The sequence below is a fragment of the Streptopelia decaocto genome (genome assembly GCF_964273445.1).
Source record: "Streptopelia decaocto genome assembly, chromosome: 5".
Taxonomy (NCBI): Eukaryota; Metazoa; Chordata; class Aves; order Columbiformes; family Columbidae; genus Streptopelia; species Streptopelia decaocto.
The window spans coordinates 7,766,615-7,885,285 of record NC_138659.1 but is presented as its reverse complement, the minus strand read 5'-3'; the positions used below and the strand labels follow the sequence as shown (position 1 = coordinate 7,885,285).

General features: G+C 51.8%; 1 protein-coding gene across 1 annotated transcript; it reads right to left on the bottom strand.

Annotated features, from left to right (window-relative positions):
• Positions 1–27,009: 27,009 nt before the first annotated feature.
• CACNA1E (calcium voltage-gated channel subunit alpha1 E) lies at positions 27,010–118,335 on the bottom strand. Its single transcript, XM_082054215.1, has 47 exons — positions 118,069–118,335; positions 109,803–109,908; positions 109,224–109,363; positions 99,151–99,254; positions 98,159–98,311; positions 97,438–97,619; positions 84,942–85,045; positions 72,954–73,069; positions 71,890–71,943; positions 71,476–71,565; positions 70,919–71,128; positions 68,959–69,071; positions 68,591–68,703; positions 68,347–68,478; positions 67,966–68,038; positions 67,443–67,560; positions 67,084–67,151; positions 65,339–65,436; positions 62,078–62,134; positions 60,393–60,986; positions 60,025–60,299; positions 59,267–59,426; positions 58,630–58,759; positions 58,104–58,163; positions 57,714–57,820; positions 52,997–53,093; positions 51,725–51,885; positions 51,181–51,318; positions 50,422–50,623; positions 50,058–50,222; positions 49,525–49,635; positions 48,327–48,410; positions 48,088–48,213; positions 47,826–47,891; positions 45,547–45,638; positions 44,964–45,129; positions 44,702–44,829; positions 37,188–37,284; positions 35,165–35,270; positions 33,940–34,047; positions 33,325–33,425; positions 32,937–33,043; positions 32,191–32,299; positions 30,877–31,005; positions 29,056–29,236; positions 28,742–28,935; positions 27,010–27,710 (listed from the first exon to the last, which is right to left on the bottom strand). Exons 1-47 carry the CDS (start codon positions 118,332–118,334, stop codon positions 27,171–27,173), a joined length of 6,831 nt encoding a protein of 2,276 aa, XP_081910341.1. The 5' UTR covers position 118,335; the 3' UTR covers positions 27,010–27,170.
• Positions 118,336–118,671: the final 336 nt, after the last annotated feature.

Sequence of the window (118,671 nt, the reverse complement as noted above, 5' to 3'; positions counted from 1 at the left end):
GCAGCTTTTAAAACAAAACATTTTTCTTAAAACATCATCACATCAGTACATAATTGCAGAGTGGGGAAGATGAACACGTCAGTAGTTGAAAAAACATTAAATTTGCAGGGAAGTGACTGGAGCGTTTGCACAGAAGGGGGCAAATGGAGATAAGACAGGCAGTCTGCTCGCAATTCAGCTGTCAGGAAACTTACACAGGAGACACTTATCCTTTATAAGAAAGGGGGGAAAAAAGGGAAAAATATAGAAACACCTGCTTTTCTTTCCCTCCTACGTGTGTAAACTCTAATTAGATGAATTATTAGACCACAGCTTCACCAGCAGAGACAGCCCCTTGCCACCAGCACGGATCCCTCTCACATCTTTGCTGGGATCTGCACACCCACTTGCAGGACTGTGCTGGGGACAGTGTTCACAAAGGTCACATCATTCAAGGGAGATTCAGGTTAGAGAGGAGGAAGAAATTTTTTACACTGAAGGTGGTGAAACACTGGCCCAGGTTGCCCAGAGAGGTGGTGGATGAACCATCCCTGGAGACATCCCAGGCCAGGCTGGACGGGGCTCTGAGCAACCTGAGCTGGTGAAGATGTCCCTGCTCATGGCAGGGATGGCACTGGGGGAGCTTTGAAGGTCCAACCCTTCCAACCCGAACTACTCTGTGATTCTACGTCCCACACATATGAGGTGGCCCTGGCAGCACTGGCAAGGTTGGTGCCAACATCACGGGTTTCCAGGCTGAACTGATCCAGTGAAATCCCTTCGCACTCCCCGCCGCTATTGACTGCTCCGCAAGGACACCCAGCTTGTATTAAACACACAAATATCCCAGCAAAACCCCTCTAAATGAGGCACAAAAGGTCTGGTTTGATTTGCATTTAGCAGCCTTCCCAACCTGAGGTACAACAAGCACAGAATCATCTTCTTACACCAGGGAGACATCACAAAACGCTTACCTGAAATAGAGGTGTCTATTCTCCGTTTGGTAGGAAAAACAAGCTTAACATTTAAAACTATCTTCAAGATGGGATCAAATGAAGTCCTGAATGAGTACAGAAGGGAACAGAATGTAATAAAACTAAACAGGTAATTGCTGATAGGTTATCTGCAGACACAGGCTAATGCCAAACGAAAATAACTGAATAACAAAAGCAGTGCTCCAGTGCAGAGTGTGGTAACAGGCAATCACGTTGTTGACACCTCTGTATTTGATTTTTTGAAACACTGCAGTTATTCAGCTGGAAAAACAATCCAGCTAACATTATTCACATTTTGCACATAGATACGCTACAAGCACCTCTGTGACTTCGCACCGAAAGTAAACCTTGTTTTATCTAAAACAATCAATTTGCCAAGTAAAATATAAGTTGTCCAATATTTTCTTTACCCAGAGAACTGAAACTCAAGCTAACGAATCAGAAAATGTAAAACGATCAGAAAACATCTGGAAAAGAGAGGTTAAAATAATTACTCTTGTTCAACTGAAGAATCTATTGGTTACCTGTCCTAGATTTAATTAGCGAAAACCACAAAGATGGGCTAGCTCAGCACAAAATTTGTGATCTGAGCCAATTTCATATTTGACAGGATAAAATACCGTTGCTTAGAGGAGCTAGCTGAACAACACCTGCGAAGCGCGCATGCCGATGAGCTTTCAGAGGGGAAATGGCTTTCTAAACCCAGTAGTCCCAATTTGAGGAAACATTATTTGAGAGACTCAGCGAGTGTGAGGAGTAATCAGGGCGCAGCCTGCGTTCCTTGGGGTACCCGGGACTGCCCTGGGGTGCGATTCTGGCTGCTGTATCTTTTTGGGTGACTCTTAAACTGAAGGATCACAGATGACACAGAGCAGCCAACGTAATCAAAGCCACTGTCATTGGTAATAATTTCAAGATTCCCAAACTGCTTATAAGTACATGATACCCATATAAAAATTAATGACCTGCTGACTGCAAACAGCAAAGTACAAGGCAAAAACAGATTTGTTGATGTATCTATTTGCCATTTGCTGCCTGTCCTCACACTAAATGTGTTTCTGGTTATTGTTACTGTTAATTGCTTTTTATCTAACAGTGGAGCTAAGAGATTTCAGCTGAGATGGGGCTTCACTGTGTTAGGCAATTACACAAACATCCAGATGCACAAAAATTCCCTGGTTTGCAATCTAGACAAGGCGGAACACACAGAGTTATCTTGGGCCTAAAAAGAGGTTTCTGATCCGGTAAGAAATATCAGTTTGAACAAGGAAGCATCAGGGAAGGTGAAAAAATGAATCACTGCCTCCTTGTGCTTCATCTGTTACAGTTCACAGATTAAAAATTCAGCCACAGTTGCCTGAATTTTAACTCATCAACAGGAACACACAGAAGCGTCATATTTTCAAACACACAACATTTTCTGAAGACATTCCTCCTAAGGAGGGCTTTCTTGTGTGGTGTCATTATCTCCGACAGATCTGCTTTGGAAATTTCCTCTCGGGGCTCCTCCAAGTTGACAAGTGAATTCTCTGCATCAGAAATATTTGTTCAGAGGCTGGCAGGCTCATCAGTCGCTTCCCTGAGATGGAGGCGGTCCGGGGGGGATTCTGCTCTTCCCCCTCCTATTGACCCTGAAAAAAACCCACAACATTATTGAGGGGACAATGACTACAGCCATGTGCCTGGGACACTTATCTCTCTGTGGCACTGCTCATTTCTCAGTGTCAGGGCTGGGAACAACACTGCTGGCTGGCTTTGGTCCGCATGGCCAAATCACAAACACACCAAAGCCAAGTGAATAACTTGGATTGGGCTGAACAGGATTTCCAGCCCCTTGGGTGCCCCTGCTCGGGGGAGATTAGGAGGGATGAGACATCCCTGCTGGCTGCCATCCACTAACACAGGGCTAATTATTTGAGACTTCTCCAGGCGGAAAGGAAAAATAATCACCCCTCTGCCCCCGCCAGCATGGGATTGTTTAACATGCACCTTTGGTCCCATGGTAATTCTTCATGGACTGGACAAGTGATTTATGGCAACACATCATGGGTGGACGAGGAGAGGATGACTGGATCTCAGGCGACATCTAGACTGGTGAGTTACCTAAGGCCCCTGACAACTCTTGATTTACTTAATGAAGAGCTCCTTCCTACAGCTCTGACTGCCACTTCATCATTCATCATTAATGAAGCACTTAGGTGTCTTATCTCTGAATGGTGAGATTCTCATGTACATATAAATCAGCCTTGTTCCAGCACAAAAGCTCAGCTTTCTCCTAGCCAGCTCTTTCTGAAAGCGAAGACTCTGCCACAAGAAACAAAACTACCTTCCCCTTTTCATCCTCAGACATACTACGCAACAGTCTTTTCCCTTTCAAATGCGATTCACTATTTTTCATTCCATGTTCACCAATTATTAAAATGATTTTGCTTAGACAGAGACAAACAAAATACAGTGCAGTTTCTTTATCTTGTTTTTTCATCTTCTGTGGTTTTGTCACCAGAGTGAAGACCCGCTTTGGTCTCTTTGAAAGATGGTTAAGGACTCATTTGTCATGGTTATTCTACTTCTAAGCTGCTGCTGCTCTGCTATGCATCTGAAACCATATGAACCCAGTGGTGAATGCGTCAGGTTTTGAAAGGTGCCGCAGGAAAAATAGTGTTATTAGTTCATCCCACTAACAAAGGCATCATGCTGGATTTTCAGTCTCACCATTACTGCTTTGTCTATGGTTTCTGAAGCCAAAAGATGAGGATTCATTGATTAACAAAGGAAGCTGGGAGATAATCTTGTGATTAAGTTGTTGGAGTGGGACCTGGGAGGACTGGGCTGATTTCTCAGTCCTGGACTGGTTGCTATGTGATCTTATTCGAATCACTGCATGGAGATAAAGACAAACCGTCGATAGTGCCAGCTCCCCATGGGCTGCAGGCACTGGGGGCAGGGGCTGCTGCACATTACATTTTTCATTATTACCAGCTGGAGTCTCTCAGTTCTGCTGTAAGACAAATGGAAATAACCCCCCCAACTCTAAATTGCATTTCATGTTCTGCAACCAGCCTTTGCTCAAGCTTGTTATTTTTCCAGAATCTCTTATGATTGACTAAATCATTTCTTTTAATACTTTTTCCCCCCCTTTCTTCTGTTTCCTAGTGAATGTCTTTACCTTCTGTCTGTTGCAAATGTGAACAGTTTTAATTAGGTGCTGTTGAAATGTCTTTTGCAGTTTGGCATCCTGTTCGGTTTCGCTTCTCTCGTTCTCTTTGCAGTTCTGTTCCTTCCCACATTGCTTATGTTTTCTTGTTTGTGGAAGCTCTTCTTTATATGCATAGTTTAATCATGCTGCACTTCAATTTCATCTCTAATAAGCATAAATAGGGAAAAGGGCATCTGAAGCCTATCTCTCCAGATGCTCCTTAAATAGTCCTCTTTTCCTCTAGCCTGTCCCTCAAATGTTATGGGTTTCCAGCTGAACTCAAGGAGAAAGTATTCAGCTCAATGGATTTGCTGTGTTTTCAATTATATTATTAAATTACTTCATTCCTTCTACTACTTTAGGGAGAACACTGAGCCTACACCTTCAACTGAGGTCCAGGAGAGCAGGGAACTGCTCAAGAAACTCAACAAAGAACCAAAACCCCAAGGATGGTGCTATTAAAACCAGCTCCTCATCCCTTCATTTTTCTGCTCTAGCGTTAAACTACCCAATTTCATTTTTGCTCCAGTTATTGTGACAGCAGCAAATCTACATGGTCTTCTTTCCCCATGAAGATTCGGTGTCTCGCTACTCCATCCTCAGTGCTCTAATCTGTAAACACTGGATATTGCAAGTCATTTTTCTCTCTTAACTGAATATCTGTTGATCCAGTTACATGCAGCTTGTCTAGGGAAGTCAGTAATTTCAATTAAACCATGTTATGCACTTACTTCGAGCTTTACAAGAGAAGACAGACTTTCCCATTTATTCTTCCTGATCAGCAGCAGCAATACTACAAAAATAATGAAAAATAGGGCTGAAGTGAACTGCAGAGGTCTGTCAGATCATCTCTCTAATACAAGGGCACGGTCATCTACACCAAAATGTCCTCCAGAAAGAGAATTTTAACAGGCACCACACACAAATTTTTCAGACACAGCCTCTGGAATCTACTCTACAGAATGCCCTGAAACTAGCCCAAAGTGCACCCAAAAATCCTCCAAAGTGACCCCAAAACCCACAAAAGTGACCCCCAAACCCATCAACCCCCCCCACCAAGTGCCCTCAAAAACCCTTCAATGTGACCCCAAAACCTACTTAAAACTTCCCCAAAGTGACCCAAATACCCACCCAAACCCCTCATTTATAGGCCAAACCCACACGCTGTGCAGTCACCGCCCTCCTCCCTTCATCTGTGGGAAGGTGTCAAATACGGAGCTGATCTCACTTTGTCCTGGTGCTGATCCTAGTCAAAAGGTGAATGACATCGCCAAGCTTTCCTTTGTGCTTTGGCATGTCAACAAAACCCTTTGAAGGTGCTCTATGGTGGGATATTTGCCTTTATCCTGAGCTTGGGAGGACACAGGTTTGCCCCTTTTCCCACACCTTTCGGGGAGCACATCAGCGTGGATGTCCACAGCTAATGTGGTGCAGTGATTCCATCTTTGCAGTTAATACTTCTGTTCTAATGCTTTCCAGCACAGGTAAATAAACTATTTTTCTCTCGTATATCATTAAATAAGGACAGAAAAAAAAATTAGTATCCCATAGCTTTTCCACCAGTGAACAGCACATCTTTCACCAGGTGCTCCTGGCTCTGTCCTGAGGGGACACCTGTTTAATTTTACTCCTTTCTGCTCTTAACCATTTGCTGGAAAAGCAGCAGCCATGCACTGCAAGAGGTCTGTTCTGGGCCCACAGCTACAGCAGATGACATCCGTGCTCTAAAATCCAATTACTTCAGCTGCATTTTTCAAGCTTGCTTTCGACGTTTCAGAGCCTTGATTTGACCTGTGGCTTGAGTCCTTTTTCCCAAATACTGTGCTTCTCAATTCAGGCTCCAGGCAGAGGCGAGAAGGGCTGAACCACCAGAAAAAGGTTCTGGGAATGGAGATGGCTCAGACAGGAGACAAAGTCTTTTCAAGAAACCCTTCTCAGCACAGCTTCCTGCCCAAGTTTTCCAACCCAGTATTGAAGTCACCTCCAAAATTAACCAGCACGCCATTTACCTAGTGCGGGCTCTGACACATTATAGGTTTGTTCACGCTTAATTGAAGCAAGAGAAGCCTTGAGTAACTTGCCTCTGACAGGCACTGTGACATTTTCCTTCTACAAGGGGAAACCTCAAAGACACTCATGCCTGATAAGGTCTGACTGCTTCCACGGTTCACATTTACAAAGGAAATAGGTAAAAATATCTACAGCTTCTGGAGAAGAAAAGGAAGCCTTTTTACTGTGTGGAGTGGAAACCCTAGCTTCAAAATTAAAGCAGCCTAAAATCACTAGTTGCTTTTCAAAATGCTGGCCAAACAGCTGCTGTTTGACATTTGTGTGTGCAAAGTTACTGTAAAAGAAGGGGAAAAGGAGAGATGTGTTTGGAAGCAGAGCAGTAGCTGCATGCAGAAGAAAACACATGGCTCCTTCCAGCCTGGATTGTGTCATTTGGCACCCATCTGGATGGTGGAGCTGAAGGCATCATGTTCAACGTGCTTGCTGGCTGGTGGCTGGAAAAACCCCTGGGGTAAAGCAGGTCATGGTGTTAACGCTAATGGGAGGATCACCCTGGCTGCAATACTGGGCTGCACCTATTTCTTGTCATCTCATGCGCCTCCCATCAGTGCAGGAAAGCTCAAAAGAGGGTGCCGCATAAGATCTTTTTTTTTTCCAGTCCTTATGGGCTGTTTGGCACCACCGTGTCTGCAGGACCGAGTTCACTTGTGACAGCGGAGATGGAAAGGGTGAGCTCCAGTCTGACGTAAAGCCTGAAATCTTACACGATAAGAAAATCAGGAGCCAGGGCAGACAGGAGGAAGATGCCAGCAATATTAACATAACAGTCAGGGAATCCTTACAGATGAAGATGACATGGTTAGACAGATTCAGGGTGGTACCGCAGATCAAGTGCATGCCACTAAGCTGATGAAAGTGCAGGCTGCATTTCAAGGGGGCCCCACTGCAGTGTCAACAATCAGCTCATTTCTGCTGGTCATGGTGATGGCGTTGCCAGCGAGCAAGAAATACTCCGCGAAACAGTGACGGGTGATTTCAGGAGACCTTTAAAATAACGCTAAGGTACTAGGGCAGGGAAGAAGTGTAGATTAAGCTATAAAAGCTGACATGTTGTTGGATCAAGTCCATTCTCCATCATAGCAGAAAGTCCGATGGTCGCTGAGATGTTCAGCTACAATGCAAGAAGATTGATAGGGGCTTAATTAGAATGAAAGATGGGGAAAATAAATAAAAGATGAAACCATTTAAACAAATGGACAGCAAACCCCAGCAAGCAGGGCCTCTAAACCTACACCGGGGAGAAAACAGACACTGCCGGTCTGGCAGCAGAAGGAAAGCAAGGAGGAAAGAGCCCTGGGTGCTCCAGACACACCAGGAGCTACAGCAGTACCTGGAGTTGGGCTTTTCCTGCTGCCTCCTCCTGGGACATCAGGTCTACCCTTGGGAACAGGAGGCTCACCCTGGCTGTGACAGCGGGTGAGGCTGTGCAGGTCTCCTCTCCCTTCAAAGTCACCCCCCGACCGCCAGCTAGAAACCAGACACCGCAAACTCCTTACCTTATTTGCCTTCATCAATATTTTAACAGATATTGGTTTTTTACTGTAAGAGACATCACTTCTTGTTAATTTGAGTGCTGGAATGGCACTGGCAGGCAGAATACCTTGGCTCCAAACAAACCCTGAGGGGAAAAGGGAAATATATTCCTAAGAACAACAATGGGAAAGAACCTAATTCAATAATAGATTTTGTTTGGTACCATTCTGGCACCAGCAGTCATCTTCCTGATATTTTTAGGTTCTGATGACGCCAACAGGTTTTGTTTTTTTCTTTGTGGGGTTTTATTGTTGTTGTTATGCAAAAAAATCCTAAGCGGAAATTTTCTGTAGTTTAATCACATTGAACGAAATCACAATTATTTCTAGAATTAGAGATTTTGTACCTCTGGATCCTCAGCAATATATGCAGATGTTTGCCTGAGTCCTGAGAGGAGGATAAGGACTTATTGGTTGGCTTTGGGGGCAGGACAGAGGGATGGAATGAGGACAGAAAGCAAACACATACTTACCTAGTGAGAGACCAACAGGGTTTTAGATGAAGCCTATTACACAGCCCGAGAGGCAGAATTTGTGTTTATAAATACAAAACAAACATCAAAATCATCTTGTTTCATGTGACAGCCTCTTCCTTTGTGTTTTTCTTCCCAAGGGATTAGTCATGGAAGTATTTATTTGGGGATATTAGCTGCAGTAGCTATACAAACCAGGCAACAAATATTGCGAATGTCTGGTCCAGTAAAAAAAAAAAAAAAAAAAAAAAAAAGCATGTTTTGAAGAGCTTTTCCCCACGATTTTCTTTGCTTTGTGCATCATGACGACTTTGTTTTTGGTGCACTCCGTGGCTCAATAGCAGGGTGTGGGTTGCAAATGCAGATTAAGTCAGGAGGGTGAAAGGAAGCATATTAGCATCAGCTGTGCAGCCCAGGGGTGCACCTGCTGAACACCAAACCCCTTACCTTTATTGACAAAAAATCAGAAGTTGTCACAGATGGGCACACTCCATCAGTTACAACGGTTCCTGAACCATGTTGCCTGATGCAGACTCAGTGAGGTGCAAAGGGATGCTCACCTGCCTGTAAGCACAGCCATTGCACAACGTGGGGTCATGGTCCAGCTGACATACTTCCATCCTCTCTTCATTTAGTGCAGATTTCTTATTCTTCAGCAGAAAAGCCTCTTCTTGTGTTTCATTACAGTGGAGGAACAAGCAGAGAACATCCCCATCTCTTCCCAGGACTGCTTGGCCAAGGGAAAAGCAGGAGGGATGCAAAGACCATCAGATGCTTCTTTTGGCAATTGCGTGTCCACCTTCAATGGTGCCAACTTACAGACCGAGAAAGAACATTATTGTTCCAGGGCCGGCCAAAATGAGAGTTAACCAAACCCTTACAAATGAGGGAATTTGTACTCAGAGACAGCACAATCCATATCCCCTCACCACATTTACTGCCAGGCTTGAGGCACTTTCTGTTCTTGCTTGAGCACTTGGGAGGGAGAGATACTGGTTATAAAACTGCTTGGCTATGAGGAGTAAGATACAAAATATGAATTCATGTTTTAGGAGTTTGTTCAGCTTAGAAGTCACTTCTGGTCTCCGAGTTATACAAAATCCCATATTTTTGAAGGGTTAATAACTTGTAAATTTGTTCTTCCTTTATATATATATATATAAAAATCATTTTTACAATGACAAAAGGTATTTGCAAACCACTTTTTTTTTTTTTTTCCCAGATAGCTTCTGGCTGCTTTCAAGCTGAAATTTGGCAGTCAGCATGCATGTCTTATTCAACAACAGACGCAAATTCTGCACTTTAAAACTTGTGGTGGGTACAGACCCAAGAGATTTTTTTTTTCTTTTCTTTCAAATCTGCATTAAAAATCACATATGACTTTTCCCTTTTTTTGTTTGTTTTTAAAGCAAAAGCTACAACAGAAAACCCTAGGATGTGTATTAACAACAGCCAATTAGCCTCATATTGCCTGGGCGGCTTTTGTAGAAAGGGTATTTTATCAATAATAAAGTCCTGGAAGCTGATGAATTTTACAGCGGGACGATTTAATGTTGGGGAACCAGCTTGCCTTGGATGCAAACCAGAAGTGTGGCTTTTTGTATCTCTCGGGCACTTGTCCAAATCCAGCCCCCACCTGCCCGGCCTGGGGGGTTTACTGTTTGCCAGGTTGCTGGGGTGCCGGTGGGGTGCAGAATTTGGGGGAAGAAGGTTCATTAGCATCGCTGGAGGGGAACCCCTTGGCTGATCCTGCTCCCTCTGGGCTTTTGCATTCATCACCTATTTCCCTGGAGGGCAGAACATCAGAGAAGAGGGAAATGTGCACATCTAATTTCCCCCACTTCAAAGTTAAAATAGTGGTGGATTTTTTTTTTTTTTCCTGGAGCTCCTTCTTATTTCCCACCCCCCCTCCTTGCCCCAAATATCTTTGCAGACTTTTAAAAACCTCGTTGGTTTGAATATGCACAGGCTTCTTAGCTGTTTGCCCGGACTAGTGCCTTTGGGTAGCTTTTTGAAAAACATGAGAAATTAACATTTGAAAAGGTAATCCCACACACTCTTTGAGCAGGAAATGTGGCTTCCTTCCCCACCCACTTTATCACTAAGCAGCTTGGAGATAAATAATGGAGACTTTCACGGCCATTGTGGTTAAAACCATAATCTCTCAAGCGTGTCTTTGCTGAGCAGGGAAATTGGATGAGGAGCTGCACCTAGATATCCATGTGTTGTCTCAGCCATTGCAGACAGTTGCCCACAGATCTCTACTTAAAGAGGGTGAAATGGAAGACCGAGTAAGTCAAGAAAGCCACATCCAGAAACACTTACCCTTCGGCCAGTACTGGTCCTGTCAGTTCTCTGTTGATGGACACCACAAGAATGGTCACCATTGGCACTCAGTGAGGCTGGAGAAGATGCTTTGGTTCCTTGTTGTCTGTCCTTCTTATATATGTTATTGGGTCATGGAACAGCTTGGGTTGGAAGGAACCTTCAAAGCTCATCCAGTGCCACCCCTGCCATGAGCAGGGACATCTTCACCCAGATCAGGTTGCTCAGAGCCCCGTCCAGCCTGGCCTGGGATGTCTCCAGGGATGGGGCATCCACCACCTCTCTGGGCAACCTGTAGGTCCAGACACACAACCAAGTTACTGGCAACTTAAAGCTACCTGCTGACATCTGTTTTGTGCAGGCTGAGCCTGCCTTGGGCAGGGCAGCTTGCTTTAAATCACTGTCCCTCAGGTCATCAACACATGAACATGCTAGACTTGGGTCTACAACCTGAGTTAGTAACCTTGCTCAGACTATGTCTTGTGCTGACAGAGCAGCTTGCTTTGGGGTAGTGTAGGGAAAGGACTAAAGACCTTGCAGGATGGACATGTCTTGAAAGACAAAGTTTGAGAAAGGGTCATGAGAAAGCGTTCTGGGTGAAGAGCTACCAAATGTTTTAGGTGACCTAATGCAATCAAACATGGAGACAAAATTTAGACTGTTGAAGTGCAATATCTGGGAGCCAAAGCTCACCCAAAGGACACATTTCAATGCATCTGTAACCAGGTAACTGTGAGCAGCACCTTCACAAAAAAAAAGAAAGAAAAAAAAAAAAAACATCAAATTTGCCATCCAGGCCTCAGTGTTTTCTTGCCCATTTTTGCATGTGCACCAATCTGCCAAGCCAGATGTACAAATGGGTTGTGTGGGCAAACAGGCACTCGTATGGGCAAACATTGCTTTGATGAGCTTGTTCTCATGGGCACGAAATCAGGCAGTGCGCAGCAGCAGTGAGGAGAATTGGGGCTGGGTGACAGCTGGCCCCTCTCCCTGGGCACAAAACCCCTTCCTCTACTCTCTGACACCAGGAGCCAGAGATAACAAAGCTCAACAAGGCTCAGAAAGGTGGGTGATGTTACAGGACCTCCTTTCAACCAGTTTCCCCAAACACCTTGCTGGCATTGCCATGGGGTTTGACAGGTTCCCATGCTTGACTGAAACACTTTCCAGGTGATGTGATCAGCTTGGATGTGAAATGAATCACATCGAGGTGCTTATCTCATCTCATACATGAGTTCCTGTCTTTCTCCCGGCTAAGAAAGGATGCCCAAGGAAGCAGGAAAGTGCTATATCACCCTAATATCACATGCAACACTGTTTATCTTCTACTACTATGAATAACCTTGTACAAGCCATTAAAAACAGGTGTGAAGTAATGCATTTGCTACGCTTTCACAAGCTAATTGGGAGCATTACAACAAATGACTGGGTAATTAACCAGTGTTTCAACCCCAGTAATCACGTATTGTAATTCTAGCAGAACCACACAGACTCTATATTATTGACTCCTTTTGGAAGGAAGCACCTTTAGCGTTCTAGTCTGAACAATCCCTTTTCTTAAAGCAAATAGCTTAAAGCAGCGGGAAGGGAGGGTTTTCCATACCTGGTGCCCTTGGAGCAACCTGGAGCTGGAGGGCAGGGGAACAGGTGAGGTGGATTTCACCTGAAGCAAGCCATGGCTGCAGGGTGGCTACACATGGCAGGTCTGAACACAAATAATTCCTTAAAGAAAAGCTGGGAGAGGGATAGAAGATTCTTACAGCACATCCTTCCATCCTCTGTGGGCCAAGGAGCCTCTGGCCAATGTGATGGGGAGCAGGACCAGCTCTCAGTGGGGAGAGGACACCAGCTCCTGGTCAGGGTGGAAGACCCAAAGGATCAGGTGCCACCATGGATTCATCTTTGTGTCAAAGGCCATTTACGTCTGATTCAGTGCCCAGTTCACTCTGAGTGGAAAACAGAAACAGCTTAGAATGTCCTAAAAAAACCCCAGGGTCTGAGTATTAGTCTACTGCAGGTTGCATTGAGTGTAGTAGCCCCTGGAAAGGCTCAGGGTTGCTGGATATCAAGGGCAACTAACAGCAGAAGGAGGTGACAAACACATATCCCTCCTGCGGCTCTGAGCATGCTTTGGTGTGCTCCTCCATCTGATGCAGAGGATGCCAATCTGGCACTGAACTCCTCCTTTAAAACACCACCCTCGGTCCCCAAAATAAACAAACAAGTTGGAAGGCTCACTCACAGAGCCTGGGAACGGGCTGCGGGCAGGAAGCTCTGCGAGATGCCGGAGCTCCTGCATCCCACGAAGGTGGGGGCTCGAGCATCCTTCTCCCTCGGGGTGGTTTCCAGGCCCTTTGCGTCACACTCCGTGGCACTCACTCCCCCTGCTAGCATGGAGGTGGCTCACGTAGGCTCCCTGGTAATGTCACAGTGGGTGCTGTCAGGACACTGAGACAGGATGAGCACTGGGTGACCTTCAAGAGAGCCAGGGTACTGTAGGGCTGGTAGCTCACTGGGGAGACATGAAAGCTGTGTTATTAACTCTGGGTAAGGTTTACTTTCCCCCACCCCATTCAAAATGCCAGTGCTCCCCTCCATCCAACTGGGATGGGAAGAAGGGCTGTGTAAGCCAGACATTGAGTCCTCACCAAAACAGAGCATGCCAAGAAGGGGTCTGCTTGATCTCAGACTGTCTCCCATCAGTGCAAAGGCAGGACTGAGTGATGCTAATGTTGCTCCAGTCTGTGCCAAGCACCAAGGCAGCTGAAATATCTCCCCCTGCCTAAACATCATTTGCCCTTTATAGATCTCTGCCCCGCCCCCCCCCCCCCCCTTCCTTGAGAGCAGCAAAGTGAAAAACAGAGGCTTTATAACAAACAGTACCTGTTTCCATAGAGATTTTGCTTAGAAAATACACGAGACAAAGATGGAGGTTAGCGAGGAAAACACAGGGGCTTGTCCTTGTGCATCACAGGAGATGTCTCACCCGCCTGCGGCGTTTGGCAGCCTCCACTCTCCTGGATGAGATGAGTGTGAGTGTGTGACAAGACCCCCAGCCCGTCCCCTTGGACACAGGAGCTAGTGTCCTCTATGGAGGACCCGCTATGGGAATGTCCCCAGCCAAGCCCCCCTGGAGCTCGGAGATACATGAGGGGAGCCTGGCTGTAAATCAGCGAGAAGATGAAAGGCAGAAAGGATTTCTTTTTAAGAGATAGGATGAGAGCACAAGGGCTGCCTCGGCCCAGCTCTCCCTTTGCCAGGTGTCTCCTGGCCAGAGCTTTGCCCATCACTTCTCATGTGCTTGGCACAAACGGGGCCAAATTCACCTCTGGCACAACACCTTTATCAACACAATGGGAGCTGACGCTTCTGTTTAACGAGGGAGATTAGAGAAGTTTCCTCCCCACAGAATCCAGGATTTTCTCGTTCTCCTGGCAAACTGCGATGCCTTGGGAGGAGATAAAAACATGGATGAAATGAGCTTCTCTCCTATTCACCTTTAATCAGCTCTCTGAGGAAACGAGCTCTGTAGAAAACTGTTGCAAACACTTAATTATTCCCACGGATTTCCAGAGTAAGGAAAGAGTTTCAGGACAGACAGGTAGGGCAGAAAAAAAGTGGGAAGGGGCAAGCTTGGCACTCACCACCAGTAGGTGATATTGGCTCAAACTGATAAGAATTAGCTGTTCTCACCAGGTAGAGGGTAAAGTACATAAGGGGGTGCAAGCAAGGAGTTAAATGAAGAAGAGGTTGTGGGTTTTTTTTTACTGAACAGGGATATATGAATGGCAAATAAATTCCTCCGCTGAAGAAACCCTTAATTCACAAGAAGAAAATTACAGCAGTATCGAGAGGGACACAGGCTTCACCACCCAGGGATAGAGGCACCATTTGGGGGCAAACAAACCTTCTCCTTGAAGAACAGCGATGACTGGGCTCTGCCAGCAGGGAAAAACAACCAGACGGAGTCGAGCACTTTCCAGCAGAAGAAAACCTCACCAGGGAGGAGGCAGCCGCTGCTCGTATCCAGGCACATAGAGAAGCCAAGTGTGCCCCTGTGCCTTCCAGACGGTGGGACAGCCTTTGATGTCCCTTTGATCCCATCGCTCCTGGCAGACAGTAGCAATTGGGGTGAGCCCAACTGCTGCTGGCGCTGGCCTCCGACAAGCATGTTTGCAGGCACACGCCGTCCGAACACTGGTGGATCAGCTTTTCCCAACAGGGCTGGGAAATTAAAATGCAAACGAGATTATTCGGCATTATCTTAGCTGGGCACATTGAGAAATCATCTGGCTTTTGCATTCCTGCAAAACAAGAAACGCTCTCCACTGGCAGGGCCTTGCAGCTGCCTCTGCACAGCCGCTGTATAAAAAAAGAAATACATTTATGGAGTCTTGGCTTGGGCTGCAAAGTCAGCACCTGAGTGAACACACAGCAACAGATACCTACGGAGTGATAGAGCATCGCTGCAGAAAGGGCGAGGACAAGCTGCTCTGCACGTGCCTGCAGGCTGGTGATGCCCACACAAGACAACAGAGGCATCCCAGGGAGCAGAGCAGGAGCCCAGGTCACTTGGTCCTCCAGACAGCGGCTGGTGCTCCCAGGGGATGAGAGCCATAAGTCTGGGGTCACCCACCCGTGACAGTCCCAGCACTTATCAGACACACAGAGACAGCTGGAAATGCAGTAGACCGAAGGCAAGAAGTAGCAGGGTTCATTTAAAAAAAACATGGCCATTGTGTTCACCTGAATGGTTCAGTTGAAGTGACCAAAGCCTGGTGGGATCCACGCCTGGGTGAGCTGGTTGTCAGGCACATGCTGTGATTCAGCCCCGAGAGCTCCTTTCCCTGACTCAGTGCTGAGAGATCACTGCTGAAGAGCCGTCAGCATCCCTGTGGAGAGGCTGTTAGGAGACACTTGTGGCCATGACTGCTGCCAGAGAGCTTAGAAAACACTAGAAACCCCTTTGACAGAGCATCCTTGTGCTGGTGCTCCACAAAGCCAGGTGAGATCACATACCTGCTGTAGCTTCACAGAGCACCTTGTGCCACCTTTTTCAGCTGCAAAGCCATTGCCACGCAGCCACTTTTGTTGACTGGGGAAGCCACGCAAACTTCCAAATGACAGAAAATCCACCCGGGGACATCCTGCATGCGTCTCCTGAGATGCAGACACCCCTGTGACATCCCACATTTGACCAAGTCACAGAGCACAGGCTGGTTGTTGGCTGCACTTTGATTAGCTATGGAAGGATTTTTGGACTTAATAAAAATATCTGCAGCCATCTTCACTCCAGGGAGCATCACAGCAGCCAACAGGAGGCATGGGCAGCCAACGGGGCATGCAAACACCCAGTCTGCTGGGAGTCAACCCTGTGACAGGTGAGCTCCATCTGCGACGGGGCAGGCAAGACAGGCAACTGCTGCCTGTACGGTGAGCGAGCAAGCTGCCCACCAGCATCTGCTCCCACCAAAGGCACGTTCTGCTCTCTCCACTGCCCAGCCCTCACGTCACCAGGGAACTTGTGCTTGGAGCCAGAGCTGGGATGTTCAGGGCTCCAAGCAAAGTCTCCCTCTTCCATTTTCGATGAAGCTACTTGTGCCTCCGTAAAATAGGATTTGCTTCTCCCACCCTGAGCTGACTTGTTCCTGGGAGCAAGGGCTGTCTCCTCCTGGGTGTCCAGATGGCACCACCCCCAGGAGCTCCATCCCTGCTGAGATCCAGGCTGTTCCTGCAGCACACCACAGCAGTGAGCCCAGGGCTTATCGACAGCATTGGGGGAACACTGAGAGTGCTTTTGGTGCCAAAATGCAGCACCTTGCAGACATCTGTTACCATGACCATGCGAGCCCTATACACAAGCATCACAGCCCTGTGAAAAAGCAACTGTTAGGTGGCAGCTCCCTCCTTTTATTTTCTCCAGGATCAGTTCATCCTCACATTCCTGTATTTCTTAGGGGAGGGTCTGCATGGGTCACCTCCAGCCCCGCTGCTCTCTCCCCTTTGTTTTGCTTTTGCCCTCCTGTGCTTTCTACATGCATCACCCATTCAATTGCATAGAGACATTTAATCCTGCATCACAGCCTATGCAATCAGTGGCACTGAAAAAGTCAAGCCAAGCTGAAGTTTGGATTAATAGACCAAAGCCCTCTAAAATAAATCCCACCAGCTGGTTCACCCCCCAGTTCCCAACCCACCGCTTGCAGCTCTGCGATGTGAACACCAGGAGAGCTATCGGGTCTGCCAGCTGCCCAGATTGCCCCAGCAGGTCAGCAATACCAAAACTCGTCACCATTTAGTGCAGCCACTGCTGAGTGCACTGCAGGACCCAGCTGTCTGCCAGAACCCTAGAAATGCAAATTAAAACATGGCTGTTGAGGGGAAATTTTTGCTATTCCCAGGCTTTGAACAGAGCTGCATTTCACATCTGTCCCCACAGGCAGAAAGAACAGGGATAGACACAAGATAAAATTCCAACTACGTCTTGAAATAAATCTAACTGCAGTTTTACCACTCGCCTCTCAGATGTCCTCTTGGTCCTGCCGCCATCTGTCTCACTTCTCTGACTGCTGGGACCAAGGTGGGATGGTGGATGCTGCCAGGGAATGACCCTGTTCAGGGTAAATCCCTTATCCGGGGGTGCAGGAGCAAACAGTAAGGAGCAAGGGGAAAGCAGCTACTTGAGGAAAAGAAGTTCTGTGGGCTCAGCCAAAAAGGAAGAGGACATCAAGGAGGGTCCCTCTCAGCGACCCTGGCAAAAAGCAGCCCTCAGTCCTTCCTGCAGGGTGTCCTGGCAGGAGCTCATGGCATTGGGGTGGGGAGCTTGATGGCCTATCCATCAGCATCACTTTATGTTCTCTTGACTTTATGGCATCAAGACATGTCTCTGTGCCACAGGACCAGGAAACACCAGGCCCATCTATTCCAAGTACCTCATGGGAATATCACTGCCATCCTCTGCCCGGTGAGGATGCCAATACATCATGGTTTACCTTCCTCTCCTGCAGCACCAGCCCATGGGTGATGGGGCTCACTCCTGCATTGCTGCTGTGCACACAGGAGCCCTGGCTTTGCTTTGTGCTCCTGGAGGTTCTTCTGATCTACAGCAAACCACGAATTTATGGAAAAATACAAACACTACATAAGCTCCCCCTGCCTAAGCCCCTGCTTTATATTCAAGCTATCATGACAGGCATTTGTCAGGAACAGAGGATACAGCGTTCTCCGTCTGCAACATGTCTCCTTATGGCAGTGCTGGCAAAATCAACAACTTGTTCTACTTATGGCTGTGAAATTCAGCCTGGGAGGTCTGTCTGGCCCTCCTGACCTTCAGTTTCCCAGCTAAAATAAGTTTTTGTTGCTGGGAGAAGAGCCAGACTCCCTCCCAGTGCTGCTGGAGCTTCTCTGCTGCCCCAGCCAGTTTGTGGGACAACATCCTCCCAGCTCCCCATCACTGCATGGGGGCAGCAGAGCTGTCCCCCTCCACCATGAGCCAAGGGAAAGGGCAGAGTATGGGAAAAAAAGCATTTTTTCTGGCCTGATTTCAGCCAGAAGATGATTACAGACCATCACTTATCCACTTCCTTCCCAGACTGAAACCTGACCTGTTCTCATGGCCTGTAATAACATCTCCAAGTTAATTCACTGTAGTAATTTATGTTCAAAAGTACAGCCTAACCTTTTTCCTTCGATGCAGAGACTGGTCCAAGGGGTAAGTTAGAGCCCTGATGGCCATGAGGGACATCGGCTCAGCCCCAAAAAGCACATCCCTGGCTGAAAGCCTCCTGATCTCCCCCCACATAACGCTTACAAGCAGAACAAAAAGCATTTCTGTAGGGGGAAATTAAAAAAAAAAAAAAAACAAAACTATTAAAGCATTCAGTCCAGAAGCACTAGCTCCTGCTAAGACCAGGAAAACAACGCCCACTAGGAATTGTCATTCACAAGCCTATGATCTTGTGCCTCAGTTTCCCTACCTGTGAGCAGGACTGGACTCAGGGACTGTGAAAGCCCATCCTAGTGAAGGGACAGAACCATCTCTGCTGCAGCTTCTCCAGAAAAAGGGAAGAGAGCCTGATCACTGCTATTTAAGAGGTGGTTAATAGGACACACCTGGGCTCTTCAGCACCTTCCCTCTGCACAGCTGGGAACAGGTATCTGAGTGGGGAACTGGCACCAAAGTCTCTGCAAAGCATCTCTTAGTGTCAGCTGTGTCCCCAAAACACACAAGCTGAACATTTCTAAGGGGTCTCTCAAGCATGGGGGTGCCGGGCTGTCGGGCATTGGAACAGGCTGCCCAGGGCAGTGGTGGAGTCACCATCCCTGGAGGGGTTGAACAGACACGGAGATGAGGTTCTCAGGGACATGGGCTAGTGCCAGTGTTGGGTTAATGGTTGGACTTGATGATCTTGAGGGTCTCTTCCAAACAAAATTATTCTGTGATTCTATTCTGTGCTGGGGCTGAGATGACTTCCCAGCCACTAGCTGCTGTATCTCTAAAGCTTTTCCTCGGGCAAGGATGGCTAAATACAAAAGCAATGCAGGAGAGGAGAAAATTAGCGAAGGAAATCAGAAGGCCAGCCTCCTTTTGTCATGCAGATGGTGGTGGGCTGCATCTGGGACAGAATAAATCCTAGTAGGAGCGGGCAAAGAAGCTGCAAAGACCTTTTCCCTGTGAGCTGCTGGGTTCTCCAGTGCCCAGGGAAGTTTTCCTGCTGGGATGCTCCAGGACACGATGTGGAGGAAGGCCAGCCTTGCTCAGAAACATCCCATCGGGTGTGTTTAAACACCCACCAGCCTCTTGCAGACAGCGGGAAGAAGCCGATTGTGTCAAGCATCAAATCTCTGTCGCTAGCGCAGGCTGAAAACCCACTCGAGGAGTTAATGCAGAGGAAAAAAAGAGGCTAAGACAAGAAGTAAGTGGCAGCACACGTGATGGATAATCCCATCTGCCCGTTTTGCTGTCAGCCATGGGTCTTCATCCCCGCCAGCACTGCTGAGATGTCACAGCATTGTAGAATAGTTTGGGTTCTATGATTGATGCCGCAAGCTGGTTCACTGCAGCACAGGGTGGGATGATGTCCCTCTTCCCAAACCAGCCCCAGGCGAAGTGGGGGTTTGCCAACACTCGTCACAGAAATGTCCCCAAAGCAGCAAAAGAGGAACTGGTGTACAAAGGCTGACGTTCTCAGCGAACCCAGCGTGGCTTGCACCCTCTGTTGCTCTCCTTCCCTGCTGCTTGCTGGGACAACTTCCACCCCTAAGTGATCCCTGAGACCTGGGGACAAGGATGTTTGTCTTTTCAGTGGGGTGGTCCATCCACTGTGGCACATGTACAGCTGGAGAAACTGGGCATTTGGGGACATAGGGACCACAGCAAAGCCCCCAGATTGGTGTCACCTGAGGCTGTGTCCTTAAGAGGATGCAAAGATACATGGCGTGTCCTGTATCCCCCTCCTCTGCTCTCACTTCTGCTGCAGAAAGCAGCTGGAGCTGCTAAAGGAGGTGTAAGACGAGGCTTTGCCAAGGGCCAGGGTAGGCTTTGCTCACTCACACCTCCTTCGCACAGCTCACACTGGGTTCCTCACGCGCTACGAGCTGCTAACAGAGGTGAGACTTGCTGAGACAGCACAAATATCACATGCTGGAGGAACAGGGGCTCAAGCTGGGACAGGTCCTTAAAAAAATTATGCTTGTGTAAATGAAGCCCACCATTTGATCAGTGAGAAAAACCTTAAAAAAAAGCTTGATTGTGCTTCCCCCCCACCCCTGCTAAAGTAAATTAACAGTGAAATGGTAAGGCCATCTGCAGGTTCCTGTCAGTGCCTCGGAGGCCAAGGGAAGGGGACAACTGGGAGCTGTGGCCCTGGCTGGTGGTTCCGCACCCTCCACGCTTCACCCAGAGACACAAAACGGTGGCCCAAAGCCATTTGTGTTTGCCCAGGCACCACGTGCTCAATTTAGCATAGGATTAGACTCTGCTGGGAGGTATAACCCTCAGACTTATTTCCTTCCTCTGCTCCCCACCTTTTGGAAAGGAGAAAAAGAAAACCAAACCAAACCAAACCAACACATCATTCACGATGGGCACGATCTGTGAAAATCAGTCTGAACATCACATAATCTATGGCAGATTGCTTCATAAATTGACTCGCTGGCTCCCAGGAGAGAGAGAGAAAGCCTAGCTTAGGCCTGGCTTCAGCAAATAACCACACATCCTTAACCCTTATGCATGTTCCCCCTTCCTTGCACCTCAAGCAAATGCACAGTAGGCTCTTTCTTGCTCTGTGGCATTTATCCGGGAGAAGGGGCAGTGGGTATCAAGACAAGCTCACAGCAGGGCTGAGACCAGCCCTGCCCTTCCTCTTGCTCCCTGTCATCTGTAAAGCCAAAGGTGACACAAAGCAGCTCTCAAAAATCTCCTATGAGACAATATTTGCCAGCTTGCTCTTTCATGGACTGGTAGGGGCCAGCTTCCAAGGTAGTCCGTGGTATTTCATCTGCTCACAGGTAGTTCAGCTGCACAGCACTACATCACCAAGCAAGGAAGATCATCATCAAGAGACATAGATAAATTCTAAGAATTAAAAAATAGAGGTGCTTAACCAGGCTGGACTGTTCAAGTCCTTCAGGGAGGACAACCCTTGTGAGTGCATCCCACTTCCCTTTGGAGCCAGGCCGGGGCTGGAAAGGAACAGCGGTTGCATGTGCTTGCTCAGGTTGGGGATGCTCAGCCAGGGCAGGGGTGCTCTCTCGTGGGGGGATGCTCACCTGTGGGAGAGATCCTGGAGAACCATCAGTGCTGCCAGCCCATGAGCCAGCAAGGCCACGTGGCTCCCGGCATTAGTAAGCACCAGCCACACTTCAGATCCCACACACATCCTTGGCACAGGGAGATCGCACTTGTGAGCACCCCTGGGGGAATGAAAAGGAAGGGAGAGATGAGATCTCCCCTGGTGTCCGCCCTCTAAGCCATCAGCCATGTCCCCAGAGGGAGCAAACCCCTGCCCACTCAGCCTTGCACATGTGGATTTTAAACACCTCACTGGAAAAAATGAGGACTAAAGGTTTCATTCTTTCAAGTTTCCCCGTCCCTCTTGTTGTCCCTTCCTCCCCACAGGGCCTTGGGTTTGACTCCAGCATCCTCACATCCCACTTTACGTTGTTTTGCTGGAGGAGTGAGCATGGTCATCACCAGGCATTTGATCAAGGGGGTGTTTGAGTGCCCAAGGACCAGAGCCACGCTTCCCTCGCAATCCCCCAGGCCTGCACATTTGCTGGCACTCGACCTTTAAAATAATCTGGGGAGATTTAAGGATGAGCCAGTGCCCACAGAGTTATAAATGCACCCAGAGCCTTTGCAGGGGGCAGCAGGAGGAAAGCAGGGCAGAGAGAAAAAAAACCTAATATGATGATATCTCTTCCCTGAAAGGGTCTTTTCCTGGGAAGATGAGCCAGGTTACAGGGTGATTATTTGCAGCAGGGCCAGAAAAAGGGCTGTTCCTGTCCCCCAGGTACCTGGATGCCAGACGAGCTGTGCACAATGCACACTGCGATGCCAATACTGTGGGCAGGGACTGGTCCCACGTCCTGGGAACTCAAGAGCCACCTGGGCAGCTCTGCCAAGACCTGTGGCACCCGTGGGTGAGGTTAGGGGAGCACACACAAGCCAGGTTTTGGTGCTTTGGGTGTCCCTGCCCCACGCAGCTCTCCAAGTCCTGGTGAGGAGGATCAGCTTCAGCATCTGTTTCTGGGGTACTTTTGTTCCCAATTTATCCCTTGTCTCCTGGAGCTATTATAAGCAGGTACAATCTGCATTGCCATTGTTATTCAGATGATGTACAGATAATTTTAACCTTTCTGTTCCATTTGTCAAGGGGCTTTTTTTAGCCTCTGTGCCTGCCAGGCAGAGCACTGGATCTCCAACAGCGGCAGCTCCCCGTTATGCAGCACCAGTTTCCCCTGCTAGGGTGAAGCTCTGCCTTCCCTGTGGTGCTTCAGGTATCTTTTTCATGGCCCCAGATATATTAGGGGATTTGGGGAAAGGTGGCAGAGGAAGTTAAGCACTCAGCTAGCTATATCCATCGCTCATGCTGGCACCAGACAGGGCTCCAGGGGATGTCTGTCCATCAGAGACCTGCACACTCAGTCCCGCTTTCAAAGCCTTTGGGCCAGCTCATATTTAAGACACTCACTTCAAAAAAATCGTTAACGCAAAACTCCTAGCCTGCACAGGAGGAGGCCCTCTCCTTAAACTGCTTCAAGCACCAGTGTTAAGCCATCCATGATGAAGAAGGCGCTGCCACCCTGCAGAGCCTTCCCCACAGCCAGGGATGCAGATCACTTTTTTTTGGCTAAAAAAAATGGCAATGTGCTTCCCAGGCTGAAAAATGCTGGGCTTTGCCTCCAGCCCTTGGCTGTCAATGCATCCACCGCCTGGGCAAGTGCCCTCAAAGCTGGGCCATCTCCTGGGTGAAGTTCCAATGGAACTGTGCACTTCCCACTGAAAACAGGCTTTTTAGCACTTCATGAGCCAAAGAATTGAAAGCCAAACCTCACAGCATTTGGGAAATAAAGGGAAAGATGCACAAAGTGAAGTGCAACATAAAGCTGGTTCCTATATGTCATGATGTTTGGGCTTGGTCCTCGGTGGCACCAGGCACATGGGAGAGACAGAAGGTAAGCTTGTCTTAAAGTGGTCCAATGAGCAGAGCAATTGCCTTCATCCTTCCCTGAGCTCTTCTTGGCACAGCACCCTCCTATCACTGGGAAAGAAAAAGAAGAGTCCTATTGAAAAGCCATAAAACATCCCTGTCACCTGTTTTCAGCCTGCAGACTGCCGCAGGCTGCTGACTCGCCTCCGACTGCTGGAGAACTTTTTGTGCTTAAACAGCTCTGCCAAAAAAAAAGGAATATAAGACCTGACTTCAGTATCTTTGCTTGACAACTTACCCATGAGCTTTGGACCGGGCAACAGCATCTGAAGCCACTCGACATCTCCTGGGAGCATCCATGGGTGGGTGGCCAAGCTGTCCAGATCCCCCAAAACCCCAGATCCCAGCAGGTTTTCCAAGCCCTGGGTTTACAGGCTGGTGCTCCCTTGCATTTCTCCAGTGATACATTGTCACCACGATACTCTCAGCATCCTCAGGCCAGTTTGCTGCAGTGCCACTGTTAACAGTTCCTCAGGCTCCTGGCCCCACCACTCCGGCTGTCTGCAGACCCTCATTGTCCCCTGGCCAGGATGTCTGGAAGCAGCCAGACATGAGCCACAGCTCTCCCAGGGTGACACCCCTTCCCAAATGTGTTCCCTGCCCCTCTCCTTCACAGCCACCCTATCCTGCTTTGGGGACACAGGGATGCCACAGTAGGGCTGGCAGGGGACAGCTCCGGTGACCCCGCATCCCACCACCCACTCCCTGCCATGGCGGGGGTCTGACATCTCACCTGGGGTCCCCACGGCCCTGCCAGTGTGGGTGGTTGCCAATGAGACGGAGCCTGCAGCCATTCTTTACAACAAGTTTTTATTTTTTCTTTCCTTTTGACAAAAAAAAAAAAAACCAACCCAACATTGAAGTTGTACATCGCCATCAGTTGGTTCAGTTCCCTGCTTGGGTCCAAAATGAGCATGTTATATTACAACATCCTGCCCCAGCACCTGGGAGATAAAGGCAAGAGCATCCCCCACCCCGCCTCCCTTGGCCCCAGGAGCTTTGCAGGGCTTTGAGCCCAGTCCCAGAGCCAAACTGGGAACCAGTTCCATGCTACTGGTGAATCCCTGCCTGGGCAGAGGGCTTGTCCAATACAGGCAGAGGTTGAAACACATCCCTTCCTTTCTCATCCTCCCTCCCACGGTCACACACAGCCAGCAGCCACCGATCCTCCGTGTCCAGGAGGCAAAGGAGATGTCCAAAAAGCCACAGACAAGAGATCGTACAGCAGCAAACTGAGTCCAGTGCCTTGAAAAGCAAGAGGAAGGCTGCCATGGTGCCTCAGGGCTCTTTTTCCTTCCCCCTCGGCATAGTCTTTTCCATGGTTCTCCTGAGGGGCTTTGTTTTTGGTTTCAGAAACATGCTTTGGAGGTGCCACTTGTCCCCACGAGTCCCCACCTGCCCTCCCTGCCGTGGGAGCAGGTCTGCGGCTATTGCGGAAGAAACAGGAGCGGGCCATTTTTTGGCCCCTCCTGAGAAAAAAGAGGGCTCTGGTTTGCTTCATACAGTTTCTGTACGTTAGTAAAACACAGGTCTCACAGGCCAAAAAGCTCAGGTGTGTCTGCCACATGTGGCTGCACCCCGAGGGGCTCTGCCCCAGCCCATGCCACTGCTGCAGAGCATCACCACACACCCCTTGCTGTCCCTGTCCTGGGGCCGAGGAAAGAAAAACATTCAGAGCTTGAAATCCGCATGAAACGTGCCCCACACCCCTCAAGAGCATCTCCCTCCCACCGAACAGGCAGAGACACAAAAAGCCACCTCCTCCCCTCCTCGTGGGCTGTGGTGTATTGTCAGACACCTTTCCGCATTTAGCAGCAGACAGTGCCAGCACCTATATTTAGAACACGGACGGTATCGCCTCCCCCGGCGCTGCCGCATCCTCATCCTCCACGTGGTCCCACGCTGCCCGTCAGTCCTGGCTCCCCCAAACTCCGGCACAAGGACCGATGCTCAGGCAGATTCGGATCGAAGCCATGGACCACTCACAGATGGCTGGAAGGGGACAGGCAATCCCCAGAAGGGACGGGAGATGCTCATGCCACCAGGCACCTTCCCTGTGGCTGCACAAAGTACGCCTTGTCCCCAAACACCAAGATGGGGGATGCAAGAAGTGGGCTGGAGCGATGGAGAAGGTTTCCTGGGGACTTTTGGGATCATTTGGCAGATGGAAGTGTCTATTCAGAAAGCATGGGGGGAGCAGGGACAGCAGAGGTGCCACCGCTGGCAGGGACCCATCAAGGCAGCAGGAGGTTTTGGCCCCATTAGCAAAACCTGCTCTGTGAGTGCAGAGGACAGTTTGGCCAGTAGAAAGAGGAGTTTGGTCCATGATTGAGTGCAGGAGCCTTTGGAGATGGCAGGACTTGCTTCTCACAAAGCAGAGCTCCTCCCGGGGGGGGCTCACAAAACGATCAGGACAGAGTCTGATCTCCACACGCAGTTTGTAACCGTAGCGTCTTTTGGTCAGGAGATGACACAGGTCACCCAGGACCAAAGATCCCAGACCACAACAGCCCACTGCAGGAGGAAGAGCAGGATGAAGGCTGAAGACCATGTCCCACCTTCACACACATGGCCATGCCTGGTCCAACCACACCGACCCATGGAGCAAGCCCAAGGCTCCAAAGGCTCCCCAGGACCACACTTGGGCTGAGGACGGACACAACTCACAGCAGAATGATCATCAGGATGAGTCACTCATCACCACAAAGCCACCAGCAACTCCCTGGGCTGGTAGGCAAAGCATTGCACCCACAGCTCAGGGTGTGCATGGATTGTTAGACCCAACAGCACATAATTACCAGATTAATTAGTGACTGGCCCTGGATGGTGGCCCCATACCACATTTTTTGGTATTTGCCATCACCCCCTCGGCACCACCAGTGCCAAGTGAGCCGTTCCCCCAGGGACAGCCCTGTCCTTGCCCTGCGGGCACCACACAGCTGCTCAAAGACCCCTCGCCACAGCCACCTCTAACAGAAAAAATGCAATTCCCACCGATACAAACGTCTGGGAGGGGGTGAGGGGAACAGGGTGACGTTCCCAAAGTGATGGATACACAGCAGCCCCCCAGGGTGCAGGCAGTACAAACCTCCAGGGGCTCCCCCCAGCTTTGTCAGATGACTAAAACAAATCCATGTATGTGTATACCTTTATATATACAGCATATAAATATATATACACACACATACCATATATACACACACAGCCACACCTAGAGTTCTCTGTATAGAAATAAATATGTCAGTGGGGGATGGGATACATTCAGCAGCACTGAGCCCCCCACCCTGCTCCCCCCTGCCCCAGTATAAACCTGTTGGCTTCGGTTTTGCATCCTCCAGCAGGTAGAACCGCCCCGATCTGCCTGGTGCAACCCAACCCCTCGCACCCCAGCATCACCCCTTGTCCCTGGGCTGGGCGAGACCCACAGGGAAGGAAACTCTGAGCCACAGAGTGAAGTGGGTCTCAGTACCCCCTTGCTGGGACTCTCTGGCCTCGGGGAGCAGAAAACCATCTGGACGAGCCTTCGCAGGGGTCCCACTTCATTGGGATGAGCCTTCCCGGGGGTCCTGCTAGGGGCTGGGAGCGGGGCTCTTGCTCGCCCCCCAGCACACATGCTCTGCTGCCCATCGAATGCTTCTCTGTGCAGAAAAAAAAAGTGATAGTAATAAATGAAAGTCGACAGATTTTAATTTTTTTTTTGCACAAAGACTTTTTTTTTTTGTCCTTTTTTCCCCTCCGTTCCAGTCGTTTTGCTTTTCTCCTTTCCCCCAGCATTTTGCTTTTGGTTTGTTTCATTCCCAGGCGTGGCGAAGAGCATGCATTGGAGAGGGGCAGGATGGCGGCGGGACGGGGCAGAGGGAGCTGAAATGGGATGGTGGGGACAGCTTCTAGCACTTATCATCTTCCTCGGTGTCGCTGAGCACGTCAATGCTGGCCCCGCACATCACCCCTTGCCCTGCCCCTCGCCTCCGCCGCCGATAATGCCCATTGGGCATCTGCCAGCTGTGCCGCAGCGGTGGAGCTGAGCCGATGGTGTTGGAACGGCCGAGGCTAGTGGCAACGGCCGCCTCGAAGGTGAGGGTCTCCTCCTCCCCGCAGTCTGAGGTGTGCGAGTCGTCGTGCAGGGCCAGGTAGGGCTCCGAGATGTAACGATGAGGGGTGGACTGGCGGCTCTGCTTCCCTGCTGGGGAGCTGGAAGACTCGGTCAAGCCGGCGGCGTTGGGCTCCAAGCTGGAGGAGAGGAGCGGGGACCCCCCCTCGGTCTCCTCAGGGGGTGGCGAGGCGTCTCCGGCGTGCCGCAGCATGGAGGCGTAGGAGAGGAGGGGACGCGGTTTGGGGGGCACTGGCGGGAGCTGGCGACGGCCTCGCCGGGGGGTGCTGGTGTCCGAGATGGAGGGGATGGAGCTTTCACTCAGGGAGCCCGTTCCCTGCAAGGCACCAAGACATGCTGGGGAATTCAGGGGCGACAGGCAGCACCGGGCACCCACCCCCCCAAGCCATGGGGCTCCTTGGAGCACCCTCCTGCTCAGATGAGTCCCCTGCACCCTCACCCACCCTATAGAATCATAGAACAGTTTGGGTTGGAAGGAACCTTCAAAGCTCACCTAGTCCAAACCCTGCCATGAGCAGGGACATCTTCACCAGCTCAGGTTGCTCAGAGCCCCATCCAGCCTGGCCTGGGATGTCTCCAGGGATGGGGCATCCAACATCTCTCTGGGCAACCTGGGCCAGTATTTTGCCACCCTATCCCTGCCTTGGGGTCTGCACCATGGTCAAGAGCAAATACCTTTTGGTGGCCACCAACAGCAGGACACCGCCTAACTCACTGAGGGATTAGCTATCGGCTGGCTGGCTGCTGGCCTCTACAGTCAGCATTTCCATGGGCTTCAAGTACACAAGCACTGGCATCTCCAGGCTTGTGTAGCTGGGACACCTCGTCCTTGCCAGTAAACAGATGCCATGGTGGTGAGCGGATCAGTGTGGAGATCCACCTCTCTCCCCAAATCCTCTGCGGAGTGCCTGAGCAGCCTCAGCGTGCTCAGCTCATGGGGAACACAGACAGATGCCACCACAGGAAGATCATAGAATCATGTTGGTTGTAAGAGACCCTCAAGATCATCAAGTCCAACCTTTAACCCAACAGTCACTAAAGTACATCCCTAAGAACCTCATCTACGCGTCTTTTAAACCCCTCCAGGGATGGTAACTCCACCACTGCTCTGGGCCTGTTCCAATGCCTGGCAACCCTTTTCAGGAAATAATTTTTCCCAATATCCAACCTAAATCTCCCTTGATGCAACTTGAGGCCATTTGCTCTCATCCTATCGCTTATTACTTGGGAGAAGAGACCAATACTCTCCATGCACAGAGCTCCCAGAATTGGGGCTTATCTTCCCTTTTTTGGCAAGCAGCTTTGTCTGTGATCCCCTTTGCCTTTAAAAAGTATTTTTTCACCCACCTGCCTGTTGGGTGTCTGCGACCTGCCCTCGCTGGGTGACCGGGACTCACGCCGCCGCTCCGGCGACTCGTCCTGCGCCTGGGGACTCCTCTCCTCTGAGTTGCAGCGGGAGATGTCAGGGGACAGCAAGTGCTTGCGCTCTTTGGATCGACCCCTCTCTCTGCCACCCGAGCGATGCCCATCAGACCGGTGACCTGCAGGGACACCCCCATCAGTCCCCACCATCCCCTCCCTAGGAGCAGGGAGCACTTGGCTGGTGTGTTTTGTTTTGTTTTTTGTGTTGGTGTGGCATGGGGTCACCCATCCTTGCTCACCCGAGTCGGCATTGAGGCGCCGGGCGGAGAGCTGGAGCGAGGAGTGGTAGCTGCGCCGGCGGGACTTGTAGGTGTTGTCGCTGCTGCGTTCCATGGAGAATTCGTCCAGCCAGGAGCTGTTGGGGCGCTTGTCCCGAATGGTGGAAAATGAGCGCCGCATTGAGCTCGTGTCCGTCACCACCTGCAATGCAGAACCCCGGCCGGCCGGGGAGGGGGTTAGCAATTATAGAATTACCGGTTCACCCATTATTACTGGCACACCAGCCTCTGGGATGGGGAGGTTCAGGGTGTGGGAGGGCCAGCCCAAGCACAGACCCCCTAAATAATCTCTGCACAGATCAGGTGTGAGAGGAAAGTGGGGTTCAACTTGTGAGCTCCCCTGCCTGTGCTCTGCAAGCAAAGCCAGTGGCTGAGGTCCAAGCCAAGGGGCCGTGTGTCAGGGCACAGCAGCATCCCTCCCCCAGGCATGGGGACACAGGCCATTGCCACCCAGGCTGCCTCAGCATCCATCCCTGCCTCAAAAACAGGACTGAGTGGAGCCAACAGAGACATTGATGAAGAAGTAATTGAGAAGGGGAACTCCCCTAGGGTCCCTCACTTAGCATTTATTCTCCTGGCTGTGCCACTTTTCCAGTGGCAGCACTGGTCCCCTGTGCCCTCCTTTATTCCTGCATGCTCTTCCCCTGTGCTCATTCCCTCTTCTCCCCACTCATGCTGACATTTTATAGAATTATAGGATAGTTTGGGTTGGAAGGGACCTTCAAGGCTCACCCAGTCCATGAGCAGGGGCATTTTCACCCAGATCAGGTTGCTCAGAGCCCCATCCAGCCTGGCCTGGGATGTCTACACCACCTCTCCGGGCAACCTGGGCCAGGGTCTCACCACCCTCAGTGTAAAACATTTCTTCCTTATATCCGGCCTGAATCTCCTCTCCACTAGTTTATCATCCCTCTCCTTTCTTTTCTTGCTTCTATGCTTCTCCTTTCTACCTTCACCCCTCCTCCTAGCTTGTGTTCTCACATTCCGTGTGGAGAACATCACCTCCTTCTATGTTTTCCTTCACTTTATTCTAGCAGCTTCTTCCCTCTGCAGCCTCAGGTCATTCTCACTGTCTCCTCACACCGTCCCCTTTCTGCTCCCATCCCCTCCCTTCTGATCATCTCCCCTGCTGCCAAATGGTCAATAAAGCCCACAAGGCAAAGCCTCCCTTCTTCTTCATGCCCCAAAGTGCCACAACATGTCACACCAGCACCTCTGTGAGAGAGCAGACCCAGAGACTTCACAGCAAAACCAAACCCTGTAAGAGAATCTATGTCTGTGTTGAGGCTGAGTAACAAGACAGAACAACAGAGAAACCGGGCAGACAAACGAGGAGGTGAGATGTGGCCTGGGTTCCCCTGGACAGACGGAGAAGCATGTGCGTCAGGACAATGGGAAACGAAGGAAAAGGCGTTTCATCACCTGGGACATCATCAGACAGCCAGGCTGGAACTCCTCAAACCTCAGCCAGCACTCAGGGCTGGAGGAAAGGAGGGGTGTCCCACTGCAGGGGGACCCTGCAACCTCCCGGCTTGGTCCTGCTCCACCATGGACCTCCCCACATGGGCCAGGAGATGGATTCCCCTGGCTGCTCTCCCCATTTAGGGCAACAGCAACTCTTCTACTTGTGCAGCACCCCAAAGATGTGGAGATGCTCTGATATCAGGGCATTGGGGATGCTGTGGAGCTCGCAGGACTTGATCAGCGTGGAGAGAAGCCCCAATGTTACCTGGTAGGACTTTACTTGGACCCAGCACCCACGGGGGCTTTGCTTGGTTTTACCTGGGGATCCACAGTGAGACGAGGCATGGAGGAGGCCCTCCCAGAGACAGCGTGGTCCTGAGTGTCCACAGGAAGGTAGCTGCCACGGTTAGAGGGCTGCACTCTTTGAAACTCCCTAACCTCTGGCTCCTGGAAATAAAGACACAGCCAAGCTCTTGGGATGGGGTTGGAGCAGGGTAGTGCACCGCTTCTGCCCCATGGGCAGGGGACAAACCTGCTCTCTCAACCAGGGACAGTAGTTTTAAGTGGGCCAAAAAGGAAGTCTAAAATATATCATCTATCATGTTGCCACTGGAAAATAATCTCAGATTCACAAGCCATTGGAGGGGAGCCCAGATGTGGTGGCCAATTCATCTTGCACCTCTTCAATGGTGGTGGGAACCCTGCCTGGATCTGGTGATGCCCTTACTGCCTGGGCTTTAATTTCTTCTCCTTTTGCTTTTTGGTTAATTCCCAATTTAGGGGACTCTTGTACAGGATGTGGTGTCAAGGAGATGGGCCGGGAGTGACCCTGGGGATCTGCTCAAAGGTGACTTTATGGGGAGGGGGCAGTCTCATCTGTCACCTCCCTGCTGGCAGGATGGTGACATGGACAGGGTAGCCAGGGCAGGGTACAGCTCACACAGAGAACTACAGACCCTGGGGACATGGACCAGGCTGGAGATGCACAGTGGTACCACACTGCATCTGACAAATGTCATGGTGGTGCACAAATGCACACACACAGACATGGAGAGAGATATATAGAGATATGTATATATATATATATATACACACACAGACAGACAGACGGATGCTGCTGCTGCTGGCCAGCATGTGTGTGAGGCCGGAGGGGTGTGCTCCCGTTGGGAGACAGTTTGACAGCTTGGTTTGGGGTCAGGGACACCAGCACTGACAACAAAATGAACATGAATCCGAAAACATCAGATACCATCACTCAGCACTGGGTCACCCACTGAAATGAGTGTGCTCAGTGGGAAAAAAGAGCAGCCTGTGAAGAGAACGATATTTTACTGCAGGACATCAGACCCCACTCACAGCTGTTGCCCCAAAAGCACTTGACATTGCCTGGACCCTGGCTGGTCCGGGAAGGCTGTGTCAAAAGATGAGGGGCCAGAGTCCCAGCTGGGTGACACCCAGGGACATTTGTCCCCTGCTCAGATCTCTGTGTGACCCAGCAGCTGCCACACTTGCTGCCACAGGGGCAAGGAGCAGCGTTTCACTGCCATGTCAGCAGCCCCACACCTCCCCATGCCCACCAGCATCCTCGCTGTGACCGCGGGCAAGTCCCCACCAGGCAGTGTGTGACTTTACCAGAGACTGGTGCTCCTGGAACTGCCCGTGGGCTGGATCCATGCACGCCAGCTGGAAGATTTCCTGCGGCGAGAGTGGGCTCAGCGAGTGGAACCCACTCCGGCTGCTCCTGCAAAGACAGTTCAGCTTCAGGGGAACCACAAGCCGGGTGCTGCCATCGTTGAGCATCACCACTCCAGTGTCTCAGAGCTGAGGAGCCCCTGTGCTTGTCCCCCAGGCTATCAAGACCCCCAGGACAAACATCATGCGCTATGGAGAGCTGAAGTGGTGCCTGGACAGGAGAGGGCACCAGCGCACCAGGTCCTGCGGTAGCAGTGGGACATCCCAAGTGCACTTGCCCGCAACTCTCATCATTCATTCCCACCAGCCAAGTTGTTGGGATCCCCCACTGACCCTGCACAACGCAGGGACCAACTGCTCAACTGCTTGTGAGGTTCAGGTCCATCCCAGACCCTTCTAGGTAAGAGAATTTGCACTTAGTGCCACAATGGTCCTGCAAGAACTTCCATGCAAACACCTGGCCATCCTCCTTGGCCACCTCTGCTGCTGTTGGTGATGCCAACACACACCAGCTCCCCAGGACCCTGCAAAAACTTCGTGTCATGAGCTTTCTGTTTCAGTTTGGGTTTCCCCAGCTCTCAGCATCTCTTTAACCCTGTGCATCCCAGTGCCAGCTCCAGAGAATGATGGCTGCAGGACCAGAAAAGCATCAGGAATACCTCCCTTCTTCTCAGGGTGGTACTCACAGGCCCGAGAGGGTGTCCTGCTGGAGGTAAGGCAGAGCCTTGGCATTCGAGATGATTTCCTGCGGCAAGGAGGACGGCTCCATGCGCTGGAACATGGGAGCGTTTTTCTGTATTGAAGAAAGGAAGAAGCTGAGCTTGTACTAAATGCAGATGAACATGCAGTGCTTCACCAACCAAGTCTCCACTGCTTGGGAAGGTTTGCTGTCGCGGACCAAGGATGCCTATACATATGCCTTGTAGTCACCAAACTCCAACCTGTCCTACTATCTTCATCCCTTAGCTGCATCCCCTGAGGCTGGTTGCACATTTGGTCAGGATGTGGTAGGAAGCAGTGAGCATGCTCTGAACATCCCCGTTGGGCCCATCACGTGCCCACGCTGAGCCTCACCTGCTCCTCCAGCTGCTGCCGCTGCTTCTTGGCTTTGCTCTGCTTGTAGTAATCCATGATCATCATGGCTGCATATATTTTGCCAACAGTCAGGTCAGAGGCTGAAAACATAAGAGGGGAAGGAAGGAGAGGGACACATTTGTCTGAAGAGAAACAGCAAGCCTAAAGGCACCAACCATACTGTGGGATACCCTGGTGACCCTCAGACTCTGCTCACCACTCCAAAACAGACCTGAACACCCATGTGGAAATAAAATGGACGGAGGTGGCTTGAAAACATCATCATAAACCACCAAGACAAATGGCTTTATCACATCATCATGTGTAATAGAGCAAATGATGCTCAACCTCCTGCCCTTATATGCTCCAGAGATGATTTCCAGGATACTCTGGGTTTGGCAGGAGTAGATCACTGCAAACTGGACATTTTTCAAGAGGGTTCCCAAACAGGCGGGCAGAGCAAGGCAGAAGCCAGCCCATACCAACACAAACCCTCTTCCCACTTGTCCCCCCGAGCTGGAGACTGGTCTGACTGGTCCACATCTCCCTTTGGGAAGAGGTTGCTGCAGGTCTGATGGCAACTTGCCAGTGATGACAGTCCCTGCAGAGACTTACTTTTTGGCATGGGTACCAACAGGTCCAGCATCTTCTGGGACAGGTGAGGCCAAATGGTCAGGATCTCCTTTTGAAGCTCGGAGTCTAACTGCTGCCAATCTGCACCACCTTGAACAGCAGGGTGGGAAAAAATGGTCCATGTACCTCTAGACCTGGCACCAGGACCCAACTAAAATCACCCCTTTCCCAGGCTGAAGTGAGGTTCACAAGCACCAACCAGCTCTCTGGGCTGGCAGGACCACCTTGCATCACCGAGCCTGGTCTCCTGCTCTCGCAGGGAAAGTGTTCCCACCATCCCTTCCATATGTGCTTCCATCTCCCCATCCCCTGCCCTCCCACTCAAAGCTGCCATCTTCAAGCTTGCCTTGGGTCCATCTCTGACTCCAGTCCTACTTCCAGCCCACACACAACTGCTGCTACTGCCCCACTTTCTCTTTGCTGGTAAGCAGATCATGTGCTGGTGAAAGAGCAGCTCCACTTGGCTGAAATCCTTAAATACTGTGCAAAGTGAAGAGCAGAGCTCTCTGGCTGGCGGTGATGGGATTTGCTCACCTTAGGGAGACCCAGGCTCAAATGGAGCTGTCAAAACGTGCCAGCCAGAGACACCCAAGCCTGGGGCAACTCTGCGAAGCTATAGGAGGACCAGGTTCAAACCTCTGCTTTATCTAGAGGGGCTTGAATCCAAGGAGCCATCTCAGCACTGGGCTTTTACCTATATTTTGCCCTGGGCTGGGTTTCTTCCAACAGCTGAGCTGTTCCCAGGGACATTTTATTGAAAATGGCATGTTTCGACAGAAAGCTTTTGATTTGATGAATCAGAGTGTTTCCAGCAACAACAACAAAACAGGTTTTCCGGATCTGAACATTTTATCTTCCTCAAGAGAGAGCTTTCTTTTCTCCAGCCTTGTGATCTTTTACCTCCCTGGTTTAGTTTTGTATATGGGGAGGAAGGAGAATTTTCTCTCTCTCTGTTATGCAGTGGACATCAATCTGCTTCTGCTCTCTAGAAGCAGCCTCTACTGGAAAACTGGCCACCTCTTCCCTAAAGAAATAGATTTTTTAGAGAGAGTGGCAGAAATTTGCTTGTTTAAGGTAATCACTTCTATCCACCTGCCAGGTTCTGGGTGGCCAACCCCAGTTTGGCTGTGATGTCTTCAGCCTGCCCAAAGGATGAGTGCTCTGAGACCCTCCTGGCTCTGTCCCCTCTCTACCCCACTGACCTCACCTTTGGCAATTTTGATGTCCAAGGCCGTGCGTATCAGCGCCATCAAGGTGGAGGTAAAATGGACCGTCATGTCCTCGGCCACGGGCATGTTCATCAGCACCAGTCTCTGCGCAAGAGAGAGAAGAAAACAGCGGACGGAAAACAATATCGAAAAACACATCGACCAGGCTGGAGGAAAAGAAATTAAACATTAAACAAAAGGGAAAAAAAATGAAATAAAAATTAAAAAAAAAATAAAAAAGCAACAAAGAGTGTCAAAACAGCACAGCCAAAAAAGAAGGGCAAGGATCACCCCGCCACCCTCCCCCCCGGCTCCTTCCACCCCAGGACACCGGCTCACTGCCTTCCAGGGCTCCTCCTGCATCCCAGGAACGGCCCCTGAGCCCCCCCTTCCCCCCGGCACCTCCCAGAACTTTTGGGAAGACACCCAGACCCCTCAGGGATGCGGGTGTGGGGGATGCTCGGGAAGGGGAGCGGGGGCTCAGGTTTCCATTCCCTGGGGGGTTTGGCTTTCCAGCTCTCAACCCTTCCCACCTTGGGCAGGGGAGAGGAGGGTCCCTAACCTTCAGGGACTTCAGATCGGCTGGATTCCTCTAGCATGCTACATCCTGGCGCTCCCTTTTTTTTGCGTCTTTTCAGAGATGAAGTTTTGCCAGCACATGCACAGGGTCCAAATTATCCAAGGGTGGGGAAGGGAAGGAGAGGGGAGAAAAAGTGCAGAAGGAAGGAGAAGAAGGGCAACCAGGGCAGGTCAGACACGCCATGCTCCTTCCCCACCCTGGGCAGGCGGGGTGCAAACCGAAGTGACCAGATCCACTTTCCAGAGAGTATATTTTGCTTTGTGAATACCTTGGGTCACCCCTTTCCTGCCCATTCCTTCCCCCCCACCCTCACCCTGGACTCCTCATGTCCTTTCCTTGCCTTCAAACCTCCCTTTTTTTTTCTCCTGGAAAAGTGTGATGATGGATGTATGCATGCGTGAACAAACAGGGGAGAGCTGGAGAGGGTGGCAGCATGTTTGCAAGTGTGCAGAAATCCTCCCTGAATGCTGTGGAAAGGGCTGCAGGCAGCAGCCCGCTGCCAAGGAAACCTCCAGTTTGCTCCAGACCTGGACAACACATTGCTCCACAGATCCAGGTCTTGTCCGAGCAGCTGCTGCCCTCAGCAAAGCTCCCACCCCAGGTCCTTCAGGGCTTCCCATGCTCCATGCCTATGCAGCTGGGAGCACGACTGCTGGCCACCAGCCCAGAAGAAGCATGGGGATAAAACTCAAGTGACACCTTTAGAAGGCACCTGACTTTGCTTTGCACAAGCCATCCTTGAGATAGCTTGCGATCCTCAGGCACTGCAGAGCTGCTCCTTTGGGATATGTCCCTGCTGCTCACCTGCTTCCCACAGGCTTTAGTCCTGTTTCTGTACCAGCCAGGACAAGGATGGTTCCAAGCCCAGGGGATGAGCTCCTGGGGACATCCCACCCTCCCAGCTGTGCTATGGGCTTGCTCCTCACCTTGTCTTCTCCAACCCTCCTGTTTCCACGCTACACGGTGTTTTAAAAAGATGGACCCAATTTGAAATCGCTATAACTTCACAGCCACAAACTATCAACCATTGTCTTGATGTTGTCCATACAGCAGGTGGAGGGAACGCAGAGCATTTATAAAGAGGTTAAGACCTGATAACTCATTAAACCGTCTGCAAATTTTTGTGTAATTGTAACATGTTGGGTCCATCTTTTTGAAACACCCTGAATTGCTGATCCTGTCCTTCCTCTCCCACTGGTGTTTTCCACCCCAGAGCGCCTCCAGCTTATGAGTGACCACACCAGCATCACACGTGTGGGCTGTGGAGACAAACCAGTGTGGCTAGGACCCTTCTGAGTGCACCGGGCTCCCCAGAAATGAGCTAAACACATGTTGGATGCCCCCAGCACCTCCCCAGCTTCCCCCAGTCCCACCTCCCGCAGCTCCCTCGAGCCCCGGCTCCTGCTCGGCTCTAGCCCCCATAGAAGGAAGGGTTGATCTACCTTATAGGCCACTTTGGAAGGACATCTCTTGCCGAGGCCTAGCGGTGGTGACATAAGAGTCAGCATTTCATACATCTCAGTGTAATGGATTCGGCCACTGCTCATGAAGGGGGAAGGGGAGGGAGGAAGATGCAGAGAGAGAAGGAGGCATTCCCAGAGAGCGGAAAAAACGTACGAACAAAAAATAGTACAGGAAAACAGGAGAGAAAAAAAAAAAAAACAAACGGACAAACAGGAAAAGAACAGGAAACCCGTTAATCAAGGCAAATCATACATGAGAGACTGTCCTGATGTGGATTTATAGCACTGCTCACACAGACCCAGGAATGCTGGCAGAAAGCAACTCACCCCTCTCCTCTCTGCTGCTGGCCTCGAGCACCTGTCTGGGGGTCCTTCTCTGCTCTCAACCCCTCTCCTAAAGCTCCTAAAGCCCTCCAGCAGCCCCCAACTCATCCCAGAGGTTCCAGGGCTGTGTGCGAGTGGTATAAATCAGATACACGGCACTCAAGCCATGGGTTATTTGAGATAAGGGTGGTTTGCACCACAGTGCTCTGTGGCCTCCGTAGCATCTTTCCCTCCGGGGGGGGGACCTGGGTGTTGCTTTGCATGGCCACCTAACCCATAGCTGGAAGGCTGTGTATCCCCAGCTCATAAGGTCTATGCAATTGGGAGGCAGCATCTTGCATAGAAGGCAGTGGGCCAGGGTCACTTGTCAAAGGAAGATGCCCGGTTGCTTCCGTCTGGCTCTGCGGATGGACCACTTCCCCACCATGCACCAGTGCAAAAAAAGGCATGCTGAATTGGCTGAAAAAAATAAAGAAAACAAAACAAAACAAAACCAGGAGGAAAAGTTACACATGCCATGCTCCCACCCTGGCTCTCTCCCACATGCGGCTGCAAGTTCCACCAGGTTGGAGTTTAAAGAGTCTCAGCAGAGGCAGCTGTTTGGGCCTTCCAACATTGGGCTTCGTTTGGCTTTCCCAAGGGAGGGAGCTAGGACAGACCCCCACCTCGCATTCCTCTGCTCTGCAAGGACCTGCCCAGGGCTGTGCAGCAAGGAACGCTACCAAAAACAGGCCACCCGATGATGCCTTGAGCCCTCTGCCAGGCTGAGATACTTGGGCTGTGCCTCCCACTCTCTGCACATCCTGAAGGCCACTCAAGTACATCTTGTCCAGCACTGTAACATGTTGCCCAGGGAAGTGGTGGAGTCACTATCCCTGGAGGGGTTTAAAAGATGCATAAATGAGGTTCCTGGGGACATGGTTTAGTGCCAGTGTTAGGTTAATGGTTGGACTTGATGATCTTGAGGTCTCTTGCAACCAAAATGATTCTATGATTTCCCACAGATCCTGGACTCAGCAACCTCTTCCTCCCCTTGTGCCAGGCTTCCAAACCTGCACTGCGACATTCAGGATGGTTAATGGTAAAGAGCAACATCGCAACAGCAAAAGCATCAACCCTTACAGCTGGGCTGGGAGGATGCTGCTGGAGAGGAACCCATCACAGCTGGGGTGGCTTGGGAGAAAGGGCACTGCTAAAAAATTAAATGCTCCTTGCAGGATCCTGACCAATTCTCTACCTCTATGCTGAGAGCAACATGAAAAGGGGAGAAGATGATATCACCTCTTCATAGGGGGTACTGGCAGGCTTGGAAGCAGCCTCCTGGCCAAAGAGGCCCCCACCAAGATCAGCTGTGACATTTCGGATGTGAACTAGGGATGGTGATGACCCGCAATGGGAGCTGTTTGGGATGCAGGTGCAGCACAGGCTGGGCAAGTGATCCCCTTTGAGAACTGACACACCTAAATGCATTGGAAAGAGGACACTGGAGACTATGAAGTGAGATGATCGAGAGGAAACATCCAGGTCCAAGAGCCCGTAAGCAGCACCTTAGCAGAGCTGGATGTGCATGGACTCGAGGTGTCTGAAGCGGGGCAGATGACTTCCAAATTTTCATGCATAAGCTTTGTGCAAAAAAGGAAGCAAGGCGGTGATCTTTCGCCCACCTTTCCTGGCAGGGAAGATTTTAGTGTACTCAGTACTGTGTCTTTCATACTGAAATTCTCCCCACTGGTTCCCGTGAAAGGAAGAGTTTGCATCAGTAACCAAGAAGGACCTCACAAGAACGGTGTTGCTCTCACAGACAGGCTGCACACTTTGCTGCTCCTCAGAGCAGAGATCTTAAAGCATTTTGAGCAGGACAGCAGTGCCCAGAAACCACATCCCCCAGACTCAAGCACAGGAAGGCATGTGGAACAATATCTATGTGAACAAGATGGTTCCCAAGAGCTGGTCCCAGCACAGGAGCATCCTTGATGGGAGATGCTGGCCATCTGTCCTGTGTCTGGAGGGATATGTGCCCTGTGGCTGTGGCATGGTGTGGCCTGTAAAACCACCAGGCAGTAATGGCTCGGTCCTGGTGCTCTGAAAGAACCCTGTGAGTGATGGGGGAAACCTAGGGGACATCTGTCCTCCTGTGGTTAGGAAACAAATACAGTGCCATGTAAGAGCACCAGAATAGCAAGTGATGCAAGAGTAGATTCAGGAATAGGAGATATCCACAAGGACATGAATGTTTGTGGACCATTCACCTAACACATGACAATCTCAGGGGTACTTTTAGGGGGCAAAAAGAAAGCCTTGCCTAATTTTGGCATGACTGCTAGAAGCAGAGGGGGTGAAAGAAAGGGAGAGATAGCCTCAAGGAGTGGAGCAGGCTGTCAAGATCCAGTCCCAGCAAGATTTGCTTACAAGACTCTCTTCAGCATAAGGACAGAGCTTACTGGACTGCCATGGGAAGTCTTTCTGCATCAATAGCACTTTGTTAGCCCACCTGTGGACTGACTAATGGATATACTTCCATACCATGCTGCGCCACTGTGCTATGTCCTGAACTTGCCCAAGCACCATCTTGTCCAGAGCAGGCTGTCCACCACTCCATAAAGGTTTTTAGGGACATGGTTTAGTGACAGTGTTAGGTTAATGGTTGGACTTGATGATGTTGAGGTTTCTTCCAATCCAAATGATTCTATAAGCATGCTAGTGGTTGTTTCTGCAGGTCATCGTTGTCACAGCAGGACAGGGGTGTGGGATCCAGGAAGGTGAACTTGTGCACTGTCAGTATGCAGGGCAGGCTCACCAAACTGAAAAGGTGAGGAAGTCAGGTTGGCATTTTGGGATCTGGACCATGGCGGCAAGATGCAACAACCAAATGGGTTTTCTTTTTTCATCCGTTGCCTTTTGGGAATTGCTCCAGGGCAGTAGGAATCCCTGAAAATCTTTTGTCCTTGAAATGCCTCGTGCACATGGAGGAGGAGCCCTAATGTCAATCAAGAAAGACTAGAAATTCCTCCTGAAGGTGTCTTCTATCTGCAGGGACCTAAGCAAGTGTCCTGAAAGCCACCATCCTTTGCCAGGGATGCAACAGAGAAGAGTAGAAAGCCTGCAAGGAGCCCCTCCTTGAACAGATGAGCCATCTGAGATTCCTGCAAGAAACCTCCTGTCACTAAATACCTCTGCATAAATGAGATGACCAAGAGTCCAAGTCCTGTCTCACTTGCTCTGCTTTTCTTCTGGTGGTCTACTTCAAGATTTCAAATGTGTTTATCATTCCCATGACCAGCTGTGGAGGGTGACAGACATGTTCCAGGGATGCTGGCTGGAAGGAGCATTTCCGATGTGCCTAGAAGGATGTGATGGCTACATCATGCCACACCAAGGAACACCCTTCTTCTGCTGAGCCAAGACCAAGTGCCAGGGGCATCTGAGCTGCCCTTGTACATCTCCTCAGAGGCCGGGAGGGATGCAGAGGGAAGAGCAGGCTCGGTAATTAATCCTTTCATACTATAGATACAGACATAGGCGTTGTGGCACTTCGGAGAAGGCAGCAGGCACATGATTTTGCTCAGCTGTCACCCCAAAATAAAATTAAAAAAAAAAGAAGTGCAAGTCAGAGAGGCACAAGGAGGCCAATTGCTGCCATGGACTCACAGTCAGCAGCAGGGAGCTTGGCTCAAGCAGAGGGAGAGGAGCTGTTGAACTCCAGAGATGTGTTCAGGTGCCACCACCTCCCAAGCAAGTCCAGCAAGCCAAGGGCAAGACTAGCAAGAGTCCTGCTCCACAGAGACATGGTTGTGTGTCCTTTGAGTGCCATGCTTGAGGAAGAGCCTGTTGGGAACATCACAGTGTCCCCCAGGGACAGGGGTCACCATGGCCTCCCCATCCTTTCCCCAGTCTTCACTCTCCAAAACAACAGCAAAGTCTCCAACATCCTCCTGCCTTTGCAACCCCCTTCCCTCACCAGGAGTAAACCACACCTGAACCCCCCCAAAAAGTCCTGCTCCTGTGTGAGGACACTTTGAGAGGCCAAGCAGGGATGGTGGCATTTGGCCTGGGACCCTTCAGGGGACTCTGAACCTATGGTGTTGGGGTGGGGGGGCTGGCTGCGGCCACAATTTGTCAAAACCCACCCCGGGAGGCTCTGACGTCCCCCTGGCCCCACACATGCCTCCCCTGGAGGAGGACAGCTGCTGGCTCTGGGAGGCCGTGGACCTCTTTAAACTCAAAGGAAAGCAACGTCAGGGTTCCCTCGGGTGGGCAGTGGAGCAGGGGGGTAAGGAGGGGTGGATGGTGCGTCCCGGGGCCAGGTTTGTGGCGGAGGACTGGGAGGCAAACCTTGCACGCCACCCTGTAGGGGCAGTTCTCTCCTAGGCCCAGAGGAGGCGAGATCACCCGTACTAATTTGTACATATCCTTATACGAGATCCTGCCGCTGCAAAGGAAGCACAGGTGGGTTAATAGGACACTGAGAGGGTGCAGGAGAGAATGGAGAGCTTAACCAGGAGGGAGGCTGAGGCCATCTGTGGGTACAAGGCTTTTCTCCTTCTGGCTCTGTCAGACCCAGAGAGGGGAAAGTTGTGAGCATCAGCTACTGACTTCTCCATACCTCCTCATACTGACCCATGCCTACCCTGGAAAAGAATGGTTTTGGCAGTGGACACCACCCCATCACCCTTCCTCATCGTGCCCTTGGCCACCTACACTTGGTGGGAGAGGGTTTGGATTTTAGACGAGGATCAGACTGCAGCTTGGTTGGGTTGAGACTGCAGCTGGGTTGGGCTCTAGCCACCATGAGCCCTTTTGATGCAGTGGTGTCCCATCACACCACCAGAGAGCCTCCTACCCTCACGTGGCCAACTCTCTGGTCCTCACAAGGTCCCAGGGAGGTTGGCAGCTGAGTCACTTGTATCTCCAGTATCTGGGGAACCTGAGACAGGGAGAGATAATGTGACCAGCTGGTGACTGGTGGCTCTGGCACTAGCACCTTGGTCTCTTACGGTCCAGTCCTGTGCTCTGACCACCAGACCACACTCTGCCAAGGGTACACATTATTAGAAGCAAACCCTCCCATACACACACCCCTTCTCTCCCACAGAAGCACATCTCCCCAGACCCAGGTGCAGTTGCTGCAGGATACAGCCCGTATCACTCCTGCACTGGCTGAAATACTGAAGCCATTGAGGCGGAGAGCTGGCAGGAGAGGGTGCAAGGGCCACCAGATGCTGAGCTCCCCACTCCGCTCCAGACCAGAGCCCTTTGGGAAGCAGGACCCCATGGGGTGGAAGTGCTGAGGTGCAGCATGCTGCAGCCTCCTGAGCATCCTTAGACAAGCTTGGAGCGAAACCACACAAAGAGGCAAAGGTCAGCATCACCGTCCTACCCAGCGATTTGCCTCTGGTTTCTCCTTGTTCTTCTGCCATCCCTTCTCCATTGCTAGACAGAGCTAACCCAATTGTCTGGGCAAAATACATCCCTGAGCCCCCCTGGTGTTGGATGGTGTCCTCATGAGACCCTTCATATGATGGTCCCAGTGTCAGGATGCAGAACTGCTGCCCCACTCAGGTGATGGGACCCGTTTGGATGTACTCACCTGTTCCTCACCCAGCAATGGGGGCCAGGGCTGTCCCATGGGCCCAGCACCACCAGCTCCTGTACATGTTCCCTAACTACACACCACAATGGAAGAGCAGAGTTTGCTCAGAAATCACAGGGGTGCACGGCATCAATAAGACAACGTGGGCATGCTTTTACAGTGACTGTCCTGGACACCCAAGGCCACTAACACAGGAGGTGAGAGAGAATGAAGGGCCTGGTGTGAAGAAATCCCTCCCAAAATCCATAGGTGAGAAATTCCACACCAAGCAGCTGGATGTTTCACTGCTCCCACCTTCTCTCCCTTCTCTAGTTGTCCATCAGCACCATCTACTCACCCACATTGACCTTTCCCCCTTGCACGAGGGCATATTCATCCCCGTAACTAGCAAACCTACCTGCCCATAGGGACCTTACACAGCAGCAAGAGTGCTGGAGGAGACCACACCAAGAGGAACCTGGCCAGCATTGAGCTGCCCAGGCTTGGACAGAAATGGTAGAGGAAACTATGCCAGGAGCTGATGACATTAGGAATTAAAAAAAAAAAAAAGGAAAAAACAATCTTGGCTGGAGCTGGTCTCTTGAGGGGCAGGACATTAGTAGCGGAGGCGAAGAGTCTCCAAAGGGAACATGTGTGTCTGCCAAGGTCTCTTGAGCTAAGATCGCCCACGCTCCCCAGCACAGCAGGAGAGGGCCGTGGCTCCAGAGAGGCTGTCCCCGGGCTGGGGGAGGGAGGAAGGGGCCACATGAGATGTTCTCATGGTGCTGGGGCTGAGTGGAAGGCAAACACACTCCCAGAGCTGCCGAGGGCTCCACATTGCCCTATGGATGCTCCAGACTGAGCCAGAGGGAACAGTGGAGAGCAGCTTGTCTGCAGAGGCAGCAAAGCTAAAGCCTGGCCACCCAGGGTATATATGGCCAGGGTGTGTATGTGTGTGTATATACATATATACACATATATATATTGCTGAGAGCAAACTGCAACCTGCAAACGGGAGCCCTGCTTGCTGGGGTCCTTGTCAGCAAAGGCATGAGTGCAGGAAAAAAAAAAAAAGTCCTCCTGTCTCTAGAGGCGTGAGAGGGCTGGCCAGTGTAGGAACACAATTCCCCAAACATGCTCCAAACAAGGTTCTTGAGAGGTGACTTGGCAGGAGCCCAGTAGACCTCCAGCATCTCTCCAGGGCTGGGAACAAGCCACCCTCAGCCCTGCTCTGATGGGGGGTTGTGGGTGCTGGGGACCAGGCAATGGAGCTGGTCTCAGGGCAGTGACACTCAGGTGGTGCATGGGGACAGGGAAGGAGGTGGAGAGGGACCTACCCATTGGCTGGGGAGAAGAGGAAGCGCAGGAACCTCCAGCACTCAGGATAAACACCATGGCAAACCGTGAACATCACCCAAGATGCCTGTGCCACCAGGTGTTGCAGGAACCAACCTCTGCTCTTGTAATGACCGCGGGCCAGAGCAGCCCTTCCCTGACCATCCCAGGTACCACAGCTGGTGTCCAACAGTAGAAGACAGAGACACCCACTTAAAACCAGCTGTGAGAGGTTGCTCATGAGGAGAATGAGCTTGCTACATACCACGCTGCTCTGTCATACTCTGCCCAAATCCGGACAAACTCATCTAGATGGTGAGGTCCCAGGATGGAGGAATCCCGAGTCAGGTATTCAAAATTGTCCATGATGACAGCCACAAACAGGTTGAGCATCTAAGTGAAATGGAAAAAGGCAGAGAGAAATGAAAGCAGGAGGCGAGGGAGCAGGGATGACCCTATGGATGGGATGCAGGTTGGGGCACTGATAAGAAGAACCCCCCAGGGCTCTCAAGCAGAGAACAACTCACCAGGAATGAGCAGAAGAAGATGAAGGAGACGAAGTAAACGTAAGCCAGGTCAGTGCCGCATCGTTCATTCTCATTCTGCCCGGATGTTGCTGTTGTGTCTGGCTCACAGCCTTTGCCCTCCAGGCAGGACAGCATGATCTCCTGCCATGCCTCTCCCGTGGCACTCCTGCACCCAACACAATGGTGCTCAGCAGCTCATGGTGCCACGGGATGGAGCTGGGACAGATGCCCCCAAGAGAAGCCTCGCAAGAAGCTGTGACACCCCGTGCCCATCTCCGGCATGCAGAGGAGCGAGGAACTGGGTCAGCAGCAACCAAGCTGGACCCACACAAGTGTAGCTCCTGGCACACAGGGCAAACTGCCCCCCAGCCAACTGGTCCGAAGAGCTGGGAGACAAGACATCTTTTTGGGGAGCAGTGTAGGGAAAAAAAGGGGTTCCTGAGCTCCTGTGACTGTGTGTTTGTCCAGTTGCTCTCTAACACCAATAGCTGACCTCTACCAAACAGTGAGAACCTGCCCAGCCCAGCTCCTGGCTCACTTGCACCCAAAAACACAGCCAGAGCAGTTTTCTAGGGTTGTTTACCTGAAGAGGAGCATGAGGGAGCCCAGGAAGCTGCGGAAGTTGTTGTGTCGGTTAATGTGGCTTTCCTCATCTAGTTTGATATTGCCAAAAACCTACAAGAGGGAGAAAAAGGGCTTAATTATTCAGGCAAGGGCTCAGCAGCCAGGGAACCGGCTGCATGTTCACGCTGGCTCATGGGCACACACCCCTGTGCTGCAGGGACTGGTCCTGCCCCAGGTCCATCACCCTCAGCATGGCCAGTCCCCAAAACAGCCTCTCTGTGCAATTCCCCATGAAAAAGCAGCCCAGTGCACAGCCAAGGAGCTGGCACTGAGGAGCCATTGGTGAAGGAGACTCTCCTCTCCCCAGCAGGGATTTGTGGTGGGCGGCAAAGGCTGTGAGAGGCCAAAATGCCATGGAAACCGGAGCACAGAGGACCTGTGATCAACCAGAGCCCAACCACTTCACATGCATCCCTCTGCTGCGCTACAGGTGGCACCTGAGCATTGCATGGCAGCCGGTCCTGAGGCAATGGGACAAGTCGCATCACCCTGAGTAGGTGCTGGGTCCTGGTCCTGGAAACTCCTGGGAGCTTTTCCCTTGGTGGGAATACCATCTGTGATGCTGGGGTTGGGCATAGTGGTGCAAACAGGGTGGGAAAGCACTCAGTGACAGAGGGACAGACTGACACAGATAGCCAGACACCTGGGACTACCATCCCCAGGGCCAAAAGAGGAAATGAAGCCCCAGAAACGGACAATATTCTAATAATGACCCACAGCCAAGGCCACTGTAGGACATGACAAATGTTCGCAGAGTGCCTCAAATAGGAAAGATATGCCATTATTACAGTTAAATATTTATTCCACTTTCCGTGAACCTAAAAATACACTAACTGCAGAGTATTTTTTCCTCCTGTACAGGTTTTTTGGAATGTGTAATTGTAGAATATTTTCTGCCTCCAGCTATTTTGCTCAAATAACGCCCACATACTTTACTGCTTGGGGATTTGTTCACAATGATGTTAAAAAAACCAAAAAACAAAAACAACAAAAAAACACCCAACAAAAATCACACCACCATAAAATAAATCAAATACTACCACACAGCAGGGAGGTGGGGGCTGAGTCAGATGGCAGTTGTTTAGCACCAAGAACACCTGGAATCAGTGTTGAGATGTGCAGGACAAAGTGGCCAAAAACCAACCACACACCTCTCTGGGCGGGAGAGAGGCGGTGGAAGAGACGAAACACCAGCGCTACCAAGCAGCCCCAGCAGACAGAAGCGCTGCCCCCCCAAATCTGCCCATCCTGGCAGCGCACATCGGGCAATGGCGGTGGGTACTGCGGTGGCTGGCTCATCGAGCAGCTCCAGAACCCGAGTGTTCGGCGTCAGAGATGCTCTGTCAGATCCTCAGCGTAGGATTTAGTCACGGCAGAACTGAGCCAGCCCCGAGGCACGTGTGGAGCTGAGGGTTTTAACTCACGTGCTTCTTATTTATCAGCTGGAGCCTGGAAAGCTCACGTCTCCCCATGCTCTGCAGACCTTTGCAGAAATTTTTTACAACGAGGATGGTGAGACCCTGGCCCAGGTTGCCCAGAGAGGTGGTGGATGACCCACCCCTGGAGACATCCCAGGCCAGGCTGGACAGGGTTCCAGGCAACCTGATCTGGCAGGGGGGTTGGACTAGATGCACTTTGAAGGTCCCTTCCAACCCAGACTATTCTATGATTCTATGACCTCCCACCACCTGATAGGTCATTGCAGGTCCCTAAGCACAAGAGCCCAAGTGAACCATCAGACAGTCCCTCCACAGAGGGACCAGGTGGAAGGTGGGCTGCGGGAATCACTGCCATGATGCAGCCCTTCATATGGCAAGGGCAGAAGGCTGCTCACCAGGTCCCCTTCAGGCATGAAATCAATATCTGGGGGCTGCTAGGAAGCTGGAGATGGGGTGTCATTTCTGAAACTGAATTGCCTGTGAAACAAAGGGGTGGCAATTTGAAAGCAGCTGCCACCACAAGATGCCCAGCTGAGTCCCCTAGGCCACATCTCCAAGTGGAGAAGTTGGGAAGGCAGCTGTGGAGGTTGACTGAACAAGCCTGTGGCAGCTCTCCCAGGGCACGTGTTTTTGCAGCTCCCAAACAAGGTGTTCTGCCCTCAGGACCTTGCCAGACACCATGACTGAGTGAAGTAACGACAGGCAGGCACAAGGCTGGCTGCTGTGTCTAATGCTGATGATATGCTGGTCCACAGCCTGTCCGCACCAGAGGAGTGCACGCTGAGATGTCTGTGCTCACCTGCATCCCAATGATGGCATAGATGAAGAAAAGCATGGCGATCAAGAGGCAGACATAGGGGAGGGCCTGCAAGAGAAGCAGATGAGTCATCTCATTGAGCTCAGGTCCAGCACCAAAGAGTACAAAAAGCACAGCGAGCAGGTAAGCTGTGCCCCTCCGTCTGTTCTACAAGCCAGGCAGCAAGACCTTGGGAACTGCCCGCATTAGTGAGCAGCACCCCAGCACCGCAGCCTGGGAAGAGACCAGGGCACACGGGACTTACCTTGAAGGACTGCACGAAGGTCCAGAGCAGGATGCGGATGGTGTAACCCTGGCGCAGCAGCTTGATGAGCCGAGCGGCCCGGAAGAGCTTCAGGAAGCTCATGTTGAAGCTGCTGGTGTTCACCAGCTGGGAGGGGATGAAAAGAAGGTCAGGGGTAGGTGGAGGCCCCCCCATCCCCCCCAGAGGTACACCCCGCTTCTCATAGTAGTACACCCCACTTTTCCCAGTCTCTGCTTCACCTTGGTGTCCGTCAGGATGATCTCCGTAATGCTGCCAATGACAGTGATGAAGTCAAAGATGTTCCAGGTGTCCCGGAAATAATTCTACAAAAAAGAAGGAGGGAGGGAACATGGATGTGATCTCAGTGATAGCAGGTCTGAAGGGTGCTGGGCCACGGGCCAAGGTTGCTCATGAACAACAGTAGCAGCAGGCCACCTATTTGTATGCGGCCATAGTCTGGAGCATCATCCTGTGTCTGAGACGGCAGACCTGAACATGTCTGTAGCGAGCAGCTTCTCCTGGGAGATGACTCACGCATCCGACAAGCCACCTTGGTGAATGGGAGCAGGGAAAGCAGCCACAGCCAGCCCTGAGCAGGCTGCAATGGCTGCTTTGCCTTCCTCTTCGTGACCACCCAGATCCACCTCAGTCTCCAATGTTTGTGCTGCAGCTGGTGCAAGACTGGACTTGTCAATGGTTAAAGGCACTGGAAGGAGGGAGGATATCTAGAAACCACCCTGCTAGAGGATCTCATCTCCCAGCACAGAAATAGGAAAGAAACTATAAAAGAGCAAATTCAATGCTTGCTCATAAGCAGCAAAGAGTAGCTGAAGAAGACACAGTCTGTGGCTTCAAATGTCCCATCCCTGCAGACATCCCAGGCCAGGCTGGATGGGGCTCTGAGCAACCTGATCTAGTTGAAAATGTTCCTGCTAATAGCAAGGGGGTTGGACTAGGTGGCTTTTAAAGATCCCTTCCAATCCAAACCATTTTACAATTCAAATCTTAAACAAGCAGCTGGAGACTCAAGGACTGGGCATTAGAGAGAGGGGTCTCACTGCTGGTCAGGTCTGGTGCTATTGATACAGCCCAAGGACAGCAACACATTGGCATCTTATGGCTTCTGGGGACAAGGCACTGCAGCCACTGGCATGGTCACAACAGTTGGCTTTGGCAGCACATACATAGTGCAAGCACCAGAGTACCACAGAAACAAGGCAAAAAGTAAAGCAATGGTGTGGCTTCCTCCACCAGCATCCAGCAGTGGAAAGTTTAATGAGAACCAAAGCAACAATTCCAACCTAAAAGCAGCTCTCAGGCTGGGATCTAACAAAAACTTCAATAACCTCACTCTATTAACACCTTCCCTCTGTGATCTGTGTGCTGCCAACTCCCAAATTAACATCCTCATCAAGAACAGGGGCAGCAGCCACTCACCAGAAAGCCAAAAGCGATGATCTTGAGGACACACTCCAAGGAGAAGACCATGGTGAAGGCAATGTTCAGGTACTTCAGGGCCAGCTCATAGGTGTACGGAGCAGAGTAGTACTAATGGAAAGAGAGAGACATCACTAGGCAAGAGGGGACCTGCCAGCCTCTTGGCTGATGACCATCTCAGGGAAGACCTGCAGTGGCCCATGCTCCTTGCCCTGGTGCCTCAAAACCATCTCCTGTTCCCGCTCTCCACCCCTCTTCCAAGGCAGCCGCCACTGCTTCTAAGACAGAAGCACAGAGTAAACCCAGATCTTTCTGCAATAGTTAAGAGATCCAATTTGAGTCATCATTAGGGAAGATCTTGTCTGCAGTTTGAGGCATGTGGTGTTTCAAGTGACTGTGCCAGGGGAACACATCCTCAGACTCTGCCTCAAAGCATCTCCTAGAAACAACCAAAATACCCTCTGGTCCCCTCCTGACCAACCCTCCTTCTCCCCACCACCCCAAACAGGATATGCTCACCATGACTGGCTCACCTTCATCATCAGCACCACGGTGTTCAACGCTATCATGGCCATGATGGTGTACTCGAAGGACGGGGAGACCACAAAGTGCCAGACACGGTACTGGAAGGTGTGTCGGTTCTGAGGCATGTACCGTGTGAGGGGCTTGGCACTGATGGCAAAGTCGATACAGGCCCTCTGGAATAAAATGACAACCATCAGACCTCCCCAATGGTAGCATGGAGGACAGTGACTGCCACACTTCTTTCCTTCATGGGCTGGGCAGGCAGGTGGCTCACAGGTTTCTTACACCTTTTCAACATATAGGGAGCTCCAAGCTCCCAAACTGCAGAAAATCCATGGAAACATCCTCTTTCCCCCTCTCCCAGGGCCATACCTCGTTCTTCTCCAGACTGCACTCCTCCATCATTTTGTCTCCTTGCTCTTGGAACGTAATGATGATGAGAGCCACGAAAATGTTGACGAAGAAGAAAGGGAAGACCACAAAATACACAACATAAAAAATGGACATCTCCATGCGGTTGCTGCGGCTGGGCCCGCGGTCCTCCTCCGTCACGTCCACCGAATGCTGCAGCACCCTGTGGGCAGAGAGGTGGAGAAAAGCAACCAGAGATATGCCCATCAGGATGGCCACCTCGTGCCACATCGCATAGGATCCACTTCTTACAGCCAGCTCTGTCTGTCCATGCTTGTAACAATAACATAAACCTCTGTCTTAATCTGCTTTACAAGGACAAGCCTTCTAAGTGGCTACAGCCTGTTTTATGGAGCTTTGCCTGTGACCTTAACGGAAAATGGATTTTCCAGTGCTTCACATACAGAGGAAAGGAATTGCTCAAGTTCGCACAAGCATGAGCTATTGTCACCTCTAAAACTGAGCTAAAATATACCTTAGGGCCACACAGGAGAAAGGATTATCCATCATTCACTCCCTAAAGAAGAAGATAGCCCCAGCCACGGTCTCAGCCCCATACAGGGAGTAAAGCTCTTTCGTCCTGCATAACTTCTCATCCCTCCTCCCTGCCCAGCAGTTTCTGTCTCAGTCCTGCCTGGGTATAGCCAATTACTAACCCAACCGCCCCAATGGGGATGTGCCTACCCCCATTCAAGGGGAGGAATGAAGCAGATTACTCACTGGGGCCAACCCTCGCCAGTGGAGACTGTGAACAGGGTGAGCAAAGCCCAGATGATGTTGTCGTAGTGAAACTCATGGCGTTTCCACTCCCGGCACTTCACCTCCATTTTGTTCTTCTCGTGGTCCACATAGTTCCCTCTGCAAGGTTGGGAGAGAGCAGTAACCTTGCTTTTTACACTGCCAGACTATGAGACGGTGGTTTTAAACCTGGGGGCAATGTGTATGTGCAGGGCTGGAGAGAGAAATGGGGAGAGGCTGGATAACAAGTTGGGGGCAGCAGGGCAGGGGATAGCAAAAAGGAAGAGAGAAGGAAGAAAGAGAACAGGAGCAAAATACAGGGCTCTGTACCCCACACCCTGTGCAAGGATGCACCGTGCTGACACAGCAATGGGGACAGGGCTCAGCCCACACCATCCACCTCAAGAGACTAGGTCCAAGAGAGAGTCATGACCGCAGACTTAACTGGGAACCCAAATATGATATTCCCCAGAACCTTGCCAGAGGTATCAGCAGCAGCATCAGACCTACTGAACAGGGCACCTACATGCAGTCCTTCTCCGTGTCCTTAGAGCTGTCGGTACAATAGAAAAACTTCCCCTTGAATAGCTGGACAGCAATGACAGCAAAGATGAACATGAAGAGCTTGTAGACGATGAGGATGTTGAAGACATTCTTGAGGGAGGTCACAACACAGTCGAAGACGGCCTGCAGGAGAGGACACAGCTCACCTTGGGGACCCAACAGCCTTAGCAAAGGACCAAAACCTTCCTCAAGACTATGGGGAAAGACTTTACCCACTCCTGGTGGGAAAAGGAGGAAAGAGCTGGGCCTTCTCCCGGGCAAAGGGCTATTTTATGAACGAGTTGAACACCCAGAACACCACCCAGCACACACAGACACCAAGAAGCTCCTGAGACAGCAGCAGGATGGATATTTATATCCTCCAACTTTCTCTGCAACCAGGGCAGCAGACAGGGGATGGTCCCAATGGTGCAATTAGCAGCACTCAAGACCAATTAGTAAACTCTTAATTGTTTCCCATCACCCTAAATAACAAGGCAGGACAAACACCTACGCCTGCAATAGCAGCACCTGCTCAGGTTGTGGAGGTTGCACTCTCAGCCTTAGTTCTCCAAGCACTTCAAAAAAATGTCCTTATCGCTGACTCACAGGGAAGACAGAGATGTCCAGAAATGAACTGACATGGACTGAATCCATCCACTAATCAGGAAGAAAAGTCGGGGTCAAACCCCACATATCTGGGGTGCCACCCTGGGCCTCATCTATCAGCTAAATAACCCTTTGCAAGAAAAACTCAGGGCTTCCTTAGTCTCTTACTCTTTTCTGGCTCTATAGCCCATCACCTAAGAGAAACCCATAATCCTACCTGTGCTGCATGAATAATCCCTCTATTCAGCTGGGAAATCTCTCTCCAGAGCAACACTACGGCAGCACAGCACACAAAATCCCGAGTTGTTTGCAAGCTGCTCTGGTGGGAAAGATCATTAACTTTGGAAAGAGATTTGAGCTCTCCCAAACCCAGGGCAGCCTGTTTTACCAGGATAACATCTGAGCTTTGCTGCTTCATGCCCACTTCAGCCCCAGTTTCCCTGGCAGAGGAACTAACTCAGACACCTTGCTTTTAATAACTCGCTGCACGTCCAGATGTGAAGCAGCCTGAAGGGCATTGTGCTTGAAGCTCCCAAAGCAGAGCAAATGCTTCGAAAACTATTTGTTCCTTGCTCACGAGGCAAATCAATGCTTGTGGTCCATGCTGGAGTAGACAGATGAAAGGTGGGAGATGAGAATAATTTACCTTCAGCTTGGGCAGTCGCTTGATGGTCTTCAGGGGCCTCAAGACCCGTAGCACACGGAGAGACTTGATGGTCTTGATATCCCGGCCCTTGTTGGTCCTACCACATCAGAGGCAGGCACGCACACACAAAAATGAAAAGGAGAGACAATAATCTTGCAGACCCCAGGCTGGATGCTCTGGGGGGTCATTAACAGCTGACAGCCCCCCCCCCCCAGCATGCAGAAGAACGGGAACAGGAGGGCTGCATGCCACCGTGGGGGCCAGTGATCACAAACGTGTGACTGCCAAGCGCTCAGCCCACCCCAGCGTGTCTCCTCCAACACACACGCTGACAGCTGGCAGAGATGAAAAATCAAAAAAATTGCAAATTGTTTTCTACCGTTACTACTGGGTGCAAGAAATTCCTAACAAAATGAGTGAGATTAACTCGATGGGATCTACATGCAGGTGTCTCACAAAGGGTTTTCCAGCTTGGTTGAAACTCATGATTCATGGTCCTTACATTCACCTAGGGAAGCACCTGCCATGTGCTTGGTTTATTCACACTAATGCTGTCTCTTACAGCTTTCTGCCTTATTCCATCAGTGCTACCCACCATGGTCAGCCTGGGTCTCTATCTCACATCTCAGCCCTCTCTCCCCTTTCCAGATCAGGACTGCACTTGCTTGCACCCCAAGTCAGCTGAGGAAGGCAGAGCTTACCAGCAGGATTAATTAGAAAAAAAACCCATGTGATCCTCATTTCTTGAATATGATGATGAATCCTAACCATAATACCAGTTTGTTTGTTTGGTTTTTTTCCTTGTATTTTAACTAAAGCCCTTGGTCTGGATCCCAGGATGGAGCAGAGAGGTCCTGGTGAAGGTGGCAGAGTTTGTAGCCACTGGGCACCCTCAAAAAACACCAAGGAAATTACTTAGAACAACAGACACTACAAATTACACAGGTCCTTTGCGAGGGTTAATGCAACAAGGAGCACAATAATGGCTTTAATCATTAAGAGATGTAAACAAACCCACTAATTAATAGCACAGGAGGAGCACAGCCCCACAAATACATGGGAAGCAACTGTACAAACAGGACTCACTTAGAACCTCCTGTGTCCTGCTTTAATCAGTGTCAGAGCCTGGGAAAGTGGCTGGAGCATCTGCCTGGGGTCTGGGTGGAGGATGTGAGGGCTCAGTCAGTGCTAGCTGCCACCAAGGACAACTTGACTGCAGTGGTTTACATGTGTTGAGGAGGGACCTCTTCAGAACCCACCCACGGACTTGCTGGGGATCCAGCACGGATACGGACACAGGGCTGGATAACGCCTGGAGGAAGGCCTGGCCTTGCTGTGTCTAGAGCCAAGGCTGAGCTCTCCCCAGCCTGCTGAGCTTGGCATGAACCACAGCCCAGGTCCTCAGAGGATGTCAGAGATGAAGTCCCTGCAGCACTTCAGTGCAGGCAAAGCCCCCGCCGGGCAGAGCCCTCAAGCTCTGCGGCAGACACTGTGCCCTGCTCCCCCACATGTGCTTTACATCATAGAATATTTTGGGTCGGAAGGGACCTTCAAAGCTCAGTCAGTCAAACCCCTGCCATAAGCAGGGACATCTTCACCAGCTCAGGTTGCTCAGAGCCCCGTCCAGCCTGGCCTGGGATGTCTCCAGGGATGGGGCATCCACCACCTCTCTGGGCAACCTGGGCCAGTATTTTACCATCCTCATTGTAAAAAATTTCTTCCTCATCATGTCAGGGTAGCGCACAGACACCAAGATCCAGAATCTCTGAAGGCAAGAGACTACATTGCTTGCAAAGAAAATCTCACTTGCACTTTCCTCGAGCACACCTCTGTTAACACATCCCAAGTGATGCATGGTGCGTGCAGAGCAGCACACTCTGGTCTCTGCAGATGCAGCTAGGGGTCAGCACAGGTGTGGGGCAGACAGACAGACAGACACCCGCCTTTGCCCGTCCCCCTACACTCCCCAGAGCAGCACCCCGTAGGAACTCGACTGGTATAGTTACCCCAAAGCATTCCTGTTGTCGATCCAGCCCAGCAGCCACCAAACAGCACCGAGAGAGAGGGAAAAAGAGAGAAGAGAGAAAGAAGGTAAGAAGAGCCATGGGGGAGATGTGTGGGGACAACCTTGCAGCAGCCCTCCGCTGCACCACACCAGGGCTGAAAGGCATGATGAGAATAGACCATGTTGTGTCCTTCAGGATGGGGCTTATCCCCAGGGAGAGATGCATCCAGGAATTTGGGAGGCAGACAGGTAGTGAAGCGTCTGCTGCAAGAGGATCCCATGGAGAATGGGATGGTGGGTGACAGCAGGTGGGTGCAGGGTCCTCCTTGGCCAGGAATCAGGGAGGGGCCTCGAGGCTCAGCCCCAACCAGCCAAAGGCAGGTGCCTCCGAGAGAACCTACCTGCAAGGCCACAATAGTTCTCATCCAAACAGGCTAACTTTGGTAAAACACCTCTATCGAGAAATCCACTAAACCAACATGACCCAAGCTGCAGCTCTGGATCTCCTGCCACCCAGCAGGACACCCGCTCAGACAAGTCAAGGTGGTCTACAAGGTCCCTAGTTGTAATCAAACCTCCATCTCTGCTTGAGTGGAGTCCCTGCCATGCACACACAAAGGGCTCAGCACTGGGGGCAAAGCCTGCAAAGTAAAACATTTCTTAAAAACCATTAAAAACAACCCAGGTAAGACGATGAGGGCTACACACTGACCATCACTCAACCTTCCCACCAACCTTTCCCACTACTGCAGGCAGAGGGATCACCATCTCAGCAGCTCTGCAAAGCCGCCAGCGAGCTCCGCTCCTCTGCACGATGCCTCCTCCTCGGGTGCCGCAGGAGGCAAAAGCAAGCAGGGTCTTTAGTTATGGTTATTTCAGCTAATCTAATTTGAGGTCTTTGGAGATTTATGGGTTTGTGTTGGGCTTTTTATTTAGGCTGTGTTTGGATGGATGTATTAGCTTTCCACACGGAGAGCTACGGACGAGCCAAGACGGCCTTTCACTTGGGATGTGCAGGCTCTGGTGGGGCAGCAGACAAGCCACGATGGCACACGTAGACGTGGCTTTATGGGTTGACACTTGCTTATTGGTGATTTTGTTGTGGCACTGATGGCCGGTGGATGATGCTCGGTAGCACTGCTGGACCAGCTCAGGGACCTGCTGCGCCCACTCAGAACCCACACGGGAAAAACAAAATGCAGAGAGGAGGCAAAAGGGGCAGAAAATCCACACAGCATGGCATATCCCAGTGATTTTTTACACCAACAAGTGGTGGACCCAGTTACCAGCCACTCTCAGCCACGGCATCACCACAGCCGCTCCATGAGTATCGCTTTGGCCCCAGCACCATGGGGGTGAGGAGGAGGACAGAGAGGACACATCACTCCCCCAGTTCCACATCAAAGAGCTCATGGAGGGAGAAGAAAAGGAGAGGGATTCAGATGTTGCTGCCAGTGTTTTCCTTTTGAGACCAGGATGGAGGAGGGAGGGCAGTGGGTTGGGACATTTATTGCTGGCGAACACCCTGGGGCCACGGTGGTGACTGGCTGCCAAGGGGAGAGGCAGGTGTTTTTCGAAATGCTTTACAATGAACAAACCTATTCAAAATCATGGCGGTTCCTTTGTTCCCCTCACCCCCAAAGCCATGAGATCATCTCCTGCAGCTGGAGCCGCTGTTGGATGTGGGGGAGAGAGACAACCCTGCAGGTTTGCATTATGAAGAGCCCATGCCTTTCCCTCATGGTGGTCTGGGCAGCTTCCTGGGGGCTCAGAGTAATGTCACCAGACAGCAGACCTGCCCCACGTCTCTTCCCCATGCCAGGGTCTGCAGTCAACCCCCTGCTTCGCCCAGGGGCTGGGACATTCCTGTGCCAAGCAAGCTGAATTCTCCTTCAGTGTTCATCCCAAGGAGAGAGCAGCAGCTGAAAGCACTGGGGGAGGAGGAGGGTGAGGAAGGCAAAAGCAACAACCCAGGGAGGGCAGAGCAGCACAAAACTCATCACTGGACACTTCTCCCATCCATGGCACGGGTGCCACAGTCATCAAACCACCCTGTGCCCAGCTGTAGAGGAGGACCCGCAGACGCCACAAGCTGCTCAAAGTGAGCAAGCACGCAGCACCCTGCCCTCAGTGTGATGCTGCAGAGCGTGTGGGTATAAACCCTGCCGGCCACATCCCCAGCCCTGCAGGACTCCAGCGCAATGCTCCTGCTCAGAGCAGAGGGAAAACCACCACCGGGGGTACCATTTCCAGCACAAACACGTTCAGAGGGCAGCTCCACCTGGCAGGTTGCTGCTGTTGCTGTCTCCATGCACCCCAGGATGCCTAGCAGGTGTATAACTCCAGCTCTGCCACCCTTTTCCCTAACAGCCGCTTCTGCCCTCTTACACCACCAACCTCTTCCTAGCATCTCCAGCTTGCCTTGCCTCACCCCATCCTGTCCACTTGCTCACCATCATTTGACAAACAGGGAGAAACCCATCTCTGAAGCTATACTGGTTTCAGTGGCACAGCTGGACTTTGCAATCAGCCATGCACCACTCCCAGGAGCCATCCCAGGAGAAGAGTATAGAGTGCAGAGAAATAAAAGCAAACAAACAAACCAAACCAAACCAAACAAATCAGGGTCTAGTAGCTATAACACATGGTTGCATCCTCCTCCCACCCCGGCCAAAGGAAGGCAGGGAGCTGACAAGGACAACAGCCACTTACGCCAAAGCAAAAGCCACCAGCGCTCCCACCACCACGATGAAATCCAGGATGTTCCAGAGGTCTCGGAAGTAGGAGCCATCCTGCAGGATCAAGCCCTGATCGATCATCTGAGGGAGGCAGTGGTGAGAAAAAACAGACAGGGAATGAGCAGCTGAGATGTCACACAGAAGCAGCCACAGGCTGGGGGACATGGACATTGCTGGGGAGCAACAGACCTGTCCCTGCACCCGGGCTATATACCAAGGAGCATCATATTTTGGGAGCCTGGACTCCTTGTGCTAAGAACCAGGCTTTAAAGTCTCCATCATCAAAATTTAGGAGCAGAATCGAAAACCTGAGCTATTTTCCACTCGCTGCACCCCCAGCACAGCCAGCCTGAGGGGCTCTTACCTTGATAACCATCTCAAAGGTGAAGACGCCAGTGAAGACGTAGTCAAAGTACCTCAGGACCTGCAGAGAGAGGATATGGGTGCTCTGCAGCTGCTGCCAAGTAAACGGGCTTACTTGTGCCCACCCAGACCCCATTACTGCCCCCCACCCAGTGTTCACCTGGCTTAGGTGCAAACAGAGGGCCAGTTTTGCTTGTTCCAAACGGAATTTGTTCCCTAAGTGTCTAGGACAGCCATAAACCCAGCCTGCACAGGCACAATGGACACATTTTCCATGCACAGTGCAAGCGGCTCAGAAATGATGCTGTGAGCCAAAATCATGCTCCCTCATCCCAGTGCTTGTGCACATGGGTATCTCCCCAGTTTAAGCTACATGAATGTTGACAAGGCACCCATGTCTGCTCCCCAGGCTCTAAACCCTGCATGTGGGGGACTGGGAGGGCTTTCCAAGGTTTAAAAATGGAAGGCGATGCGGGGGAGACCTCTGCCTGCTGGGTGGAAGTTTCAGTGAGAGGTTTGCAAATCACCTTGTTGCGGTCAGAGTTGGTGAGGACAGGATCCTCTGCTGCGAGGGCAATGCTGCTGGCAGCGATCACCAGGAGGATGCACATCTCAAAGTAGCGCAGGTTGACGATGTAGTGGCAAGCCCTCCGCACCCTGCGGGGAGACAGCCCGCATCCCAAACCGTGAGACCCTGCCATTGCCCATAGGCAAAACCCACCCCACATCACCACGTTCCAGGGCAGAAAGATGGACAGCAAAGTCTGAAGAGCAAAACAAGGGAGCCCAAGGGTGGTTTGGGGTTGCTGACCCCTTTGCTCTGGCTGTCCCAGCTCCACAGACACCAGCCAGGGAGGGTCCTTAAGAAATTGGGGGGCCTATTCTTCCAGGCTGTTGGAGCTGGGCAAGAGCTATACGAGAGCTGAAAACTGCAGAAAAACATAATAAACATTGAATAAAAATCACAGCCAGCAGCCAGAAGTCAGGAGAGAAAACCCTGAGCATGGGTGGCACAGAGGGAGAGTGCTCTGAGGGCTTGGGGAACACCATGGCTGGTTGTCCATCCTGTTTGGGAGATATTCAGCCCCCTCCCCAAGTGGATGCCCTGTTTTCAGTCCTTCCCCTTACAGCCTTCCCCAGTTCCAGGTCCAAAAAATGTCTCACGGGTTGGTGGTGCTGAAGATGAACATGGAGCTATGTGGTACCATCGCTTTGCCCGTCTCACTTTTCTCCTTCTTCCGTTTCTTCTTCTCCACCTCCTCCTCATCCTCTTTGGTCTCAGCCTCCTTTAAGGGGCTGGCTTCACCATCTGTCTTGTTGCTAACTGCAGGAAAGCGAGAACCTTTGCCTGGCCTTGAACCCAGAACAGCACCCTGGGGGGCCCCAACAACCTCCCCTCCCGGTTTCTGTTTTGCATCCCTGTGCTGTTACAGAGAGAGCAATCAGAAGGAAAGAAAAGACACGAGCTGCTGGGATGAAGCAAACAAAAGGGGTTTTAACAAGGCCAGCATTTGCAGCACTGTTTAATTAATACCACCGTTGAAAGCAGCTCACCTTGCCAGCAAGGATGCTGTTAAGGGGTTTGAGCAGCAGAGAGGCAGGGGCTGGGGATGTGTTAGGAAAAACAGGGGATTTGAGTATTTTGCCCAAGTGGAGAGGAAGGGCGAAGGAGGGATCAGGTGAAGATATGGCTGGGAAAGAGGTGAGAAAGGAAGATCATCCCCAGGGGACAGTGGCACATCAGTGCTGAATTGGGCTCCCCTGCAAAACTAAGGTGCTGGAGGGAGGTGCTGCAAGACACAGTGCAAGGAATGCCCCTCCATTTGATGTGTACAGATAGGAAAAGCCATGCAAGCGGCTCTCCATCCCTGCAGAGTCCCTGAGGGAGGAGAGGGGCTCAGGAAAGAGAGACAGGTCCTCACTCTGTACCACAGCGGAGTCGTGGACATCAATCATGATGGTGGTGCTCTCCGTAGCCTTCTCGGTGTTGGGGGTGATGGAGGAGAGGTCGGGCTCGCTCCGGCTGACGGTGCGGCTGGTTTCAAGCAATGCTTGCTCGCTGGTGTCCAGGCTGCCGCAGTCCTGCTCCGTCAGGCTGCCTATCTTCCCCCCGGGGGGCTCAGGTGGCACTTGTGAGGTGCTCCCCTCCTTGGTGGTCCTGACCAGCTCAGCATCGCCGGCAGGGACCCCATTTGTCCTGCGGGAAGGCGGCGGGATTAAAAGAGATATGAGAAGATAAGGGGAGAGGACAAGGAGCCGTGGGAACAAGATGCTCTCCCTGGGTACCAACCTGCTGGGCTCCACGCTTGCCTCTGGCTCCTCCTGAATCAGTGCTTCTGCTGCAGCCGTGTCCCCACACAGGTCCCCATCCTGTGTCCCCTCTGTGGGGCTGGCCTCCTCCAGACCCATCTCCTGGCTGGCCGAGCGGCTCCCCAGGGCACTGGCTGGCTCCTTCCCCTCCATCCGGGCTCTGCGGTGCCGGCTGCGCCGCTGGCTCTGCCTCATCCGCGCCCTGTCCTCAATGCCACCTCCTGCCCCATCCTGCTCGCCCAGCTCGCAGTTCCCATGGCAGGATTTCTGCTGCCACAGCTCCTTGTCTCGCTTGGCACGGGGTGATGGGCTCCTCCTGTCCTCCCCACTGCCGGGGTTGGCACCTGGGGCTGGCTGCTCGGGTCCCTCGCCCTTGCTGCCCTGCTCCTCAGCGCATTTCTCCAGGGTGACACCGTCCCCCGGTTTCTTCCTGCGGAAGATGCTGGCGTGGGGGTTGATGAGGGGCGGCTCGTCCTTGTTGATGCCCTCCTGGCTGGACATCTGCATGTGCCGGCGCAGTTGGCTGGTGCGCTGCTCCCACACCGACATGTGGTGCCGCCGGCGACGCTCCCGCCTGCAATGGGGGACAGTGAGGGGTCGGTGGACTGGACACCCACCAACCGGACAACCACCCTAGATTTAATTCAGGAATCCTAGGGAGAAGGAAACACTGTCCCCAGGGCTATGGGCTGGGGTCCTGCTTTGTCCTCACCCCTCCAGCATCCCTCTGGTCCTGGGGGCTCGAAACTGGGCTAAAACTGTATTTCTGCCCCTTCAGAGACATCAGGATGATGGAGAATCAGCCCCAGCAGCCTCACAGCTGCCCTGAAGCTCTCAGGCAGCACACCCATCCCAGCTAGGCAGTGACCACCTTCCTCTTGCACTGGGGATGTCTGTGCATGGCCAGCTCCTCAGAGTCATGCTCCCCTAATGGTACAAGTGATGGTGCAGGGGACTCTGCCACAAGAGCCAGGTTGCTGGCAAGGGTGGCAGTGCTGACGGAATGGGGACAGTAAGGACGAGGGGAAGAGATGGTACAAGAGAGGAAAGCCAGGTACAAGACCTGCCTTCCTCAGTGGGAGGTGGTCCACCAAGACATTTGCAATGGAGAATGTCACTGGATGCAGGAGGTGCCGTCCATCCCTGGCTCAGCTACACACACCTGGGACAGTCTCTCAGAGGGGACAGCCCCTCACTCAGCACATCCCAGATGGGCAGCCTGCACAGGGCTTTGGGAACAGTGGTTTTGGTGGGAAAAGGAGCTGTACGGGGGCTCTGTGTTCCTGCAGGTGTGCTCCGAGGGAGCGCTGGGCTATGCCACGAATCCTTCTCAGCGCTATAAACACACACACAAACACCCTGGCGAAGACAGACGTGCCCTTTCCCAACACATGGATGCCCCACGGGTACACACACGTATGTATACTGCTCACTGCCGCAGCACACACGACTGCACAGGCACCAACACCATAGCACACACAAAACCACGAGCGCACGCACACAAATGGGGGCGCAAAGGGGCACAGTGAATACAGACACACACACACACACTCAACCCCCAAACCGAGGGGGCCAGAGGGGAGCGGCGCGTGCCCCGGACCCATAGACGCACAGACAGCACAGGAGCCACAGACGACACGCAACCCCCCCCACGGGCCCACATACAGGTGGCTGCTGCGTGGCTCCCACATCGACATGTGGTGTCTCCTCCGCCTGTCTCTTCTGGGGAGGAAAAACAAAGGGGTTCAATCCTTCACTCACCCCTCCTTTGAATCATGTGGGCAATGCCGAGAGGTGTCACCCACCCCGGGCAGCATCTCCTGCCTGTTGGCCACCAGGTGCTGGGACACTGGAGTGCAGCAACCAGCAGGGACCCCCCTGCTCATATGCACTTGCACACCGGCAATGAGCTGCCTGCAGTACTGCCTGGGCTCACACTCACACACTGCACCCCAGTTCCCATACCCCACTGTGGCACTTGTGACTGCTACGCAGGGAGACGCACGCAGCGATGCTCGTGCTGGGGATGCAGATCCATTTCGTATGGACCAAGGAACCTTCCCTGCGCCAGCATGGGGAAAGCAGTGCAAGCTGCAGCCTCTCAGAAGTCCTGGTACATCCTTAGATATTTAACAGCTCTTTCAAACTCTTCCAGATTCACTTCTCTTGAGCAACACGTGGCAATTTTGCAATGGAAGCGATGCATCGGGCCAGCCCTGAGCTGCTTTCCTTTACAGAGTAGACTGGAACAAATCATGAAGTGATCTTCAGGTGGAGCAAAAGGATTATTCCTTGTGTATCATCAAATCACACATAAAACTTCCAGTGTCATAAATGTGGCACTTGTATCTATGTCACAGAAATAATTAATTATTGAGATTAGCAATCCAGGTATTCAACTGTCCTGACAAGTTTTATTAGAATGGCAATAGCAACTGGTTGCAACTCAGAGGAGGGCTAATAGACTTAGTCTGGATTTATGATAATAAAATTGGCAGAAATAATCCATCAGCCTTTTCTGCACTTCAGTTTTGTTTCTTTGTACTGCACTTCTATAATAGTGCAGTGAAGTGTTTCTGTGTAGAGTAATGTAATGTCTTTGGATACCAGAACTCTTGTTTGTCTGCTACTAGCAAAACCCAGTTCAGAAGTCTTTCACTGATATTATTTCTTTTTTTATATATATAACACATCAGATATGCGCAGCTACAAGCAAACAGTCACGAGCACGTGCAAATGTGCACGCAGTGACTTATGGGTTTTGCTTTTGCAAATGCTGTTTTTGTGTGTGGCTGCAGGATGTGCAAGCAAATATACTCCAACCACACGTGGCCAAGTGCCTGTGTGCACACAGAGCTCCCACAGGGAGCATCTCCCCACCATCCTGTGAGTGCAACGAGACCATCAGCCCCTGGGGTGAGACACGCTGGTAATTGTGTCCTTACAGCCATGAGAACAGCCCGGTGCCACCATGCTCCAGGCAGAGAGAGATACAGGCACCCACCGCCATCCCTGCAGCAAGTGGCCGAGCCTTCAAACCGCATCCACGCACCACGTTCGGCACCGAAAACACATGACAGCATCCGCATGCGTCCATCTGGCCACCCACTCGTCACACAGCCCCGAGCCATCTGCACCGACGGGGGCCCGCGTACAAATACAATATACACCGATCGGCACCGCAGCTGCCCACGCCAGCCTGGCCACGTGGGAGTACTCGTCCCCGAGTGCCACCGGACCTCTCCGCAGGCAGGAATGCCTGTGCCCAACCTGCCAGCGCTGGGTACCCACGTAGAAATGAAGCCATCTGTGTTCTGCGCACACCCAAACGCAGACACCGACTCGGCTTCAACATCCTGAGTTTCCAACAGCCCTTTGGGAACAGCTCTGCTCTGGCTTGCCCCTTGCTCTGACCAAAGGCACATCAGACCTGATGCTGGAGGTGGTGGCCCCTTCTTGCACTCCCCTCCTGCCCCTGACACTGCCCATCCTGATGAGAGGGAAGAGCTGGAAAAAAAGACCTGCAAATATCAATACCTCTCATTTAAATGTCACTAGAACAACAAAAGGTTAAAGAGATCTGCTCTCCCAACCAGTTATGTCTGAAAACACTAGCAGGGATGTGCAGTGTGGGCAAATCCTTTAATGCCCTAATATCATCCATCTCTCCCTTTTCCTCTCTCCTATCTCTCCATCCTCCAGCCTATATCCATTTTATTCCTTGTTTTTATCCAACACATTCCCAACCAGCAGCCAGAGCTTGTCACGCCACACAGACTCTACATCTCTACCATCAACACCCCAGTACCTGGCCAGCCACAAATTTATTCTGAACCTTCTGTTACCTCCAAAACCAGGGCAATATCTGCAGCTGCTGGGGGACCAGGCAGGGCTTACAAATACCCCCAGCTCCTGCTGCCCCTAAAACCATAGGGTTTAGCCCTAAAATGACATGCAGGCAGGGGGACCATCACATCCCACCGCTGCCTCTGACCCCCCCAGATGACAGCTTGCCTGAAGACAGCGGTTTCTCTCGGCAAACCCGCAAGAGATTCTGCCGTGTATAAGCTTGGCTGGGTTTCAAAGCATAATGAAACTTAAAATTCCCTGGGAAGGGATTCTATTAAAAAAAAGAAAAGGAAGGAAAAAAAAAATCCTTTCAGCCATACTGAAATGTACTGTTTTGGGAAACAAATCAAAACGCCTCGTTTCAATGTTGACTTTGAAAGTTTTATGTGATTTAGACCATATGACACTGCAAGATAAAGGGAAAAAAAAGACACCTAGAAAGGAAAAAAAAGAATTTTCTTCTGCTGAAATGCAGAGACAAGGCTCCTTAACACCATGCCGGGGGTTTATGTGGTTTGGGGCCTTTTTTTCTTGCCCAAATCAAATTTATTTATAATCAAATGAGGTTTCGCAAACCTGCTCCAGCTCTCATAACTGGATTCGCTACCAGGGAAGGAGCCCGGGGGAGATTTGGGAGCAGAAGTGTCACTTCTTCCTGCAGGTCTGCCACAGAGAAACACCCCCGGGGAACAAATATCCCCCCTCCTCAAGAAAAAGCTGAGATACCTTCCTCCTCCCCAGCTTCCTTCCCCACCCCTAGCAGCAGCCCTGAGTGATTGAGCTGTATATTTAGGGCAGAAAGCCTCTTTTAGCAGATTTCTGCCATACCTAAGCCTTGAGGCTGCCACTTGGGGCAGGGGAGGGCAAGTCCATGTGAAATGGTCCCCACTCCAACCCCTCTCCAAGGCACTGGTGAACATGGGGAGCACACTGCTGGATCTCCATCCATCCTCAGAAGACACCCAGAGAGAGCACCACCCCATGTGGGGACCCCTTTTTCTTGCAGCAGCTCCATAACCACCCTGCTGAGAAGCCCCATGGAGCTTTGGGGACACTGTTGTTGGGGGAGTCACTCACTCAATAGCAGGCATGTTTGGCGCAGACATAGGGCTGACTTCTTTGGCTTTCTGAAGGGCGTGCTTCTGGTTAAAGGCCTCCTCTTCCTCCTGCTCATCCTGCGGAGGAAAGAGGGGAGTTGCTTAGTGGAACATTGGGGTTTCAAGGGAAGGTGCAGCCACCATAGAATCACAGAATGGTTTGGGTTCGAAGGGACCTTCAAAGCTCATCCAGTCCAACCCCTGCCATGAGCAGGGACATCTTTACCAGCTCCGGTTGCTCAGAGCCCCGTCCAGCCTGGCCTGTGATGTCTCCAGGGATGGTTCATCCACCACCTCTCTGGGCAACCTGAACCAGGCTCTCACCACCCTCAAGTGTCAAAAATTTCTTCCTTATGTCTAGCCTGAAAGGCAGGAAGGGATGCAGGGAGGTACCTTAGATGATAATGCATGCAGGAGAAAAGGAGACCTGCATTTCCAGAGACAGACTTTATATTCCTTGTGCTATGGGGACACAACTTCCCCGCTTTGCCAGATCTCACTGAAGGCGTCAGCATTACTTAAATAAGTGAACCCAGCCCACTCCAGGCACGAGCCGGGCTGTGCAGGCTAGAACAGCCCCAGACGGCACAGACCAGCTCAGCCCTCCCTTCTTCACAGCCACAAGGGTGAGACAGGCATCCCTCTGATGGAGTGGGAGGCAAGGCATCCATGAACCACCCCAGCGGAGACTGTATGGCTTTAATGAGTACGGTTGTGTCTTTGGTGCAAGAAATGTCATTAGGAGTCATTAGTGCTTATTGAGCCTTTTCAGAAACTCATCACTCCCTTAATTGATGCTGCGGGTACGGTGTGGGGCTCTGCCACCCCTCTCACCCCAGCAGCAGCCAGCAGCCCCTGGAAGTGCCACCTGCTGCCACCGCAGCGGGACAGAGACTCCCAGATGTACCCCTCAGCCAAATCAGCACTGTGCCCCATTGTGATTGCTGCTAAGGGGTCAGATTTACACCAGCATGGAAGCCTCTCAGTAAACCCCAAGGACCTGAGTAATAGGCAAGGGCTCCAAAAAAAACCTGGCACCGTGGAATAGCTGATCCCCTCCAAGGAGCAGCAACGACCCTCACAGCTCTCGGTTATGGACCGTTATCCAGATGGTGCCCCAACATTTTAGCATTCCCTGAATATTTCCCAACATGGTCTTAAAATAAGCTAAGCCAAATAACCTTCTCAAGCACCATCCTAAATTGTGTCCTAAATCATATCCACTGCTCTGCGGGCAGATTGGGAATAAATATGGACACCAGTGGAAAGTGCTTCCCACTCCTCATCTCCAGAGCACTTGGGCAAATAACCATCCCCATATGAGACCCCATCAGATAGATGAGGGTTATTTGACCTGACTGGAGGAAAACAAAACTGGAGAGCTTAAATGGAGAACAGTTAAGCCACACTTGATGGGAAGTGTGGGTGTTCCTGGATAGACATGAGACCAGCAGTTTTAAGCACTGTCCTAAATCAAAGCCTAACTGGCTTTGTCCAGTGATATGGGTTTGTGTTTGAGGGGAGCACCCCATGTACCCTCCTGAGGGAAGAGCCCCCCCTTCCAATTTGACCTGATCTCTTTCCAAAGCAGGCTGAGCTAAAGGACATGGTGGCCCTGGCTCTGGAGTGAGGACAGCCACAGGCAGTGCCCTGGTGCCTCTTCTGCTGACTCCCTCCTTCCCCCTCTTCATACCAGCAAGAGAAGAAGAAGCAACAGGAACGTACCTTGGTGAGCTCCTGAGCGTTGGCCAGGTTGTCCACCGCAATGGCCAAGAACACATTCAGCAGAGTATCTGTGAGCCGCTAAGGATGCACAAGGCACATGTTAAGGACATGGATGTCTGTAGCCACCGAGGGAGGGTGGCCATGATGGCTCCTCACCAGCTCAGTGAGGAGCAGCCAAAGGGGCAAACTCCTCACCCATCCCATGTATACAGCCCTCAATGCACCTCCAGGTAGCTCCTTCCCTGCATTTGGGATATCCCTGATGGGAGGAAGGAGCAGTGCGTGGGAAGGATGGTGCCATCAGAGATGCAGATGAGATGTGGTTATCTCCACTTAAAGCACATCAGTCAGGTGGATACAGTTTCCAAACAAGGTGAGGATGATGAAATAGATGGAGGACCACATGCCCGAGCGAACACCTCCCTGGGAGCGGATGCCATTGTACATCACCTCGTTCCAGTCCTCACCCGTCAGGATCTGCAGGAAAAGCAAACCAGCAGCTCTGTCACCTGCACCTTCTCATCCCCTGGACAGCCCGCTCAGATCTGCCCCAACAACACACAGGAGCCAAGAACAGAAACCCTGTGCAGCAAGTGACCCAGCTCTGCAGCTGCAGCACTTGAGGGAGATGATGCTGAACACTGCTGAGGATTTAGTTCTCCTCAGAAGAGTTTTGAAACTCTTCCGCCTTGCACAACAGAGGTGGAAGAGTTTCCATCTCTCGCTATCTGCTTTGTTACACAGCAGGAGAGAGAGGAAGTCATATCCTAACATCTGAAGGAGGGGAACCTGTTTGCTTTAAAGAGCCCTTTCCAGCCAGTGGGCAGTGAGCAAAGAGTCCCAAGTCCCTTTGGTCATGTCTCCTTGCAGCCCAGCTCCTACCTGAAACACTGTCATGATGGCTGCAGGGAAAGTGTCGAAGTTGGCCGACGGTGTCCCATCGATGAAGTTAAACCTGGAAATGGAACCAGAAGGACACAAATGGCCTGGAGTACCAAGGTCATCAAACCCCTGATTACTGTGCTATCAGCTCTCTTGTGCTTAGGAGGGCCTTTCCCCACTCCAAGGAAGGACTTCAGAGCATTTGGTGCCAGAACCAAAAAGGTCTCCTGGCCAAAATGACCCACACAGCCCAGAGATACCTGCCCGAGCAGGTTCTTTCATAAGGGAGAGCACCCTGAGAGGCAAGGCTACAGTCTTCAAGATACCTAAGAGGGCTTTAATGCCAAGAAATTCCTTTTCCACAGACTTAAACCAACCTACCTGCCTCCAAACAGCTGCATTCCCAGCAAGGCAAAGACTACAATGAATAGGAAGAGGAGGAAGAGCAGGCTGATAATAGACTTCATGGAGCTCATCAATGAGACCACCAAATTCCTCAGGGATGCCCAGTACCTGGAAAACAGAACCAGCGCTGGAGCCCTTGCAGAGATGCTGGAGCAACAGGATCTGGGCTGCAGCCACAGTCTGAGATGTAGGGTGACAATAATGGGTGGCTGATACATACTTGGTTATTTTAAATATTCGTAGTAGACGAAGGGCTCGTAGGACACTGATCCCAAACGAGGTTCCTGGCCTGAAGATAGCCCAAACCACTTCAAAGATGCTTCCCACTGTGACCTGAGAAGCAGACACAGCCATGAGGCAAAGCATGGGTTGTTGCAAGGAAACCTTCATGTGCCTGAAGATGAGGAGGCACCCACCACCCCGCCCAAGGCCAGGAGTCTCAGTCTGGCACAGGCAGGAGGTCCCAGCAGAAAGGGTTCCCCTGCCCACTGCAAGGACCATCCCATTCTTCTCACCCTTGGTTCCTCATGCTGCAGACACCTGCCAAACTTCTCCCCGCACACCTGCAGCATCTCTGGGGCCACTTACCCCACAGTCAAAGCAGTTGAAGGAAGAATGGAAGTAAAGGCGTGGCCCCATTCCGTACATCTTTAAGGACATCTCCAGGAGGAAGAGCCCAAGAAACAGGAACTCTGCATAGTCTGAAAGAGAAAACCCAGACACACTACCCTTGGGACACCAAACCATGAGGAGCATCCTGCATGAATCCACACACGTAGCACATCACAGAGATGGGACAAGTCAAGGACCACACTGGTTCCCCCAGCTCTCTCAGGCCAGGGTATGGGGTGACGCTTGTCTGCAAGGACCTCAATTATATATAACAGAGCACCAAGAGCACAAGTTAATCATTCAGGGTAGGTGCACCAGCCTCCCAGGGGTTTGAGAAGACAAGAGATAGCCAACATGGAGCAGAGCAGCTCTTTACTGTTACACAATGGTGACTGGGGCATCTGCAAAGACATTAACCACACAACACTGTAAGGGAATATTAGAAACCTGGATTTAAATCATTGCATGCCTGGAATTTGGCCAGGGTAACTGAGCAGAACAGCCAAGAGCCAGTGAAAAGCTTCTCCAGCTATTTCATGAACATTAGCAGGCACCTTTTCCAAAAGATGCCTCTCACCATGACCAGCTGCTGTACCACACCATGGTGTGTTGGGATCCCGGCAAGTCTGAGCATGCAAATACAAATTTGGGCAGGCCTGCTGCTCGATGGAGACATTTTCAAGGTAAGAAAAACACAGCCGTGAAAGCAGCACTGTCCCTACTCCAACAGCTCAGGAGGAATGCACGGCTGCCACGGGGTCGACTACGCTGTTAGCACCAAGCTAGAATAGATATGCATGTACTGCCTCTGAGACCTGACCACAAGGGCTGGGGCATGCTCCAGTAGCTGGTTTTAAGCTTGGGACCACCACACCGTGCTCCGCACCAAAACTTTAACCAGGAAGTTCTCCCATGACCAGCTCCATCACTGCAAACTCACGCCTTTCCAACAATTGCTTGTGGGCATTCAAAGATAGATCTCCAGCAAGCTTTCAATCACTACTGTTCACAATTTCAAGATAAACCCAACTGATACCTGCAGTCTATTTTTCTCTCTTGCAAACACATTGGATCTGAAGGGCATGAGGCCCGTAAAACTCCTCCACTTTTGCTCATAGACCTGAGGCAGCCATCTGTGGCCACAGGGCTCAATTAAATGGCTGTACATGGTCCTTTGTTACCAATCATAGAAGAGAATCACAGAATAGTTTAGGTGGGAAGGGACCTTCAAAGCTCATCCAGTCCAAACCCTTCACCAGCTCAGGTTGCTCAGAGCCCCGTCCAGCCTGGCCTGGGATGTCTCCAGGGATGGTTCATCCACCACCTCCCTGGGGAACCTGGGCCAGTGTTTCACCACTCTCATGTAAAAAAAAAAAAAAAAAAAAAAAAAAAAAAAAATCTCTTTCTCATATCTGGCCTGAATCTCCCCTCCTTTAGTTTAAAAACTATCACCCCTTGTCCTACCACAACAGGCCCTGCTAAAAAGTCTGTCCCCTTCTTTCTCATTGGCCCCTTTTAAGCGCAGAAAGGCTGCAATAAAGTCTCCCCAGAGCATTCTCTTCTGCAGGCTGAACAACCTCAACTCTCTCAGCCTGTCCTCACAGTAGAGCTGTTCCAGCCTCAGATAATTTCTGTGGTCTCCTCTGTACCCTCTCCAGCAGGTCCATGTCTATCCTGTACTGAAGGCTCCAGAGCTGGACACGATACTCCAGGTGGGGTCTCATCAGAGCAGACAAGTTATCAATAGTGAACACAGTCCACACTATTCCCCACCCATCTCCATACCAGCATGACTCTGGTGGAATTCATCCCCACTTGCCCAGGGGCAAGGAGCAAGGGTGTGCTGCAACCTCCAGCTGCTGGAGACAAGAAGGCTGCAGGAGGCTTTGCCTGCCCACACAGTGCTCTCACACCTACACAAAGTCCAGAAACTCACAGAGGAAATGTGTGAGCCAGGCTGGCTGGTTGTGATGGACGATGGCCACACAGGCAGTGTTGAGCGCCACCAAGCTCAAGACAATCCAGTAGAAGACCTGGGATTTCACCATGTGGCGGACAGAGATGCGCAGGAGTCGCTCCTTGTGTCGTAAGTAGGAGGCACCGTCCACTCTGGCACCTTTGAGGCCAGAGTGACTCATGGGATTACCTATGGGAAAAGAGGGGGAAGAAGGAGTTGGGTGTTCCAGCCATCATGAGAGAAGGCCTTGGGTGCTCCAGCATTCTCCACAACATGAGACAGGACATGCAGCTCACAAACACTGATCTTGTGGGAGATGACTTAACCACACAGTTTTTATATGGTACAGGTAGCAGCAGGTGATTTGCCCCCTTTGCTGCCAAACTAGCAGAGATAGCTGAGCTGTGCCAATCTCCATGTGATAGGTGCAGCCCTCACAACTCAATAAGCTGGCAGAGGTTTCAGGGAGGAAGGCTCCAAACTGCACTAACCTAAGGTTGGATGAAGCGGTCTTCTCTGTGCCAGCCTCCGCTCGCCCACGGAGGCAATATCAACGCAGTGCTCGTCACTTGAGTCGCGGTTCATGGCATCCGTCCGGTTCCTTTTGATGGTGGCTCGCCTGAGCACTGGGAAGGGAAGAGGAAGAGGTGTTGGTGGCCCAACTGTGCCAGTAGCCACCTCATTGGACCATGACCTGGTGATCAGTACCTGGCTAGAGTCACCCAGGCGACCTTAGTCCAGGGCTGTATCTTGTGCAGGACCAGACTCTCCTGGCCTTCATGGTCTCTTAGGGGTTATGCTGTCAATCCACCTCCCCACACTCCAAAGACCCCACTGGGGCACTCTCGAATCCCCATCCTCTCATCACAGCTAGAGGGTTTCCACCTCCAGCTGCAGGCAGGCAGAAGGGAGGGCAGGCAGGTGTTTAGGCAGGGTTTTGCTTGTCTTACCTTCTAAGGCTGAGGTCCCAGAATTTTTGTTCTCTTCAGCCAGCATGACTTCCTCTACGCAAAACACAGAGTTCAGCATCAGGAGACAAGACACCCTTGGCTGAGCACATCAGACCTCACTGCCTTGTACTCAAGCACTTTGCCCAGACTGGAGGTGATTGCTCTATGTTGCAAACTCTTGTCAAGTATTGCTTAAGCGTCCAAAGCCAAATTTATAAGAATGGCAAGCGGCAGCTACCACACATTGCACAAAAAAGAAAAATTGCTTGTCATCAATCCTTTTTCCTACCCTGTAAATAACTCCACTAAAGAAGCTGAACATTGTAGACAGGTCTTGGGCTCAACATCCCAACCTAGGACCAAAGCTGAGGTCTGGGGCTCAGGCTTTTATTCCAGTTACCATCCTTTTTCAAGTCTGAATGCCAGATGAAAGTGTAAACCTTCCCTTTCCAGAGCTGAGTGCACTGAACTGATCCCCACAAGGGGCAAGCAAGGACAAGGGCTATAGCAGTTTGGGGACCAGCATCCATGGGCTGTCATGCCTCACTGAGTATCAGGAGGAAGCCCAGAAACCTCCATCATCCCCAGCCCTTGCTCAGGTCCAGGTGGGAGCCCTGAGCTGGGAACCAGTGAGTGCATCCCCTCCAGACTGCTTCAGGAGTGGGTTGAGCTGGAAAACCACCGTTCTACGGCTGCCTTCTACTGCTTTTCCCCTGTCCATCACTGCAGGAGACTGAAGAGAAAGGAAACTATAGCAGTGCAAAGCTTCCAGCAGTGATGCTCACAGCCATCCCTGGAGACATAATATGCCTTATGTTCGAGATGTGACCATTTCATGCCACAGAACATGAGGTTTCATCAGCTGTTGGCAACGTTCTTGCTCTCAGCCTGGCCAGAGAGCTGCTGGAGCATCTGGGGCCAAGCTCACCCTTCTACCCGACGCTGCCATGTGAGCACCTGGACAACTCTGGGATTGCACTGGATAACGCCCAGGGATCCTTTCCCATCCCCACCACTCTGCATGATCTGTGGTCCCCACCACCCCCCGTCCCACCAGCCCTTACCTGCTTTGTCTATCCAGGCCCGGTAGCCATTGAGCTCCCGCTCAATCTGCTGTTGGCGCCGCAGCTTCATGAAGGCTCGGCGGTTCTCCACTCGCTCCCGCTCTTTGGCAAACTCCCTGGGGAAGGACAGAGTGGGGACAGTGAGAGTGTGGCCAGGGGCAAAGGGATGCACAGGGGGCTGGGGCACCACAGGGCTGGGAGGGGAGGCAGGGACCGAGGGTGAGCACAAGTGAAGGGCTGCTGGAGTATGTTGGGGAGATGCATGACCAGGGGATGGGTGCACAATCAGAGGATAAGAGGCTTCTTTGCAGGAGAAAAAGTGCAGGTGCACGTGGAGGATGCTCTCAGTGCCACCTGACTCCACAACCAGCTCAGCTCCTCTGTGCCCCTTTGAGGAATAAAAACTGGGCACTGTGAGGAAGCAGCAAAGGGATGCAGGAGGGCAAGTCCTGTACCCCACCTTCACCACCTCTTCCTCTGAATCCTTTCTCTTTCCAGTCTCTCCTTGGACAACCCTGTTGCACTTCTCTGGACTTCAGTGTCTCTCGTGAACTGTCCAGGCACTGTGACCAGTCCAGAGAAGGACAACAGCTTGGCACAGCATCAGGCAGGAGGGCAGGCAGTGCCACATGGGCTCTGGGCAGCCAAGGGCACACCAAATGCTGAGCAATGCTGGCCAGAGTGAACACTGTGCCTGCTGCTCACGGTGCATGGATGTGGTAGCATCCACATGCTCATGTGCACTCCTCGATGCAATCATAAACACACTCTGGGGTACATAAGATATATGATTTCACCTTTAGCCCAGCCCAGAGCTGTGCAAAGACACCCATATGCAGCAAAGGCTAGATACACCTTCTCACGTGCAGTTAAAACACAAGACTGCACTGTTAAGCATGGTCTGCATTCTGGATTTCACAGGCTCGTAGCCACATGCAGAAGGCCTGTGCAGGCTGCCCTTCTGAAGTTTTCAACCACCCTGTATGAAAAAGCACTCACAGCCCTAAGAATGTATGCAAAGGCCATTGCACACAGAGAAACTGAAATATTTGGCAGGAAGCACAGGGGCGGCAATCCCTGAGGTGGTAACTTCCCACCCACACCAGGGGTTATATGTGAAATGACATGGCCAGACCTTCTAGGAGGACCCATACCTCATGCTTGCTTGCACGCACCACATACCTGGGACATCTCAGCCCACACATTATACCTCTACTAATGACCACAGTTGCACACAGGGAGCATCCCTCACACCAGATATCCCCCCAGCACACCCTTCCTTCCTTGCAACACCATCAGGGAGGTGCAATCTGTTGGCTGTCCCATCCCTGAGCCCTGTCTGCACAGAGAAACCCGGCCCCTGCCCTCAGCCACCTCCCAGTCCCAGGCTGCTCCGAGGGAAGCATGATTGCAAAGAACAAATGGCATCATTCTCTCTGCAAGACAAACGTCTTTCTCCTCAGAGACTAGCAGCAATCTCCACCCTCAAAAAAACATAAAATAAAAAAAAATTCAAAAGAACTGAAAGAATTGGTCTGTCTGCTGCAGAGAGAGTTCAAGTGCATTACCCCAGCTGAGCTATTACACCCTTAATGCTGTGTGGGCTTTCGCATATGTGTGTGTGTGTTTGTGTGAAAAGCCATGAATGTTCCTTGCATCTCTTGTTTAAGATCCCCAGACAATTCAAGCATTTTTTAATTCGACCCCAGGAAGGTGAAGTTTCCTGCCGCTCTGGCATTAAGCATCAAATGACTCTCCCCCTCCATCGCTGGCTTTCAGACTGAAATGAGACTTTCCTCCTAGGGCTGGGAAGGGGGAGAGAACAAAAGGCAAGGAAGAGAAAAGCAGCCTAAGTGGAGGGAAGGAGGGCGGGAGGAGACAGGGAGGGAAGCGGGGGGGAGAAGGAAGGACCTCCCACAGCCAAGGGCAAAATGCACTCTCAGTTTGGGGCATGTCATGCAAAAACTCTCCTTGCCCCTCACTGGAGGAAAGGCAGGATGATTCTGGCTATGCCATCACCCCTCACGAGTCTTTGTTTGTTAGCAAATTTGAGATGTCAAGAAACAAGAAGATGCTGTTTGCTTCTCTCCCTCTGGCTTGGTCCACTGGTCTTCCCATGTGCTGAACATCTGCCCCATGGGCCATAACCCCCTGCCAGCCAGCACCTCGGCTGAACTTTTGCCAGCTGGACCCTACAGATATATTCTGTGTCCAGAAACACCTGCAAAGCTTCCCCTGCTTTACACCGGCTGGGAATCTGGCCCCTCTCTGCCACCTCCTGCTTGCTCATCCCTCCATCTTCCAGCTCCTCCTCTGCTGAGGCTGGTGTCTCCTTTTGCTGCATGGCAAGAGAAGCCATCACCATGTGTCCATGATGAAACCCAACCAGAAGGACTAGTTGAGCTTCGAATCACCTTTTACCAGAGGAAGGAATGGAAGCATCTTTTCCAGTGCCCCTCTCACTGAGCACCATTTGCTTCTACCCAACCATTCGCTCACGGAGCACTAATCTGCAAGAAGCTGGTGCCAGGGACAAGGTCCGTGCAGCCGCCACAGCGTCTCTGAGGGAGACACTTCCCACATGCTTGATCCCTAATGGACCTTAATTGCTTCTGTCCATTAGAAGGAAGAAAGGGTGGCAGAGAGGGGAGAGGAAAAAAAAAAGTTAAGCTCAACTTAATGAATTATTACATTTCAGAAAGACACGTTACCGAGCAGGGCAGCAGCGGGGGCTGGTGACATCTGAGAGTGGGTAGGCGATGCTGACAGATCAAGGATTGCTCAGAGCCAATTTGCAGCAGCGGGTAGAGATAATACTGTATGTGTGCAAGAACAGGGCCAGCCGCAGTGACTGACAGCTGCCTGGGAAGGCTCCAAGTCACAGGCAGGGCAGCATCTCATTGCCCAGAGAGCCGGGCGCCAATCGAAGGGCTCTGCTCCCCAACGTGTTTGGGTTACATCCCCAGGAATAGCCCAATTTTGCCTTGCCCAGCCTGCTGGGGTGGCTGAAGCATGGATGGTTTGCTCCTCCTCTGCCTCATGATTGTCCTCTACAGCCCGGGTATTCTCCTCATGTGGCCCGAGAGCATCTCTGCTCCAGGTAGGAGACCTTGAAGGCACCACTGCGCTTGGTCACCTTCCTCCCCGGGCCTCCGTACCCTCACTCGCACCAGGGCAGCGATGCTTTTACTATACTGCTGTGCTCCGCTCAACTGGAGAGCCCAGGTCTGGTTTTAATGGGAGAACAACTCATGTGGAAGCATCCAGACTGAAAATGGGCCCCATTTTTTAAAAACAGAACAAAAACAGATTGAAAAAAAATCAAATCACAAGACAACCAACAACCAAAAACCAGTTAAGGAAAAAAAACCCAAACCACCTGCAACGTACTTTCCTCTTTTTTGGAGCTTGCGTCCAGAGCAGGAACACAGCACTGGTCACATCAATATTGTGGCTTCCATGCTTTGAAACCACAAGCCAAACACTTTCAAACCCATTAATTCGTTGCCTTTTGCCACCATTGAAGACACCTCTAACAAACCAGTTACCAAATGGGTCTTAAAACAACACGAGGCAGCAGAAAAGGATGGAGTGGAAAGAGCAGAAGTAGCAGATCACATGCTGAGGACAAGGCAGCAGCACCGTGCCACTGTGAAAAAACAACCCATATGTAATGGGATGTATAACAAGGAACACCATCTGCAAGACATCAGGTAATACTGCTGCTCTCCTCAACACCTGTGAGGTCTCAGCACATGGCTCTGCTTCAGGTTTGAGCACCACAATTTGAGGAAAAAACACCTTCAACTCCAGGAGGGTGTCAGAGAAGGTTATGGGACAGAACTGCCAACAGACAGTTTGGAAAACACAGATCAGACAGCTGCAAACCAGGGCGGGCTCAGATGGTATTTACCCAAGAGGTGTAAAGGAACTAAAGTAAGCGTGTGCGGAACTCACTGTGCAGTCTGTAACCTGGTGCTTCATCTTCAACAGCCAGTGGCAAGCAGGCACAGCAGAACCGGGATTAGTGCACTGAACTGACAGCAAAGGTGTCCAACGGGTACTAAAACCTCTGCAGAGGGAAGATGTGCTTCATAGGTCTGCTTTGAGGGAGGCAACAAGTTTTTTGGGCAAAGGCAATTGCTTGATTTAAATTCACTCAAACTGCCACAATTAGTCAAGGAATATTCAAGGCCAGGCTGGACAGGGCTCTGAGCAACCTGATCTGGTTGACGACGTCCCTGCTTGTGGCAGGGGGTTGTACTGGATAAGCTTTGAAGGTCTCTTGCAACTCAAACCGTTCTAAGATTCCTTAACAAAACTGGACTGTCTCAAGAAAGTCTTCCCATGATGCACTCACTGGTGAAAAGAAAAGAATTTTAAAAAGGAAAAGAGAAACATCCTATTTCTTGTATTCCCTTTTGGTGGTGACCGTTAGCTTTTGATCATCTCTCTGTACTTTGGCAACAGTTATGTGTTCGCCGTGTTGTGAGAAAGCTGCAGCAAGAACCGGAGCGTACAGCTGACGAAGCTAAAGAGAGGCACATTTATAGAGTGCCGGCAGACACACGAGTTGAGGAATGAAGAGCTGACAAGCTGTTGGTGACATCAAATGGTAAAATGGGAAGGAGCTGGGAGATACCAGCCCCGAGATTACCCATTACATCACTGTCCCATTTAAAAAGGGCTAGATGCTGATTGTTACCTTCTAACTTGGAGAAAGCTTGTGATTTAAATCAGATTTTATTATAGGTACTTGCTGATGTTTGTCACTTCTACCGGGTCCGAAAGGGGCTTGTATTAGAGAGGACTGATACCAAGCAGCATGAACAATTCAGAAAGATCTCATCATGCTCGTTTGCATTGACACCCCACGCTAAGAGGTGAACAAAAATAGAGGCAGCAGGGAAAGGTGATGAGAACATGAAGGCACAGGGAGAAGGCAGCCCAAATGGGAAACTGTCTCCACGAGTGGGGAGAGGCCAGAGAGGCTCCAGACGAGGAGCCACCAGAAGCAAAGTCAAGTCTCCCAGCACTAAAGAGCTCCTTTTATAAGCCAATCCCTCAAAGAGATGTGAGCCATTGTGGCTCCATGTAGGGCCCAAAGCAGCAGGGACAGGGTCACCATCGGCCAGCTGTGTTATGGGATCTCTCTGGTCCAGGCTTTGGGCAGCTTTGAAGATGAAGTTCAAGAATTCAAATAATTGGAGACACTGAAATGACTCAAAGCAGTGAGAAGCACAAGAGAACTTGGACTTTGCATCTGCTGATGGGGAACACAGCCCATTGGCTGGCAAGGCCTTTATACACCTCCCCTCTTCTCTCCAGGAATCCCTATTTCTCATCTATAGTTATCTCCAGTCAAGAGGATCTCATTCACCCAAGCGCAGGTTCAATCATGGCTGGGCATCGGCCGCATGTTGCTGCAAAGCCTGTCCCTCACCAATGGATCCCAGCAGAGATACAGGTGTCTGGTCCAGCCTCTGCATCTCAGGGTGGGATCAGCCCCTCTCCACACCCTTCATGCGTGGTCTCCAAGAGGAAGTACTCTATGACCAAGTGAGAAAAGCATGCATGGATGCTTGCTTTGTGTGCAGCTCAACCCTGCAGTGACCTTTTAAAGAGAAAAGACAAGTTTCCCATGACACTTGGATTGCGCTCAGAGCAGTCAACAGTTTGGAGAGCTTGTTGTTTTGAAGTAGAGAAAAATAAATGACAAAGAGGACAAATACCACCAGGAGAAGGGAGCTACTGCCATTCCAGTTGTAAATTCTCAGTTTCAACATTTTTCTAAGGGTAACAATGCTGGAGTTTGCATCTCTGGCCCCATTGCTCAGACAAGCCGATTGTTTGCAACCGTGCACGAAAGGCAGCAATAGCATGGCCAACCCACGCTGAAAGAAAAGCTACAGAGAAGTTCCAGAGGGTCTGGTAGCCCTAGCAGCAAGAAGCAGAGATAGAAGCTCTGGATTTTATTTCGCTCTTATCAGTCAGGGCTGGTATGAGCAGTGCAGCTTTGCTGCTTCAAGAGCCCCGGGCTTTGTTCGCAATCACTCCCACTGGCTCCTGCAGTGCTGGGAAAACGCCACTCCTCCCCTTCCCTTCTATGCTCCAGTTTTTATCCTCCGTGAGCAGAGAATGGTTTCACAGTCGCCCCTTTGCAAGTGCCAGCAATCTGCAGATAAAAGATGCACTGCCAGTGCTGCAGGTGAGTTACAACGTGGGGAAAAAAAAAAAAAAAATCACCAATTTTCAACGTTTCATCGCATTAACTTCCCATGAACTGCAAAGCACTCTAATCGACGCCTTCACCACACAAACACAATGAATTCAGAACCAATCATCAAGTGTGAAACCCACAATGCAACTGCTAGATATGTCACTCCAGCACTGCAAAACAAACAAACAGCCACCTACGATGTACAGAGAACTGATAACGCTACATGATTCACTCAGGGCATCCTCTCTACTTCACCCAACACGGGTGCCCAGCACCCCCTTGCAAGTATGGAGATGGCCATGGAGGATCTGGACACGTCCAAAGCCAAGTCACAGAGCTGCAGCCACAGCCACACAACTGCTGTCATTAGCCAGGATGACAGAAATCACAACAATCTGGAACAAACAAATCCAAAAGCAATATGTGAGCAAGAGCTATCCGCTGAGTGCTTTGTCAAGAGGATCACAACCAAGCCTTTTCACCCCCAGCCTGCAGACACCAGGCAGTCCGCAGAGCAGATTTGCAAGGAGGCACAAAGAAGAGCAGATTTGAAGCAGTCGAGACATGCTGGCAAAGAGAAATCAAAGGGGAAAGTCACCAAATCAACTCTTTGTTGTGGATTCTTTTTTTTTCATCCTGTCAGGGACAGGCTGTTAAGAAGAGTCGTCACTCCCTGTACCCCCGGGGGACACGGCACAGCAGACACGCACGTCTCTTGTCAGGCAGCTTGTTTGCAAAGGGCTTGGAGGACCTCGGCAGAAAGGTGGTACAGCAAAGCACAGCAGAGCCACTCATTGAATATGGATGCCCACCTGGCTGCTGAATAGAGATGAAGATCTCAAAGGCTCCTTTTGCTTCACTCACGTTCAAATACCACACCGATGACACAAGAGCTTCCCGAGAATAAAGTGACAAGTGAGGCTGTTTCTCACCAAATGTGGCCTGACCAAGGCACATCCCATGATGGTGATGGTCCCTGTTACACCTCCCTTCAAAAGCAGTTCCAGATAGTGAATCCCAAACACACAACAGCTCAAACACCTTACATCTCAACCCAGCTGCTCCCTGAGGTGCTACAACCATTAAAGAAAAAGAAAAAAGATGCTTCCAAGCTTTCCTCCTTAACATGTAATATTTCTTGGGCATGTTTGTTGGCATCTTGCTGTCCCTCATGATCCCCCCACAAGCCTCCCTGCACTGTGGTGATGTGTCTTCCCACTTTCCTCTCCACAAACCGCCAGCCTCCAAGATTTTAATCCTCTTCCCTTTGTTTTTGGCTTCAAATCACCTGCTCCAGGTCAAACGCATGAGGCCCAAGTTTTGTGTAGAGCCTGCAAAAAAAACCTCCTGCTTCCATTGAAAGTGTACACTTGTTCCTTCAACGCCTTTATTATTAATTGCTATAAAACTTAATTTTATTCATCATTTGTTATGCCTCAAAATTGGATGGGAAAAAAATTCACATTAAGTGAAGTGAAAAGATTTCAGAGATGGTACAGAAGGCTCCTAAAGGAGCTGAAGAAACTCTCCGGAGACTGGGAACACAGAACTAACCCAACCTGAAAGAAAGAAGATCTTAAGACAAAGAAATCTTGCCAAATTGATCCTTTAATTATAACATTAGTCGTTTCTTTCAAAGGCTTAGTGCAAGAGCTGGGGGTGGGGGGCAGAAAAGACTTAAATGGAGAAAAGACTTAACATCACCAGGATGAGTAGAAGCAATTAGGAGGATTTAAATTACTCTCTTGTTTGGTACAAGGCAGATGGATTTCATTTTTCTTGCCATCATGCTCAACTCTTTGCTCTGCCATCAGCTTCCAGAGGCCTCCTTGGCAGACCTGAGGACCCAGCTTTCCCAGGTCAGGCAGCATTCCTGGCCACTCTGCAACCACTCAGTGATTGCTGAGGACCACGAATATCGGTGATTATAGCAGCTTTGTCACCCTGCAAAGGGGCTGGAAGTACGAGCCTGGATAGGGAAAAGGAGTCTACCAGCCCTCAAGAGGAGGACAGACGCTGCAATGAATGGAGGGGGGCGATTGCAAACCAGATTTTCTCTGCAGGGGCTGGGGAAAGGGAGGTGGAAAAAAGTCAAAACACAGCCTGTCTGGTATGAGAAACTCCACGTGAGTCCTCAACGTTACACCTCCAAGTGTGGCTTATTTTTTATCTTCACTCTTTCATCTGCTTGCTCCCAGCAACAAACTAGACAAAAGACATCTTCTTGCAAGAGGGGCAAAGCAGAGGGAACCTCTGCAGTGGCTTGAACAGGACCAGTGGTGTGCTGTGCTGGTTACTGGGAGGGCATTACTGCTGCTGTGGCACCAGGCATGCCACAGGTGGTGGGGACCGGGCAGCAAGGCTCTCACCGGGTCTCTGCTGCTCTGGAGATCAGCCTGAACACACAGATCCAAATTTTCTTTATATGAGAAACAGCTGAGGAAAAAAAAAAAAAAGAAAGAAACCACCACATTTCACAAAGAAGAGAGAGCAGAACTTTGCAAATCTCCAGCATGGGGCACATGCAACTTCCACACTTTGGAGCCAAGCGATCGCAGGGCATTGCCCACAACAGACCATCAGCCACAGGGCAGGAGCAGGTCCTGTCCACCCTTCCCACCCACTCCACAGCAGAGCTCCCAAATCCACCGGCTGCCACGTGGCAGAAAATGGGGCATTTCAGCTGACGCTTCATCCTCGCTCGCTCCCACTGACTCTCTTCTGCCAGGATTATTTTGGTAGCTTGTGTAGCTTTAAAAGCTGAGCAGTCACATCTCCTTGGGCTTGATACCTGCTCTCAAAGAGGAACAGGGCCAATTTTTTTTTTCCCCCTTCCTGCTCTCAGTTAGAATTAATTGATCTGTAATTGCACCCATAGAGGGGGGAAGTTAATAGACATAGTAATAAATGCCAAAGCCCCAGAAGAACCGGTTCTCCAAGCCCCTGCCTGGAGCAACGCCATCTCCTCTTAATAGTGTTGCAAGCAATTCCAGCGCATGTTAGTATTTAGAGAGAAAAATCGAGGAGCCTCAGTATGATGGAAATCATTTTTTTTCCTCTCCCACATACTTTGTGCTTAGGAGCAGATGGATCCAGGCTGTTTACATCACGGAGGTCATGCCTCAGCTTAACAGTTGGGGAACTGACTGTTGGGAGAGATGCGCATCTCAACCAGAAGATTTGCTAAATCTGGGCTCCGGCAAACTTCTGATGGTGGCAAGTTAAACATAATACAAATGTCCTCCTGCAGCCTCTTCACATTCAGGACCTGCCTTGGGTGTTTGATTTTTTTTCCCCAAAGAAAACCGCTGCCAAGACAAAGCAAGGGCAAGAGCGGCAGCTCTGCAGCAGCTCATGAGCGTGAACTTCGAGAAGGCTGAAAATCCCACGTGGACCTCGTTATTCACCGGTGCAGATGGTGCGGTTTGCAAGAACGTGTGTCCAGGTTTCTGCAAGTGGGCTGCCAGGGCTCAGTGCTGACTGCTGCACCCTGAGTTAACAGAGTGACTGTGATTTCAGCTGCCTGCATGCCCCAAATCCGTGCAGTAATGCTGGGGAGAGGTTTCCTTCATGTGGAGGTGTTTCTATGGAAGCTCATCCCTGAAGTGACCTTTTCCTCCTGGCTCCAGGATGTGCAGGAGGATCCAGCCAGACCCTGGCTGAGCATCCCCCGCTGGGAGACAGAGGATGGAAAAAGCCAAGTGCTCTCTTCCAGCACAAGAGGATTGCAAGAAGTGTTAAGAACAATAAAAATCAAGTAAGCAAAGCGAGGAACGAAGCCCTCAAGGACGCACATTGTTTGCCTGCAGAAGTACCTTCTCCTATCTCGTGTCGCACCCCTCGGTGGCTCCAGCAGCAGCTTTGGTAAGAGGATGCTTCACCACTGCTAAGGTACAGCATCCACCCAGCCGCAGGGGATGTCTGTGGCCATGGCCGGCTACAAGGGCACATGGGGTGGCCTTGCCATGGGGTGACAGAGCCCAACTCACCGCCTCCACTCACCTCACTCAGCCCTCCGGGGAGCTGAGCAGTCGCACTTTTCCCTAGGTATCTGGCAACACCACGAGAGCATCTCCATTGCCAATTAGGCCACCCACCCGCTTGCATCCTTCCCCAATACAAACCCTATTAGTGATAAACAAACAGGCGAAATGCCAGCCGGCGCCTGGGAAGAGGCCTAGTCAACCGCATCTAATTCATTGGGCATTGGAACAGCTGCCTCATGCAGTCCCGGCACAGGCAGACACACCCAGCGTGGACCAGAGCATGAGCTGGGCATCCCACCAGCCACCCTGTGGTCCTCCTGCCAGTGCCTGGCTTGCAGGAGCTATGCTAGCCTCAAAGCATCCCACTGACACCAAAAGCCTGAACGTCTGTGCAACACACCACGGTGGTTTGAGAGGTGGTGGATGCCCCATCCCTGGAGACATCCCAGGCCAGGCTGGATGGGCCTCTGAGCAACCTGATCTGGGTGAAGATGTCCCTGCTCATGGCAGGGGTTGGACTGAATGAGCTTTGAAGGTGCCTTCCAATCCAAACCATTCTATGATCCAACACTGCAGTAAGGGGCTTTTCTAGCTGTTTAGCCCCAAGCTTCCTAACTTTCCTTCACTGAGTTTTTGCAGGAAAGCTCCTGCTTCACGCTGGCACCCTGCTGGACCTTGTGCAAATCCCCAAGCTGGATGTGGTATAAGAAATACAAAAGCCACCCAACTCTGCTTGGTCTTCTTCGTCCTCCATAAGAGCTGCCAGCCTGCAAGGTAGCATGAAGCCTTTCCTGCAGCCTGTCCCCAAAGCCCCTGGACTTCACTCAGACCCCAGACTGAGAGCTGGAGAAATTCAACCCATCAACAGACCCCGAAGCACCCCTGAAACTGCTACCACCACACCTGAACTCTCAGGGACACTTAGGACAGTGACAGACATAACCAGGGTCAGTCTCCACATTGATCCCTGCATCTAAGGACTTTCCAGCTGGCCAAACCAATGCTGTGGTGGTTTTTATTTTGTCACAGTGGGCAATTAGGAAAATAAATGACCTGCTCTTGGGCACAGGGTCCCCACTGCCATCAGCAGCAAGGGCGGAGGAGCCCGAATCCCCCTCCCAGCGCAGAAGGCAAGCTCTCCCCATGCACCAACCCCTGCCAGAGGTTGAGGATGTGCTGATGCAACTGCGGTTCATTGTCATGGAGACGAGAAGCCTTTTTCTCTCCAAACCCAGCTTAATGGCTTGGATTAAAACCTCCTTTCCCCTGGGAAGTGCACAACAGGGAGAGCTGCATTTCTCTTACCCCAGGCACCCCCTCCCTTACCCAGGCGCAAGCACCCCTGGTGCTGCGTGCGTTCTCATGGCCACAGCCTGCACAGCATGGAGGTGCCCCAAACCTGTCCCAACATATGCCCACCACACTCCATCAGCCAGCAGATGCGCACCCCACAACAAACACATCCCAGCCTCAAATTCCCATAAGGCTCCCCCATGTCTCTCCCCTCCAGCAGGTCCCAAGCAGCCAGAAGATCGACACTGGCCATTTCTCACAGGTGACCAAAACCACAAGTTCTTCAGCAAGGTGAAGCAATGAAAAAGTATCTTCAAAACCACCCCTTTGCTCCCCAGGGAGAATGGTCCCTTGGGCAAGCAGGCATATAGGGAACAGGGGGAACATGCTAGTGGGGTCTGGGAGTGCACAGCGGTACCAGTAGCCAACCTCAGGGCTCAAACAGATGGGATGGGCATGGCCTGGAGAGAAAGATGGTATCTCACTTACCCCGACAGCACTCCCAGGACAAGGTTGAGGACAAAGAAGGATCCAATGATGATAAGGGGGATGAAGTACAGCCAGTTCCAGGTGGCTCCTAAGGCATCATTGGTCTGGAGGGGAAAAGAAAACAAAAACCAGCATGATGTTATGTTCAACACCAGCACCCAGGGCAGAGGGAGGGTGCGTTAGCTCAGGTGTGGTGGGGATTCCCACTCCAGGCTCCTCAGTGCAATGTGGCCATGCTCACCAAGTCCTGAGGACCACCAGGCAGCTGCCTGTACAGGCAGGCATGCTCAGATGGGGGGTCCCAACTGCTCAGCATCTTGCCCCAGCTACAGTTTCCAGCCCTCATGGGGCAAGACCGTTCTCCTCTGCCTCGTCCTACCATCCCTGCAGGGACACAGGGGCTCCAAGACAGTGGCATCACCAGAGATGAAGGGCCCCGCAGCCCAAAATTGGGGTGCTGAGAGCATGGGGGCCACCCTGAGTGTGCCTCACCCAGCAGCTTGATTCGGTGCTGCCCTGCACATCCCACCGAGACAGGGCAGAGCATCCCCACAGCAGCGGCGCCTGTCAAGCATGGTGAAGATTGAGAGAAGGATTTAGAAGGTGCCTCAGGGCCAGCGAAGCTGGCAGCTAAAGGGGCAGCTAATGCTTATCCTTCCATGAACAGGGGGAAAGAGGCTGGTGCAGACAAGCGCCATGTCTTCAAATGGGCATTTTGCTGACGGCATCATCGCTAATCCCTTGCAGACACCCTCCTACCCCAGGTGCGTTACCCTAATTCCGAGAAGCAGAGGGGACCTCTTACCACTAGAAAGGCTGCTGGCAAGCCATGCTCAATACCTCCAGACATTTATTCACTGAGGCTTTTAATAAAACAGTGCCCCTCTGTACCTTGCAGCCACTTCCCAGGCCCCATTTGTCCTCCGGTGTCAGGCACGGCACACATGACGCCGGGCTGGAGGGTGATGCGGCAGAACGTGACTGTCTGGGGGAGGTGGTATCAATCTTGTTGCAATGAAAGACTCTTTTTCTCTTTTCCTCTCTCTTCTCCCCCACCCCCCTCCCCATGCTAATTAAGCCCTCATCTTCGTCTGAGTCATTGGCACCACGTCTCCCAGTCGGTCAGTGCAGGAGCTGACAAGGCTCTGCAAGGGGAGAAGCGCATCTCCGAGAAGGAGAGAAAGCCACCACGCTGGAGTCTTCCTCCAGTGACCACGGCACCAGTGGGGACCTCAGCTGGGTACCCCCACCACTCTGACACTGAGCCCCAAGGGAGAAAAGGTGACACCAGCACATCCCCTTGCAGGCACTGAGCACAGCATCAGGAGGGGGATGCCATGGGCAGACTCCAGTGCTGAGGAGCACAGGGCACACAGCAACAACAGGGGCTTTGAGGTTGGGGAAAGCATCTGGAAAGACTCACCACCCTCCTCCTTCAGCACCGAGGAAACCACATATGTCTTCTCAAGGTCCTGCATCTTTCAAGAGCCCCAGTCCAGCACCAGCCGCTTTCCTCAGGGCCACAGGAAAAGCGAGCAAAGGGGGGTGGGAATCCCACAGAGGCAACACTCATCACCACCCTCCAGAGACACCCAGGGCACCACGCTCTGCTCTAGCAGTGCTATTTGACACAATATTAGTTTTCACGGCATCGTGCACCCCTCAGCTCAAGCTTGGTTGGGCTTCAGCCCAAGATGCCACTGGGTACTTGCCACCTGTGCCATGATTGCTCACCTTTGAAACTGTCTCCTGCCCAAAAAGCACAAGCTTTCCCCAAGGTCCTTGGAGGGGATATAAAACAGGGGATATAAAACAGATGAACACCTTTCCTCCAGGTGAAGATGACATCTTGCCCCAGGGCTGGGCCATCATCACCCCTCCTCTGGCCTTATCCTCTCCAGCAATGCTCAGCAGGAGATGGATGGAGAAATAGGGATGAGATGATGGACCACAGGGCAATTCCCGTGGGGTTATCGGCCCCAAGATAAAATTTCCCAGGGCACATCTGAACGCTCCTGACAAAACCAGGAGCTGGCGATGCCCAGCCAGGATACAGTGGCTCCAGCCCATCATCTGGTACCTGCTCAGCTGCTCTGATTGCCAAAATTCAGCCTTTTATTCCCCAAGGAGATGGAAGAGTTGCACCCAGGCTGCAGAGGTCCCAGCCGGGGGGGCAAAGTGGCTTGTTTGGGGAGCACAAGAGGCTTGGCATTCCACAGGCTCTGCATTGTCTGCTGCTTCTCTAGCTCATGGCAGTGACCACAAAGCATCCAGCACAGCAGGACATCAATACACAGAACAGCATTTGTGCATGCACATGCATGCATACACACATGGGTGGATGTACTTCCATTGCTCTACTCCCGAAGCTGAAGAATATTTGCCCAGGAAACCAAAGGAACAACCACACCTGGCCATATTTGCTGAGAGAGAACACAGACTGCCAGGGTCTCGCAGCGCAATCTCCCCCAGACTTTTGTCAACTCTACCTTAAAATCCCACTACTCCTACTGGAGTTTATTCTCTAGTGGCTGCTCTAATTTTCAGCCTAAATTTATTTGTGGTCATTTTATACATCCCTCTGTTCTTTTATCAGCATTGGCCTTTGGCTGAAGTACCATTTCGCATCCCGATGTATTTATGGATAGCTATCAGAGCCATCCCCAGCCTCTGCTTTGCCAGCTAAAGCAAGGTTCCTCCAGCTCTCTCTTGCATGACTGGCTCCTCCTCTCTATTTGATCTTGTAGACCCTTCCCTGCTCCAGTCTAGGCTCAGTTCATCTTTCCTGGATGCAGGAGACATGAGTGAGTGATCCTGATGGGTCCCATTCTGTTCTTGCATGATGCTACCTAGACTTTGCCATCCTGCCTCTCCAAGGCACCACCGGCCTGTGGTCAACCTGCACTCACTCGCTCATCCCCTCGCCTTCCTCAATGCTTCTTCCCAACCAGCAAGACCTTCTCCTTCTCCCCTTTTCTCTGCTTCATTAACACTTTCCCACAGCAAAAGCTTTACTACAAAGAGCAGCTCTACACATTTCCAGGTCTCTGATGCCAGGTTAGCCTGGCATGACCTACCTTTGGCAAACCCATGATTCATTTTCCTCTTTTTCCTTCCAAATCTGTTCCGAAATGGCATGCAATTGAGGTCAGGCTTACAGTCCTATTCCTGCCTGCCTTACTTTTTTTTCCCCTCCTCCCCCCGCTTTTAAATATAGGCAGCGCATTCGCTATTCTCCAGTCAGATGGTGCCTCCCCCAACTTGATGGAGCTGTTAAAAATACTTGTTACCAGACCTGCCATTTCATGTGCCAGCTCCCTCCGAGCATGGGGAGGGGAAGCCATCCCGAGCTCCCAGCTGATGGGTGCAATGGTCTCAGTGCTTGGCTTCCACTTCTGCCGTGTCCTCATTCCCACTCTCCAGCCCGGTTAGTTGCCTGTGTCTTTGCATTGACCAAAAGCCGGGGTGAAATATCCATTGATGCCCAAATCTCCCCAGCCATCGCTTCGCCATGCCTTGTATCCATCTGCAGAGGTGGGGAACTGCTCACTGTCCCTTTGAGTATCCTTCACAAGGTCTGTGTCAGCGTGACTTTTGGCAGCTCCTGTAGCACCTACCAGCTTCTTCAGAGCCAGGAGGTAGCTGTTTTGACAGAGCAGCTCCTTTTGTCATCCCTTTGGGGCATCGTTTGTTCTTAACATCCCTCTATAGGCAGTGGTTCATTACCTTGGTCCACTGCGCCTTCCCACCATTTTTGTCCCCTTTGCTGAAGGTACCAGGAGGTCATCATATGCAAAGGTCAGGGTAGACAGGGGGAATTTAATCCCAAAACTACACAAATGCTGTAACTCCTTTAATGAAGAAATTCCTGGCTCCTGTCCCTGGATCCCTGTGCTGGAGACCAGGTCCCATCACTCACCAAATGGAGGAGCTGCCCAATGGTTGATCTTTGCTGCATCTTCACTTCCATTTAAGACAACAACCTCTGCATTATGCACCCCACCAGCCTAAACCACCACCACCTAAGCTCTCCCACAGCCATCAGACCAAGAACTGTTTGTTGCTGCCTCCAGCTATACCCAAGACACCAACACAACCAGCATGAGCTTGTTGATGAAGACTAAGGAGACAACTTCACCACAGGACTCCACACCCAAGGCTGTTTCTCATGCCAAGGCATCAGTAGAGACCCCCAACCATTCCCCAGCAGGAGCTGAACAACTAGGCTCACATCTCAGCTCTGGACACAACCTGTCCCCGCTGCCAGCAAAGCCCCCAAGCCTATAAATGACACCACCAAGACGTGGGAACAGGAACCTCGTGGGGTAACGGAGCCAGCACGGCAGGTCCCCACCCAGCAAAGGAGCCCCCACTGGCTCCTGCTTCTCAACCCCCAGCATGGCGTTATTCTTTTGGCAGCTCTTGTGTTGTATATATATATATATATATTTTTTTTTTTTAATTATTATTATTTTTATTTTTTTTTTTTCCAAAGGGCAGGAAAAGGCGCAGGGAGCTGCAAAAGCAGGTCTCACTCGGGGGGCCAGAAATCTAAAGAAATCTAAATATATACCCAAGCCGAATGCAAAGCACAAGGCTCGCAGCCCACACGTACCCTCCCTCGGGCTGCGCTCACATGGGAAACTTTAAGAGTTCTTTGCTATAGGGGAAGGGGGGAAAAGAAAAAAAACAAACACACACACAACATAAATTCAGTCTCTCCTACCTAAAAATAAACAGAGAGCATGTTCTGCCTGTGCAGGGTGCTTTAATGGCCACACATTGCCCACCAGCTTGGGGAGGGAGACTGGGGATTGGGGCTGTTGGCATCCAACTCATCTGGCAGCAGCAGGATGAGGGGAGCTGCTGGACTTCGTTCACACAGCAATCCACCCTGGCTGGTTCTCCAGTGTCTGGTAGCAGGGCTGGGCTCCCACTCAGTCTTTCCCTGGAGAGAAGGGGAGCTTTTTGCCGCTTCCCAGCAGGAGATGTCTCCTGGGGACCTCCATGACCAGCCTGGCCAACATCAACCGCCCATACATGGTCAAGTCCCCTCTCAAAATCCACCTGCATGAGGAGAGAGCCTCTGTGGCTTCTGTTTGAATCCAGACCAAAACAATACATTATTAGATTGGGGTAATATACATTAATTACTGTGTGTAACTGGCGGTGATGTGCTTGGGGAATACAGCAGAGCTGAGCTACGGGGAAGGAGGAGGGAAATCCACAGGACCTCCAGTGGCATGGGTGGTCCCATCATGGTTCTCTGCCAGGGATCTCCCACCCCACAGAGAGCTGGATCCTCCCGATGGTCTTTACCTGGTTGTGACACCCACTGTGTCCCCACAGCAGGGCTGATGCCATCCTCCCAGCATCAGTCTGCAGCCCCCAACCCGCTCCTCCCTGCAAACTGTGGGTGCATGCAGCTGAGAAATACACACAGGCCAGCAGGAACAGCCTCAAAATCTCCATATCCCAGCAAAAATGTAAAAAATAAAATAAAAAATAAAATAATAAAAAAATAAGTAAAATAAAATAACAGCAACATAAAAACCAATAAAAATAGAAATAAAAATGAAAATTAAAAATAAAAAATAAATTAAAATAAATTAATAAAATAAAATAAACAACAGAACATTCCTTACAGCTGATTCCCTGGCCTAACCATTTCCCTCAAGACCCTGACACCCGCTGCTGCTCTCCCCAGCCCAGTAACAGATCTCTTTTTTTCCCTTTGATAGCAGTAATTTGATCTCCTGCGTGCAGGACCGTGCTTCACTCCCTGCCAGCCCTGCCTGGTATCCATCAGCGACCCCGACGCTGGACAAGATTTGAATGAAAACGCTTTGCTTTTCCAAATCAGGTTAATGAGGAAATTGGAACATTTCCTCGGCAGGGCCAGGGGCTGCCCATGGTGGGATGCATCCTGCCACAGATGAGGCTCCTGCCCCATGCCCTGCCTGTGGCACTGCCTTTTCGCTGCCTCGGGGTGCACGGGCATGCTTGTGTCTGTGCGTGTGTGCAGGGAAGCGGAACAAGTGGCAAAACAGGAAAAAAAAAAAAAAAAACCCACACACAATATATTTCATTTTTCTGTTTTCTAAATGAATTGCAAAAAATGCATTGCTAGAAGCATTGCTAAAAAAAAAAAAAAAAGTGTTTTCAAAGCATTTGATATGGGCACAGGGACCAATTATTGCTCTGTTCTCCTCTGCTCCACCAAGAATTCACACCCAGATGCCCCAGCATCGATCTACAGCCCCTGACCCCATGTGTGCCTCCACCTCCTCCTCTCCCTCCAGCCGCCCCTCACCATGATCCCCTAGCTGTCCCCACCTCTGCTCCCAAACCCACACCCCGTACAGATTCCCAGCATCGGGCTCAGACACGTGCCAGAGGCTCTGCCTCTCCGGCTGGACCTGGAGCCTGGGCGCTGCCTCCTTTTCATGGGATCAGTTTTGGGGTGTCTTTTCAACTTAGCGATTGCCAGGCTGGATCCTTGCTTTGTTCCAAGCACACTGCAAGCCCAGGGAGGCACCTTGAGCCTCATCACACATTTTCTAGATGTGGGAACACCCCCAGCTCCAGCTGTGATGCTCTGCAGCAACAGACCAGCGAGACCTCAGTCAAGAACCCCCCCAAAACTCTCCCCACCAATCCAGCCCTGATGCTGAGCGGCACACATGCCAACACGAAGACGTGGAAACAGCTTTGCAAAGCCTCGCTGACATAATTTCCAGAGCCAAATCTGCTATATGAAATTAGAGACTGCAGGCTTAACAAAGATGAGCAACAGGGGCCAGGCAGGACCGAGACCCTCTGTCACCTCTTTTCCTTGAGCTCGGAGATGTTGGGCAGTGCCAGAACATTGGTGCCGGAGCATCGGTGCCCCCGCCAGCCCCTCAGCACCCCCATTCCTGCCAGCAGACAGTTTAGGAGCGAGACTTTCCCGTGCAGGCAGGCAGGGAGGAGGGTGTGGGCAGGGAGATTTTTCGACAGAACATTGCCTGCAAAGCTGGGGCTCCAGCAGACACAGTTTGTTTCTTGCTGTGTCATTTCAGCACACACATACACAGAGAGGGAAAAGGGATTAAAAAAAAAAAATAGCAGGAACATTTGGCAAGCTGGTGAGGGTCTGGCTTTGCTGAGTGTGGAGAAAAAGCCATTTTTTCCCAAGGGAGAAGAGGGTGAAGCGGGCTGGCTGCCACACACGTGCCCGGCGGGGATGGGTGCCAGCACCCACGGCTGGCAGCACGCGAGCTGCCGGCTTGGGCACCAACAGGAGCCATTTGGGGAAAAAAAACCAGCTTGTTTCATTAAAAGTTTGGAAGATTTCAAACCTTTGGGGTGGAACCTGAAGTCTCCTCTCTGAAGTCCTCGCTGACTTAATTGCATTTTAAACACTTCAGTTTCATTTTGGAGGACGAAGCAGGAAGGGGCTCTGTCCTGTGATGCCACAAGTGCTGGGGATTTTTTGGCAGCCCCCGTCCCTCCCCTAGCACACCCCACTTCACCCACAAAGCCAGGAGCCACCAGGAATAGCATTCAGATCTGTACTTGCTCCCAAGCTGCTAAAAGCACTGGGTGTTGATTAAATTTTCATACCTCCCTAACAGGATGTTCTGCGTGTGTGTGTTGCGTTTTAATTTAAAACACACAAGATGGGACCCCTTTTCCCTTCGCAAGCATTCTGGCTTGAGTGCCTGGCATCGCCCCAGGGCACAGAGGGCTAAAAAAGAAAAGTCGTTTCCCTTTTTTTGCCATCCCTCCCATTGCCACTCTCCAGCCTCTCTCCCTAGAGATCATCTCCAGCCAGCACCACTCCTTGCTGGGAATCAGTTACCCATTGTGCTCCCAGTTTCAGCCTCCACCGTGCCAAAGGAGCAGCAGGGCAGGCTCAGCACCCAGCCAAGGTACCACTGCTGCACTGAGCTGCTCCAGTGCTCTGCCCACCCCCCTGGCGTCAGGGCAGCTGCTGGTTTTGGGGGTCTTTGCATCACTGGCCATCACTGCAGAGTCCCTACGATGCTCAGCACATGGGTGGTGCTGCTACTGCCCTTGCCTGGGGACCAGGGATCCAGGGGACAGGCACCAATGTCCAAAGGAGCTGCATCAGCTCGTGGAAGCACTGAGGCTCTGGGAGGTTTTTCCTAGCTCATCTCTGGGTGTGAGCAAACCCTTCTCTCATTGAGTCTCTGTCCTCAACCTCCAAAAAGCAATGCTCAGGTCCCAGCCACACCGCTCTCATCACAGGTGTTTCAGTGAGAGCAGCTGAGCATCCCAAGGGACAATCGTGACACCCCAGGAGTTTATGCCAAAAAGCCATGCACGACTTTGTACACATGCACAGAAAAATAGAATCACTGAATCACAGAATGGTTTGGGTTGGAAGGGACCTCCAAAACTCATCCAATCCATGGGACATCTTCACCAGCTCAGGTTGCTCAGAGCCCCATCCAGCCTGGCCTGGGATGTCTCCAGGGATGGGGCATCCACCACCTCTCTGGGCAACCTGGGCCAGTGTTTCACCACCCTCCACGTAACAAATTTCTTCCTCACGTCTAACCTGAATCTCCCCTCTTTAGTTTAAAACCACCACCCTTTGAACTGTGATAACAGGCCCTTCTAAAAAGTCTGTCCCCATAACTGCTCTGCAACAGGTTTCCCCCTCTGAACTCCTATACAGCCTTTCAACTAATGCACCTGGGGAGCTGGCAGGGAGCAGGACAGCTGAGCCTCACACCTGCCTTCGATCCAGCACAGACAGTGATTTAACACATCTCCCTTTCCCAGTGCCCCAAATCAGGGCAGCCTGAACAGTCCCCGTATCAAAAAGGATGAATGTTTCACCACATTTAAAAAATAGGCTTGGGAAGATCTCAGGTTTGGTGCTTCACGGTCAAAACCAGCCCAAACCAACTTTTGAAAAACCCATTCCCGTGCTGGTGAAATGTTGCGAGATTCATTTCATCCCTTTCTCACCCCACGTTTAGAGAAGATCACAAACACCAGGGCAGTGCCAGGCTCCAGTGCTCCTGCAGGGTGTCCCCCCTCACATCCCCCTGGCCGCAGCACCTCGGGCGTGCGGGAAGCACGTGCTGGTTGAGTCACGCTCACCGCAAACCTGCTTCTCCTTGCAGCAGCTCAGGTTTTACAGCCGCTCTCACAGAGTCCCTGCTGCCGGGCTCCACGCACGGCTCGCGCTTCGCACCCCACCAAAACGTCTTTGCAGCCGCCGGGCTGTTTGCAAGCAGCTTGCTTGTTCAGCTTCGCACAGGCTGCAAGACCTGCACACCCTGAGGCTACGGCACACAGATCTGCCCACAACCGCTGCATTTTGGTAGCTATTTTGGAAGCCACCAAGAATTTGATTCTCTTTCCTCTTGCAAACATTCTCCCACTGCAAAAGCACCCAGAAGAGTCCCAACGCTCAGCCATCTTCTAAGGCTCCCTGTAGCTTTTTGCCCACCTGCTTCCCTGTAGTCCCAATCCCTTGTGCCACAAGAGGCTTTTCAGGTTTATAGCAAATAACTGTGGCCAGTTAGCTCCTGTTAATCCTTGCCATGCATTTTTAATTAGCAGCCTGGATACTATTTTAGATCAGATATCAGGAAAAATCTCTTCCCGGAAACGGCTGTCGGGCATTGGAACAGGCTGCCCAGGGCAGTGGTGGAGTCACCATCCCTGGAGGGGTGGAACAGATGCAGAGATGAGGTTCTTAGGGACATGGGTTAGTGCCAGCATTAGACGAACGGTTGGATTTGATGCTCTTGAGCGTCTCTTGCAACCAAAATGATTCTGTGATTCCATGATTCTGTTCCAGTGCTGCTTTAATGCACGTGCTCAGGAGGCAAATGTCACCTATCTTTGCCAACAGCTGTGGTGCTGTGCAAAGTCAAGTCAACTCTTTGCATGCCCAAGCTGCAGCTTGGTTGTCACTGCAGCGCAGTGCAAACCTGTCTGCAGGTTGCTCTGACTCTGGGGAATTTACTGGGGCCACAACACCAGGATCGGGATGCCCCCTCTCCCCGCAGAGCCCTGTCACCCCTTCCCACAGTCCAACAGGACTGTTTAATGACAAAACTGCAACCCAGCCCCCACCCCATGCCTCCAGAAGCAGAGAAGTAGGGCAGTGACCTCTTCGTCAGCTTTGTTTTATCCTCGGGTCCCTATAGAAATCAGGTTTGGTCTTGAGCCAGCCCAGGGAAGGGGCATCTGCTCCAGTAGAAGAAAAAAATATATTAATATATATATACACACACACACACGCCTTTGTCCCTATTTTGGACCACAGAGGTAGCCAGGGGAGCCACAAAGCCAAAACTTCCCTATAAAATAAATTAAAGTCCTTCAGGCTTGCAGGGATGGGAGCTGGAAAAGCCATAACACCCCACAATTTAAGACTTTTCTCTTTTTTTTTTTTAAACCCATACTGTGATTTCTGCCTAGTGAGACAGCATTTCACACAGGCAAGGTTGATGAAAACAAGGCAAACGCCAAGCACACCCATGAAATAACACATGTGGAACGTATCACAGGGCCAATTAGCTTTTCATGATGCTGTTGACAAATTCTGTAAGCCACGCTTTTAGACCCAGTAAAATTGTGGAAAAATGGATCTTAAAAATCACCATACATTTACACAGGGGAATATTAAAGTAAGCAATTTCTTTGAGAGGTTGCTAAAGTGGTTTTCCTGAGATGTCCCTCTGCTCCATAGCATTAACCTGCAAGGATGCAGCCTCCCATTGCTTTACTCTGGTGGGAAAGCAGAGAGTCCACCCCAAGCCTGGGGCATAAGGTCCATGCTGGTTTGCACCAGGAGCCTGCTCTGGTTTGCTGCTCAGAGTGATAAAGGTGACAGCAGAGCATCCCATTGGCTTCCCACCCTTGCCCAGCTCTCCTCCAGCATCCTCCCAGGGACTGCATCCCTCATGCGTATGCTTCACTGTTATTTTCTTTTTACTACAACCAACAACAAAAACAAAAACCCCAAACATTTTGCTGCCTTCAAGCAGCAAAAGGACCAAGCACCTATAACCTTTGTAACCTCGAGGCACCATGCGAGACTCTGAGGAGGGCAGGAGGTGCAGCAAGACAGTGCTGGGAACTGCATCCATCCCTCGCCGCCTCCCAAAGTGAATCAGCAGCATTTTACTATACCAAGGTCCCAATTCTCATTCAATTAAAAGCCAAGGAAGGTCCCTAATCCTTTCCATTATAGGCAAGTAATAGGTGGTTCTCTGCAGAAGAGCGGGAAAGGGATGCACCATACGGTTCTGGTCACTGGGGACACGGTGACAGTGTGTCTGCCCAGCATTGCAACTGGTGCTGGGAAAAAATTCAGATACTGGGGCTGTGGCTCCCCAAGTGACCCAGAGAGCCCCTGATTTAGCAGCTGTAGTCAAGGCTCTAATCTCACTGATGCACCAGAAGCAGCCAAGAAACTGTCTTTTTTGGGTCTGAACTCCCAGGTGGCTCAATCCTGCCCGACTCCCCCACCGAAGCAGCCAGATCTAGACACTGCCATCTCCTTTAGGAAGAAGTAAACCAAATCCTCACAGCAAGGTCAACCCCTTGCCATGAACTCCCCCCTTTCTACCCCAGCCTGGGTTTCACAGTCCGTCTGCTCACCACACATCACCCAGCACCCCCAGAAGGACCCTGGGGTGGACTGAGCAGGAGCAGGACCTCAATGCTAGCAGCGCGGCGCCTTTGCCTGGGGTTAAAAAACAGCCTTTCAGCTCACGATGAACTAACTATGGAAGCATGTTTCCCCATCACAAGGCATCTGATTTGCCTCCCGCAGAGCAATGCCACTCTGCAAATCTCCAGGCGTTATGGGAACCAGGGTATAAAAACATTCCCGGTGCAATGACACCAAAATTGATGCTGAAATTAGGCTGGGAACAGAACTGGCACAGTTGCTTCTAGTCCATAAACCAAAACGTACATATACAGCCAATCACCCACAATGATATCGCACTTTGTGATTGCCTGTAGCTTTTTTTCCTGCTTCCAGCTTTGCCCCCAAGTCGCTCCTTGTGTACCCCAAGGGCTTGAGCATCAGCAGCTTCAAGCAGCTGCAAACCACAGGAATCAGCTTCATCAGCAACAACAGACATTTGCAGCACAAACACCAAAGGTCTCAGCTCCCTGTTGGACACTGAAACACTGCCCCTGCCCTGGAGATGGGGTCAGAGCCCAGCTCTGGGGCTCCCCAAGCCTGTTGCAGGGATGCAGGCACATCCATTGCCTGCTCCGCAGAGACAGTGGATGCACATTGCCCAGAAACCCCGTCTGCTCTTACAGAGCAAAACATGTAGCACACACCTCTTCATTCCTCATCTCCTGCTCAAATGGGATGGACTGACCACAACCCCATCACAAAGGAAACTCAGCATCTCACAGGTTTCCAGGACACAAGAAATACTTGTTTCCAGCTCCTCAATCCCAACCTCATCTCCCAAAGAGCCCTCTGAGCAGCACTACTCACATTGTACAGGACTGTGGTCCACCCTTCCATGGTGATGCACTGGAAGACGGTCAGCACAGCAAAGAGGATGTTGTCGAACTGCGTGATCCCGTCGTTGGGACCAATCCACTCCCGGCACTCATAGCCTGAGGGACAACCCTGCACCCCACATGGATGGGGGGGGTCCAGCTCCTCTAGTTCACCTGTGAGCACACAGCAAAGATGGAAAGAAGGCAGAGGTAAGTGAGAGGCAGGGGACAGGTGAGGGGAATCAAATACAAGCTTGGAGAACAGGAGGCTGAGTGGCTACCTTCTTGCTCTCTACAACTACCTGAAAGGAGGTTGTAGCATGGAGGGTGTTGGTTTCTTCTCCCAAGTAACAAGTGATAGGACAAGAGGAAATGGTCTCAAGTTGTGCCATGGGGGATTTAGATTGGTATTTGGAAAAATTATTTCATGGAAATGGTTGTCGGGCATTGGAACAGGCTGCCCAGAGAAGTGGTGGAGTCAACATCCCTGGAGGGGTTGAACAGACTCATAGATGAGGTTCTCAGAGACATGGTTTAGTGCCAATGTTGGGTTAATGGTTGGACTCAGTGGTCTTGAGGGTCTTTTTCAACCAAAATTATTCTATGATTTTATGATCTTCTCAGCCCCGGGTTTCCCACAACAGCAACATGCACTTGCCCCGGCTGTTTCCCGCAAGTGAGATGTGGTGTGGGTGCAGAGCCCTTCTCCCTACCTGAATTGTTTGTGTAGCAGGCTCGATGCAGTTTCCCACTGTAAAACTCCAGGCCGATGATGGCAAACATGAGGATAGCGAAAAAGAGTAGCAAGCCGATCTGGAGGAGAGGCACCATGGCCTTCATGATGGATTTGAGCACAATCTGCAGGCCTGGGAGGGAAAAAGAAAGAGCACAGCTCAGCATGGTGCAAACCCCCTGCCTGGGGCACATCCATCCCACATCTGACGTGAAGAGAACAGGGAGCAGAGAGGACGGACAGCCAGACAGACACAAGAGGCCAGCACAGCCTGGAGCATCCCTTTGGCCAGCTGAGGACCACAGAGGACAGCATGGTCCCAGGGGAGCAGTGAGGGCCAGGCTGCAGGGCAAGACTCCAGTAGGGTTTATTTCTGTCTCTGCCTTGTGGTGAGACACTCATCAAGTCCCCGCTCTGGTGTCCTGCCCACCACTGTCCCACCTGGGCTTGGTAGCCCATGCAGCTCTGTCCCCAAGGCACAGATCCAGCACACCACCCAGCTGGTGCCCAGGGCAAGAGGGACAGGAGAACTGATGCCAGCAGCAGCCTAGTTTGTTTATTTATCCTTGTACTAGCAGACAAAATCTTGCAAAAAAACCTGAAATCTCCCCTGAATAAACCTCAGTCCTTAAAGGATCCACCCACCGCCTTATGGCCAGGGAAGCGGAGCCGCTGGCAGGCCCTGGCGAGATGCTGAGCCCAACTTTGTGCCAGCAGAGAGCAGGATGGATGGGGGGAAATGCCACTTGGGGACACCAAATGCTGACATCCTACAGTCCTCCACCCTGCAGGCTACCCAATGGGTGGCTGGAAAGGTGGTGTGTGTGATCCACACTACACGGGGAGGTTCGTCCTCCTCTTCCCTGATTGCACCCTACATCTCCGAGGTGGCATGAGGACCTTTCTCGTTCTGAAGGACATCAGGGATAGATGTGGACACCCTGGGAGGAGAACCAGGAGCATTCAACTTACTGGGAATGCCTGAGACGAGCTTCAGAGGTCTGAGCACACGCACGGCCCGCAGTGTCCGCAGGTCCACGTGGGTGTTGAAGTGTGTCCCAGCGGTGGCGAGGATGCTGTAGGTAGACAGGGAGAGAGGAGAGTCACCCCGGGCAGAGTCCTCAGTCAAAGCCACCCAGCCCTGGCAGACCCCATCGCTGTTCCCCGTGGGCCGGGATGGCATCCATGGTGTACAGTCAGCGCTGCAGACATAGTGCTCCTCACAGTTGCGTGGGTTTAAATTCCCGTCCAGGCAGAAGGCACATGGACCAGAGATGGTGCCCCCAGAGACAGGGGTCACTCCCCTGATGGTCACCCATGCTCCCCTGGCAGCACCTCTAGCCACCAGCTGCCCTGGCTTCTTCCACACATGGAGCTTCCTCAGAGTCTCACCTCTGGGATTGCCGAGAAGGAGGCAAGAACCTCACGTGCATTCAAAAATCTATAGTAATGAAAGTTTTATGACCTTGGAAGGCAACTGGCAGGCACAAGGAAGGACTCCAGAGGTTTTCTCTTAAAATGCAAAGATTTTTTTCAATCCTATCTCTGGGAAACAAACTGGGGCAGAAGCGAGCTGGCGCACAGCGCGTCCAGCAGTGGAAATAGCGCGTCTCAGGGATGCTGGCAGAGCTGTGGGACCACAGACAATGGTGCCAGAACTCGTGGCACCTGGGCTCACTCACCAGGTGCTGGGCAAGAAGGAGGATCAGGGGATGGAAGAGGAGGGGATGGGGAGGAGAGTGGGACAGAGGGAGGCAGCAACCTCCAGGTTGTTTGCAGCTATCCAAAAAAACAAGGGAAATTGGGTCATTGTTCCACTAATTCATCTAATTACAGGCCAGAGCAGCTCTCTGGCGTGCTAAGCAATTAGCACTCTTTCTCTCCCCTTCTCCCTTAGGTACAGCAGGTACCGACCTGCCCCTCCAGAAAGGCGGCTGGGTTTCCTAGGATACCCCGGCAGCCGAAATGCTCTCACATTAGCAAACCAGGTTGTTTCAACTCCTTCTCCAAGCCTCTTCTTCCTCCCGGGGCAAGGGCTCAGCTGCAAAACCTGGCCTCAGCATCACCCACATCTCCCCGAGTATCGGGCTGCTTATCCCTGATATATATGAAGATATAGATATGTATATATGGAGCTGGCATTTTCCCTTTCGGCACAGTCCCTGTGCCCCAGCCCGTGACCAGCCCCAGGTACACACACTGGGCTGATATGAAAGCACAGAAGAGACTTAATTAAGTCAGGAGCACTCACAGAAGAACTGCATTGTTAAATTGGTTGTAAGATCAAAATCAATACATACGATAAAGCACGGCTACTCGGCAGCATGTGGGAGAGAGAAGAGCACGGGCGCTTTCATCTCTTTCGTGTAAGCTGTCAAGAAAGACAGGGTAACCCAGTGCTCCCCAGAACACCAGCGTAGAGGACACACTATGCCAGATTCTGCATTGGAGAAACTGAGACCCTCCTTCAGCTTTTGCTCCTGATGTCCCAATGCCTGGTGTCCAACCAGCCCTCTAAAGCAATGGGGAAAAGGCGTTTGCTGACTCCAGCTGGGGTTGAGCATAGAATCATAGAATCATTGTGGATGGAAGAGACCCTCAAGATCGAGTCCAACCATAACCCAACACTGCCACTAAACCACGTCCATGAGAACCTCATCTATGCGTCTTTTAAACCCCTCCAGGGATGGTGACTCCACCACTGCTCTGGGCAGCCTGTTCCAAAGCCCAACAGCTCTTTCCGGGAATAAATTGTTCCCAATATCCAATCTAAACCTCTCCTGATGCAACTTAAGATCATTTTCTCTGATCCTATTGCTTGTTACCTGGGAGAAGAGACCAACACTCTCCATGCTCCAACCTCCTTTCAGGCAGTTGCAGAGAGGGAGAAGCATCTCCGGGAGACCAAGGATGGTTCTGGGCTGCACGTGTGCTCCAGCCCCAGAGCTTAATCACATAAGTCCAGCACCATGAAAAGCCCAGAAGGTAAGCTCCTGGCAGCAGAGTGGTTTAACAGCTCTCTCCTACCATGAGCCGTGGTCCTACAAGCCATGTGGAGTGATGGAGGTAGAGCCATCAGCATCCCCAGCCCCACCACACCACACATCTCCTCCCCAGGGCAGGACCAGAAGCAGAGGGCCCTGGCTGCAAAAAGTCCTCCGCCAACCCAGATTCATTGTAAGGGCTCGGGAGCCGTCACGCCAAACCTGCAGGCAAGGTTCGGGTGATTTCAGGGCACAATTTCCCTGCGCTCTAAATTAGCTACTAAGAATGGGACTCCTCTGTGGCAAGGTGACGTGCTCCTTGTCCTCACTGGGGGACGAGGGACATCACGAGCTCTTTCAGAAGGGGTGTTTGGACAGATCACCAGAGTGAAGTGGGTTGTGCTGCAGACCTGTCTACCGACTGACGACAAAAACATGACGCCCCTGCTACGAAATAAGTGCCTGTGCATCCTTTTGCGGGCACAGGTGTGGCTCCTGGTGAGGGCAGATGCACCTGGAGCCTCCAAGCAGGGTCTGGGCAGCCCTGGGATATTTTGTTAGACCCATGGAGGTGGCTGGAAAAAGCCAAGCGAGCTTCCAGGCACATGAACCTGGCTTCCATCTGCCTTTCCCAAGCCCTTCGGTTGCTCTAAATAACAGACATCACCTATCCCCGATAGCCAGACTTTGCTCAGAAACACAGAAGCCACCGCCATGTTAGCACTAATAATAAATACAGTGCTCAAAACACACTCTTCTGCTTTCATAGAATCACAGACTAGGCTGGGTTGGAAGGGACCTTCAAAGGTCATCTACTCCAACCCCCTGCCATGAGCCAGGACATTAGCATCTCACCTGTTAATTGCTTATTAACCCTCTGAACATGCCTTTTTTTTCTCTTTCTCTCAGGGAGCCACCTGTATCAGCCAGCATGACCCATTTCGGATTTATTTATTGACACACACTAAGGTTTCTTATAGCTCTTGGGGATGCACAGCACAAAGATGAGACTGGGGCTGTGACAGACCTTTGTGCTGACACAGGGCGGCAGCTCCGGTATCTGTAGAACAATTTAAACCCTTTTCGAACACTTACAATATCCACGTCTGATGTGCTAATAATTATTCCTTATTTTTAGGCAAGGACCCAAACTAAAATTACATCTCACCATCCAAGTTATTTGAAAAAGCTGCCAGATTGGGCTATAAAAATCCCAATGATCTCATGCTTTTCATCATATGTACTGGAGAAAAAAAAGAAGAAGAAAAAAAAGTGAAGGCGTTTTTATAGGTCACCCAGGCAAAGGGGTTAGTTTTACTTCTTCAGAGGAAAGGGGGAAGAGACTTCAGGTGGAGAAAAGAGCAGAGAGGAGCTATTGGAAGAATGCAAATGAGAGAGGAGGCAGGATGGGAAATATATGCTAATCCCCAAAGTATAATTGAATAGTGAGCAATCACCGTCAGACAAAAACACGGTTTTGGGGAGGAAAAAAAATCCAATGCTTTGTGTTTGCAACCAAGATGATTATATTATTTTCTTTATTTACAGGCTGTGGAGCGAAGGGCGAGCTCCCGCCGGGCGCGCTGCACCTGCAGGCTCCGGGGCTGCCGGCGGAGCGATGCGCTCAGCCCTCGGAGTGATGCTCAGCCCTCGGCACCGCTCCAGCTCGCAGCAGCTGAGCAAAGCGCACGCCCTCGCCTCCAGCTGAAGACCTGCACCTATGGATTTCTTCTCCCAGGGGGCCAAAAAAAAATAATAATCACATTTTAAATGACTCTCTGCTGTTTGGAGTTTAGCAGAATAAACCGTGAGCAATGCTGGATGACTCTGCCCACACAAAGCCCTTTTACTAGCATAGAACCAGCGACGAATTCGGGCACTATCACACACTACAGCACTCACCGTGCGGCTGTTGCCTGTGCTAAGGGCTGCGCATCACACCCGCTCCCGTCCCCAGCATCCCACCAGCAGCCCTGAAGCCTCGGCCCTTGGGGACACCACACACAGCTTGGGGAATGCTGCAAAGGGTTTTGCATCAGGTCCCCCAAGCAAAGGCTGAACCCCCAAATGACCAGATCAACACTCGATTCATCCCCTCCGACCCCAAACTGAGCACCCCGTGACAGTTTCTGTCAGGGATCGCTGCAGAGACAGATAAGCTGTCCCAGCAAAGGGCAGCTCCATGGTGCGGTGGGTACCGGTTGAGACAGACTAATCTCAGCTCAAAATCTGGGGCAGGGAGGGTGCTGGCTGGCTGGCTGACACACGAATTAATATTTATAATTAAGTGGAAAGGCCCCTGAAGGGCTGCACTGCCACCTGAGTCTATGAGGGAGACTACTTCATAATTAATACACTGGTCAAACGGCTCACAGAAAGGGAGTTACCTGATGAATTTACCCCATTCTTGCCCTTTTCTGCTGGTGAATCAATCCCTGCCCTCTCTGCAGGCAGCATCATGAGTAGCAGGATGGACTTCAGGCTCTTGGGTCCAAACCCTGCTCAAGGCAGAGCCAGCGGGATCAGGTTATCCACCCTGAGGATGCCCCAGCACAGGACAGTGGTCCTGCTTTGGGGATGCCAGGGGACAGGGACACCATGCCCAAGTTCTGCCCTTGGCACAGTTGAGAGCAACCTCAAAGCCTCCCTCATCTTTCCTTCTTCTTTTCTAGGTTTCGGGGCCGTGACACAAGTGGATTGCACTGCTGCAAAGCTGCTGATCCCGTCTTTCCTGGCAGCTTTGAAAGCCCTGAACCCAGGCACCAACGACTCCCTGCAAACAGAAAACCTGCCTTCACCAGCCTTTGATCTGGGGGACAAAGTGATCCCCCAAGGCAACCTCTTCCTGAAGAAGCCTCCAGGATTTGGCACACAATGGAGCATCCCCTCTGCAAGCCGCTCCTGCCTGCAGCCCCTGCAATGCTGCTCGGTGGATGAGGGATTTGGCAGGAGGAAGAGATGCTAGTGAAACTGTGTTTGCACAAACGGGACATGGTGGAAACCTAAAGCCATCACCAGGAGGTTTGAGAGCCATCCCTCCAAAGAGAAATACAGCACATACCACCAAATGGCATGGCAGGAGTTGGCTGAACTGATGCCAAAGGACAGGTCCAAGACCCTGGGGATATTGACACCCAAGCCTGGGTGATACCACCTCCTCACATGAGAACATGGTAGAAAATTGCCCTTTCCCCTTCCTCCAAAGCCAGGCTTTTACCCCACAACCCCTCTCCCAGAGCAAGGTCTGTGGCAGCACAAAGAAATGGCACGTGGGGATATCGCAGCTTGGCCGAGGCTTTACCCCACATCCCTCCCCCACCACCCATCCCAGCAGTGCAAAGTCTTTTCCTTTGTCACCCACCCTGGTACAAGGTGCCGATGTCAGGCACGTCCCAACACCATGGCATATGGCACATGAATCATTCACAAAGCTAGTGAATTAATTATTCATCCAAACGAAAGACTGAACACTCTACTAATTGTCCTGGAAGGAAAGAGCTGGGAAGGGGGTAGGAGATAGAGCAGACATCGGGTTGTGTACATTTTTTATGATGAGGGTGGTGAGACCTTGGCCCAGGTTGCCCAGAGAGGTGGTGGATGCCCTATCCCTTGAGATATACCAGGCCATGCTGGCTGGGGCTCTGAGCAACCTGAGCTAGTAAAGATGTCCCTGCTCATGGCAGGGGTGGCACTGGGGGAGCTTTGAAGGTGCTTCCAAAGCAAACTATTCTATTATTCTACATATGTGCTCTCTCACACACACAGGGTGCCAGGCACGCTGTTGGGGACTGGCACCCCAAATCAAGAGAGGATGCAGCATATTAATGCTCCTGCACAGAGCTTCTGTCAGCACCCATTCAAGGACCCCTCTGCCTCCATCTCTGGACCTCTGAGAACAAAAAGACCACCTAAGACAAGCAGAATTTGGGTTGCACGAGGTGAACTGAATTACAGAGGGCAAAGCATCCTCGTCTCTGCCATGGGGGAACTCATGTGAATTGCAAAAAGGGCACAGGGTGCTTTCCAGGATGGTCATCCCAAAATCCAGGCAGCACCACAATGAGCAACAAGCCAGCCTGCCCTCCTTGTCCCCGTGCTCCATCACGGCTTGCAGAGCCAGGCTTTCCTCCACCAGCACAGGCTGGTACCCCTCTGGTAAGCTCCAGGTTTGCTACAGGAATGGCAAGCACTGCCAGTGATTGTCCATTCCTGCCTTCCTTTGGCCACACTCCACCCCACAAAATCCCCAAGCGAAAACCACAGTGCCCAAGCACTTCATCAAAGGCATCCAGGTGTAGTGATTTTTACTAAACCCCCCAAAAAAACCCCAACACCGGCTTTTCCTTTTAGCAGCCCTGGTGTATTTATCCAGGTTTTATAGCAGCTGCTTCACAAGGGCGTTTTGAGTTCCATTTTGCTTTTTTCCCATTGTTAGAAGTGTTCCCCCACCCCTTCACCTCTCACGTAACTTGTTATTGTATTACCGCTGCAACTGCATTAAAAAAAAAAAAAAAAGCCAGCAAGGTGCTATGATGCTCAGGCATTGGAGTGCCTGAAGCACACACCCACCTGGATATTTGCAGAGGGAATTTAACCCTTCTTTTTCCATAAGCACCATCAAATATAGCATAGGATAAGGTTGGCTGCTGTGGCGTCCTTGGTCTCTATGCGCTACAGCTGATGCTCCAGTTGCTGGTGGCTGAAGGTTCTCCAACCTCTTGGGACCACCAATTAAGAGGTCACCAAGCTCCCACTGCCCTTTCTGACCATTTCTGAGCAGTTTTCCCCTTCTTTTAGTCCCGGACATGCTGCATTGAGCAGGTCACAAGTCCAGCTTCAGCGCCTGGCCAGGTCTGGCTCATGCACGGGCAAGGCGAGCATCCCCAAATCCCAGGGGAAACACAGACGTTCCTCTCCCCGGCTCTGCCTCAGAACGAGTGAAGGTATTTCATGCACGTTTTTGGAGGAAAAATATTTTTAGCTGGGGGAGAACAGGCTGATTTTCTTTCAGGCAGCGATGATGATTTGGAAACCACAGGTTATAAACAGAGCGGGTTTACAAATGTGACTATTAGTTCCCCAGTGGAAGCTTTAGCATCAGGGAGTTTTAGGTGGGCGTTGATTTCCACCGAGATGAAAAAAACCCTGGATTTATTGACACAAGAAGCAAACACCAGTTGAACTCAAGTCAGTGCCATCCATTCCTGCACAGGGTCCCAGGAGGCTGCTCACAGCAGCAGCCCCTTGTCAGGCTAATTTACACCAGGGAGAATGTGCTCAGGATATCCCGTTGCTCATGGAAACCCCAATACGGTGTCCGGGGCCACGATGCCATGTGCATTAAGCATCTCTCCTATCAGATATGTGGCAAAAAATAAGTCCAGAAAGGAAAAGTAACACCCTGTGTCACCCTTGGAGGGACAAGGGGCAGTGAAGGTGATGCTGGGTCCCTCTAGGATGGATCCTGGGGTGGGTTCTGCTCACATGGATATCCTCTCTGGTCCATCATCACAGGATACGTCAGCATCCCAAACGGTCAGCGCAACCCTACACCTCTGATGCTGGCAACATCCCCTCCACCACAGCCACTGCTTCTTGCTAAGTCACAACAAGATGCCAATGACCATTAATTCTCCCAAGCTCAACAGTCTCTGCCCAGACACTCACTTATTAATCAAGAGTAGAGTTTTAGTCTGCAAAGATAATCCCAAACCCGTTGGTCGCCCGCACACGTTCCCCGTGCAGACTTCACCACCCGCCTTACACAACCTACACAGCGAGAAGCGCCAAGTGCAAACCCTCTCCCGCAAGCTGTTTGCAAGTCATTTGCCAGCCGAGGATTATTTGCTGAAGAAATTTGCCGATAATTCAGAAGATCAAACAGGCAAGAGTTTCTTGCAAGGGAGGCACAACCACAGCTTTGCCAGCACTGCACAGCAAAAGCAAGAGCTGAGCAGCACAGAGGAGCCTGTGACTTGGTCCAGCTCATCCCCCAGTGACCCGATCATCCCCAAAACTGGTCCAGGATGAAAATCTGCAGGTTGTCTCCTTCACCCATCATATAACAGAATTCACAACAGTCCACACCAGTGGGTGCTGGGCCTGCTGGGGCAAAGCCAGCAGGTAGCCGGGCAATTCTTGGAGAGGGTTTCATCCTGCTGGAGCAAACCTCAGGATGCGAGGGGGGTGACAGTGGCGAAGCAGACCCCGGGGGGCTGCACATCGTCACCGGCAGCTTCAGGGGGAACCGGGCACCCCTCAGCAGGGCAGACGGCACAGCACTAACAGCCCTTCACGGACAATCGATTCCTTGGCACGGGGCCCAGCGAGGCATTGAATGGAGCTGGCGAGGCTTCCGTGAGTGAGTAATTGCCGAACGCTGACTCAGCACCGGCTCAGTTACACTCAGCTCGCCCAGAGCTGCGGAGGGCAGGGAGGGGAACGTGGCAAATCCCCGCTCCCAGCCCAGTGCTTCCTCTTGGCCCCGGCCCCAGAGGATGCCCAGGCCAGGAGGTGGCCGATGAGCATTTCCCAGCCACCTGCCCACCTTCTGCCCAGCACCGTGAGGCTGGGACATCTGCCCTCACTGCTAACAGGGGTGACACGTGTCCCACGCTGTCCCCAGAGATGTGAGCAGAGATGTGGCCAGCTTTTGCCCAGCCCAGGAGCTCTGTCCAGCCGCTCACCCCACAGCGCCGAGTCCTCCCCAAAGAATCCCTTTGGAGATGCAGAAGGGGCAGCAGCATCCCCTGCAATGGCTGCACCGCCCATGGGCAGCCTGTTTGCTGCCCACTGAGAAGCATCACCCACCAGCAGCACCCCAAGTCACCCTGTCAGAACAGGCACACAGGGTCCCACCTCACAGCGAGGCCATCAAAACGTTCCTGGTCACATTCTCCTCAAGCCTTCTCTCAAGCATGGTCCCAACCCGCACCGCTCCACCACAGACAAGCCACGTCCACAGGCACATCCCTGACAGCACCAGCCTCAGCATTCCCCTTCCTCCTCCAAACACCCAAATGGGTGCCATGTCCCACATGATGCCATCACCCTGCAAGCCAAAAGACAGGACTCCACAGCAAGCAATTCAGTAGACACCCCAGGTATCCCACCTGGCTCACATGCCTCAGTTTCCCTGGCCAGCCTTGCAGCTGATCTACACCCAGAGCTCATAAAGTGCTCAGAGATCCACAGGTACCATCTATTTGTCCACATCAAACCAGCTCCTCTGAACATGGGGTTTCTATCAGCACACAAAAAGAAACAGCCACAATTCAGGCACCCCCTTTCCTCAGGATCACTTGATGGCTGCAGGCACCCACCTGCCCTCCACACAGCAAAGGGTCCAGGGGGGTCACCCTGGGGGCCTTCTGCTCAAGCTGATTGCCAGTGTTGGCTAACACAAGCCCAAATGTCCCTGCTTGTTTCTATGTCACCAGCAGAGCCCATCACACCACAAGCAAGACTCAAATCTGGGCCACATCCCCGGCAGGTGACACCACCAGTCACACAATCAGCACCCGTGAAGCTCCGTGTGCCACCACCCCCAGCATCACTGCTGCACGCTGGGACGCTGAGTGAGCGTCACCTAGGCATGCCGCACCAGACAGACCTCATTCCCAAACTCCCAGCACCGGGCCAAGGCTGGAAAGTGCTTGGGAATGCAAGAAGAGATTTCTCCCTCCTCTTGCATGGTTTGACCAAAACCTCTCCCAGACCATGTCCAATTGCTTCTCATGCCATGCTCCTACCTCATCTTCACCTCACCCCATACCCAGGTGGGTGACAGGCACTAAGTTACCAGCTGAGGAAAGCTAGACGTGATGCCTTCAGAGCCAGCCCTCCTCGCCTGATAGGGAATTATGTTCCACCACCAACTGCCCACAGCAAAGCCAACTCAGGAGCCTCCAGCACAGGGAACCATCCTGCTCTTTCTCATTGTGATGAATACCACCACCAACAGCAAAACAGGACCCTGCCCCGCATCTGGAGCTTGTGTCCCCACTGGGATAAGCCCCCGACTGCCCAACCACACCAACGGCCCTGTGCCACCCAACTCACCCGCTGAGGACCACGATGAAGTCCATGACGTTCCAGCCATTGCGCAGGTATGAGCCCTTGTGGAAAACAAACCCCAGAGCCACAATCTTAATCCCAGCCTCGAAGCAGAAAATCCCGATGAAGTAGGGCTCTGTCTTCTCCTGCCAGAAAGGAAACAGTGACACAGTGAGAGGAGGCAAACGCAGCACCAGCCATTTCACAGTGACCTGACTCATGTCCCATCCCACCTTCCCCAGCCCCATCCTCTCCTTCAGGAGTTTTCCCAGCCCTTTCTCAGCCAGCATCAGCCTTGGGAACAAAAAGTGGGGCTATAACCTACTCAAGTAGCACTGTCCCAATTCCGCACCCCACTTTTTAAGGGGCTGAAACCTTCCTGAGTCCTTCCTGTGGAGAAAGAGTATGTGACAGCAGCCACAGGAAGGCTGGAGGAGCTGGTCCTGGAGGAAACCTCCTGCTCTACCACCCCAAAACCAGCAGGAATTCACTGGTAGGATGGGGTGGCTCCCTTTGGCTGGTGCCCCTGCTGAACCACCAGACCCCCTGACATGGGGTACAGAAGGAGAGATGTGGGGTACTTACTAATCTCCGTGACATGGGCGTCTTGTCATCCTCGGGGAGGTGCTGCTCGAGGGCCAGCACGATGCAGTTGGCAATGATGGTCGCCAGGATCATGTATTCGAAGGGAGTGGAGGGGAGTTAAGGAGCAGAGAAAAAGTGGATGATGTCCCCAGCCTTCCAGCCCACTCCTGACCGCCCCTTGTTTCACCTGCTCGTTAGCCTCCACAACCACAGGAACACGCACACACACAGCTTTCACCTTCAGAAGGGTGAAGTCCACCTTGGTGCTGTTTGGAAATGAGTGGGGTAACAAGAGAACTGAGAGCCCCATACAAGACCTTCCTCACTGAAGACCTGCTGAGCCTCATCACCTCCTTCCCAAGCTCATGGGACATTAACCAACAGTCTTTGCTGGGCTGTGAACTCTCTTCGGAGAGAGATGCTTCTTGTGGTGGGAGCCCAGAGATGAACATGAGTATGAAGGTGGACAGCTGGGCTCTGACCAGGCTGGGCTTCATTTGGAAAAGGGGTGGGATGGTCCCTGGTAGTATCAGAGGCTCTCCCCAGCACAGCATGTCACTGCGATGCCATAGCCCTGCTGCTTGCCTTCTCTCTTCCATCATGAAGCAGTGGGAGATGGGGCTTGGAGCAGGGGGTGTCAAAGGCTATCAGCAGCCCAGGTACCTGGGAGGAACCATCTGCATGGCCCAAAGAGGATGGGGCATTCCTGGCAGGTCCTGGGGGACATCATGGCATGGGGTTGGACTAGATGACCTTTGAAGGTCCCTTCCAACCCAAACCACTCTATGATTCTATGGGGTTCCAACCTGCCCCATGCTGGCATAGTAGACATGCCCTGGGAAATGAGGGTCCCTTGCCAAGCTCCCCATGGGTTGCAGGGTGAGCCCAGGCTGCACTGGGAGCTGCAGAGCACCAGGCTGAGCACTCGCAACTCAAGACACTGATGGCGTCTGGGTCTGAGCCTCAGTTCAGGAAGGGTGGCAACTCCCTATGGAGTATCTGAGGAGCTGAGTGGGGATGGGAGGTGGAGGAAAGAGCAGGCTGACACCCAGAAAAGCTCCACAAACTCAGCTCCCTTCTGCCTTTTCATTCACAGAGGCTGCCAGCAGCGAGGAGGGGGTGCAGAGCTCCCCCCCTGCCTGGCCCACCACCAAGCCCCAAAAACAAAGCGCTTCCAAATGACAGGACGGCCACATCTTTCCGACCTCACATCCATCTTTACCACATCATTGCAACAAAAGCCCTGTTGTCCTCAACAACAAAATTAGGTGAGATTCATTAGCAGGCAGCACACCCCTTCTCCACTCCGTGCCAAAAAGCCAACAGCTACACTACTGTCACCACTGCCATCAGCGGCCACCTCAGGAGAGGTCTGTCACCTTCCCAAGGCTCATGTCTGTGTAAAGGGGATGTGATCCCACCTGGGATGGATTTTCACATAAAGAAATCATTCACACTCCCACCATCCCGAGCCAGTTGAGCCCTTTCCCACCTCACCAGGCTTCTCTAGATCCAGCGTCTTCACATTCACACCGCTCAGGCCAGAAGGTACGGAATGCCCACACCATCACCCCTGGGAAAAGGGATGATTTCCTCTTTTGTAACCTTGCCTTCTGGCTGACAAAGGCACCGAATACAGCAAGATACTTTAAACCAGTGGCCCTGAGCCCATGGGCAAGAGAAAACATCCCAGTGCTGGCCATAAGCATGGCAAACTGGAAACCATTAAGTGATCCCAGCAACAGCAACCCCATGCACACTGCGGCACCTGGACAAGATGGGAGCAGGGCCGGGCATCAGAGCAGGTCCCTGGAGAGCTGGTGGGAGCTGAGATGTATTTAGCCCAGCAAGGAGAAGAGCCAGGAAAGATCCAGCCAAGGTATTTAAAAGGCCACTCAGGGAAATTAATGGTTGCTAAGTTAAAGGCAAACCAAAAGACAGACAGCCGCAGAGCTCGCTGCTGTGGGCTCGGACCTCAGTGTGAATCGTGAGCAGCTCCCTGTGCTCGGGGAGAGGCCAGACACCAAAAGTTTCCCTCTGAGGATTCACACAAGTGAGGTTTTCATCACACGCCTCCTGCAAAAGCCACATACGTTCCTTGATCCCCACCTCTAGCCACACACTTCAGCTCATACAGAGACCGCGGCACTTGGCTCTGAGCCGACAGCCTATTTGGGGTCTTTTTGTTTCATTTTCCTGAAAGTCTGCGAGCAATTAGCACAGGCTGAAAAGAAAACAGCGTGTTAGTGGGGCAGCGCAGCCAGCTCCCCAGGCGCTAGGCACATTTGCCTAGATGAGAAGTGTGGCAACAGCGCGGCGAGTCCGTCTGTCCATCCCTGCACAGCTAATCCTCCTGAGCATCCTGGGCATCTACTGCCATCCTCCTGAGGACATGAGTCCCTTGGGGGGAAACACCCAGAGTGGGAAAAACTCAATTTCTCCAAAGCCAGCAGCATGGGAGCCCTTCCCGACAGCAGCTGGGGGCTCAGGACCACCTCCCACGGCTTAGCTCGCCCCTGTATATCCTTGCTGGCTCTGACATCCGGCTCAACAGTGCAAGGACAACGTGCATCTGTCACAGCCCCAGCACGGGGCCACATCCCCACTCCTCCTCCAGCGAGCGCCTGGCATGTGGGTCAGCAGACATCAATTCTACGAAAACAGGGCAAACGCTGCCCTAAGCACGAAGTCGCTGCCAAAAATGACTCTCCGAACCCCACTGGCCCATTTTTCCGAGGACCCAAGCCTGGGTTATGGCATCTGGAGCTGGGCAAGAGCTGTAAGGCATGAACCCCATGGAAAGAAGTCCCTGGAGCTTCAGCTGTGCCAGGTTTTAAGAGGCCACAGGTAAGAAAAGCCTCCCCAGGGGACAGCAGGAACATCTGGCTGAATGGGGAGAAATTTTATCCTCATACTTCACTTCGGCCAAGCAAGCATCCTCCCAACTCAGGGCTGGAGCCTACCGGACAATGCTCCATCATTCCTTTGTTTCCTTTGCTCATTAGATGTCTAATTACACAACCTCCCAGCCACCCAAAACGCAGAGTAGCACTCGCCTCCCTCCAAGTCCAGTAATAAAACCTCATCCCCCTTCAGCCTTCCCCTCCTCCTTCGTCTGGCTTCTCCTGGAGGATCATTAGGGAGCCAATAAAAATAGGTTTTTCTTATTGATTTATCTCCTTTACCCAACGCTCTCTCCCCTGCACCGTTGACTTGTTTCCTTAGCAACTCGGCCGATCCCAGTGCAAACCATACCTGCAGCTCCATGCTTCCCTCCTGGTGCGTTTGAGGTGGGGAAGGTGCCCTCAGACCATGTGGGCCCCTCCCCAGATCCATGCCCAAGCCCACATGCAGCAGGCACTGCAGGCTAACCCCATGCTCGAAGCTGGAGCTTCTTGGTGGGCCTGGCAGGAGGCTGGCAAGGAGCACACCAAGGAGATGTCTAGCCACTGGTGGATCTCTGCTTCTAGCTGTGACCCTCCTCTTCACCACCCTCCCCAACCAGGAGCCAAAACCAGCCCACCCAGAACATCTATATCACTAACACAGGGAGTGCGTCCAGCTCTAAACATCAAAGTTGGATTTATGATGCTGATGGCACGTTGATGCAACCTCCCAAGGAGGCTGGGTGCAAGATAAATCCCTCCCCAGTTGCGGGCAAGGGCTGGGAGCTGCAGAGAACCCCCTTCCATCTCTCCACTTTGGTGACCGCGCCTTGTCCCCACTCCTGGGCACGCAAGTGGGGAAGGAGCAGAAGAGCCAGAGGAGTGAGGCCATGTGGACATCTCTGAAAGAGCTCTTGGTGAAGCCTACTGCAGAGGGCCAGCAAAAACATCAGAAGTGATTTAATCCCTTGCCCTGCCTGCATCACCCAGCCCAGCTCCAGCATCTCTTAGAAATTCAAGTCTCCATTTCCTACCACCCCCCAGGCTTCCCCCAGGCCCTGCTGCATTGAGGGGCTTTCCCTGCTCCCCAGGTATCAACAAGAGAGAGCTTCAGCTCCTGCATCTGTGGACTTCATCTTGCTGGTCCCAACCCCACCACAGCTGCCTGACCCCACACAGACCTTCCCATGCCATGTCCACCCAGGGCATGACAGGAGCAAAGACCCATCTCTTCAACATCCCCAAGGATGTCCTGACACCCTTCTTCTCAGCTCCACACTCCAGCAGGAAAGCAAGTGCCTCCTCTCCAAGGCTATTTCCCAAGAGAAACTCAAAATGCCAAATAGAGCCAAGACCATAAGCAGTCCTAAATCAACTCCGGGGTTCCCCAGCCCTACAGAATCTTGTCCCCAAGGACAGGAGGATCTTCCCCTAGCAGATAAGGCCATCCAGTATCATCAAGTAGTTGTAGAGCTGTGGCCCTTGGGGTTGTCCCCATGCCTGCACCCTCCCACCCAGCACTCCCAGCCCATCTGTGCTTTGCTGGGGTGGACAGAAAGTGATGTCCAGAGGAACAAGTCAGTGATGATGCAGGGAGCATGCAGGCAAGGTGCTCAGCCTGCCTAAACCCCACAACCACAGACTGTGCTGCTTGTGACCCCAAAATATGGTGGTCCAGTCTCTGTTAGGGGCTAAACCAAAGGTGGTGCCACCAGGAACCAGTCAGAGCTTCTGCCGTAGGTATGTGGGTTCCTGCCTGCCACATGCAAACAGCTCCATGGAGAAGTATCTCCTTCTCCCCCACCTCACCATGCGCTTAAAAACTGGAAATCGAATCTCTCTCCTCTCCTCTCCTTTTTTTTTTCTTAAAAAAAAAAAAAAAGATATCATGTGATTCTCCTGCCTTAACATCAGTTTTTTAACTTTGGTTGCCACAGCAACAGGATGCAACTTGGCGTCACCATGACAACAGCTGCCTCTGTTTAAATTCACCATCTGACAGGCAGCCTCGCTCTCCCCGGCTGTCAAAAAGACGGACCTGCCATTACACCTACTCGCCCCTCCCCAAAAAATACATTTTAAAATCTGATGAATGAAGAGCATAGAAAACAGCCTTGGAGGAAGAAAAAAATAAAAACAATAAAGAAACATAAAAGAGATTTTCTTTCTTGGGTAGCGCGAGGAGGGAGCTGCCCAAGGGTAGCATGACATGGCGTAGCTGTTCCCACATGGAACCAAGACCAGCCAAAATCTCAGCCAGGCAAAACCAAAGGTGCAGAAGATACTTGCCCAGGTGGGGCATAACGCCGCCAGGGACCCCACGGGGCAGTGCCCACAGAGCAGCAGAGGTGCCTGGCTCAAAGTGGCAGTCATCATGAGCAAAATGGTTCGAACACACGTGGGTGTGCATCCCATGGAGCAAAATGTCCACGTGTGTTGGACCAGGGACGTGCACTGGGGCTTTGCAGACACCTCAGATGCTCTTGGCCAACCCAGCTGAATATTTGTTCCTCAAAGGGGCTGAGATAAGAGAAAGTCCTCATTGAAGGGAACAGCAAGGTCCCCAGAGGACCAACGGACATTATTCTCCCCTGCTAAACCCAGGGGACAGGTACAATGACCGGTGTGTGTCTGCAGCTACAGGCTGTCCTTGGGGACAGAGCCAGAGCCACACAATGTCATCTGGCCTTGCTGGGGTGGGAGAGGGATCTTATCCAGGTCAAATGCGATTACGCAGATAAAGAACGGAGCAGATAGAGATGAGCTGCAGCCCATCTTCGTGTGCTAACTGAATTGCAGCTTTCCAGGCAGCCAAACAAATGAAATCATGGCGAAAGGCCTGGCCGTCAGCAGGAGAGCAGGCAGGACGAGGAGGAGTAGATGTTCCTACAGCCAAAACAGCATCACATTTTGAGCAGGACCAGTGAAAAGAGCAGCTCCAACAGAGGTAACGCACTAGGCTTTCCAGCGAGAAACTCAGCAAAGCCTCGTCTCCCCACGGAGCTGCATCCCAATCCCAGTTGCTCGTATTTCTCCTCCTTCCCCTCCATGCATCATCCCCTATTTACACTGGGAAGCCAAACTGCAGAGGCTGCTGGTTATAATTATACAGTTACCCAGCAGATATCCAGGCCTGAATCACCAGTTATTTTTAGCCCTATTACCTAGTCGACTGGAGCTGGATGAAGAAGAGCCTCCACTCCCCCTCACCCTTCACCCCAACCTCCTTGGCTTTCCTGGGTGCCATGCCCGCTCCAGAACAGGCCATGTCCCTCCCAAGGCCAGCAGTTCTCATTGACTGTGGCCAAAATCCAATACTCGCCTCCCCAAACCGCCCTCGCCCAGCAGAGATGCCATGGGCTCTGGGCCAGGCACCTGAGATGCTCGCACATTTTCCCTGGTCCTACCAAAAGGCATCAGTGGAACAACTTTCCTGGCCAACCTCAAACTCATCGCCAAAAAGCTTTGTCCACCCACAAGCCCTTAAGAGCTCAAGTGGTGCAGAGGAGCTCTAGGGTGCATGAGTTTCTTAGAAAGAGATGGCAGCCAGGCGGGGGAAGGCCAGGGATGCTCAGCTCCCGCGCCTGGAGCGCACCTGTTCCCAGCACTCACATGGGGATATGTCACTTACTTCTGGGAAAAAATAAAATAAAATGAGCCCATCTCCCTCATGCATTGCAAATTCCAGGAAAGAATAATGCTGGGGAGTTTTTACCACGCAGTGGTGAAGCTCTAGTCTCTAGGAGACAGCGGCTGCCTGGAGATGAGACATCACACCGGCACAGGACCCCGGCCCACATGGGGAGCACCAGGCCAGTGGCAGCACCCCAGATCCTTCTTGCTTTAAATGAAAGCTGAAGGGGCGAGGGCCCTCCCACACCATGCTGAAAAAGCACGTGAATAATTTGGCATATTCTGGAAAAGCAGGCAGGCCGGTCTGGCCGCTGCCCTGCAGGGCTAACAGCTGAGCTGCCGCATCTCCATCCTTGCTACCGCACCAACGCTCCTGCAGCCGCCCACCGCTACCGGCAGGGGCAGATTTAGGGATGCTGTGGGGAATTCAGCCCCCCACAAGCTCCCCCTTCATCCCCAGGTCACCCCCCCAACCCTGGGGGCTTTGTGTTTCCCCAGGCCCTGCCTGGCAGAGGCTTGACCTGACATGCCGGAGCTGCAAGGGGATTATTCCCCTGGTGACGCTCAGCAGGGTGGATGACCTGTCCTGCATCCCTGCACCTGGCCGGAGGGCTTTTCCCCCAAGATACCTGTTGCACCAGACCAAGGTATGGCTGCTTGGCACCGGGGCGAGCTCTCCTGTGCTCGCCGGAGGAGCCGGCAAGTTCACCAACAAGTTGCAGGGAGAGAAAAAAGCAGCAGCGGCAAGAGCTGCATATAATCACCACTGCAGAAAACGGCACAGGGAGGGTCCTACAGCGAAAGCGTGGCCACACTGAAGTTTGCAGACTCAGCTCCTCGGTGGGGGCAAAGCCCAGGGGGGCAGCGAGGCACCGAGCCCAAGGGGATGGGGAGCTGCGTTGTGGTGCTGGGCACTGGCCAGGGTACCCAGGGGTACCCGCAGGGAGGGGAGAAAAGCGCATGGGGGTGTCTGAAAGGACAGAGGGGTGAGGGAAGAAGCACGGAATCTGCAACCTCCACCCAGCCCTAAAGGGGGGTCTCTGGAATAAATCATGGTCCCCTGCGCCAGCCCTCAAGGGGCCGGGGGGCACAGCTGGAGACTTTCAGCATCATCCCCTCTGCCGCAGGGAGGGGACAGCTGGTTCCCAGAGCCACCATGGGGAAGCAGGGGGGCTGCATGACAAAGATGGCCATGCCCTGCCAGGTGCGATCAACAGCAAAGGGGGCACACGCAGGCAGGTGCAGGAGAGGACAAAGCCACCACCCAGCAGGAACCAGAGATTCGTGGGCTCCTGGGGGTCTGTCCCCAACAGGATGGGTGGCTCCAGGTGCAGTGGGGTGACAAAACTCCAGCAAGACACTGAGGCAGAGAGGCAAGGCCACAACCCCCCAAGCCACATGCACACAGAGCACCCTAAGGCATGCGGGCTTAAACCAGGATCAGAGCTCCCCTCCCTGCCAGCATTGGGGTTTTCAAATCCAAGCCTAAGGAAGGGCCAGGGGGGCTCCCTGTGGGGAGAAAAGGCTCAGCTCCCTGCCAGGCACCAAGCAGAACACAGGAGGGGAGGAAGCAGCAACAGGGAGAGGAGAGCATCTCCCGGGGACGGGGCACCCCTCTCCACACGCCGAAGGAGAGCAGAAGGCAGGCACTTACCTGCCAGCTAGTGCCACACGCACGTGTCCTGGGCGGCCACCGAGGCAAATCCGGGGAGTAAGTGGGGGGCTTGCAAGGGGCGCAGAAAGGATATGGCCAGTCGATGAGCTTCTTAGCGTATTTCCTGACTATGTTCTCTTCCGCAAAGAGAAAGAGCGATCTGTTGACGGTGAAGCAGTTCTGCCGGACGGGGATGGGGTTGTACAGAGCCATAGTCCGGGCTCTCTGTGCTTTGGTTTGCTTGAAGGGTCCTGGGGTCCCTCCCGCAGGAGCAGGAGGTCCTTGCCGGCTCCGGTTCTGGTCAGAGCCCCCATCTCCGGAGCCCAGCCTGCCAGCCACTGCCTCCCCAAAGCGAGCCATCCTGGAAGAAAACACACAGGTGAGCCAAAGGAACACCGCCAAGGCAGCAGAGCGGGGAGAAGAGTGAGAGGGGGGTTGTGGGGCGCAGTCCCAACCACAGCCCCCTCCTCCTCTCTGGATGATGCTCAGATCTGTCTCTCCTCCATCTCTCCAAGGGAGCGGCGACCCGCGTGGAGAAGGGAGAGGCAGCAACACGCGGCACCGGCTCAGCAGCACGGCATGGGGGGCAGCCAGTTGTCTCCAAAACCTTCCCCCCCCCCCAAAAAAAAAAAAAAACAGCTGGTCCTGCCCGCTCAGCAGAGGCCACAGCACCTTCTGCCACAAAGCAAAGGGTTAA

What these genes read in the sequence shown, in the direction of transcription:
- CACNA1E (XM_082054215.1), bottom strand. Translation starts at nt 118,334, where the DNA reads ATGGCTCGCTTTGGGGAGGCAGTGGCTGGCAGGCTGGGCTCCGGAGAT. An exon ending in GCAAGCGTGGAGCCCAGCAG is followed by an intron (nt 60,300 to 60,392) that starts GTTGGTACCCAG and finishes GCCTTCCCGCAG; the next exon opens with GACAAATGGGGTCCCTGCCG. An exon ending in GCAGTCTGGAGAAGAACGAG is followed by an intron (nt 50,223 to 50,421) that starts GTATGGCCCTGG and finishes ATTTTATTCCAG; the next exon opens with AGGGCCTGTATCGACTTTGC.